Source organism: Archocentrus centrarchus, chromosome 24, assembly GCF_007364275.1.
Source record: "Archocentrus centrarchus isolate MPI-CPG fArcCen1 chromosome 24, fArcCen1, whole genome shotgun sequence".
NCBI lineage: Eukaryota > Metazoa > Chordata > Actinopteri > Cichliformes > Cichlidae > Archocentrus > Archocentrus centrarchus.
In genome coordinates, this window is record NC_044369.1 from 32,582,397 (window position 1) to 32,705,296 (window position 122,900).

A 122,900-nucleotide genomic window follows, 5' to 3' on the forward strand; every position below is an offset into this window, starting at 1 on the left:
TTGTTTTTTCAGAACTTTCAATAAAGACAGTAATTGTAATAAACAACTGAAGGAGTCTGTGGAGACGATTTAATAGAATATAGTTGAAGTTATAGCTTTCTGAGCGATCAAGTCTCTGCTTTTTGCGCAGTACTGTCGCTAAGCAACGCAAGTTATCTGAAATTGCTTCATTGTGTCGCAGAGAGACTCCCACAGCCACCTTTCATCCCGAAGCCCTGCTGGGACTTCAACCTGTACTTTTCATGAACTTGACAGATTTCCTCAAGTAGCTCATGGCACCTGTGTGATAAAGACCGTCACCAAATTCATAAACTATTTCATCCGAAACTGCCGGTGATTTAAATCTTTGCCACTTAAAAAGTTCACTGTCTGTGTTGCGGTGCTTATGACACGTTCTGTCTGCTGTGTGACGCAGTGATGCACTGTCAGCTCACCTGTGCAGGTCTCCCTCTGCTTCTTCTCCCATATCGAACATAGCAGGCGAGGAAAAGAAGCACACGGTTTACCTCCGATGTTAGCAATCAGGTCCTTTGCATTGCTCCTGTTTCGAAAGATCCATTCTCCACTTTTCATTTGGCCTTTTTTTTTTTGCAGGGGGGGATCAGGCTAGCTAAAATGTCACTGTAAAACATGATGATTGTTGTTTTTATCAGCTGATAACTGATCATTGTGTCACTGGCAACGGAAAATGAGTTTGTGCACAGGTCTTGGCCTGCGCGGCAGCTGTTCAGTGCATTGTAGGATTTGTAGTATACGGTGGGAGCGCAAGTTACCCGCTAGCCATTAATAATAGCGATATGAAATCATCTCACGGACGTATAAAATTATATCGCGACCCAGATGTGGCCCGCGGACACTGAGCCTGACACATGTGCTCTAGCTGCTGAGTCTCTCGACTATCGTCTCTGTCAGCAAGCAAAGCATCGCTTCATGTTGTTTCATTCAACAGGCACTGTTACTTATGTTGCAGGTTGCGTCAATTCCGTTGTGGTTTTCTATATCCGTTGTGGCTTTTGTATTTGTGTTGCGGCTTTTGTATTTGTCATGATCCTGGGCCGGTGGCCCAGCGTTTTGAGTTTTCTTTTGTGTAGCTTTCTTTTGTTGTATTTTTCAGGTTGTGTTTCTTATATATTGTTTTGAGTATGCTGTTTAGTCTCCCTTGTTTTTGTGTATGTTCCCTTAAGTTTTCAGTGTTAGGTCTGCGTCTGTTATGTGTACTCAGTTCCTGTTTTATTTTGACGGTCTGTTTCCTGTGCTTTGTGTTTAGTTTTGCTCCCCCTTGTCATTAGGTTCATTTGGTTCACCTGTCGTCCCCTGCTGTTTCCACTTGCCCTAATCCCCTTCTGTATATTTAAGCCCTTTGTTTTCCCTCTGTTCCTTGTTCGGGTCCTCGTCAGTTTTCGCTGTGTGTTTTGTCTTCGAGTTTCGAGTCTTCAAGTTTCTAGTTTCATGTTTTGAGTGTATTGTGTAGCACAACCAATAAATCTTCACTGAACCTAGCTCTCGTCGTGTCCTGCACTGGGGTCCTCCCTGCCTTGCCCGCACACAGCCGTGACAGTAGGACCCGAACCGAGATGGACCCCGCGGACTACGATCTTCAGGAGCGCAATACGGTGATAGAATATTACCACAATGAACAGATCAGGTGGAAGCCCTGGCTCACCCCGGAGCGCCGATCTGAGTTTACTGGCACTCGTCTGGCCCTGGGCGGGCCGGCCAGCTGGCAAAAGGCCCAGCAACGTCATGCTCCACCTCAGCATCGAGCCCAAGCCTCGCCACGGCAGCTGATCGCACCGACAGCTGCAACCCCTCCACCCGTTCCGACGGCGATCACGTTGGGTGGCTATGTCTCTTCGCCGCCACCGCGGATTATGCCGTCTGTCACCTCGTCGCAGCCTCCGCCTGCTTCTTGGAGAAAGAAGCGCGATGTTCGACGAGGGAAACGGCAGCCTTCGGCTGCCACACCGATAAGCACTGCACAGCAACAGCTCGGCGTCACTGCGCAGACTGTGCAGCATCAGGACAATTCTGCTCACTCACCCATGTGTGGCGGCACCGGGCAATTTGTGAGTAACTCCGCTGTTTTGCTTAATTCGAAGACTGAGTTTACTACAGCTATTCCCAATAATTTGACCACAGAGGGAAGTGAGTTTTCCAAGCTGGCTGGAGACTCAGGCCCCACGTTTTTTGTCTCTACGTCAGCCAAAGACAAAGACGTTTTGCATGCCCCTCCTAAAACTGACTCTAATGGAATTTTAAGGGAGGTGAAGGAAGTAGTTCCTAAGTTAATGGACTATGTTCTGCGGATTTTAAATGCCACGGACAAGTGTGAGAGACTTATGCAACTCACCTTTTGCGGTGGATTCATTTCCTCCACGCCCTGGCTTCAGGAGTGCCCTACCACAGCTTCCCTGGCTCACTCAATCATTTCCCTCCGAGACCATCTGCAATACGAACTGTTTCGCATTGGCCACCCTGTTAAAGAGGTGGATTTGTCCTCCCTGCTTCAAGCTGTTGCCGCATCACCTCTCTTTCTTCCGGATACCCATCACCTTACCTGCTCCACGCTTTCACCGCCACCGGAGCGGATCGAGCGGATCACGCCTTCACAGCCGCCAGCTGCAGTCCCTCGCCGTCTGCCTCCACAGCAGCCTGCAGCAGCCCCTCGCCGCCAGCCTCCACAGCAGCCCGTCGCAGAGCCTCCACGCCAACAGCCTGCAGCAGCCCCACGTCTGCGCCTAGAGCCATTAGCTTCAGCACCCACAGCTCCTGCTCCCTTTGCTTTAGCCTCAGTCCCTGTTCAGGTCCCTTTCACTCGCTTGGCTCCCTCTGCTCACTCAGCTCCCTTGGCTCCCTCTGCTCACTCAGCTCCCTTGGCTCCCTCTGCTCACTCAGCTCCCCTGGCTCCCTCTGCTCACTCAGCTCCCTTGGCTCCCTCCGCTCACCTAGCTCCAGCTCCCTTAGCCCCAGCTCCTTTAGCCCCAGCTCCCTCCGCTCACCTTGCATCAGAGCCTTCAGCTCCTGCATCAGCCGCCTCGGAGCCTCCAGCTCCCTCTGCTCTCCCTGCTCCTTTAGCTCCAGCTTCCCCTGCACCCGTACCTGTTCCGCGGGTGGGGGCAGCCACGGACGGGCTGACCTCTGCACCCGTTCCTGTTCCTCGGGTGGGGGCAGCTAGGTCCAAGCCTTTGTATCAGTTTTCAGCGTTAGCTGCAGCAGCAGGGACTCAGTCAGCCTCTGTGGCTCTCCCTCTATCCCAGTCAGCTGTAGCTCCAGCCTCCGCTCTATCCCAGTCAGCTGTAGCTCCAGCCTCCGCTCTATCCCAGTCAGCTGTAGCTCCAGCCTCCGCTCTATCCCAGTCAGCTGTAGCTCCAGCCTCCGCTCTATCCCAGTCAGCTGTAGCTCCAGCCTCCGCTCTCCCCAGCTCTCAGTCAACCCCTGTAGCTCTGCCTCCCACTCAGTCAGCTCTTTTAGTTTTGGTTACCCCTGCAGCCTCAGTCCCAGTCCCTTTGGTCCCAGCTCCCTCAGCCTCAGTCCCAGGCCCTTTGGTCCCAGCTCCCTCAGCCTCAGTCCCAGTCCCTTTGGTCCCAGCTCCCTCAGCCTCAGTCCCAGTCCCTTTGGTCCCCTCACTCCCTCCTATCACCTCAGCTCCTTCCCCTTCGGTCCCTTTGGTCACTCCCTTAGTTCCCTCCTCTGCTCCGCCTCAGCCTACACCTGCACTTCATCTGTCTTCACCACCACCATCAGACTCACCCGATGCATCTGCAAAGCAGCCCCAGTCGTCGGAGGAGATGGCTGCGTGCCCTGCAATGCAGCCAGGGAGTCTCGCTCAGTCCGAGCGTCCTGACAGTCCTGAGGGTCCTGCGCCAGAGCCCGTGCGTCCCGCTCAGTCCGAGCGTCCTGAGAGTCCTGAGGGTCCTGCGCCAGAGCCCGTGCGTCCCGCTCAGTCCGAGCTTCCTGAGAGTCCTGAGGGTCCTGCGCCAGAGCCCGTGCGTCCCGCTCAGTCCGAGCTTCCTGAGGGTCCTGCGCCAGAGCCCGTGCGTCCCGCTCAGTCCGAGCGTCCTGAGAGTCCTGAGGGTCCTGCGCCAGAGCCCGTGCGTCCCGCTCAGTCCGAGCGTCCGGAGGGTTCCGCTCAGCCCGAGCGCCATGAGCCAGAGGGTCCTGCACCAGAGCCTGTGTGTGCTGCTCAGCCAGTACCCGTGCTGGAAAGTCACGCTCTGTCCGAGCCTCCTGTCCTGTCTCGTCGCCGCCGCTGGGATCGCGGCCGGCCTCCTGTCCTGTCTCGTCGCCGCCGCTGGGAGCGCGGTCGGCCTCCTGTTCGGCAGCATGGCTCTTTCGAGTTTCCTGGCTCCTTTAAGTTCCCTGGCTCTTCTAGTGTTTCTGAGCCTTTCAAGTGTCTGGAGCCTTTGAGTACCTTGAGCCTGCTCACCTTCGTCCTCGTCGCCGCCGCTGGGAGCGCGGTCGGCCTCCTGCTCGTCTTCGTCCTCGTCGCCGCCGCTGGGAGCGCGGTCGGCCTCCTGCTCGTCTTCGTCCTCGTCGCCGCCGCTGGGAGCGCGGTCGGCCTCCTGCTCGTCTTCGTCCTCGTCCTCGTCGCCGCCGCTGGGAGCGCGGTCGGCCCCCTGCTCGCCTTCGTCCTCTCCACCGCCGCTGGGAGCGCGGTCGGCCCCCTGCTCGCCTTCGTCCTCTCCACCGCCGCTGGGAACGCGGTCGGCCTCCAGACTTGTGTTTTCTTTTGTTTGTTTGGACTTTTTTCCAGCCGTGTGCTGCCGCCTTCTGTTTCGTTCCTGGTTTGTTTTTTGGACGTTGTTGCTCCTGGGGATTTTGTTTTGTTTTTGTCTCGAGCCCTCCGTCCTGGTCCCCCGCCGCCCGCCCTGGTGTGGCTTTTTGTTTTCGGGTTTTGGGCCGTCTGGAGCCGGCCCTTGTGGGGGGGGTACTGTCATGATCCTGGGCCGGTGGCCCAGCGTTTTGAGTTTTCTTTTGTGTAGCTTTCTTTTGTTGTATTTTTCAGGTTGTGTTTCTTATATATTGTTTTGAGTATGCTGTTTAGTCTCCCTTGTTTTTGTGTATGTTCCCTTAAGTTTTCAGTGTTAGGTCTGCGTCTGTTATGTGTACTCAGTTCCTGTTTTATTTTGACGGTCTGTTTCCTGTGCTTTGTGTTTAGTTTTGCTCCCCCTTGTCATTAGGTTCATTTGGTTCACCTGTCGTCCCCTGCTGTTTCCACTTGCCCTAATCCCCTTCTGTATATTTAAGCCCTTTGTTTTCCCTCTGTTCCTTGTTCGGGTCCTCGTCAGTTTTCGCTGTGTGTTTTGTCTTCGAGTTTCGAGTCTTCAAGTTTCTAGTTTCATGTTTTGAGTGTATTGTGTAGCACAACCAATAAATCTTCACTGAACCTAGCTCTCGTCGTGTCCTGCACTGGGGTCCTCCCTGCCTTGCCCGCACACAGCCGTGACAGTATTTGTGTTGTGGCTTTTGTATTTGTGTTGCAGGTTTTGTATTTGTGTTGCGGCTTTTGTATTTGTGTTGCAGGTTTTGTATTTGTGTTGTGGCTTTTGTATTTGTGTTGTGGCTTTTGTATTTGTGTTGCAGGTTTTGTATTTGTGTTGTGGCTTTTGTATTTGTGTTGTGGGTTTTGTATTTGTGTTGCGGGTTTTGTATTTGTGTTGCAGGTTTTGTATTTGTGTTGTGGCTTTTGTATTTGTGTTGTGGCTTTTGTATTTGTGTTGCGGCTTTTGTATTTGTGTTGTGGGTTTTGTATTTGTGTTGTGGGTTTTGTATTTGTGTTGCGGGTTTTGTATTTGTGTTGTGGCTTTTGTATTTGTGTTGTGGCTTTTGTATTTGTGTTGCGGCTTTTGTATTTGTGTTGGGGCTTTTGTATTTGACCTGACACCTCTGGGCCACCGTACATATGGGACTTTGCCATGTTCTTCCATCTTTTACTGCTGCCATTATTTGCAGACTGGCACGGTGAGCGTGCACACACACACAGACACACAGTGAGGTGTCAGATGGTGCTCACTGTGGACTGATTAAAAAAAGTGATTTTATATCAGTCCAAGAGGTTTTTAAATAAACCTACAAACACGGCCATTTTATCTATAATTTCAGTTTGCTTTAGTTAGTTTTGTAAACCCACAATACAGTTTCATTTAGTAATTGTTTTTTCCTTTTAATTACCCTTTTTATTTAATTCAGTTAACAAAAATGTTTTTTTCAATTTCAGGTTTTTTTAACGATTATAACCTGCACAATGTGCAGTCAGGTCAAACCACAAGCATGGCATCAGGGAGTCCAAAACTTCCTAAAAACAAAAAATTTAAAATCAATTCGAAAAGTCGGGTCCACATCAGGCTTGGTGAGGCATACGCCACATCACCAGCCAATGCAATGACGTCATCCTAGCCACCAGCAGTACTGACACCTCACTGCTAGAACAGGCGAACCCCTTCTTCGGCCACCATGAGGAGCAGAGACCACAAATGGTGCCAGCCAACACACCAGTGCTTCCACTGAGAGCCAGGCACTCATCCTGCAACCAGCTGAGGTCACTCACACATTACAGAGATCAACATCCGGAAAGTGACTGGACCTGACGACATGCCTGTATGGATACTCAGGGCTTGTGCAGGGGAACTGTCTGGAGTTCTTACTGACATCTTTAACCAATCCCTGTCACAGTGCACCAAGCCTCCCTGCCTGAAGGTGTCCACCATAGTGCTGGTCCTTAAGCACAGTGCAGTCACCTGTCTTAATGACTAGAAGCTAGTTGCTCTGACATCAGTCATCATGAAGTGCCTGGAAAGACTGGTACTGAGTCACATCAAGGCAGCTCTCCCACCCAGCCTAGACCCTCACCAATATACCTATAGGACAAATAAGTCAACAGATGATACCATCTGCACTGCACTTCACACCACCCTGCTACACCTAGAACCGCGAGGATCATAAGTCTGTTCATGTACTATAGTTCTGCTTTTAGTGTCAGGTCAGGCTATGCCTGCCACCGGTAACCATGTAACCTGGTGTTACCTGCCTCATGCAGAGGAGGAAACTCTGTCAAAAACCTCTGCTGCCTTATGGCTATACCTCCTTTGAGGAAAAGCTTCAGGAGTAAACCTCGAGGAAAAATCTGGAGTTGGAGTCCTATAGGCAGTTCATGGTTGTATGCGACCTCGCTCTGGCAACCCATGTGATGACACAGGTCCCAAGCTGTATTGGCTCTGCCACTCCGATGGATCAACCAATGTTATGGAGAGAGTGGACTTGCTACTTGGGCAATCGCTGGTCCTCCACATTACCCTGCCCTGGCTTGCACCCTGTAGAGGACACTCCAGCTTCGCTTCACAGCGTTGAAACAATACGGGAAGCAGCAGTCTACTGGTTATAAGCTACAATGCTCAATTGTCATAGAGTGTGGTGCCAGGGGTTGCTTCCAACAGTGGGAGAGGTATTTGCACCTCATTGGACAGCTACCATCCACCTTAAGTTGGGCAGCCCCCAGCCAGTAGTGCTGTTGCGCCATGGCCTACCTTCCTCATCAAAATAAGGATATCTGAAAAGCAGACCGCAACTTATGCACCAAGCAAGAATACATCAAAGAAGAGACCAGCTCTTAAACTGGGATGTTGGAACGTCCCCACCATGACAACTGGACTTGATGACCTACAGAACATTAGTGATGCAAGAAAGACAGCGGTCATCAACAATGAACTACTGAGACTGAAGGTAGACATAGCTGCTTTGCAAGAAACATGCTTAGCTGAATCTGGATCTTTGAAGAAGAAGGACTACACCTTTGTCTGGCAAGGAAAGTGCAGCGAGGACTGCAGAGAACACGGAGTAGGGTTTGTAGTCAAGAACACACTGCTGAAGATGGTTGAACCAGCTGGCCAGGGATCAGAACGCCTGCTTAGTCTCCACCTACATACCTCTGAGGGACCAGTTACACTCATCAGTGCCTATGCCCCAACCCTGACCTCCACATCAGAGGCAAAAGACAAGTTCTACACCAACCTGAATGATGCCATCAAAAACATCCACACCAGTGAACATCTCATCCTCCTTGGCAACTTCAATGCCAGGGTAGGTACAGACCATGACTCTTTGCCTTCTTGCTTGGGGTCTTTCGGAGTTGGCAAGATCAATGAGAACAGACAGCGCTTGTTGCTCTTATCACGGCCTCTGTGTGACCAACTCCTATTTCCAGATGAAGCCACATCACAGAGTGTCATGGCGCCACCCTCGGCCCAATCACTAGCACCAGCTTGACATGGTTATCATCAGATGGACAAGGCTCAAACATGTGTTTCTCACTCATTCATATCATAGTACCGACTGTGACTCCGACCACTCACTGGTATGCTGCAAAGTCAAGTTGCAACCCAAGAAATTTCACTGCTCCAAACAAGAAGGGAAGCCACACATTGATGAAACCAAGTTGCAACATTCAGAGAAGCTTGAAGAATTTACAAAGTCTTTCAAGGATACTCTGTCTGCAGACTACCCATTCAACATCGCTTCCAAGTCATGGAACCATCTGCGCAAAGCAATTCAGAAATCAGCTCTTACTACCTTTGGGAGAAAGACCTCCAAGAACTGTGACTGGTTTGATGCCAAGTCTGCGGAGCTGACCCCTGTCATTGAAGCAAAGCGTGCTGCCCTTGCTGATTACAAATTCTCACCAAATGAGAAGAGCATGCAAGCACTTAGATCAGCCAGGAGCAAAGTACAGCAGGCTGCAAGAAAATGCGCCAATGAGCACTGGCAAGAGTTTAGCCACAATATCCAGAATGCAGCAGCAACAGGTAACATCAGGGGCGTGTAGAGCCATGTTTCCATACGGAATGCCTTGGCGTGGGTTGACTCGACTTACTTTGATTTGATGGCATTTCCATTAGAATCAGGTACACTTTGCAGGTCCTTTTTCCGTACTCATTCACCCGAGGTTCTGAGCAATCCAAGGCGATCCGAACATGTGATGCAGAGGACAGCATGCCACTGATTGGCCAGGGAGTGCCAGTCATTAGAGCGACTCCTTCACCAGAATCAACCGTGCCATTTTTAAAACCTAACAGCAAGAAACTGGAGGCACGCAAAGCATCGGTTTAATGCCCAGACTGACAGTTTGCAGCAGTAGTTTTGCAACATGAGAACCATCTGAAACAAACACACAGCATACTTATTACAACCCTATACTGCCGGGCGATCGCTGCTGAAACACTGTTACCTGCCCCTACTAGCTGAACAGCTGGTTAACACAGAGCCTGAGGCGGCTGATCAAAGGAACTCTGAATTACCTTAATAACGCAACCGTTTGTCCTATTGGAAAAATTCAAACGGTTTCTGAAAGCTGAGAAACTGCACTCTACAACCAACATAGGGTATTATTCTGGTTTTATTATGGTAATTGTTGCTGTAAGTGCGCGAATGGCAGCACTTTTGAAGTACACTGAGCCAATTATGACATGTTTGGGGGTATTGGTTCATACTTAACAATGATAACCTTCATTAAATTAAAATATTGCACGGGGGACTTATGCATGATGATGATATTAAACTGGCATTAGCTGTTAGCTTTTCTCTATCTCATCTATTGTAGTGTTGTGTTTTGAGTCGAATACGAGTTACATCATGAGACTACTGTTCGCGCTGCTATATCAACTCCACCCACACTGTGGTGGTCCTCAGTTGCAATGGAAACACAACACAACCGTGCCGAGTTGTGTTGACTGAGTCGACCCTCGCCGAATCATTCCGTATGGAAATGTGGCTTATGAAGAAGAAGAAGAAGAAGAAGAAACAGCCTTTATTGTCCCACAGAGGGGAAATTTGGGTGTAACAGCAGCCGCAGTTATTATAAATATAAATAAAGATATAATAATTTACACTATTAAGAAAAGAATATATATAAAATCAACAAACAAGATTAACCTTAATACTACTAATAATAACACTATATACAATGTACATGATGTGCCTGTGTGTTGAACCTTAACAGGCCGGACTATTTACAGTATATTATATATTATCCTACATTGTGTAGGCTATTGTGGTTTTTGTTGGGAGCAGTGATGGTTATAAAGTCTTACAGCTGCTGGGAGGAAGGATCTGCGGTAACGCTCCTTTGTGCATTTAGGATGCAGCAGTCTGTCACTGAAGGAGCTCTCCAGCTCAGCAACAGTTTCATGCATGGGATGGGAGACCTTGTCCATCAGTGATGTTATTTTGGTCAGAGTCCTTCTGTCTCCCACCACCTGCACTGAGTCGAGAGGACATCCTAGGACAGAGCTGGCTTTCCTGATGAGCTTGTCTATCCTCTTCCTCTCAGCTGTAGACAAGCTGCTGCTCCAACATACTGCTGCATAGAAGATGGCTGATGCCACCACAGAGTCATAGAAGGTCTTCAGGAGTGCCCCCTGCACTCCAAAAGACCTCAGCCTTCTCAGCAGGTAGAGTCTGCTCTGACCCTTCCTGTAGAGCGCATCAGTGTTATGAGTCCAGTCCAGTTTATTGTTTAGGTGAACACCCAGGTACTTAGAAGAGTCCACTATCTCAATGTCCACTCCCTGGATGTTCACCGGTGTCCGTGTGGTGGGTCTGCGCCTGCGGAAATCCACCACCAGCTCCTTGGTTTTAGCGGCGTTGATCAGGAGGTGGTTCCGCTGGCACCAGTCCACAAAGTCCTGAGTCCACTGTCTGTACTCTGAGTCATCCTCACCTGTGATGAGGCCAACTATGGCAGAGTCGTCAGAGAACTTCTGCAGATGGCAGCGTGGGGAGTTGATGGGGAAGTCTGCAGTGTAGAGGGTGAAGAGGAACGGTGCCAGCACAGTTCCCTGTGGGGCCCCCGTACTGCAGACCAGCCTGTCAGAGACACAGCCCTGTGTCCTCACGTACTGTGGGCGGTCAGTGAGGTAGTCCAGTATCCACTCGGAGATGTGGTGGTCCACTCCTGACAGTTCCAGCTTGTCTCTCAGAAGTCCTGGCTGGATGGTGTTAAAAGCACTGGAGAAATCAAAGAACATGATCCTCACAGTGCTTCCAGGCTTCTCCAGGTGGGTCAGAGCTCGGTGCAGGAGGTAGATGATGGCATCATCCACCCCGATGCCAGGCCGGTAGGCGAACTGCAGCGGGTCCAACGAAGACGACACCATGAGGCGTAGATGGTTGAGGACCAGCCTCTCAAGGGTCTTCATTAGATGCGATGTCAGGGCTACCGGCCTGTAGCTGCTAAGATCCTTTGGATGTTTGGTCTTTGGTACCGGTACCACACAGGAGGTCTTCCACAGTTGTGGTACTTTCCCCAGCTTCAAGCTCAGGTTGACCATGTATCCCATGATGCCACACAGCTGATCTGCGCAGCACCTCAGGAGCCTGGAGCTGATGCCGTCTGGACCAGCAGCCTTTCGCACCTTGATCTTACGTAGCTCCTTCCTCACATGATGAGTTGAGAGGGACAAGATGGAGGTGGGGGATGGGGCTTGTGAGATGGAGTCCTCAGAAGTGAAGGGGGTGGGTGATGGCTGAGAGCTGAGAGGTGTGAGGTCCCAAGAAGAAGAAAGGTTGGCAGTCATTAAAGATGGTGGGGCTGACAGCAGGGGGGACTGGGCTGGGGGAGGGGTGGGTGGCTGGTCAAACCTGTTAAAGAACTGGTTCAGGTTGTTCACCCACTCTAAGTCTCCCACAACCCTAGGGCTTGGTTTGTGGCCTGAAATTGAGTTCAAAATCCTCCAAACCCCACTGATGTTGCTCTGTTGTAGCTGGTCCTCCATCTTCTTCCTGTAGATGTTTTTTCCATCCCTGATTTTCCTTCTCAGATCCTTCTGCACGGCTCTCAGCTCCTCCTTATTTCCTGATCTAAAGGCTCTCTTCTTCTCCTTCAGGAGAGCCTTTATTTCAGAGTTGATCCAGGGTTTGTTGTTTGAAAAACACCGTACCCTCCTGGTGGGCACAGTGTTTTCCACGCAGAAATTGATGTAATCAGTGATGCAGTCCGTGATGCTGTCGATGTCCTCCCCATGAGGGGCACAAAGCTCTTCCCACACAGTGGAGCTAAAGCAGTCTCTCAGAGCTTCTTCAGTCTCCTCAGACCATTTCTTCACTGTGTGTGTCACAACTGGTTCTCTGTGTACCAAGGGTTTGTACACAGGCTGGAGATGAACCAGGTTGTGATCTGAGCCCCCCAGGGGAGGCAGAGGTGATGAGCTGTATGCCTCCTTGATGTTGGCATACAGTAGATCCAGTGTGTTGGTATTCCTGGTGTGGCAGGTGACATACTGGGTGAAGGTGGGGAGAGTGGAGGACAGGGAGACGTGGTTAAAGTCCCCTGAGATCAGAAAGAGGGCCTGTGGGTGCTGTGTTTGGAGTCTGCTGGTAGTAGCATGGAGGACATCGCAGGCTGCAGCAGCGTTAGCAGAGGGCGGCACATACACAGTTATCACAATAACATGTGAAAACTCCCGAGGAAGATAGTGCGGTCTCATACTAACCGCGAGCAGTTCAATGTCCTTACTGCAGAGCGTCTCTTTGATGGTTAGATGTCTGGAGTTGCACCATCTATCGTTCACAAACACAGCCAGACCCCCGCCCCTCTTCTTACCACTCTCCTTGGTTCTGTCGGCACAGATCAAATGAAAGCCGTCCATGTTTATGTGTGAGTCCGGGGTTAGCTCGGTTAGCCACGTCTCCGTCAGGCACATGAGGCTGCTCTCCCGGTAGCTCCTTTGATGTCGCGTTAGCGCCGCCAGCTCGTCCACTTTGTTGGGAAGAGATCTCACGTTTCCCATGATGATGGACGGGATGACGGGCCTGTACCTTCTCCCCTGGCAACGACGACCTATGCCCGCATGTCTCCCGCGTCTCTTCCTTCTCAGTTCGCGGGGAATATCGAGTCGTTCTGCAGGAGTAGGCACAGCGGAGCTCCCGATGGAGATCAGCTGGTCCCGAGAGTAAACAATAGGAGCGTGGCCACTCTCGCAGTCTCCAAACATAAACACCATAAAAAGGGTAAATAAAAACAAAGTTTTCCAGAAAAAAGTCTGCTCCATCATGAGGAAAAAGAGCAGAAGATACAGAAACACAAAAACACATCTAATACTAAACAAAATGAGAAAAAACACGGAATTAGTGCGGAGCTGCTGAAACTGGCTGCCTGCTCGCGCGGCGCCGGAAGTGAAAATGTGGGATAAAGAAGGCTTTTGGACCAACGCTGAACAAAACAGCACCCCTAAAAAGTGACAAAGCCAAGCAGATGGAGAGATGGGTGGATCACTATTCAGAGAGAATGTTGTTGCCACCTCAGCACTGGACGCCATCGATCCTCTGCCCATCATGGAAGAGTTAGATGCTGAACCAACACTGGAAGAACTCAGCAAGGCTATCGACAGCTTAGCCTGTGGCAAGGCCCCTGGGAATGATGGCATACCTCCAGATCTGATTAGGCACTGCAAGATAACCCTTCTGCAGCCTCTATATGACACCCTTTTCCATTGTTGGAGTGAAGGTGGTGTCCCACAAGACATGAGAGACACCAAGATCATCACATTGTAGAAGAACAAAGGGGACCATGGTAACAGACCCTGTGACCCTAACCTGGCAGGTTTTATCCAACAACCTCTGAGTGTCTCTCTGACTCCGCCCCTCCTGCTGCACCTGAACCACCTGTCTGACACTCCCATTCATTTCCTCCTTCATGAAGTGGCTGTCAGAGCGTCAGAGGAGCGAATTCATCTGCAGACGTTTATGTTTCTACAACCACTGAAATCCCAGTTAGATGTTAGTTATTTTTGTATGTAACATGAAGCTTTTACAGTCGTTCACTCATCAACAGGCTGTAAGGACGGAGACAGCGATGATGTCACAGATTTATAATGAGGCAGCTGCAGCTGTCAGACTGTCAGTCAGTTCCTCTGAAACATTTACTGTAGTTACTGCAGCATCACTGTTACATCACACTGATCTGGATGAAGCTGCTGACACAGAACACACCGATCAACGATCAGTGATTGATCATTGGTCGTGTTGGAAAAGCTCACTGATGTAAAAATGTCTGGATCCTGGAGATGATGGGAATGTTTGAGTGAAGATGAGGGTGAAATGATTTGAAGACTTCAAAACTGAACAAAATGGATTTAAAGTGACTGAAATCAACATTTTGAAAGTTCTGCTGTTTGAAATTCACAATATGAATCTCCACATATTTTCACTGAAAATCACCTAAATCTGTGATCATCGGCTCTATAATGGATCAGCAAACTGTGTCCGAGTCCACCTGCACAGCAGGAGGATCCAAATGGATCAGGATCACAGATTCACCCCGGATAAGGTCCAGATCCAGTTCAGGCTCCAGTCATTTCCCAGCACATCCAGTCTGGATCTGTTCATAATGGCTTCATCTTCCCGACACGATCTGCGCTCTTTAATTAAAATGTCTCAGCCTCACAAACTGTACTGAAATATTTAAAACCTATAAAGCTAAGACATTTCTGAGAACATAAAACTGTGACTGACCTCTGACCTTTAACAGTAACTCAGTGAAACATCTCTGCTGTGGCTGTCAGAGAGCCATCATCTATCAGTGAAGCTGATCTCAGATTATTAGTGCTCAGTTCAGATAAAATAATTATAGTGGGTGATTTTAACATCCATGTAGATGCTGAGAATGACAGCCTGAACACTGCATTTAATCTATTGTTAGGTTCAACTGGCTTCTCTCAAAATGTAAAGGAGCCCACCCACCACTTTAATCATACTCTGGATCTTGTCCTGATATATGGCATTGAAACTGAAGCCCTAACAGTATTCCCTGAAAGCCCCCTCCTCTCTGATCATTTCTTAGTAACATTTACATTTACTTTATTGGATTACACAGCAGTGGGGAATAAGTTTTACTACAGTAGAAGTCTTTCTGAAAGTGCTGTAACTAAGTTTAAGGATCTAATAATTCCTTCATTGTTATGCTCTTCAGTGCCAACACAGTGCAGAGCAGCTACCTAAACTCTGCTCCCAGTGACGTAGATTATCTTGTTAATAGTTTTACATCCTCACTGCGTATAACTTTGGATACTGTGCTCCTCTGAAAAGGAAAGCTTCAAATCAGAAGTGCCTGACTCCGTGGTATAATTCACAAACGCACAGCTTAAAGCAGATAACCCGAAAGCTGGAGAGGGAATGGCGTCTCACTAACTTAGAAGATGCTCATTTAGCCTGGAAAAAGAGTTTGTTGCTCTATAAAAAAGCCCTCCGTAAAGCTAGGACATCTTACTATTCATCATTAATTGAAGAAAATAAGAACAACCCCAGGTTTCTTTTCAGCACTGTAGCCAGGCTGACAAAGAGTCAGAGCTCTGTAGAGCCGAGTATTCCTTTCACGTTAACTAGTAGTGACTTCATGGATTTCTTTACAAATAAAATTTTAAACATTAGAGAAAAAATTATTCATAACCATCTCAAAGATTATTCTTCATGTTCGGCTGCTTTCAGCACTGCTGGTATTTGTTTAGACTCTTTGGCTCCAGTTGATCTTTCAGAGTTAACTTCAATAGTTACTTCCTCCAAACCAGCAACATGTTTATTAGATCCCATTCCTACTAGACTGTTCAAAGAAGTCTTTCCAATTATTGATGCTTCAATCTTAAAAATGATCAGTCTTTCTTTATTAGTTGGCTATGTACCACAGACCTTCAAGGTGGCTGTAATTAAACCTCTACTTAAAAAGCCATCACTGACCCAACTGACTTACCTGCCAATCTCCAACCTTCCTTTTCTCTCAAAGATTCTTGAAAGAGTAGTTGTAAAACAAAGAAAGTCCTTCCATTAATTGAAATAAAAAGACAAACATTAACAAGAGTAGCCTATGGAGAACTTTTTGGCACAACAATGCATTCAGCTCATTTGGCATCTATATTCATCTCCAACTGTCCTTTTCTCTTTAAAATCCTTGAAAGAGTAGTTGTAAAACAGCTAACTGATCATCTGCAGAGGAACGGTTTATTTGAAGAGTTTCAGTCAGGTTTCAGAATTCATCCCAGTACAGAAACAGCATTAGTGAAGGTTACAAATGATCTTCTTACAGCCTCTGACAGTGGACTCATCTCTGTTCTTGTCCTGTTGGACCTCAGTGCAACTTTTGGTACTGTTGACCATAACATTTTATTACAGAGATCAGAACATGCCATAGGTATTATAGTTTATAATGGATGTGTATTGGATGGAATCTTAGCTGTTAAGGTTTCTACACACCAGACATGTTCCAAAAAAACGATGGCTATGTCCTTTGGATGCAAACTTGTTGTGTATATACACACTGAACATGTGTTTTTGCAAATAATTCATCCTCAAAAAATGCACTCTGAAAAATCTAAGTCAGCCACATTTGAGCAGGCAGAGAAATCATTTCAAAGTGCCGACTGAATAACATTTTATTACAGAGATTACAGCAGTCATACTCATCTCACGGCCCGCGGGCCAAATCCGGCCCGTGATTGGCTGGTGCCCGGCCCGCGGCCATTTCTTGTAATTGCTCAAAATTAAAATAATTTTCCCTTTTATTGTGTAACAAATGCTGAATAATTCCCCCTTGTGTTCACAAAGTGAACTGTCTGTAAGACAGAATCATTAGTTTGTACACGGCCCTTTAGGTCCTAATGATTTGGGCCTTTAAGGTAGTGAACAGTTTGCGCAGGTCAAGAATCACTGCTGATCTGCGAGGAAAAGACGTGTCCTTAAATGAATATCTTGGCAAAAAATGAGTGAGGTTAGTAAGCAGAGAAAAGTTGACGTCGAAAACAGACAGTTTAATAACAAATAGACAGATGATTTTGCATTCATTTTGCCACCTCATGCCAACGCAAAACCGTTGTGTTTAATTTGCCAAAAGACAGTTGCTGTATGCAAAGTTGCTAACATTAAGCGGCATTACGAGTCAAAACATGCTAGCTTCAGTGCAGCTTTCCCGGTTGGTAGCATTGCACGAAAAGACAAGACTGAGGCCTTAAAGTTGTCTTATGCTACCACATCAACAATCTTGACGACTTCCACTACTGCTGCTGAAAAAGCCACCGCTGCTTCACTGCGTGTAACCTGGGAGCTGGCTAAAAAGGGCAAGCCATTTGTGGACGCTGAGCTTGTGAAAGTGTGCACTTTGGGAATCGTGGAGGAGTTGTTTGCCGGTGACAAACACAAAGATGACATCGTTAACCGCGTGAAGCAGGTTCAGCTTTCGGATTCAACGGCGGCACGGAGACTAGAAACTTTGTATGAGGACAGTTTTTCTACTTTACTTGCTGAACTGAAGTGTGTGGATTACATGTCAATAGCTATGGACGAGTCTACAGATGCAACAGACACTGCACAGCTGTCCGTGTTTGTGAGATATTTTAACGGGGAGCTTTTCAAAGAGGAGCTGCTGTGCCTTTTGCCCATCAAGAGCAATGCAACAGGTGAGGCCATGTACAATTCTATGAAAAGTTTCTTTGATAAGAATTCTCTGGAGCTGGATAAAATCAACCTCCTTGTAACTGACGGTGGGCCATCTATGATAGGACGAGAGAGGGGCTTAGCATCACGTCTCATATCGGACCACCCCACAGTTAGTTCACTACACTGCATCATTCACCAGACGGTGTTGTGTGCCAAACTGTCTGGTGAAATGAAAGGAGTGATGGACACAGTGATCAAAATTGTAAATCACATTCGCTCAACTTCAAGTTTACAGCACCGGCTTTTCAAAATGCTACTACAGGAGCAAGAAGCTCAATATTCAGACCTACTACAGCACAATGATGTCAGATGGCTGAGCAGGGGGCGAGTCCTACAGCGCTTCTTTGCACTGCGCAAAGAAATCACAGAATTTCTTTCCGGTCAAAAAACAAAGAAAGCAGATGAGTTCTCTCAGTTTATGCAAGATCAGGAATCTGTGGCTCTGGTTGCATTTCTGTGTGATATCACTAATCACTTGAACCATCTTAACCTGCAGCTCCAAGGTGGGGATTCGAATGTGGGAGAGCTCTTTGAAAAAGTGAGCGCTTTTCGGACAACCTTGGGCGTATTCGTGGCGGACATAGAGGGGAAAAAACTTCACTTCCCTACCCTGCGTGATGTTCCTACAAATGGGATTGTGCTGTCACGAATGGTAGCACTGTTAAAAAAATCTGTCAGAGAACTTCAGATCGCGGTTTCACAACTTCAAAATCCCACAGCAACTGCTACTGTTTGTGCGCAACCCGTTCGCCGTTGCTGTCACCGGGAGCTGCCCAGCAGAGGCAAAAAACGCTGTGCCTGCTATCAGTGAGGGCGCTTTCCAGCTGGAACTGGTCCAGATGCAGGCTAATGATGTCCTAAAAGCCAAGTTCAGAGAGGAGAGACTGTGTGAATTTTGGGCACACTCTGTTCATCAGTATCCGAACTCTAAAAGACTCGCTATGTACATTTTGACAATGTTCGGATCCACTTACATATGCGAGTCGGGGTTTTCAGTGATGAATCTAATTAAGGACAAAAAGCGCAATAGACTCACCGACTCACATCTCAACCAGTGCTTGCATATTGCCTTGACCTCTCAGAAACCAAACTTCAGTAAGCTCTCAAAGGAAATGAGATGTGTTACCTCACATTAAGCATGTAGTCAATAACTTATAGTATGTGATGCATGAAGAGGTTAAAACATAAACATCTGATTACATACCTGTGCTGTCTGTTCCAAACTTTAAAATAACTGAAATATAGTAAAGCAGTTTTTTTTTTTTTTTTTAATTGTATTTCTGAACTATTCCAACATTTGGTGGCTTGCACTGTGCAGTTATGTGTTTAATATATTTTATAAACAGCTTTCACACCAAAAGAGCTGAAATATGTTCATTCTATGCCTAAGAACTGTTAATAATCATTTTCATTTTTGAATTTGTCCAATATTTGCCTGCATAATAGGAAACGTTCCAGCTATGCTGTTCAAGATGGTTCAAAATATATCTTGCTGAATTGCAGTGGAGCTAATAAAACGCATCAAAATATGAGCACAAGCTATCAGTCTTTTTTAAAGTTTGCTCATTTTATATGAATGTAGTTTAATGGCTGGCCCTCGGCCACTTCTCATTTTCCAAATGTGGCCCTCGGCTAGATCAAGTTGAGTATCCCTGGATTAGAGCATACTATAGGTATTAAAGGTACTGCACTGCAGTGGTTTGAATCATATTTATCTAATAGACTCCAATTTGTTCATGTAAATGGGGAGTCTTCTTCACACGCAAAGTTAAATTATGGAGTTCCACAGGGTTCTGTGCTAGGACCAATTTTATTTACATTCCCTTCCCTTAGGCAGTATTATTAGAATTGCATAATTTTTTATTGTTATGCAGATGATACTCAGCTTTAGCTATCAATGAAGCCAGATGACACACATCAATTAATTAAACTGCAGGAATGTCTTAAAGACATTAAGGCCTGGATGACCTCTAATTTCCTGCTTCTAAATTCAGATCAAACTGAAATTCTTGTACTCGGCCCCACAAATCTTAGAAACATGGTGTCAAACCAGATACTTACTCTGGATGGCATTACTTTGGCCTCCAGTAACACTGTGAGAAATCTTGGAGTCATTTTTGACCAGGATATGTCCTTCAATGCACATCCATCCATCCAGAGGCAGGGTACACCCTGAACAGGTCGCCAGCCTGTTGCAGGGCCAACACAGAGGGACAGACGACCTTTCACACTCACATTCATGCTCTCATTCACACCTATGGGCAATTTAGATTAGCCAATTACCCTAACCCCAGTAAGTGCATGTCTTTTGGAATGTGGGAGGAAACCGGAGTACCCGGAGGAAACCCACGCAAGCACGGGGAGAACATGCAAACTCCACACAGAGAGAGGGAGAGGCCTGGGCCAAGGTGGAATCAAACCCAGGCCTTCCAGATGGTATTCTAACTGTGAGGCAGCAGTGCTAACCACTACGCCACCGTGCTGCCCCCTTCAATGCACATATTAAACAAATATGTCGCACTGCCTTTTTGGGGTTTGCATTGAATTGATAATGGAACCACATTCATTTACAGCTTGCATCACTGTATATTCATTGTCCAAATTTGAAGACTCTAAACGCAGCCGACAAATGTGTCCTCCTTATCCCTGAATTTGAAGGATGGGTCCTGTGTATCCTTCATGGTCCACCATATCCCATGATTCATTGCACAGCAAAACTTGAGCACAGCAATGCTGGAGGAGAGAGACAAAAAAAATGTTTGAAATATGACTGTTTCTGTTACACAATAAACTTTTAAGATGTTTTCAGGTAAGAATGTAGATGTAGATGATTTATCAAGATATCACTTAATTGCAAAAGTGCTCTGATGTTTTCAGAGATATCTGTTCCTGCTGCTCCATCCACCTTGCCTCACCAGCTGTCAGCTGACCCAGGCAGGTTCACTCTGTCCGGAGAGAACGCCTGACTCTTGGCCCATTGTTTACAAACTCCCGCTGAATTTCTCCACTAAGTGGAAGTTAAACACAGATATAATTCACTCAGATGCTGTTTGGTATATTTTTATGTTCCATTTGTTTATGAACAAATCAGTTTGTCTGAGATTAAAGTTAAGCTTCATAACTGGATAGTTTTATTTAACGTTAATGTCTTACTAGATAGCTGTCAGTATATTTGGAAATGAATACTTCATTCATCTTTATTCCTTGATGTAGAAATGTGTTATACTTGTTTTAACAGCTTAATTTAAATTAAAGCTGGCATTAAATAACCCCCAAAAAAGAGCAAAGTTCAGGCTCCATTTCAACAGCTTCTTTTCCACAGCTGTGCTTTGTGCTGGCACGATTGCTAGGTGACAGGAGCTATGCTGAGGTAAGGGCGGGTGATGCAGATATGAAGGCTAGACCATCCAATTCACTCACGTCCGTCCTTCGCGGGCTTTGTGGGCTTTGAAAAGGGCCCAGCCTACATAGACCTATAGAAAATTGCTTGCAGCGAATAAAGTAGAGGATGTGCAGCTTGAACTTGATAACTCAATTATTCATGACTAATGAATGTGAAAGCTTAAAACAAATTTTTAACCACACTGCTAATGTTTATAAACAAATCGTAAAATCAAAATTTAAACATGACTTGATTATTGCTGGGTTCTGTCAGTGAATGGGGCATTGTAGATGTGATACCACAGAGAACACTGGGATCGCACAACAATATTGTATGTGTGTGTATTCTGCAACACATGCACATACAGAAAGAATTATGGCAGAAATATACGGAGCTCTGTTACAAACATTTAGGGTGATGAGTCAGTGAAAAGCTTCTTTAGGGGAGGGACCCAAATATTTGGCCCTTACAACTATGGGGAAAAATCCCGTGCGGCTGGCATACCGGATTTCTAAATCTGGTAAATTAACAGTCATAGCGGCAACTATCACAGTCATGCATGCTTACTATTGACATTACTTGATACACTAAACTCACTGTTGCTTTCTCAACTCTGTGATTTTAATGCTATGCTATTGATTCTGATGTTTTGATGATTTATTGTAATTGATTGATTGATGTTTTTAATGCTTTTAATGATTTTACTGCACATTTTTTTATGTTCTTATGATGTAAAGGCCTTTGAACTGCCTTGCTGCTGAAATGTGCTATACAAATAAATTTTTACTTACTATGCTCCGCTGTGAAAGGGACCAAATGCAAAAACAGATACATATCCCACAAAACGGTGTCCTACCAACTACTGCATTGATTTTTAGGTATAAAAACTGTGTATGCTGACAGGTAGGAGAGAATTAACACAGCATTTAGCATTCAGCCCATTCTTTGGACTTAATGACAATGGAACCAGCTCTCCCAGCCCCCACAAACCATGAATTTCGACCTCCACTACAGACATGCCTTTCCCATCTTTCTTAAGACTGATGATAAATAAATAAATAATCACATTAATGACATGATTTATAAAAGGTATTACATAGCTGTTGTATCACTGGTTTTACAAATAATGCATGATTTTAAAATGCAATAAACTGCCTGCCACAAACCACTTTGTGATTTTCTTTTAAGTATAAAATGTGCACCCTGAAAGTGGCACTTCAAAAAAGTGTTCACATCTCTGGATAAAATTAATTAATACTGCACATCTCTGGTAAATCACTACAGTAATTTTAAGGGCAAAAACTACCTTTGCAGACAGTTAATACCCCGGGATATCTATAGCATTACAGCGGATTGTTCTGTGGCAGATTAGGCGCTGTCCCAACCCTGCAGAAGGATAAATGTCAAATGTCATGGTTAAAAACCAGAGTATATTCATAAAAATTGAGTGAAGTCATCAGTAAACTGTGTGACATCATGCTGAAGTCATGATAAAGTGCAGTTTTAAGATATGCAGAAGTCATTTCCACCTGATGGAGTGATCTCATAAGTTAGAATATTCCTGTTTATTTGGGTCACCTCTTTCCGGGCTGCATTCATGAAAACTCTGACATCAGAAGATCACTAACTTCAGGCAATAGTGATAGCATGAACTCTCCTCAGGAGAAATTGTCAGTTTCAACAGCAAAAAACAAACTAACAAAATTAAATATCAAGTTGGGAAACCTTAAATTTACAGAATTCGTGTAGTTGTCTAGACACCATTTTATTAGTAGTCTTCTAATGCCCCATTTTCTGGAAGGCATCATGAAGTTTACAGTACAAAGCCCTTTTCTCTGCCCCAGCAAAACACACCCCAATCACATCCATCAAGTTAACACTGGTCTAATACACTTTAATTTGTGTGGTTCACTCATAATACAGTACTGTGAAAAATCTCTATTTTTTTCTATTTTACAGAAAGTAGGTGCAGCCATTTTCTGAAATGGAAATGCAGTTTATACAGTTCAAACAGAGCTTGAAAGTAGGTATGCCACCTTTATTCTTCAACACAACCTAAACTCTCTGAGGCAGCATTCATCAGGAATAGTTCTCCAGGCTTCTTGAAGGACATTCAAAGCTCACCTTTGGATGTTTCTGCCTTTTGTTCTGTCCTCTGTCAGGATGATCCCACACTGCTTCAATAATGCTGAGGTCTGGGGAGCTTAGTCTGTGACTGTTAGCATTCCATTTTATGTTTTTCTGTCCATGCTTTTACTGCACTGGCAATGTCTTTGGGACTTTTCTGTGCTCAGAAAAAGATTTTTAGATTTTTGGGGGGGCGGGGGGGGTTGCCTTTATTAGATAGCGTACAGTGGAGAGAGAGAGATAGGAAAAGACACAGAGGAAAGGGCCACAGGTCAGATGCAAACCCGGGCCACCTGCACCACAGACATGTGGCACACATGGTCGCCTGCTCACCCATTAGTCACCTCGGCACCCAGAGTTTCATCAGTTTTGACAAGATTTTGAACACCACTGGCTGGAATGCAACCCAATACCATGACAGAACCTCCACTATGTTTTACAGTCAGGTGTAGACCGTCACTGTTGTACCTCTCTCCTGACCTATTGATGATAATTTGGACAAAAATTTCCAATTTGTATTCATCATCCCATAAAACCCATTGTTAAGTGCCTTTAAAATAGAAAGAGAAAACAAACCTGAAGCATCTGTAACAAAACACACAAACGCACACACAAATATCCATCCATCCATCCATTTTCTTCCGCTTATCCGGGGCCGGGTCGCGGGGGCAGAAGCCTAAGCAGAGAAGCCCAGGCTTCCCTTTCCCCAGCCACCTCCTCCAGCTCATCCGGAGGGACCCCAAGGCGTTCCCAGGCCAGCCGAGATACATAATCTCTCCAGCGTGTCCTGGGTCTACCACGGGGCCTCTTCCCAGTGGGACATGCCCGGAACACCTCACCCAGGAGGCGGCCAGGAGGCATGCTAATCAGATGCCCGAGCCACCTCAACTGGCTCCTTTCGATGTGGAGGAGCAGCGGCTCTACTCTGAGCCCCTCCCAGATGGCCGCACTCCTCACCCTATCTCTAAGGGAGAGGCCAGCCACCCTTCGAAGGAAACTCATTTCTGCCGCTTGTATTCGCGATCTTATTCTTTCGGTCACTACCCAAAGCTCGTGGCCATAGGTGAGGGTAGGAACGTAGATCGACCGGTAAATCGAGAGCTTCGCTTTTACGCTAAGCTCCCTCTTCACCACGACGGACCGGTGCAGCGTCCGCATCACTGCAGAAGCAGCCCCGATCCGTCTGTCGATCTCCCGTTCCCTTCTCCCATCACTCGTGAACAAGACCCCGAGATACTTGAACTCCTCCACTTGAGGCAAGAACTCGTTCCTGAGCCAGAGAGGGCACTCCACTCTTTTCCGGCTGAGGACCATGGCCTCAGACTTAGAGGTGCTGATTCTCATGCCAGCCGCTTCACACTCGGCTGCGAACCGTTCCACTGCGAGCTGGAGGCCCCCCCCGATGAAGCCAACAGGACCGCATCATCTGCAAAAAGCAGAGATGACACTTTGAGGCCACCAAGGAAGAAGCCTTCTGCCACCTGGCTACGCCTAGAAATTCTGTCCATAAAAGTTATGAACAGAATCGGTGACAAAGGGCAGCCCTGACGGAGTCCAACACCCACAGGAAACAAATCCGACTTATTACCTATACGGACCAAGCTCTCACTGTGGTTGTACAAGGACTGAATGGCCCGCAACAATGGGCCAGACACCCCATACTCCCGCAGGACCTCCCAAAGGATACCCCGAGGGACACGGTCGAATGCCTTCTCCAAGTCCACAAAGCACATGTAGACTGGTTGGGCAAACTCCCACGCACACTCGAATATCCTTGAGAGGATAAAGAGCTGGTCCAGCCTTCCACGACCAGGACAAAAACCGCATTGTTCCTCCTGAATCCGAGGTTCGACTAACGGACGCACCCTCCTTTCCAGCACCCTGGCATAGACCTTACCGGGGAGGCTGAGGAGTGTGATCCCCCGAAAGTTGGAGCACACCCTCCGGTCTCCCTTCTTAAAGATGGGGACCACCACCCCGGTCTGCCAATCCAATGGCACTGCCCCAGATCTCCACGCGATGTTGCAGAGGCGTGTCAACCAAGACAGCCCTACAACATCCAGAGCCTTCAGGAACTCAGGGCGAATAGAAATACAAATAGAAAATACACAAATAGAAAATACAAACTTCAGAAAACAGCACCTGAAAGAGAAGGACACAAGAACAAACAACAAACACACACTCTTGTCCTGCTGCTTGTGTGTGTGTGTGTGTGTGTGTGTGTGTGTGTGTGTGTGTGTGTGTGTGTGTGTGTGTGTGTGTGTGTGTGTGTGTGTGTGTGTGTGTGTGTGTATGAGAAATAGAACACACTTGGATGTAGAAAGTGTTATATTAATGGGTGAATGAGGCATGTTGTGTTAACTATTTTGCGAGCTCATATAGAGCAGAAAAGCAGTATATAAGAACCATCCCATTTACCATGTAGCTCCAGTATTTAGCAAGGAAAATGCCCTATTGCTCCCACCACATTGGCCCTAGGATTGTGCCAATGACCTCTTTGTTGGAGCACCTCTGCCTTCCAGCAATCTGCACAATTTCTCAGGTTCCAAATGACAGGCAATGCAAAATACATTAAGGAATCCCTCAAAACTATTGAGTTACACTTAAACACTGTTTGAAAACACAGAAAAATTCATTCTTTGCCAGTCTAGAATGCTTAATACCTCCTTGCCTGAGTCCAAAAGATATTTATTCATTCAGCTAAAAATTTAATCTGCTGAGGTCAGCAGGAATGGAACTGTTTTATTTTTTTTCTCTTTTTTTTTGTTTTTTTGTACTGCTAGACTTCAGAATTAATCTAGTAATGAGAGAGAACAACATCTATAAAACCAATGTCCAAGTTCTCTATCCAGTGGAAAATATCTGATCCTTCCAACCACTGTGTTCCAGTTAAACAGAATTGTTTAGTATGCTGTCTCTTACATGCTCTGAAACTGCACTGAGCAAAGCTGTACTTTCCTGACATAACAATCAGTTATGAGCTCACTTAACATCTACTTCATTCATCAGCCATTTTTTGTGCTGCTCTTTCTGATGTTGGATTTAGCATGCAACATGAAATGATCTGTTGGCTGTAAGGATGAACAGTTTTAACTGCCCCTGCATTATAGTGCTTTCTCTACAACAGATTTGAATGTGAAAGGAAATATGCTTTTCTTCAGCCTTCTGGATCTTGATTTTGATTTGTTTTCTGTTCTTTATAATAGGCACTCCATAGTGTGCAGTAAGCTGAGAATTCTCTATTTCATAATTTTGTCACATCATCACCTCATCATTAACACTTTTTCAGCTGTTGAGTCTCACAATATAAACAATGTGCCACAGTACACAGTCGACCAAGAAAGGAAAAAAAAAAAAAACCTATACAAAAACAAACTTAAAACTGTTCAAAAGAACCAAAGGAAACTCAAAAAGCAACTTAACCAAAAACAACCCTAAAGGCTAGGTCCACGGCTACTGGGCCCTAGCCTATATTCTGTGCCTGCAGTGCCACCCTGGCTTCCCCTCAGGAGCATCAACCCTGGCTTATAAAACTTGAGCCCCTCCCCAGAATAAACTATGTGAGGGTCATTCTCTGAATTTGGTGCACTTTGTCTCCCAGGTTTACCTCAAATATTTTCATATATAGTAAACCACAAAATTTCTTTAAAAACAAGAAATGGAAATATACATGTGTCTTTACAATATAACACAAATATAAGATAAGAGATAAGATAAGATAAAACTTTAATGATCCCACGACGGGGAAATTTGCGCGTTACAGCAGCTCAGTACAGAAAACTAAAAATAGAATAGAATAAAATAAAATAGAAAAACACTATACACAAATACATAAGCACTATATACAGAAAATATATAGTCAATACACACATGTACATATACACACATATACACACACATCAAAACACTATATACAGATATGTTATACAAATATGTTTAATGTTTTAAAATTTTTTATGCATTGCCAAGATATAGAGGTCAGCCAAATGAGCATGTCCCCACTGATCAACATTATTCTTTCACTGAATATAAAACAAATAAAAACCGCAAGTTAGTTCTACTAATATAAAAATTTGCCGGTATTCTTTAACCTAAAAAAAAATATGAGAAAAATACGACTTATTATGACTTATTTATAAAATAGTACGTTTTAATCATGTTCCCCAGTTTTGTTCAACCCCGTAACAGCATACCAATTCTTCCCTTTTTAAAAATAACGATTCAACTCAACTTCCTCAGCATCCAGGAAGTGACATCACTCAAGTCTTTTCCCGCTCACACTGTAAAGACTGGTAAGTGTTAGCATACTTTCTTACCTATATTTCATTGTTTTTATCCACAGACTAACATCGTCAAGCTCAACCTTTCAACACTGTTACATGCATAAATGATTTTAACTATTTTTTGGGAAAAAGCAAAGAGTTGTCTTGGAAAAATATATTAATTTCTTTGAAATTTCTTTGTTTTCCTCATGCCATATGCTGCTTCATACTATGCTTCTAATGTGGACTTATGGCTACTTTTAGCTGAAATCTTCAACCCCGTAACATTCAACCCCATAACAAACCCCACTGTTACGGGGTTGAATCACTGTTACGGGGTTGAGGGTTGGACTGTTCTTAAGTCAGGCAGCCCCTTTTCTCTAGATGTTATTTCATGATTATTATTTTCAGATTGTAGCTATCAGATGGCTAAGTCAAATGCAGAGAGAAAGGTGGATTTTCATGTTCTTATTTATAATTATGGGAATCAAGTTTTGACTTGTACTAGGAGGAGGTTTTACAAGTAATTGCTGGCTAATATGGCTCCATCAGCCTTTTTCCTTTGCGGATTCATAATCTTTGTCAATTTCCCTTCATTTTGATATACTACTTGCTATATTGCAGACGTGACTAAATTTTCACAGTCATGACCGTGTGACCTTGAAGGTTAAAGGTCAAGATTAAGTGCTAATGCCACAGTCATAATGTAAATGTAATCCCAAATCGAATAGGTACCTGTGCAATTGCTAAGAAAGTGACTGAAAGCCTATTTGTACTATATTTTATTTTAAAGTCACAGAATAAAATCAGATTTTTCATTGTTTTACCATTAAAATGAATTAACGACTTGCCCCCAAATTTGCTGGATTCAAATCCCTCTAGAATGTGAACCCCTGGTCTGATTTTCAAAAACTAAACTGTTCTGTAATCTGTGTGAACAGTTCTATTGTCACAACTAGCGGTCAGGAAAACTAAGTGGACCCAAGAGCAGAGTGAGAGATATGGTTAGCACTGGGGGTTTGCAGAGGAATCCGGCGTGGTGACTGGTTGTTGATGGCTTTCTCTGGACTCCGATTCCAGGGGGAATGGGAATTCTCACTAGGCAGAGGAGGAGATGGCTGGTAGTGAGTTTTCTGGAGATTGGCAGTGAATTGAAAGTTCCAAAAACAAAAGGGTCAATGTTACTTGAGTCCAGGAATCAAGGAGTCCGGCAGGGGAGGCACGTAAGGGCAGTACGGGTTTGGATGGTCCATGGGGGGGGGGGCAGAAAGCAGTGAGTGTGGAAGGTGACCGGCACGTAGTGCCTGACGAGCGGATCCACGAGGGCAGGCAGGCTGAGGCAAGTTGAAGCTTCCTAGAGACACACAGAGACATAAACACCTGACGGGCAGTAAACACTATACACACCGTGAGTTGGCTGGAGGTCGTTACCACTGTGGTTGAATGACACTCTGGTGGAGACCAGGGGTAACACCTAGACCTTAAATGCAGGGCTAATCGCTGCACCACAGAAACCAGGTGCGCAGGATTACCCAGCTCAGACCTCAGGCTCCGCCTTGAAGTAGCAACATACAGCATGACCTGCCCCCTGGAAAAGGAAGAGAGAGAGAACCACCACAAGAAAACCCCTGCATCCTTACATCTATCAATTTAGCTTAGAATTTAAATCAAACTGACAACTTTCAAAATTTATCCAAGTACCTATTTTTAGTTCAGAGTTTAGTTAACGCTCAATTGCCGTTTTTAAGAGCTGACAACAATGCACTTTTTTTTTACTGCAGATAGCACAGATGGCAGTTTCAAGCACATATAAAATTATTTTAATATTAACATTTATAGTTAAGATTGTAACTGTGTTGTGATGTCAGTAGTTACATTGTTAAACTGATTCCAGTGAAACAGATTTTGTATACAGCATTCAGTCTATGCTGTCCTTTATTTTTTCTTCTCACACAACAGATCCATTCAATCTAAATGCGATGTTATTTTTAAACAATGTTAAATATTATATATCTAGTGTTATGTTTCTTTCCTCATTTGTTTTTAATGAATGAAAGTCAATTTTAACTTGATTAAATGTTGTCATTTATTCAACCCTGTTACAGTGTGTTCAACCCCGTTACTTGATACATTGTTATACATTTTTTGATAGTAATAACAAATATTAGTTTGTTGAACTGCATGCAAAGTTTAGAAGACAAGTAGAAAACATAAAAAAGCTAAGTTTATGCTAAAGTGTATTTTCATAATTTATGAAGACTGCTTGTACATTAAGTTGCCATATTCTACTTGACAGTCAAATTATTATTATTATTTAGAATCAAATAAAATATACTTACAAAAAGTTAGTTTACACAAGGGACAGATGATGACAAAGGAACTGGAAGAATTAGTTTGATTATGTTTTAGTTATACTCATGCAAGAATGAAATTGTCCCATTATGGGGTGGAATTTAAAACAACCTAAGGAACAAAGAAATAACTAAGAATTTTGGGGATTTCATTTATAAGGTGGGAAAACATCTTTTCTCAGAGATTCAAATAGTTCTTCAGTAGTTGCAATGTTGAGAAACATTATTTTTTGAGGTATCTTTTTCAGTAACAACTGTAATAACCGTATGTTGGGTGTGAAGCAAAATTTTTCCATTAGGACAAACAGTCGTGTAATTACGGTAATTCAAAGTGCGTTTGATCAGCCGTCTCAGTGGTGATGCTCCACGTTAGCCAGCTGTTCACCAAGTAAGAGAGGTAACTGGTGCATCGGAGGCAATTGCCGCTGTTAGGAGGTTAAACAACTACTTGACAAGCAAAACAGTGATCAATTCCCCATCTGCTTCTTTCTTTCACTTAGTAAGCTCAAAAATCCCCCCTTAGTATAAAATTGTTTGGAATCTTTCACCTCTTGTTTGACAGTCTGGACAGCATTTGTGCCAGAATTGTATCAAACAATCTGAAACCCACAGTGACACCTGCTGGCCAATTTGGTTTTTGCCACATCTTCAATAAAACAAAGACACGGACAAGCCTTGCACAAGTCCAAACAAAGTTACTGATTATACCTGACTATCAATAATTATGATCAACACATGTTTTGGAGTGAAAAGGAGACAAAGACAGCGAGCTGTGATGCAGTGAACAGAGTGCTAACATTTGTTAACATTCGTGAGGCTGTCTCAGTTGCTTAGTAATTCAGTGGAACACACAATAAACCAGTTTATAAAATAAAATATACTGAGAAAATTCAATTCAATTCAATTTTATTTATATAGCACCAAATCACAACAAACAGTCGCCTCAAGGCACATTGTATTGTAGGTAAAGACCCGACAATAATACAGAGAAAACCCAACAGTCAGTATGACCCCCTATGAGCAGCACTTGGTGACAGTGGGAAGGAAAAACTCCCTTTAACAGGAAGAAACCTCCAGCAGAACCAGGCTCAGGGAGGGGGGGTCATCTGCTGTGAGGGGGCTGAGGGGAGAGAAAAGACATGCTGTGGAAGAGAGCCACAGATTAATAATAATTAATGATTAAATGCAGAGTGGAGTATAAACAAAGTAAATAAGGTGAATGAAAAGAAACCCCAGCAACCTAGGCCTATAGTAGCATAACTAAGGGAGGGTTCAGGGTCACCTGATCCAGCCCTAACTATAAGCTTGATCATAAAGGAAAGTTTTAAGCCTAATCTTAAAAATAGAGAGAAAAGATGCTGTGTTTATTGTGATAACCACACAGGGCTCAGTTGGCTTGCCCCAGCCTTGGAAAAATAAATAAATAAAAGTCTGGATGTGCTTGGTTGACTTTGACGCTTTCTGGTAGCCTGTTTCATCAGGTTTGTTCTACACACTGTCAAACAAAGCTGAAAGCTAGTGTAGTGTTTTGCTTTATTATATATTCATTCAAACATAAATGCTTAAATAAAGAAAAACACTAAATTATTTCCTTCTTTAAAATAACAGTAAGTTTTTATAGGTTAATTCTGATGAATCACAACAGTCATTTTCACATCTTCACACTGACCCATACCTTTCTAAACCTGAGGAAACACGTCATCCTCCGCTGAGCGACCTCTGAACCTGCAGCCTTTCTCCTGCTGTTTATGACATATTTACACCAGAAGCCTCAGTGGGAATAAAAAAGAAAAAAAACTCCTTTGTCATGAGAATTATTAAGAAATAGATTGCCTGGTTGTGGTTTTCCTTGATTTTCTTTAGTGTATTTATTAACAATAGGAATCCTCCTGGCTGTGCAGTTTGCAGGTCACAAGTTGCAGCATCAGCATTGTTGAAGGGATTTGAGGGTCCAGGACTGTTCAGTCAAGTCACTGTGACCCCTCTGCTGAATTCTGCTGATACCTTTCAACTATGAGTTACACAAATTCATACAGTTTGGTATGACTGAGGATTTTCAGCGCTCACGGTCAGCTGTCCCAGCATGAGGTGAGTTCATTAATCCGCTTTTGCACCAAAAGAAAATGCTTTTCCTGGCTGTGAATGGATTGCCTATATCGTTCTTCACAGTGCACAGTAAAAATAATGAGTTATACATGCGTGTGTCCACTTGTAATAAATAGAAGCGTTGTTATCAAAAACATTCATTCAGCAATTACAAGGCCCAGCCCAAAATGACAGGTTAAAGTTCGTTAAAAACAAAAAAAACAGAAAAGGAAAGGGAAAGGGAATCCTGGTGCCTCGGCTACCTGGAAACAGCAGGGGTGAAGCACATAAAGCCTTGCTTAGCTATGGTCATGTAATGTGGGTGTTTTGAACCACATTTCGGGGCAGTGTATCAAAACATCTGTATCGAGCGTTGCATCTCTACTTTGCAGTAATAAATGGTTTTGAATGTGTGGGCCCACTATATCTTTATTTTTATAGTATGAAAATAATAGCAATGTTAATGCTTAGAAAAATTACTAAAAATATGTATCCTACTGAACCTAGCTAAAGTTCAAGCAACCCAATGAAGGAATGATCCACAGTAGCATTGGCCTCACATTCACAACTAAAACACATCTATTTTGCCAGTTAGATGTCATAACAATGGATGGTGCATTTCCAGTGTGTTGCTGGCTGTTACCACATTTAGTTACCCCGTGACAAGTGGGCAGCGAGTGTGAACAATAGAGTGCTGCATATAAAACAGGCGATTATTTTATTTTTTAACCTCTGTGTACAAAAGGTAAGATTTAACCTTGAGTTGTAACTTTCCAACCAAGCAAAGCAAAGCATGTACCTGGTGAGCTTTTGCTTAGGACTGTTAAGTATTAAGCTACTAAGCAGCTATCTATAATCCAAATGGCTGGCTGTCAGAGCCAAATAAATCTACAAATGATGACATGCGAGCACACCTCTGTGACCTTGCTAAAATCCTTGTGAAACAGTGGTTTACCAGTTTTGTCAAGATTCCATCACTAAGGTACAAATTTCTTTAACATTGTGAAAAGGCTGTTTTATGAATGTGCAGGGTGATGTTTTGTTTGCAAATAAAATGGTCTGTCCATACAAAAACACAAACATATAGAAATATAATAACATGGTGGCCAAAAGGGGTAGAACAATGGCTAGCAAGATATTGCATCGTGTGTGATCCTTATATAGCACTTTCTACTCTACTTGAGCTCTTTATACAACATGCCTCAGTCACACAAGCACTTCTTTCTACATCTAAGTGGTTTCTATCTCACATTCATACTTCAATTAATGCATCACAGAGTAACTTGCGGTTTAGTATCTTGACCAAGGATACTTTGGCATGCAGTTGCAAGCAGCTGGGGATCAAACCACCAACCTTCAGATTAGTAGATAACCTGCTCTACCTTCTGTGCTACAGCTACCTCCAGGCCAACCCCCATGAATGATTTCTTGACCAAGCTTCTCCAGGTTGATCCATTTCTCAACTGTCCAACTTGGGGCTCAGTATCTCGCCCAAGGATAATTTGGCATGCAGACTAGAGCAGCCAGTGACTGAACCACCAACCTTCCGATTACTAGATGACCTGCTCTACCTCATAGTCCCAGCCATCCCAAAGGATGTGGAAGCTCTCAGGAGGCTGAACAGGATGCCAGCAGCAGTGAAAATGACATTCCTCAGGAAGCTGGTGAAAAAATAAGACCTCTGACAGCCGACATCAGCACATCAGAAGAAAACTCTCTGGAGGTCAGTGGAAGTAGAGGCAATGGGATACCTCAGATACCAGCAGCATCTGACCATTGGACTCAGGCACAGGCTCAGTTGGGGCAGGACTCACTGGCTTGGGTTCTGAACTCTCCAGCTCAGTTTCAAGCAGAACAATTACCACTTAATCTGGTTCTGGACTCCTCAGCTCAGTTCAGGCAGAGTGGGACCAACGGGCTTGGGCTCTAGACTCTCTAACTCGGGTTCAGGCAGCTCGTGACCCTCAGGCTCAGATTCAGGTTCAAGCATATGAAGGATTCTCGGGATTCACAGGATTTCCAGACAACTGGCACTGCTCAGCAGGGCATACAGTGTCAAGATTCAAGAAGACTTTTTTGTCATTATATGTAAACATATAACGAAATTTGCGTTCCAGAACACCCATCCAAGAGAAATACAAACACAGAAACAAACAGGGGGGACAGGTGTCTGAGGTCATGCAGCCATTTACCGGCGCTACCTTTAGCAGGAAAACAAAAAGAGATACACTGGGATAGGTAGGTTTAAAAAAATCCTCTCGTATTGTGTTCATTATGAACACCTTACGAGGTTCCAAAAAACACCTCAGCAAAGCAGCAGCACATTTAAAGCCTGGAGAGCACTAGGGTGGGTAGGGGAGGGGCTGCCAGCGGAGACGAGCAGGATACTGTGATGGCCACACAGCTTCCAGACCAGCAGTTCATGATAATGTTCATGATAAGATGGTACAATCAGCCTTGGCTGCCAGGATACCAGTTCATATAGGTCACAACATGGGGCGGGGGTGAAGAGCATCTCCAAGAGGCGATTTAGACAGACAGCATCCAAGGCCGTCTGGGAGCCAAATTCCAAATACTGCAATTGTTTTGGTTCAGGCCGTCATAACTATTTGCTGACAGACCTTACAGTTTTCTGGTTACCTCTCAGAAGTCCAATAATCCGAATTTGGTTCTACTCCGCCATGCAGAACAGAGACTCCAACACTCCTCCAGATGTAATCCATTTCGATTCAGCTCTACTGAGTCTGATTGAGTTCGTACTGTTTCTGCATCCCTCATAGGCAGCCTTACTAGGGCCTGAACAGCTGCCCAGAAACCAGGTATCCCCAGGTCCAATTCGGGGAAAAAAATTCCTGGTATCAGTGTATATGCCACGTCCACACAGTGCAGCCAGGAACGTTATCTTCCATTCCCACGGGAATCCATAACATAGCCAGCCAGGTGTGTAGTTGGACCAGAGGAAAGAGGGTTCCCCTTCTCCCAATCTCCTTGTGATGAGAATTTGGCCATCAATAGTGTTGAGAGATGAGCTGACCAGATCCATAATTTAATTTCCAGTTCGGGGATGTGTGAAGAGACGCTCTAAGCAGCGAAGCAGCAAAAAGCAGGGGTAGATAGGGAAGGCTGGGGAGAAGAGAAAAATGCGTCCGTCTCCACCGAGAGCAGGAAGAAAAACATCTGGCTCTGCTCAGAAGTGTAGGCTGTCTCTTCTGATGACTGGGGATGCTCAGCAGGGAACACAGTCTCTTCTGATGACTGGGGCTGCTCAGCAGGGCATGCAGTCTCCTCTGACTGGGGCAGCAGCAGGTCTAGCTCAGGCTCAGGAGGCACAGGATACTCAGGTTGCACAGGATTCCCAGGTTGTCGGGGATTCTCAGGTTGCACAGGATTCTGGGGCTGTGCAGGGCACACAGCCATCTCCAGGATTCTCAGGTTGCACAGGGATTTGCAGGTTGCACAGGATTCCAAGGTTGTCAAGGATTCTCAGGATGCACAGGATTCTGGGGCTGTTCAAGGCAAACAGCCATCTACAGGGAATGAAGCTGAAGCTGGGACCCGTCCATCCTCACCCTGGGAACAGATGCGGGTGCAGGAGCAGGTTGGCTCCTGGCAATTTTTAAACTAATAAGCACAATAAGCACTGCTGAGACTGAGAAGGCTGAAAAGCACAATGAACAGTCTTGAACTGGGCTGACTGGAAAACACAATGAGCAGTCTCTGTGCTGGAAACAGAGAGCAGTCTCTGAATGAGGAGCACTGAGACTAAAAACCATCTTACTCACTACACAGGGTGAATAAGAAAACCCAGCATTGGGTGGGTGGAGTAACAGCTGCACACCTAGCAGCTCTCGTCCTCAGCACTGGAACAGGTAATGTCCCCAGTGTCAGTCGCCCTCAGAGCAGGTTGAGGCCTGATGTTAACTGACCCAGGCGTGAACATCGGAGAGGGCCTGGTGTCGGTTGCCCTCAGAGCAGACTTTCCACCTGGGTCAACTACATAACGCAGACTGGTGAGCTGGGGGAAACAGGTGAATCAAATCTAACAAGACAAGCGGAAGCAAAACTGAACACAACGCACAAAAGACAAGGGACTGAAAAAATAAAACAGGAATTGCGGAACCACACAGACACATAAATAAGAGACTTGACACAGGAGGGAGGAACACTCTAACTACAGCAACTGAGAACAAGATTAGATATACTTAATAGGAAAATATACAAAAAATTACTGGCCCTGACATTCACTTTTATTTTGTTAGTTGTCTTCTGTGTTGCGTGTCTAGTTTAACATCCCCTGCCTCACTGTCTTGACTGCTTTCAGCTGTGTTTAGTTTACCTTTTGTTACCTTCTGTGTATTTGTATCTGTCTCGCCTCAGTTTGTTGTTGCATGTCTCCTGCCTGATTGTTTCCTGTGTTACTCCAAATGTTTCTGAGACAAATTTCTATTGTTATTGGTTACCAGTTAGTTTAGTTTGGACTTAGATTCATTCCTTATTTTGGGGGTTTTATTGCTAAAAATTTGAATCAGCCTAAAATAAAAAAGGTTCACCTTTTGTTTTTGAAGTCTGCCTCACTGCATCTCTGCATTGGGGTCTAACCTTAGCACACTCCAAAATGTGACACAAAATGCTAGATGCCACAGCAAAATAAAATAAAAAAATACAAAACATCAGCAGTCCAAGGAAATTGTTTTTTGGCTTAATAAACAAAATTGTATTACATTAGCCACATTCACCTTTTTCCACCCATATTGTGCACTTAAGCATATTATATACAGTACCAGTCAAAGGTTTGGACACACTCTGAGTGTTCTTGAGGAAGCAAACACAGGTGCATTGCACACAGTCTGTGAGTCTAGTTTAGAGACATAAAGAGGAGTTTCAAAGGGCACCAGATCATCCCTCCAAAAGTAAGTTTTGATCATAGCAGTTTCACAATTAGCTGTGGCCCAAGGAGCTAACATAGAAACACCACACACATTTTCTATAGGCAGCTCAGAAACACAACCTGGAATGTTATTCTCAGGTGGCCCTGAAACACAGCATGAAATTCTATTTTCAAGCACAGTGACACAACAAGCAGTTTCTGAATGAGCTAGCCAGGAATCGTTATCGGTCTCTGGGTGGACCAGCTCAGCATCAGAAGCAGTCTTTGGATTTACTGGCCGAGGAACACCATACATTTCATCTTTAGAATTAACTATCTATCTATATCTATGAATATGTGAGTAGCTAAAACTCTTGAAGAGGGGGTCCACTTCCAGATGACCTTTTTGAATAGGAATGATGGTGGCTGGCGTCTGGTATTCTGGTCTTCTTCTTCTGTTTCTGAATAAATGCACGCACTGTCTCAGGAATGGGAATAAGCCTGGCTTAGGTTTCGGGAAAATGGCCTCCACCTGAGAGCTAGCAGACAACTGAAGAGGTAAGTTAGCAGGCTCGGGTCACTATAGCAACATCATGTCTACTCTAGAGCTGTGCCAGCTAGAGCAGGAAAGGTTTTGAGCGATATACAGGTGCTGGTCATAAAACTAGAATATCATGAAAAAGTTGATTTATTTCAGTAATTCCATTCAAAATGTGAAACTTGTATATTATTTTCATTCATTACACACAGACTGATATATTTCAAATGTTTGTTTCTTTTAATTTTGATGATTATAACTGACAGCTAATAAAAATCCCAAATTCAGTATCTCAGAAAATTCGAATATTACTTCAGACCAATACAAAAAAAGGATTTTTAGAAAGGCCAACTGAAAAGTATGAACATGAAAAGTATGAACATGTACAGCACTCAGTACTTAGTTGGGCTCCTTTTGCCTGGATTACTGCAGTATTGCAGCGTGGCATGGAGTCGATCAGTCTGTGGCACTGCTCAGGTGTTATGAGAGCTCAGGTTGCTCTGATAGTGGCCTTCAGCTCTTCTGAATTGTTGGGTCTGGCGTATCGCATCTTCCTCTTCACAATAGCCCATAGATTTTCTATGGGGTTAAAGGTCAGGCGAGTTTGTTGGCCAATTAAGAACAGGGATACCATGGTCCTTAAAGCAGGTACTGATAGCTTTGGCACTGTGTGTAGGTGCCAAGTCCTGTTGGAAAATGAAATCTGCAACTCCATAAAGTTGGTTAGCGGCAGGAAGCAGGAAGTGCTCTAAAACTTCCTGGTAGACGGTCGCGTTGACCTTGGACCTCAGAAAACACAGTGGACCAACAGCAGCAGATGACACGGCACCCCAAACTATCACTGACTGTGGAAACTTTACACTGGACCTCAGCCAGCGTGGATTCTGTGCCTCTCCTCTCTTCCTCCAGACTCTGGGACCTTGATTTCCAAAGGAAATGCAACATTGACTTTGATCAGAGAACATAACTTTGGAGCACTCAGCAGCAGTCCAGTCCTTTCTGTCTTCAGCGAGGCGAGACGCTTCTGACGCCGTCTCTTGTTCAAGAGTGGCTCGACACGAGGACTGCGACAGCTGAAACCCATGTCTGCATACGTCTGTGCTGGTGGTTCTTGAAGCTCTGACTCCAGCTGCAGTCCACTCTTTGTGAATCTCCCCCACATTTTTGAATGGCTTTTGTTTCACAATCCTCTCCAGGGTGCAGTTATCACTATTGTTGTACACTTTATTCTACCACATCTTTTCCTTCCCTTCGCCTCTCTATTAATGTGCTAGGACACAGAGCTCTGTGAGCAGCCAGCCTCTTTAGCAATGACCTTTGTGTCTCGCCCTCCTTGTGAAAGGTGTCAAAGGTCATCTTTTGGACAACTGTCAAGTCAGCAGTCTTCCCCATGATTGTGTAGCCTACATAACTAGACTGAGAGACCATGTAAAGGCCTTTGTAGGTGTTTGGAGTTAATTAGCTGATTAGAGTGTGGCACCAGGTGTCTTCAATATTGAACCTTTTCACAATATTCTCATTTTCTGAGATACTGAATTTGGGGTTTTCATTAGTTGTCAGTTATAATCATCAAAATGAAAAGAAATAAAGATTTGAAATATATCAGTCTGTGTGTAATCATTAATTGTTATTAATTTCTGTCTCTCTTCCAGTGTGTCTTTTGTCCTGTCTCTCTCCCCTCAGCCCCCTCACAGCAGATGACCCCCCCTCCCTGAGCCTGGTTCTGCTGGAGGTTTCTTCCTGTTAAAGGGAGTTTTTCCTTTCCACTGTCACCAAGTGCTGCTCATAGGGGGTCATACTGACTGTTGGGTTTTCTCTGTAACATTGTAGGGTCTTTACCTACAATACAAAGCGCCTTGAGGTGACTGTTTGTTGTGATTTGGTGCTATATAAATAAAATTGAATTGAACTGAATTGTAATGACTGAATATAATATACAAGTTTCACTTTCTGAATGGAATTACTGAAATAAATCAACTTTTTCATCATATCTAATTTTATGACCACCACCTGTAGACATTTGAGTGGGAGAGGTGTTGAGTGTTACAGAAGCACACCCGGGAACAAGAAAGTCATCAGCTGAATCCACCTTAGGGATATCAGTGATGTTAACCCAGGAGCATAAAGACTGTCAGCTGGGGCACTATGCAACCGGACATCCATGGTGGTGGGCTTCCGTGAATCTGAGAGAGAGGTGGAGCATTATAGGTTTAGATAATGTGTTTACACTTGTGTAATGAAGCTGTCAGTGAAGAGGGATATCTGGAAATATCATATAAAGTTACTTTGGCTGCATTTGGCTGCAGTGCTACCTCCTTTTAGATGATTGTTTTATGGTATTTTATGGTACTTGTTTTAAAAGTTTTAATTTTTAATTTTCTTATGTTATTTATTGTTCTTAATGTTTTTATTTATTTATTTTTATTTTATTATTTTATTTATTTATTTATATATTTTTTATTTTTATTTAGTATAGTCCTTGGGGTTACAGATCTTGTACAGCGCTTTGGTCAACGTCGTTGTTTTAAATGTGCTTTATAAATAAACTTGACTTGACTTGACTTCAAATTATGAAACCAGTTGACTGTAAAATGATTTGCATACTCATTTGATGAAAAAAGCTTAAGTATGTGTAAAGTTAAGTGGAATGAAAATGTTGGATGTCATGGTTAAGGCCAGTGTAATAGTAAATATTTTTTTTTTTTATCATATCTTTTTCAGGGTCAGGAAAAACAAGAATTGTTTTAGAATACTTCTTTAAATGCTTATAATTATTTGCATGCTTGTTTCCTAAAGGTCCTCTGTCAGGAACACATTGTGTGACTTTATGATAATGTTACAGCAACAACCTATAGGGAGAAAATTTGAGTCAAGATCTTTTTTGTCAGAAAAAAAAATATGTGTGTGTGTGTGTGTAATGTAGGTAATTCATTGCAGGTTCAGGTTAATGCCTGAAGCTGCAAAAAATGTATCCTTTTAATGTGAGGAATTGTGATTTGTAGTTTCTGAGCAGTTATCTATTTAAGCAATTATTTTTAATTTAAACTTAATTTTACATAACAGCCCTTCTTTTTAAGATTCTTCTCAAACTTACATCAATTTGTTATATATACATATATAAATGTAAACTTGGAAAAGAGTTATTGCTCCGTTGCATATTGAATTGGAAGGTGGTACTGTTATAAAGGGTGATTAACCCTGACCATATTATATAGCATAAGAAATAAGTGCAGTGTGAAATGAAACCTCCTTGTATGTATCACCTGGGTGGTTCTAATGCACTCTGATTCCTGCCCTTCCATAATCTCCTCTGTGTCTGAGTTAAAGAATGTACCAATTACTGCCATTTTAAAGGAGCTGGTGACATCTTTTGATGTAACATTACCCTCCAATCCAATTAGTCCAGCACTTGTCAACATCACTCAACACTGATGAATAGTCTATACTAACCTGAGAGTTAGTCCCAGGCAGTAACTGGTTCTTTCAAATTCACATTGGCCTCCCTCTCCTGACTAACTACACCAATCAAAACCTACCTAGATTTGTTTTTGTACTCAGTGTGTGTCATTCTGTGTGGTTTAACAGACTCCAGGGATTACATGTCACACAAACTAAATAACACTATTCTATTTTTATAGTTAGTTTTTGTTTCTCTGGGAAAATAGTTAGCTTACCTACTATATGTAGTTAGTAGTCAGTAATTCTTTTTATACTTTAGAGTCTAATAAAGATCACGGGAAAAGAACATAAAGAAAAAAGAAAATATATACAGTGATACAATATTGGCAACAATTATGCCTCTGCTAAACTCAGGTTGAACAGACAGGTTGTGAACAGCAGGATTAAAGGCAAAGATTTTAGATTTACTGACAGCAGAGGGACTGTACAAAACAGTAAGAAAAGTATGTAGTTGAAATATAGCAGTTATGGCAGCACACAAGTTCTGGTTAGTCTTGTTTTTAAATGAACAAATGATTCCATCTAGTGGCCGAGTGATGGCATATATTTCCAAAAATGTTTTGAGATCATTAAAAACCTCTTAAAATCTGGTGCTCAAATAAAGCAACATGCCAAAGGGGTCATCTTAAACTTAGTCTTCATTAGAGAAGGCATCACAGACTTTATATAACTTCAACCACCCCCATACAATTTTAATGGTAAGACAATTCTTAATTCCACCTAAAGACATTAAGCACTTTGATCATTACTGTCTAAATAAACAATAACATAATGTTGCTGTAAAACATTTTTGTTACCTCGTCCATTGATGGGTGAAAGGTTATTTTTTGGTCACGTTTGTCTGTCTGTTAACAGTATTACTTGGAAAATTACAAACAGGAAGCAGGTTCAACAAACTCTGAGTTGACCAACTCTGAGATCGGCAACTGTGAGTTTCCCGTCCCAGAACAGCTGATCAGAGTTGGTTCAATCAGCTCTGAGTATGATCACCCTGAGTTAGCGCGCCTGTGCGTGAGGAAAGAAAGCCATCATCAATGGAGCTGCAACGGCTAAATAAAGGGCGGAGCCTCCATTTTAATCTGAAGGATGGAGGATCGCACGTGTCAGTGGGGAGCATGACGAGTCACTTTAATCAGCCTGACCCACTCTGACATCATCATAGACAGAATAAAAGTTTGTTATCAAATATATCATTTCTTTTATAATGTCTGCTGTCATCATTTACACAACTTGAATCTCCATCAGATGAAGCTGAATCCTAATTTCACATTTGATTTATAAAATCTAATTATTCAGCCTGACGGACAAACTGCAGAAAGTGAAGATAAAACTGTGGAGAAACAGCTCAGACTGAGTTTACTGACCGACCTGTGTGTTAGAGACTGAGACAGCAGCAGACCCCGGGGGGCGCTGACCTCAGGTCAGTTTGTTATTTAATAAAAACTGTTTTTACTGCAATTTATGACATTTAATTGTTTAAATCATTATACAGTAAAAATTGAATCTATTGATATTATAACACCCTCACTTTATTCATTTCTTTAATGGAGAATTTCATTATTTTTGCCATTACTGGATAAAAATGCTTCTGTTTTAATATTTCTAATCTGATCTGAGATCAGCTTCAATTACAGATGGCGGCTCTCTGACAGCCACAGCAGAGACGTTTTACTGAGTTACTGTTAAAGGTCAGAGGTCAGTCACAGTTTCATGTTCTCAGAAATGTCTCAGCTTTATAGGTTTTAAATATTTCAGTTTGGGAGGATGAGACATTTTAATTAAAGAATGTAGATCGTGTCGGGAAAATGAAGCCGTTATGAACGGATCCAGACTGGATGAACTGGGAAATGACTGGAGCCTGAACTGGATCTGGACCTTATCAGGTGTGAATCCCTGATCCTGATCTGTTTGGATCCTCCTGTGCAGGTGGACTCAGACACGGTTTGCTGATACGTACAAAAATAACGAAAATAACGAACTAACGTCTAAACCCCCCAAACATAACAAAAAACAAAGTGTAATACTGGGTAAGTTAAAAGTATAACACCCAACTAAAAAAATAAATAATGTAGAATCTGGCCCAATCGGGCAACACTAAGCCATCCACCAACATTTGTCCAAACTGTATTCGTATTTGTGTTATTTTTTTCATCAGGATTCAGGTTCACACAAATACTGTGAATTAATGACCATATTTACAGTATTATAAATAGGGATGGGAATTGATAAGAATTTAGCGATTCCCATTCAATTATCGATATCACTTATCAATTCAATTCCTTGGCAATTCTTATTATGTTAGTGAATAAAATATACCACAGATGGGCTGGTTTGCATTAACTCTTTTAAATGTAAAGTAGAACAAAATTAAAAGTGGTATAAAAAAAAAACAAGAATTAGACATTGAAAGTATGGAAAGACTTTTTGAAAAATTGAATTTGCCAAAACTACCATCAGATTCAGTTGAAGCGTTGGAAGCCAACATAACTTTACAAGAAATTGAATCTGTTATCTCTACTCTTCCCAATAACAAAGCGCCTGGTCCTGACGGCTTCAGTGTTGAGTTCTTCAAAGTATTCAGCCCCAAACTATCCCCTTTACTTTTGCGTATGTTAAACCACTCTAAGCAAGCTTCAAGACTGCCTCCAACTTTATATAGGGCTAATATTTTGCTCATTCCTAAACCTGGCCGAGATCCAGAAATTGTTTCATCCTACCACCCAATTTCGTTATTACCGCTAGAAACCAAAATCCTTGGGAAAATTCTAGCCAATAGATTCAAAAAACACATAGATTTAATCATCCATCCGGATCAGACTGGCTTTATGCCAGGTAGGCATATGTTTTTAATCTGCGTCGTCTTTTCAATATATTATATTCAAATCATTCAAATGAGTCCATTGTTATTTCGCTAGATGCACAACGTGCATTTGATCAAGTAGAATGGCCTTATATGATGTATGCTCTCAAAAAATTTGGTTTTGGACCCTTGTTTACAGAATGGATTGAAATAATCTATTCATACCCGACTGCTTCTGTCATTACTAATCAGAATATCTCCTGTCCCTTTGCTATTCATCGTGGTACACGTCAAGGCTGCTCCCTCTCCCCATTTCTCTTCTCAGTTATTATTGAACCTCTGGCCGCCAGCATTAGGCAAAACCCCTTAATATCCCCTATTGAGATGTTTAATTGCGGAAGGATGTGCGGAAGTGAATGGATGGATGGATGGATGGAGATGTTTAATTGTAAACATCATATTTCGCTGTATGCTGATGATATACTTTTATATGTCTCTAACGCACAGAAATCGCTGTCTCCTCTTTTGACGATGATCAACAATTTCGGCAGTTTCTCGTGTTTTTCTATTAATTGGGACAAAAGTGAACTAATGCCGCTTACTACAGAGGCTGATTCAGAATATTTGAGGTCCACATCATTTAAGATAGCTCATGATTCCTTTACATATTTTGGCATGTTGGTAACAAAAAAAACAGAACATCTTTTACGGCTGAACTGGCAGAGTAAAATTTTACAACTCAAGCAGAACATCGATTTCTGGAAAACTCTCCCACTATCTATGGCCGGTAGGATCAATGCCATTAAAATGGTGGTGTTACCACGATTTCTCCATTTATTTCAATCTATCCCATGTTTTATAGGTGTATCCTACTTCAGACAATTAGATTCTATTATTATTCCCTTTATTTGGGGCTATAAAAAAGTCAGAATTTCCAAAAAACACTTATGTAAACCAGGAATGGAGGGTGGGTTCTCCTTACCAGATTTCAAGCAATACTATTGGGCTTGCCATTTATCCATCCTGGCGTGGTGGAAGAAGGGCCCACCCTCATCTGATGTGTCCTGTCCTACCTGGTTATCATTAGAGCGTCTGCATTGTTGTAATTCGTCTTTAACTGCCCTCCTTAACAGCCCCATTTAAGTCAGTAAAACACTTTATACCAGTAGTTTTGTCATTAACAATACTATCAGAATCTGGAAACAGATACAAAATTTTATAAAAGCTCCGGAGGTTTACTTTGATACTCCTATCTGTGAAAATCACTCCTTTGCACCAGGTCTCAGTGACGCCGTTTTTCGGACATGGAGAATGAAGGGCATTGGTGTGATTGGCGACCTATACGTTGGTGGAACCTTTGCATCCTTTGCGCAGTTATGTTCTGAGTATAATCTTCCACCGTCAAGTTTTTTCCGTTATCTGCAGGTTCGGACTATGTTAGGAAAAATGTATCGGATTTTGGAACTCTAACGAGACATGAAACCCTGGAGGAAATAAATACATTTGATCCTGTCAATTGGGGGGCAGTGTCATACTTTTATAAGATCTTTAATAGTATACGTGTAGACACATCTGGGATAAAGAGGGCATGGGAGGATGAGTTGGGGCAACAGCTAGCCGATGAACTGTGGGAGGAGGGTTTGAAAAGTATACAGGACTGTTCAGTCAATGTCAGACACAATCTCATACAGTTCAAAACAATACATAGACTCCGTTATTCAAGGGAGAAGCTGAGCACTTTCTTTACTAGCGTGTCTCCAATTTGTAATCGTTGTCGGGCTGCTATTGGTAACTTGACACACTCCTTCTGGTCATGTGCTTCACTCATTTTGGAAGAAAATTTTTCTTTTTTTTTTGACAGCTTTTGGAAAGAAATGGGACCCAGAACCACTTATTGCCATCATCGGGGTCTCCAGTGCTATGCGACCAGCCACTAAAATTGAGAAAATGGCTGTTTTGTTTGGTACGGTGATTGCTAAAAGGTTGATTTTGAGATTTTGGAAAATGGACTCTGTGCCCACATTTGATCTGTGGTTGGGGGAACTAGCAAATACTCTGCATCTGGAAAGACTGAGATATTACAATGAAGATAAAGTCAATGTGTTTGAGAAAATATGGGACCCTGTACTAAAATTCCTTCAATGAAAAACTGTTAGTGACAGACCCGCCACTGCTTACTATCTTGTATATCAATTTGTGATGTATTGACCATGTTGTTTTGACTGTATGAGAGTTTTATGATGTGCCGATTTGTGTGGGTAAGGGATAGGCGGAAATTTGATCTGTTATGTTAATTTATGTATGTCAATTTGGAAAAGTTTAATAAATAAAATAATCTTTAAAAAAAAAACAAGAATTCCTCTTTCAAAATGAATACTAGTAATAATTTAACTAGGGGTGGGACTTTAACGTGTTAATTTCGATTAATTAATTACGGGGAAAATAACGGATTAAAAATTTTAACGCATTTTAATCGCACTTTGCACCGTGGAACGTTTCTCAGTGCACGAGTTCCAGGCATACAGATTATATCGACGCACGATGTCAAAAATTCATCCTTCGAAGGACCCGGCCCACGTCCTTCGCAGCCCACGAAGACCGCAAAGACTGGAAGTGAGCGGCTAGCCTTCATATCAGCGTCACCTGCCCTCACCTCTTCGTAGCTCATGTCACCTAGCAACTGTGACAGTGCGAAGCACAGCTGTGTAAAAGCAGCTGTTAAACAGAGAACGAACTTTTTCTCCTTTTTGTGGTTTAATTTTAATTCTTTTATTCAAAATAAGCTGTTAAAACAAGCATAACACATTTCAACATCAAAGAATACAGCTGAGTGAATGATTAATTTCCAACTATAACAAGTGAGACATTAATGTTGAATAAAACTATCCAGTTATGATGCTTAACTTTAATTTCAGAGTTTGCTCATCACAGGAGCACTTCCACCCTTCATTGGTCTGTGTAGCAGACTGGTGGGAAAATAAACAACATTTTGAAGTTTAAGCTTATGTATATTAATTCATTCATCAACCAAACTTAAATTAATATTTCTCATGTTAAATATTTAAATGCGACTAAAATGTGATTAATTTCGATTAATTAATTACAAAGCTCCTAATTAATTAGATTAATTTTTTTAATCGAGTCCCACCCCTAATTTTAACATACAGTATTTTTCGGACTATAAGGCGCACTTAAAATCCTCAAATTTTCTCAAAAATTGGCATTGCGCCTTATAATCCGGTGTGCCTTATATATGAATTCTTGTTTTGCTTACTGACCTTGAACCAGTTTTATGTGGTACACTGCGCTCAAAAATCTGTCAAAATGTTTTAGAGTCATTCTATGAGAATAGCTCAAATTGGACTTTGATATTTTCACATTTTTTACCAAAAAGTATTATGTGTATGTATATCCCTCAGCATTAAGGACATAGTTAACTATCAGAAAAACACATTTTCCCACCTTAGGGATTATTTTTCCATTTTTATAGGTCATTATTTCAAGATCTGGTCACTGTTTTTTTTCAACCCCGTTATGGACACTGTTGAGGCTTCTTAAATATGATTATAAAGTGTATTTCTAAAGAAAGTAATATTTGTATATTAATCAGATGTCCCACACACTTATTCTATAATTTTAAAAGTGAAAATGGCATAAAATCTCAAATTTTTCCCATTTCAAATCCTGAAATCCATCAATGCATGAAAGCATTGTTGTCATTTTTAATGAAACATTTTGTTTAATGGAGGAGTTGTGATCTAATTTAGTGGTCTGTTGATAGCCCTCAAAATGTTAGACAAAACTCAACTAACACTAAATTATTATTTTAAACATTTTCAAAAATAATGCATCAAAATGTAGGTGTGACGGGGTTGAGACTAGGATAACAGGGTTGAAGATAGTAACGGAGTTGAAGGGACAAATACAGTTGGGGTTTTTACTTTCAAATTCACTGTACAGGACTTTCTATTAACATTGTATTTTATTATGTAACAAAAGAAGAACAAGAGATATAAATTGCAGTTGGATTGAGTTTTATTAACCTAAAGTAAAAACAAGTACAACAATGTTATCTGTCAAACATTATGTTAATTCCTCAAAGATTTAACAAAGATTGTGTGTGTATGCCAAGCCTCAACCAACATACAACACACCTGTATGCAGGGTGGCTTGCTGATGTGAAGCCCCAAAGTGGACTGCCTGAACTTGGGAACTGTATTTAAAGCAGTAATTTTCTGAGAAATCAACATGTATCAAAGCCTCTTCCCCTGACATCTTCTTCTTCAGTTCGCGGCAGAAGGCCATGGAAGAGTTCAATTAGGTCCCCTTGTGTGCTCTCCACAGATTTCTTGACAGTCACCTTGACTGTGGCCTTTTCTCCCTTTTTGTCAATCTCCTTCTCTCCTGTGACCCATTGGGTAAACGATGTCCTTAAGGTGCTGTTGAATGTGCTTGTGATGTGGTCAATTTTGTCCTTGCAACTGATACACTCTCCATACATGCAACTCTTGTTAGATGAGTTGCAGCAAACCTTCTCTATCAGCTCTTCAATGTTGGCTGTCTCAATGAGTTTCATCTGACTGAGCTTCACTGCCAGAAAGCTGAGATTTTCATGCAACTTGCACATGCATGTGTCACGTTCAGAGAGAGTTGGATTCACGACCCAAAAGGGGCGAAGACGACAGAAAAATGAGTAAGAAATAGTCTGCTCTGGGTTTTCTGCCAAAAATCGTCTGTGGATATTTTGTAGTGTATCCATCAGAAACCTCTTCTGCATTTTTCTTTTGTTTTTTGTGTGTTTGTTTTGTTCCTGTGGTGATTCTACTCACATCATCTCTGAGATAGAATGCCCTGATTCTTTTTTTGACATCTTCAGTCAGCCTGCTGGTCCTCTTTCTCTCAAAATGAAGACAGTCATGATGTTGGAAATTTTTATTCAAAAAGCCAAGGGATTTGTTTGCAAATTTTTTTAACCTGTATTTTTTTTATAATTTTCCCTGTTGTGATTTTGGCAATCAGCTGCCTTTCCCTGTCCTTAGTGGAATATTTGTATTTATTACTAATTTCTTGAATAAGTGATTGATGGTAAAGTAATGTTTTTTGATCTGGGGGTTAACTGGACAATTAGAAATTAATCTGTTTATTTTTGACCTTGGGGAATCCGAATTTTTCTTTAAGCGTTGGCACCTGTTCTTGTATTTTTCCTTCTTTTTTCTTTCTTTTTCAAGTTTTTCCTGCAGTTCTGCTATTTGCCTCTTGGGCTTATTTCTTTCTCTTCTGCCCTTCTTCCTAGCCACCAGATGTTGCCTACAAAAAACAAAACAAAAGTTGATTTGGTTGAAGAAAGTTAAAGTTAGCCCTTTTTTTCCTCCCATCACTGTTTCTAAAATGAAATTGTAAATTGTTTTCAGTACAACACTTTTAAATACCCATTGCCCTAACCTGGAAGATCTTGGCTTTGAAGGCTGCTCTGGTTCTCCCTGATCTGCACTCTGTGGAGGAGTACTTTTCTGGAGAGCTTCTCTCCTCTCTTTGTTCCTTCGATAAGCTTCTCTCCACATTTTTCTTTTCATTCGCTGTTCTCTTTCACTCAGATTCAAGATTCAAGATTCAAGATTCAAGAAGTTTATTGTCATGTACACCGCAAAACACTGTGGTTATGCTGAGCAATGAAATTCTTACTTGCGACTGCTTTACAAACAATTGAAATAAGCAACTAAGTTAAAATAAAATTTAAGAACTAGTATATTAGGAAAGTAAAAGTAGAAAATAACAATAAATAAATAATAAAGCAAGTCCAATATATACAGATATATACAGATGAAAGAAAGGCAGGTAATCACAGTTTGGTAATCAGTCAGTGGTTCAGTAGCCTGATGGCCTGTGGATAGAAACTGTTTTTTAGTCTGGTTGTTCTTGCTTTTACACTCCTGTAACGTCTGCCAGACGGCAGGAGTGTGAACAGTGTGTGCTGTGGGTGGGTACGGTCTAGGGTTTAATATTTTTCCCGAAAATGACATGAATCAAATCCCGGGAAATGACGAGCCATTTCCCGGGAATCCCGGGAAAAAGTTTATTTATTTTTTTATTTTAATTAGGCCTTCTGTAGCCTGTGTCGGCCTTAACCTATTGTGATATTGTAGAGGTAGCTTTCCAGCTATGTCCTGTTATGCCCAGTAGGGGGTAACGTCGGCTTGATTAACGCAATAAAACCTACATCTCGGCATTCGAGTGCTCGAGCTATGCGGTGTTGTATCGTTCCTCAACACTCCCTTAACAAATATAATTCGAATATTCCTCCATTGTACATGGAATTATACCAAGATATTTTACAACTGCTGGTACAAAACATCTCCACAGCATTGATAAAGGCTCAGCCACGCTGTCGTGGCGACATCTGTTGCGCTATATCTCCACCAGTGGAACGCTGTAATAGTCATTGAAAAGTTAACTACCGTACTTCACTATAATATGGCATAACACAGGGCCTTGAGTAATGCACTACGACTTGGTCATTGCCATTCTGGCAACAGCAAATTTATAACACCGTGTCTGAGGGTTAAAGTAGGTTCGCTGTGAATCGTCTATTGAAAAACTGGCCAATCCTTATAGCCTAAAAAATATACATTTTACTCAACTCCATTTTAAAAGCGAAATATGTTAAAGCAATCTATTTCATGATCATTTCTTCACCCATTAGGCCCGTATCCTAATTCATGATTGTTAGTAAGCGGCTGCAAACGAGGAAAAGAAACACTCGAAGTTAAACAGATATTTCTTTATTGTTCAGGGCAGGCATATTTTATAGGCTATATAATGCAATATAACAATATATAATAATATGAAATTATATAATACAAAATACCTTAGGGTAAACACATTGCCTACGATTTCAACAAATTAAAGAGGAAAAAAGTACAACTGTGTAATACCTCTATTAAAACGCTTGAGATGAAGGCTGAAGCCTTAAACGGAGGCTGAACGTGCCTGAAATGAAGAGTAATGCTTTTCGCATTAAACGAACCCTTCTCTCAATATTTCCTTAAATTTAACATTCTGAAGCTTTCTTTTCTTTCTGAAAGTCAAATCGACGCGCGCGACTTTTTTCCCGGTTTCCCGTCTAACGTTTCCTGGGAAACGGGAAATTGTTCTGATCGCATTTCCCGGGAATCCCGGATCCCGGGATTAAACCCTAGTACGGTCCTTGATGATGTTGTGTGCCCTCTTTATTACCCGGGTATTATAAGTGTCCTGTAGTGATGGGAAGGCAGCTCCACAGATGAATTGTGCTGTTTTGATGACACGCTGGATTAATTCCTTTCTTTTTCCCTGCCTCTACATTCTTTTTCCATCTCTCGCGTTCACTCTGCAGGTATCTCTCCCTTCTCTCAGGATCGGCTTTAAGGCGTGCCCTATACTTCCTCTGCCTTTCTGCTGCTGACGTTGGGGCCACCCTACTCAAAACTTAACCATGGAACATACGTAAATCACATTCAGCATACATGTACTATATGAATGTTGATTGAACATAATAACAAATAGGTTAAATAATTGAATAACTTGACAACCAAAGTATTAAAATCACAACCCCATCACAATCTCTCAAGCACATTACAATAAAACATGTAACGGGGTTGAGTGTGACGGGGTTGTGATTTTCACACAAAATGGCCACTGCTCCATGTAGTGAATACCAGAGAGAGAGCACATGGCATCCATGAGATTCAGAATTTTTACATATTCTTGAAATAAAAACAACTTTTTCCATAAGTAATAGGTTTCTATCTTTTATTCACGTTACGGTGTTGAGTCACCGAGTTTGACGACCACAAAATCAAAACTTAAATGAGCAAAATATAGAAAAACTAAGGAGTAACTTGCCTTTCTCTGCTGTCCTGTTGTCCAAAAGACTTCAGTGATGTCACTGCCTGATGTACATTCTATCATGGATCATACCATTGTATTTATGGGGGGAGAACCATTCATGTAACAGGGTTGAGGGGTTCGTCAGGGACAGAACTGAATAATGTGATTTTAATGAATAATTAACAGTTAATCTGGAAAAAATACACCAATAACAAAAGAGCACAAATAGATATTTATGTTGATATCAAAATTTCTTCATTTATTTAATATTTTCATTTGGTATTTTCAAAGTATACTTTCATCTATGCCTTGAGGGACATGACAAGTTTTTTACACTATATCAAATAAAACATTTTAATGAACATTTAAAGCTGTTTAAATATAATTTTTGGTAATCTATTTATTAAAATACAACTAAAGAGGTGAGAGGGACTCAAATTGTGCTATTTTCATAGAATGCCTCTTTAGTGTGACTTTGGTAAGGGACGCTTAACAAATATCGACATTTTCCAGAGCCTACAAAACGTACGTCGAGGGGAGGGGGGTAACACCCAGTGTTCGCTTTTCAAATAGTTAGAAAATGTCTGTCAGTCTGTGTAATTTGGGCCCTGCCATCTGACCACCGATGGCCGAGGAATCCACACCACTGCACCATTGCGTGGTCTGCAGTGATATGGCCTCCGGTCTGGCAGATCAGTTCAAAGGCCTCATTGAATCCTCTACAATAGTCCATCATCGATTCACAAAATGACTCTACTGACGATATTAGACAGGAACAAGCTGTGAGTGCAGCGCAGCAGGTGTGGAAAGCAGCCAAAGCCGTCGGAGATAAATTCAACAAGAAGCATTGTTCCAAAAATGGAAACCGTACAAAATAAACAGCAGAAAACAATGATGGATTTTATTCTACATGTTCCTGGCCTATTTTCATCTATGCTAGCCTGGACGAATTGAGGTCCGGGGGTGTGTGTGCTGTCCCCCCGGTGCCAAAGAGAGGTCCAGGCGACGCCACAGCCTACCTAGTGATGGGAATTCTGGCTCTTTTCAGAGAGCCGGCTCTTTAGGCTCGGCTCCCAAAGAAGTGCTGGCTCTTTCGGCTCCCAAATGGCTCCTTAGGTTTTAATTTTTAAAAGTGTAAAATGAATTACTAATGTAAAAAGGCAAACATTTCTTTATATACAAATGTTTCTTTATATACTCAATATATAATAGAGTGCTCCAAATACAAATTATAAAACAAAAGATTGGAGATCAGAAAAAAACATGGGCCTTTGAGGAGATGAACCTGTTTCTCCTGCCTGATGACCTGCCTTATTTTGTTCTTCTAATTACACTAAGGGATGAACAATTCGTATATACACCTATGTAGGTTGTTTGTGGAGCCTGCTCAATATTAAATTTGCAGTCTACACTGTCTATTAGATTAATTCTTTAACGCAAGGCGATCGCTGCTGAATTGCGGGTTTCCTGACCTTACTACCTGTGAACAGCTGATTAAGACATAGTATCACCAGAGTCAGCTGGTCAAAGGAACTTGATCAGCTGGCTTTTTATGTAACTCCGGGACCATTTGTGCTATCGAAAAAATTCAAACGGTTCCTGAAAGCTCAGAAATTGCACTTCACAGTCATGTAGTGGTATTGCGGTATTTGTGACCAGAAGTCTGTAAACTCCGGCACTTTTGAAGAACGCTGTCTCCTTCGACATGTTTGGAGGTATAAGGTTAAAATGTATCCAGTCTTTGCTATGTTTTCCGTCACTCATTTCCATCACCATTCCGCGTAGCCTCTATGTAACGCGCAACTTCCTCTGGCTCTTTCCTGTCCCCGAGCGTATTTTGCAGGAGACCCTCCCTCGCCAGTGTTTGTTTACTCACCGCGCAGTGTGTCCGTGGACCCTTCCCTCCCGACCGATCATATGCTACCATTCATCTTAACCAATCACGTGTGGCTTCTACCAATAAATAAATAAATAATGAAACAAATGAAAAGAAAAAAGAAACGGCTCACTATCAGGAGCCGGCTCCCGTTGTTCACTTCAAAGAGCTGGCTCGTTCGCGATCGACCCATCACTAGGAGCTGTACAAGAGCTGTATGTACACAAAACACAGTGACAGAGGAGTTTTCAGGTTTCCGGTGTTGTGCCAAAAAGGGATTTCCTTTTTTTTTTCTTTTTTCTTTTTTTTTTTAATGTTTTTTCTTTGCTTATATGGATAAATATACTGGTGCACAGGATTTATGAAGGGCTTATATATAAAATGAAGAAATGACTTGTTCTTACCCTCTTTAATAAAGAATATATTGTAGCGTCTGTTAAGACGTTGAAGAAGATGGCGAGTGATTGCCAGCAAAAGTTGGCCTTTTATTAAAAATTAAATGGTTGCTGTGTGCCACAACCAAAACAAAACAGTAACAACAACGAGATTGACTCGGATGACGAGAAAGAACCCGGCATGCTTGATGCCGAAATCGCCCAACTGTTCAACTCAGACATTGAACATGAGAAATTTGATGGATTTGTGGAAGATGAATGATTTAAAATGTGAGGGTATTTTTCTGTTTTTGTTACAACTAAACAATATTCTGAGTTATTGTGAATGAGTTGAATAAAGTTCAACTTACCTGACACTTTTGTTTCGTTCTACATATGTTTTATCATGAGTCTTATAACCCAGTGCGCCTTATGGTCCGCACAATACAGTAAAATACAACTGCAAGGTGTGCGAGAACCAGCCTTTGAGCCAGCCAGACTGGCAGTCCTCACCAACTAAATCATATACAGTATAGTGAAAGCAGTACAGCCAAATGGGGTTGCAACTATCGATTATTCCATTGATTGAGTGATCGGATTAGAACTACTTTTTTCGTATTAACAATTCATCTGTATTTTTGAACTTCCATACTGCAGTTTTTTGCTGTGTGAAACAAACAGCGGTGGATGGAGCAGCTACAAAGTTCTCTTTTCTTCACGTTGGTACTTACTGATCAGGTGGTTGATGAAGGACCTCCAGCTGTTTCAAAGTAAAGGTTTTAATGGTGGTTACAGGAAAAAGCGCTGCTGCACTGGACGCCAGAAAAACGTTTCCTTTGCTCCATCTGAGCTCACCGTCTCGGTAACGGCTCCGCCTTTTTGCGCTTGCTGCGTGTGCACAGACTGCAGGTAAAACAGCTGCTGCTGTTGTTGAAACAGTGTGAACAGAATTTTGTAATGCTTTTTATCTTGACGCTGTTGGAGATATTCCGAACCAAATAAGGCGCGTGTGTGATGTCATCTTCTTCCACAGAGCCATGTGTGTTTCTAGCTACATAATAGTAGCCCAGGAGGGAAAAAATAATCACAAAACCTAATAAATAAGCCTGTGTACACTATGTTAAAATGCATGCAAGTGTAAATTTCTACCATTGCTGATTATTTTTTATAATGAACAAGCTAGACAGGCACACACACACACACACACACACACACACACACACACACACACACACACCACAAAACCAGTAAACATTCTGGCCTAAACCTGTGTGGCTCACACTGTAAGTATGGCTCACAATCACCTCCCACAAAGAGACAGTGTGGGTATATTATATATTTCCTGAATCCTTAGAGTCCTGTGAGCATTGCAGTGGTTGACTCTTGTGTCCCTGATGTTCCTGGATGCCACAGGGCTAAAAGAAAATATTTAGTTTAGGTGAAAATTAAGGGAAAATTTGTATTATTTGTGGTTTAAAGAGCTCTACTGACCTCTATGTTAGTCAGAGAAATCCAAAACTTACTCAAATGAAAGCTACTTTAAAATGATACCAAACAAAAACCACAATAGCCTACACAATGTAGGATAATATATAATATACTGTAAATAGTCCGGCCTGTTAAGGTTCAACACACAGGCACATCATGTACATTGTATATAGTGTTATTATTATTAGTAGTATTAAGGTTAATCTTGTTTGTTGATTTTATATATATTCTTTTCTTAATAGTGTGAATTATTATATCTTTATTTATATTTATAATAACTGCGGCTGCTGTTACACCCAAATTTCCCCTCTGTGGGACAATAAAGGCTGTTTCTTCTTCTTCTTCTTCAAACACTATATTCTAGACCTTTAATAAATGTCTGTACCATGAGCCTAAACGAGCTATACACAATGTCAAAAAACAAAATTTTTCTTAAGGGTCTATTAACTTCATGAGCTGATAACTGTGACTAAGCTACCACCTTGGAAGGGCTATCATACCAAAATATCATCTACTGACATGTAACTTTTCAAAAATAATGGTTAAGTTTTGCCACCCTGAGATGGACCAAAAAGTCAAATTTTGGCCTCTGGCCCCATGGACTATAGGCCTTATAGGCTGTAAAAATAACAAAAAACAAAACAAAGAACATTTTTGGACTGATGGAGCGAGGGTGGCAAATACTAACAGACTAAAGCATATCAGTATGAAGGCCTTCTCAGTCCTGGGTGTGCATCTGGACTGATTTAACTTCAGTATACTTGAAACGTCTAAACATCTTTTCAGATTCAGTGACGTATTAATATGACATCTAAATCACAGAAGGTCCTCCTCCAGGCCATAAAATTTTATACTTTTCATTTAATTTTTCAGATTTCAGTTTCCAGCAACTATCCAGCGACTATCTGGGAAGAATGAAACGATTTTACTTCCCCCTTTATTTGCAACTCTTGTGTAACTTCTCATTCTCTTATTTGCACAATTTTCTGTGTTCTTGTTAGATTACAGAGATACAGTGAATTGTTATTACGGTCATCGAGAACGTGCTATGCCTCTCCTTTGTTTGCATGGAACTACACGTGAGAAGGCTTACGTAAAGTCGTTTTCGACCAATCAGCTCCCGCTTACTAGAACCGGAAGTTGTACGCCATTAGCAATTTCCTCGAAGCAACATTTGACCAGCCTTTACTCTAGGCTACAAAACAAACCAGATAGTGCGCTTTTTATTTCTAAGTGTATTTGTCCTTGAATCTGCAAGATGAAACACATCTCGAACGTCCCCGCTTTCCTCACTAAGCTGTGGACGCTGGTCGAGGACGCAGACACCAATGAATTTATTTGCTGGAGTCAGGTAACGCTAAATCTGCATGCTAGTGTTAAAATCCAACGCAAAGAAAACATTTAGCTAGCGAGAGTAACCTTCATTTAAAAGAGTGTTAATAAAGGTTAACAGCGGGAGGTGATCAGCCATTACACTGAGCTGAAGATAAGCACAAACTATTCGCTAGTCAGTAATTTTCCTTTGCTGTGTGCCTGCTGCTTAGCTAGTGCACGCATACAGAGACAGTCTGTATCATCCCAGGATGAACTTATTTTCAAGTTTTGGGTTGTAAATGACCCGAAACCTTAAAAATGAATTGTGCGTGTGCGCAGGCTGTAGTTGTGGCGTTAGGTACACGTTAAAATAGATGTAGCTGTCCGTTGAAGAGGTGTTTTGACTGTCACGGTGATGGTGATTGTTTCCAGGAGGGCAACAGCTTCCTCGTTTTGGACGAACAACGCTTCGCCAAGGAGATCCTTCCCAAGTTTTTCAAGCACAATAACATGGCCAGTTTCATCAGGCAGCTCAACATGTGTAAGATTGCTTTCATCCCCACATCTTAGTCTGTACTTGTCAAACTAAACGCTTTTTTTTCTGCTGAATAAGTTTGTTTGAATTTGGCTTTTTGTGTGACTGCAGCTACACAGATGCCTGGTAAGTAGTGACACATAACTCAGTAAACTTTTACCATCAAAATAGGTTTCAGTGCAAGGATTTCAAGCAGATCATCCACTTAGCCATCTAGCAAAAAAAAAAATGGACAAAATCAGGACCACCACTGATTACAGCTAATTTATAGATAGTGTTTCCTCCCACAGTCCAAAGACATGCAGTTACTGGGGTTAGGTTAACTGGTCACTCTAAATTGCCCATAGGTGTGAATGTGCGTGTGTATGGTTGTTGGTGTCTCTGTGTTGGCCCTGTGACAGGCTGGCGACCTGTACAGGGTGTACCCTGCCCCTCACCCTGTGTCAGCTGGGATAGGCTCCAGTAGATATACACACACACACACACACACACACACACACCTGTGACCCTGAACAGGATAAGCAGAAGAGGATGGATGGATGGAAGTAGGAAAATTTGATAGTGGCTAAATAATAACTGTGAAGAGTGCAGCATTTTGCCTTAAGTTGAATATTTTTCTACTCTGGAAAGAAATTTAATTTATTGAACAAGTTTAAATATTAAGTGGATATTTCAGGACCATTTGAAACCAGTATTCATATATATTTATACAGTATTATGCAAATTCTCAACCAACACTTTTCTTTATAGCTTGCAAGGAAAATGTGAAATGGGTCCAATGAATTATTGAAACATGCAAACATTTAGAAGGCCCAAAAACAGTTTGTACAATTCGTACCAAATATTGGCTTTCAAAGCTTGTACGAATTGTACAAACTCTTTTTGGGCCTTCTAAATGTTTGCATGTTTCAATAATTCATTGGACCCATTTCGAAAGCCAATATTTGGTATGACCATCTTCACTCTTCAACACAGCCTGAACTTTCTTGGGCATTATTTCTTCAAGTTGTCTTCAGGAATAGTTCTCCAGGTTTCTTGAAGGACAGCAACAGCAGCCTGTTTTTCTTGCAGGATAATTTTATTGTACTGAATATGTGGTTACACACTGATTTGGTTCAGTGTTTATATGTCACTTTTATCACCTCTGGTGAGTGACTGGATAGGGATGTTTCAAGGGTAGCAGCATCCCTAATGTTTTATTATAGTTACTGAAATGTGTAAACATCAGAACACAGCAGAACATTATAAACTAGAACAAACTGGACCCTGTTCATGCATGTTGAGCTACTGGTTAGATACTCACTATTAGTCCTGAATTAATCTTCTGCGCTGGTCTTTGTGGGGGCTGCGTATGCACGTGGGTGATGTCTTATTGTGTGTGTTAATGACCTTGTGGTCGTGTCCCAGTGTTTCACCTGCGGTGCCGGCCAACAAACAAAAAATGCTGTTTTTTTGGGGTTTTTTTCCCTTCTGGGTCTTCGCTCTTCACAGTCAGTTTTTATTTTGTTTTTTTTTTGTTTTTTTTTTTTTGGGGGGGGGGGGGGGGGGGGGGGATTCCGGCTGTAAACATAATTGTCCCTCAAGTTTTGTGTGTGGGTGTGTGTGGTGGTGGGGGTGGTTTTTTGTTTGTTTTTTTTTTTTGTTCTCCCCCACTTTGTTCATTCCTTCACGTCCATTCCAATAGTTTCAGCAGTCTCCCTCCAGGAATTTGTGAGTCCTTATGCTGATGATATGATTATTATTCGTGATTGTTGTTCTCTCACTGATAAATTCAAAAACTGCAGCGAAAAGTAGCTGGAAATGCATGGGAGGACTTGACAGTGCTGCAACAGTAGCTGCAGGCTACGTTGACCTGACGTGCAGTTACATTTCTCAGAGGTGCACGCCAGGTTACATCGTAGGTTTAGAGGGCTTTGTGTTGGCGCCTGGTGTGCGCTGGTTTTTGGTTTTTCCCCTTGAACAATGTTCCACACATTTTGCCGGAACAGATGCCTCTATCTGTCTCACTGTTGTACTCCGATGTGGGATTCTGCCGCTTTCTCACTACTTTTGCTGTTGCCATTATTTTGTGGACTGGAGCAGTATGCGCACACACACACACACACACACACACACACACACACACACACACACACACACACACACACACACACACACAGTGAGGTGCTGTATGGCTCTCCCAGCTAAAACTGCTATAGCAGGAAAAAAATGATTTCATATCACTCCACAAGGCTTTCAAATAAACTGGCAAACACGAAAACGAAGGTCATTTTATTTGTAATTTCAGTACGTTTTAGTTTGTTTTGTAAACAAAAAATACAGTTATCGTTTTCCCTTTAATTACCGTTTTTATTTCATCATTTTTATTTCGGTTAACAAAAATGTTTTTTCAATTTCGGTTTTTGTTATTTCGTTTGTTTTCGTTTATGATAACCTTGGTATGAGCACGTATAATTTCAGAGTTTATTTTGTGTGTTTATTTTTCTGATGTGTTTGGGGGCCAAAACACATGTACTCTTCATTGTGCAACACAGCAGTATGAAGAAAAATTTGTAAATTGGAAGCCTCTAATTAGGGCTGCAACTAAAGATTATTTTGGTAGTCGAATAATCGGTCATTTTTGTTATCGATTAGTCAACGATTATTTCAATCTTAACTCACCTGTTAACATCACCTTGTTCTCTTCTCACAATTAAAATAATGACCCATAAAAACTAATCAAATGTATTTTTAACATTAATGTAACCATCACAATAAATATCAAATAAAAAATGTATATTTAAGTAAATGCAATTTTTTTTTTAAAATGAAAATATAATGTGCAAATAAATAAAAATGGCCTCTGTCCAAAAGTTCAAATAAGGCTTCAAATTAAATCAAAAAGTTTTTTCCGTCCAAAACAGCTGAAAAGTTTACAGATGATTCAGTTCAGATGTTTACTATTCAGAATGAACGCTGATATTAATATGAAGAAAAAAAATAGGAGCCAGGGTAGCTGCTCCTATTGTCCTTCACTCGTTAGCTAACATAACTGAAATGGCGGTGCTTAGCAAACATCATCCATGAGAGCTTGTTTCCGACAGGTAAACTAACAGAAACATTCCTGTACAAACATTAACAGGCGACGCACTAAGTGCCCATCCAGAGCTGACGTCACAGCTCCAGGGTGCCGGTGTTTTAAACGCTCAGCACTGCAGTGATGCTGCCGTGGAAGGAAAGCTGTGCTCTGCATTCAGCTTTATTTTGGTTTTCTGTCAAATGCTCCCACACCTTTGACAGTCTGTCTCCATTTTCTTTCATTTTCTCCACCCTCCTCTCTGTTCCACTAGCATCACGCTGTTCTGTTACTTTCTTCTTCATTGGTATTGTTGTTGCTGCCAGACAATGGAGGCAATACTGCCCCCATATCTTCCTGTAGTGTATTGCAATTACAAAATCACACGATAAGCGGAACAAAATAGATTGATGGGTTTAAAAGTACGACGCTTTGATGATGAAATTCTACGTCGACAAATTTTTGTAGTCGACGTCATCGATTACGTCGATGAATCGTTGCAGCCCTACCTCTAATTTTATATGGCAGAACTGTGCCTGCTTAAGTATGGTCCCTTTTTCTGTTTTTGTCCAGATAAATACTGTTTATAAAGTTTTCAATTTTTTTCAGTTTAAACTAGCATTTTTTTTTTTTTTTTAATCTAGTAATCTATACATTTTGGGAAGTTTTTCAATTTTACCCATCCATCCGCTTTTCTTAGTACTGGAATTTTCTTAGCTGCTTATCCATTTCAGGATCACATGGGGGCGGGAGCCTATCCAAGCTGTCGCTGGGTGAGAGGCCAATGACAGCTTTATACAGACATGGACAAACTTGTTGGGACCCTTTGGTTAAAGAAAGGAAAAACCCACAATGGTCACTTAACTTAAAACTGACAAAAGCAATAATAAAAAATGAACTTAAAATTAACTAATGAAAATCTGATCTTGCTTTTGAATTGTGGTTCAACAGAATTATTTAAAAATGAATGAAACTGACCTAGAGAAAAATGATTTTACCTTGTTGTGCTACAATTAAGTGAAAATAAAATCTCACGAGCATCAAGGCATTCTGGAACGAAGTATGCTGCCCTGTGGCAGAAGGTTTTGTCTCAGTGGCAGGTAATAGGTCGTCCAATAGGATAATGGCCCAAAACACACAAATAATACACCCAGGAATGTCTCAGAACAAACCACCGGACTATTCTGAAGTGGTTTTCTGTGAGGTCGGCTCTAAATCCTACTGAACATCTGTGGAAGGAGCTGAAACATGTAGTCTGAGGAAGGCACCTCGAAACCTGAGACAGCTGGAGCTCTTTGCTCACAGAGAGTGGGCCAAACTACCTGTCGACAGGTGCAGAAGTCCCATTGAGAGCTACAGAATTCACTTGATTGAAGTGATTGCCTCAAAAGGTTGTGCAATAAAATATTAAGGGTACCATAATTTTTGTCCAGGCCAGTTTTATTAGTTTGTTTTTTTAAAAAATATTTCTGTTGAATCATAACTCAAAAGCAGTGTCCTATTTTCATTCATTTTCAGTATTTTTTTTTTAATTATTATTTGACCATTGTGGGTTTTTCTTTCTTTAATGGAAGGTACCAATAATTTTGTACACGTCTATATAATAACACGTCTGCAATATTGGCGATAAAATCCAGACAAGCACACAGTCCTCTGAGACAGTGGGAAGAACAAGCTCCTTTTTAACAGGACAAAACCTCCAGCAGAACCAGGCTTTGAAGAGACAACTGGTTAAGGGATGAGGAGAGGGAAGAGAAAATAGTGGGGGTATTGAAGAAGAAATGTTTAATAGCCTCAACAAAAAATTCTCACAGGTGCCTGTTCTAGTCCTAACTGCAGGTTTTTATCAAAAAATTAACTTTATATACCTAATCTAAAATTTTAAAGATGACTAAATTTATTTAAAACAGGGTTAGATTGTGTTTGGGACTGTAATGGCCATTATAAGCACATGCCACAGTAGTACCTGAGTGAGCTCAGTGTATCAGCAAATGAACCAAAACAGATGCATTCTGATTAGAGTGGCTCTCAACCCTTTGCTGGTCTCACAGAAGGTGGAGAGCGGAACCAGGATTACTGTCACGAGTTGCACTGGGGGGGGGAATTGGAGTCCATCTGACCACATGATGAGAGACTCATTGAGATGAATGGATGCCACCACTATGACATGGCCATGGGAAACAGTGACATGTCAGTTGGTTAATTCATTCTCAGGGACCTATTTAGAAGGGGGGGGTATACACCCATGTAAAGTTCAATTGTGGGGAACACTGATTTTTTTTTTTTTTTTTTTTTTTTTTTTAGCTCGTCTGTTTCAGAAAAGGTCGAGGTATTGTCATAGTTTTGGCATTAGCATCAGCTCCACTAAAACTAATACTGGCCATAACTCAAGAATGATGTGACCATAGATGCAGCTACTAAAGATCTCCCACAAGTTCAAATCTTTGTGACTTTGTCTTAAAGCTAAAGGTCAGAGGTTTCAGTGTCTTGTTTGCATTGTAATATATAATTGAAATAAAGGGTCTGTTAATCTTTTTTTTTTTTTTTCCTTCCTCCGTTTTCTTCTTCTCGTGTGTGTCTGTGTGCAGATGGATTCCGTAAGGTGATGCACATTGATACAGGGATTGTGAAACAGGAGAGAGATGGTCCTGTGGAATTTCAGCACCCCTACTTCAGACAGGGACAGGATGATCTGTTGGAAAACATCAAGAGGAAGGTGGAGTTTTCCACAATTGTCTCTCTCTTCAACTGTCAGCAGGATAAATATTTTAAATGTAGCCAAATTCACCCCCGTGAGTCAGACAGCTGCCGTTGCCTAAGAATACCAAACCCTTGATGACTCTATCCTCATTTGATTGAGATTATTGCTTGTATATATATATAAAATATGTTTCACTTCAGAACTTGATTTGTGTCAACTCCATCAGATACTAAGACTATGGAATTAGGTATTAGATCACATCATGTTAAGTAAATTATCTATCTCTCTGTCCATCTGTCTGTCCAGTGTATAGTTCTTGATTATATAAATAAAGATATTTTGAATCTGGTAGAAAGTGAATATGACGTTCATAAGCAAGTTTAATTCGTGTATAATTCCATGAAAATAAGAAATGTTGTATTTTCCTGATATTAGAATAAGTCCTTCTAATCCACACTGAAGTGTGTCCCTCCATAGAGGCCACCACCATGCAATATAATAGTTTCACTACTAAATGTTGCCAAAATCTGCATACTGGCCCTTTAATTTAAAATATAAACGTGTAGTATAAATGCTGGGGAAATTACACAATAATAAGCAGACCACAGTCTGTCTACAGGTTCTACAAGTCAGTGTAGGGTATTAAGTAGCCTACAAGGTTAAATTATGTCATTCATGTTAGTTATGTAAATAACTTTATGAAATAACATTTTAATCCTTAGTTATGTTTACAAATAATATAATATTAGCATATAAGGAGGTTATAGGTTGATTTCTCAACTCTGTCAGCTTACACGTCAACTCCATCTGGCATAGAACCTGTCAGTTGTCTGATAGAGTTGACTAAAGGGCATGTTTTTTTCCTGCCAAAAAATGCATTGTACACCGTAACTAGCTGTTTTTCCTCACTTGCTGCCTCAATAACCTCTCCAAAATACTTAAATTCAGTCCCCTACTGTTTAAAAAAAAAAAAAAAACATAAGTGCTGACATGTTCCAGCAGTGACTGTAGGAATATCAATATTGTGTGAAAAAAAAATATATAAAAACATGCCAAACTTACCTGAGCATGCGTGGTTATGTTGCATATGGCACAGATAGAAAGAGGAAAGGGGGTCCTCGGGGACATAGTTGACCGTGCTATTTCCTGATTTAATGAGGATTATGAAAATATCTGATGGAACTGACAAAAAATGAGGACGCAACTTTGACAGGCAGATTTTTAGGGAAAATGTTTTTTTTAAGTTCAATTTATGCATTGTTTAAATATATTTTAAATAATTTTAAACAATTTTAAACATTGCATATTATATATTTAGGTGGATCAGTATTGTGATCCCTTGCTGAGGACTGGTATAATAACATGCATCTGCTAAATACAGACCATACATTAACACGCCACACACACACACACACACACACACAAAAATAGAAATGCTTGACAAAAAATGTTTTGGTTATGCACTGGTTCCTTTAGATTTAACTTTGTAAATATGTAGATCATTATGAATTTCTTAATAAATTCATATGTGTTTTGGGGGTCGTCTCATTGTTGCCCCTCTAGTGCACCTGTTAATTTCATTACTGTGAAAGCAGCTGAAACTGCTTAACAACCCCCTCTGCTACTTAACTGGTCAATATCCCAGAAGTTTGACTCGATACTATACTCCGATTTAAAAAGTGTTTAATTTTTTTGAGGAGTGTAGTTTGCAGACAATTTCTCAGATAATTATATATGTGGTAAATGTATATATTTCAGTTATGTATTGTCTACATTATTTGAAATTTAGTGTCAGAGACAAAATTACAAAAACAATGTTACTATATAAATACTTATGGTCTTGACTGTGCTAAGTCATCTTAGAAATAATACTTATCAGAATGAATGTTCTGCATCAAGACCTTTGAAACAACCAGGTTCATCTTCTGATCCACTGTGACGGATTGCAACTTTGCTGTCCCTTTGAAGCTTGCAGTGCTAAAGTGATGTGGTTTATATATTTCAGGTTTCTAACACTCGACTAGAGGACAGTAAGATTCGACAGGAAGACCTGACCAAGATTTTGGCAAGTGTTCAGAGTGTTCACAGCAAACAGGAGAACATTGATGCCAGGCTGGCAACACTCAAAAGGTGAGTGTAGGTCTCTACAACGGACCAACAGCCCTGGAAAAGTTGCATGTAAAGGATTCTAACAGTAAATAAAGCCATTTGTATTTATTTTTATTTGTATAACTGATTTAACACAACAAATATACAAAAACAAACCAACAGAGCCTATGATAGCTGACACTGTACATCCTGGACAGGCCACCAGCCCATCACAGAGCTTACACATTTTCGGTACTTTATTTTTTAGTGTAATCGCATCCTTCAATATGGATAGCTCTAGTTTAGTTTGACATCCCCATACAGAGCAGTTAGTTTCCTTCCAGATTTTCCAATTTAAAGAAAAAGTCAGACTTAAAAGTCAGACTTGGCTATTAAATGCTGTGAGTTTGGTGCCCGTTTCTTCACCTTTGTCAATACCACTTCCTACCACTTCAGTGTTATCATCATTGTCCTGAAACGTCTGCCCAGGACAATGAAGGCCAGAACAAACAGACTGAGGAACAGCTTTTATGCCAGGGCTATCATTGAACTGAACTCTGTGTGGTTTGGACAGTGATGTGGGGTGGTAGTGCTGACTGTGTGCGTGCGTTGGTGTGTGTATTGGGGCTAGATTCATCTTAATTTACTATTGTGCACTGTATTTTAGTAATCATTTTTATCACTCATATTTTTATTATTTTATTATTTATTGTCTGAGGCACCTACAAAGGAATGCATTTTAAATTTCGTTGTGCAACTTCTGTGTACAATGACAATAAAGATTCTGATTCTGATTCTGATTCTGATCATCTTATTGGCCTACACGACTAACATGTTGGCAACGAATCCGCTGGGTCTTGTGGATTTCTGGATAGAAGCGTGCGGGGTCTGTCATGAAGCATGAGTGGTATGCTTGGTCTGCACCAAGGTTAACTGGGTGTTAAATGTAATAGTAACACCCACATGAATAACAGGAGCCATGACTTCTCACTAGAAAATTACATTCTAATGAGGTGATCAATCTTATGTTGTGATTGATTAATGTATTAGAAAAGTTTATGTTCTTACATGAATGCAATAATGTGCAATAATGTCTTTCTGACAATTAGCACTAAATAACTAAAGTACTGTATCTCACAGGTGACAGCTGGTCCTGTAGTCCATTCTGTTGACTGCAAACATTACCTTGTTTTTCAGAGAGAATGAGTCTCTGTGGAGAGAGATATCAGAACTGAGACAGAAACATGCTCACCAACAACAGCTCATCAAAAAGGTAAAATCAACACCAAACCTATCACTTCACATTGTTTGTAACTATTCACGTCATGTAAACACCTTCGCTAAAATACACAGCATTTCCAAGTTCTTCTGAAATAAATTTCATAATATTATGCATTACCATTCATAATGTGTTATGCTATCAATCAGTTACTAAAGCAGTCTTTCTGATTGCTTGATGGGTAAACAGATGTTTTTAGTGATTTACAGCTATTTTTTTTATTACAACTAGTGCCACACGTTGGCAGGAGTAAAGTCTTTATCAACAACAGCATGTAGAAATAGAAAGAGATGGAAAGGGATTAAATGCCAAGGTCAACAAGTGTTGATATCAGGTATCAGCTTGAATTTCTCATACTGATCTTTTTTCAGTTGATACATTTCATTGTCACATTGGTGCAGAACAACCGCATCCTGAATTTAAAACGTAAAAGGTGAGTTTACACTGTTAATTCCTTATAGTACGTTCAATAATAGATCTCCATTATTGTGACTGTTAATTACATAGAAGGAAATTGTAATCTGAGTTGCATCTTATTACAAAAAAAAGTTGGTGTTAAATAAAATAATAGGCTATTATTCTCTATGCTTGAAATCTAATTGGGGCCAAAAAAAGATATACACCGATCAAGCATAACATTATGGCCACTGACTAGTGAAGTGAATAACACTGATTATCTCTTCATCATGACACCTATTAGTGGGTGGGATTTATTGAGGAGCAAGTGGACGTTTTGTCCTCAAAGTTGATGTATTATAAGCAGGAAAATTGGGCATGCTAAGAATTTGAGCAAATTTGACAAGGGCCAAATTGTGATGGCTAGCACCTGTGGGGTGTTCCCAGTCTGCATTGATCAGTATCAAAAGTAGTCCAAGGAAGCACCAGTGGTGAACCAGTGACAGGGTCATGGGCGGCCAAAACTCATTGATATGTGTGAGGAGCGAAGACTTGCTTGTATGTTCTGGTCCAACAGATAAGCTATTCTAGCTGAAAAAAAGTTCATGCTGCTTCTGATAGAAAGATGTTAGAATACACAGTGGTTTTTTTTTTTTTTTGTGGGGTTGCCTAGCTGTAGGCCAGCCAGAGCGCCCATGCTGACCCATGTCACCCCTGGAAAGTGCCAACAATGGGCACGTGACCCTCAGAACTGGACTACAGAACAATTGAAGAAGGTGGCCTGGTCTGAGGAATCAGATTTTCTTATGCATCATATGTATACCTGGGGAACACCTGGCACCAGGATGCACTATGGGAAGAAGGCAAGTCAGCAGGGATACCAGGGGAGCAAAACATAAGCTACTGGTAGACATAGTTGTCACTCGAGACTGCAAGACCAGGCTGACCAACCTGTGCACCGCCTGGATTGAGTACAAGAAAGCCTATTACTCCATGCTGTACACATGTATCCTGGAATGCCTAGAATTGTTCAAGATCAACAGGACCCTAAGAGCCTTCATCAAGAAATCAATGGGGATGTGGAGAACAACACTAGAGGCCAATTTCAAGCACCAACAAATGTGGGATTTATCAAGGAGATGCTCTGCCCCCACCGCTGTTCTGCATAGGCCTGAATCCCCTCAGCCAGATCACTGACAAGACTGGCTATGGATACCCACTACAGAATGGAGACGCCATCAGCCACCTCCTGTACATGGATGACATCGTGCTGTATGTCAGGAGTGAATGAGACATTGATTCACTGATCCACACCACCAGGATCTACAGCAGTGACATTGGGATGTCATTCGGACTGGAGAAGTGTAGTCAGATGGTAACAACGAGAGGGAAGGTAGTTGGAACTGAGGGGATTGCACTACCAGAAGGCAACATTGCAGACATCAAAGACAGCTCCAAGTACCTTGGAATTCCACAGGCAAATGGGAACCATGAAGAGGCTGCTAGGAAAGCTGCAACCTCCAAGTACCTACAGAGAATAAGGCAAGTCCTGAAGAGTCAGCTGAATGCGAAGAACAACCACCCTGAGACTGTACGCTAAGTGGAAGGAAGTAGGTCGAGGACAAGTGAGCGTCAGAACCATCCAGAATCTATCCTGGATGAAACAACAAAGATCCAAGAATACATCTGGAAGATGGCCACAAAGGATCATGTGCTTAGTGAGTACCTCAGGCAGCAGAAACCAGAAAAAGAAGAGGAGCAAGAACAGGAATCATCATGGAAGGACAGGCCTCTGCACGGCATGTACCACCGGCAGATAGAAGAAGTGGCTGACATAGAAAAATCCTACCAGTGACTGGACAAAGCTGGGCTGACAGACAGCACAGAGGCACTAATCATGGCAGCACAGGAACAAGGTCTGAGCACAAGATCAATAGAGGCTGGGGTGTACCACACCAGGCAAGACCCCAGGTGCAGGCTGTGCAGAGGTTGGATTTTTTTTGGTGGGGTTTTTTTTTAAATAGATCCGTATCACCTGGCCGTCTTATAACATGTCTGATTTGAGTGCCCATTTGATCCATTTTGTGCAGAATAAGCGTCATGACACAATTGAAGTCCCTGCCTTCTCTTTTTCTGTTTTTATTTATTCTTTATACATTTTGGAAGTGGAGTTGTCAGATTTATATCATCATGAATCATGTGTGGTGAAAAAAAAATTTACTTACAGTGGTATGCAGAAGTTTGAGCACCCCTGATGATTTTCCTTTATAAATCATTGGTTGTTTGGATCAGCAGTTTGAGTTAAATACACTGCTCAAAAAAATAAAGGGAACACCTAAACAACACAATATAACTCCCAAGTAAATCAAACTTCTGTGAAATCAAACTGTCCACAAAGGAAGCAACACTGATTGACAATCAATTTCACATGCTGTTGTGCAAATTGAATAGACAACAGGTAGAAATTATTGGCAATTAGCAAGACACCCTCAATAAAGGAGTGGTTCTGCAGGTGGGGACCACAGACCACTTCTCAGTACCTATGCTTTCTGGCTGATGTTTTGGTCATTTTGAATGTTGGTGGTGCTTTCACACTCGTGGTAGCATGAGACGGACTCTACAACCCACACAAGTGGCTCAGGTAGTGCAGCTCATCCAGGATGGCACATCCAATGCGAGCTGTGGCAAGAAGGTTTGCTGTGTCTGTCAGCGTAGTGTCCAGAGGCTGGAGGCTACCAGGAGACATGGAGGAGGCCGTAGGAGGGCAAACAACCCAGCAGCAGGACCGCTACCTCCGCCTTTGTGCAAGGAGGAACAGGAGGAGCACTGCCAGAGCCCTGCAAAATGACCTCCAGCAGGCCACATATGTGCATGTGTCTGCACAAACGGTTAGAAACCGACTCCATGAGGATGGTATGAGGGCCCAACGTCCACAGATGGGGTTGTGCTCACAGCCCAACACCGTGCAGGATGCTTGGCATTCGCCAAAGAACACCAGGATTGGCAAATTCGCCACTGGCCCCCTGTGCTCTTCACAGATGAAAGCAGGTTCACACTGAGCACATGTGACAGACGTGGAGAGTGATCTGCTGCCTGCAACATCCTTCAGCATGACCGGTTTGGCAGTGGGTCAGTAATGGTGTGGGGTGGCATTTCTTTGGATGGCCACACAGCCCTCCATGTGCTCGCCAGAGGTAGCATGACTGCCATTAGGTACTGAGATGAGATCCTCAGACCCCTTGTGAGACCATATGCTGGTGTGGTTGGCTCTGGGTTCCTCCTAATGCAGGACAATGCTAGACCTCATGTGGCTGGAGTGTGTCAGCAGTTCCTGCAAGGTGAAGACATTGAAGCTATGGACTGGCCCGCCCGTTCCCTACACCTGAATCCAATTGAGCACATCTGGGACATCATGTCTCGCTCCATCCACCAACGTCACGTTGCACCACAGACTGTCCAGGAGTTGGCGGATGCTTTAGTCTAGGTCTGGGAGGAGATCCCTCAGGAGACCATCTGCCACCTCATCGGTAGCATGCCCAGGTGTTGTAGGGAGGTCATACGGGCACGTGGAGGGCACACACAATACTGAGCCTCATTTTGACTTGTTTTAAGGACATTACATCAAAGTTGGATCAGCCTGTAGTGTGTTTTTCCCCTTTAATTTTGTGTGTGACTCCAAATCCAGGCATCCATTGGTTAATAAATTTGATTTCCATTGATGGTTTTTTTGTGATTTTGTTGTCAGCACATTCAACTTTGTACAGAACAAAGTATTCAATGAGAATATTTCATTCATTCAGATCTAGGATGTGTTATTTGCGTGTTCCCTTTATTTTTTTGAGCAGTGTATATACTTATAGCAGACGAACACAGTGATATTTGAAAAGTGAAATGAAGTTTATGGGATTTACAGAAAGTGTGCAATAATTATTTAAACCAAATTAGGCAGGTGCATAAGTTTGGGCACCCTTGTTGTTTCATTGATTTGAATACCTTTTAGCACTAATTACTGGAACAAAATTTGTTTTGTAAGCTCATTGACTCTTGACCTACATACACAGGTGAATCCAATTATGAGAAAGGGTTAAGGTGGCCAATTGCAAGTGTTTCTCCTCTTTGCATCTTCTCTGAAGAGTGGCAACATGGGAGCCTCAAAACAACTCTCAGATGAGCTGAAGACAAAGATTGTTCAACATCATGGTTTAGGGGAAGGATCCAAAAAGCTCTCTGAGATTTCAGCTGTCAGTTTCCACTGTGAGGAACATAGTGAGGAAATGGAAGACCACAGGCACAGTTCTAGTTAAGGCCTGAAGTGGCAGGGCAAGAAAAATCTCAGATAGGCAGAAGCGAAGGATGTGAGAAGAACAGTTATAGTCAACCCACAGAGCGGCTCCAAACACCTACAACATCATCTTGCTGCAGATGGTGTCACTGTGCATCGTTCAACTATTCAGCACACTTTGCACAAGGAGAGGCTGTATGGGAGAGTAATGCAGAAGAAGCCTTTTCTGCACACATGCCACAAACAGAGTCGCTGAGGTATGCTAAAGCATATTTTGAAAAGCCAGCTTCATTTTGGAATAAGGTGCTGTGGACTGATGAAACTAAAACTGAGTTATTTGGACATAACAAGGGGCGGTATGCATGGTGGGAAAAGAACACAGCATTCCAAGACAAACACTTGGTACCCACAGTAAAATTTGGTGATGGTTCCATCATGCTGTGGGGCTGTGTGGCCAGTGTAGGTACTGGGAATCTTGTTAAAGTTGAGGGTCATATATCAGCAGATTATTGAGAACAATGTTCAAGAATCAGTGAAAAAGTTGAGTGCTCTGGGGCTGGATACTTCAAAACAGACAACAACCCTAAACACTGCTCTCAAATCTACTGAGGGCGTTCATGCAGAGGAACAAGTACAACGTTCTGGAACGGCCATCTCAGTCCCAGACCTGAATATTATTGAAGATCTGTGGTGGGATTTAAAGCGGGCTGTCCGTGCTCGGAAACCATCAAACCTGACTGAACTGGAGATGTTTTGTAAAGAAGAATGGTCCAAAATACCATCAACCAGAATCCAGACTCTCATTAGAAGCTATAGGAAGAGTTTAGAGGCTGTTATTTCTGCAAAAGGAGGATCTACTAAATATTGATGTTTTTAAAATAATTATTGCACACTTTCTGTTAATCCTATAAACTTCATTTCACTTCTCAAATATTGTCTGCTATATGATCGATTTCACTGAAATTGCTGATCCAAACAAACAAAGATTTTTAAAGGAAAATCATGAAAATTATCAGGGGTGCCCAAACTTTTGCATACCACTGTACATACTACTTATTATACTAGCAACACTAGCAATAGCCCCATTTGAAATGAAAATAAGATCACATGATTTTTTTTTTTTTTTAAAAGAAAAAATTCAACTTCAATTGTAATGATTGTAGGGGTCCCAGAGTCTTGTTTTTTGTTTTTGTTTTTTATTACTGTTTATTATTGATTATATTGATTATTAGTGTTTGACTTTCAATAAATAATTGAACATTACATGTAATACAAAGTGGAAAATATCTTTATTGTTAAAGTTGTAATAAGCAAATGTTTGTGAAATTACTTCCATATGACTGTTTGTGTCACTATGTTTTTAACAGGCCAATTCTTATGAATGGTAATGGAAAGAAGCCAAAATACATTCATCAGATCTATGATGACAAAGTATGTGTTGAACAGGTCAGTAAATGGCAGTATTTATGAACACTTGTCAGTAACTTGTCACATTGTGCTTTTGGAACATATTGTTTTCAAGTGCGTTCATGAATAAATGGGGATCTAGTGATACCAGAAATTTTGGTGGTACAGCTGCCAATTGAATAACACAACTCTTGATACCAAAAGCAAACGGATAAGGTATAATTTGACGGGATAAGAATAGGGAACTTTGTAATGTTACTACGCATGTAACACATGTAGTAAAAGGGGTTACATGAAGAGGATGTGGAACCTATGGATTCTTTGAAACACAACATCTGGACCAGCATCAAACGATTAGTAGGTCAGTGTTCCAACATTTGCAAGAAACAACTGCTACTGCAACTAGAGATTGATGAAGTATAACACAAATATATACCAATAAATAGAAGCCAGCAGAATAAGCCAGATGTTATCCACTGAACCAGCCAAGATGCACTCTCAGTGGGAGGGGAACAATAAAAGAAGAGACCTGTCCCACCATGGAGACAGAGCAACACTAGAACAGGACCCATTCTGGCAATAGGAGCCCGAAGTCGTAATTTTTATCCCAATAATATGAATCAGCACTGGAATGCAGGTCATTTCCTGGTTCACGGGATGTTCTTTACAACAAGGGAGAGAGCCCTTGGGATGGCTGTAGCTCAGGAGGTAGAGTAGGTACCTGCTAATTGGAAGTCTGCATGCCAAAGTATACTTGGACAAGATCTTGAACCCCAAGTTTCTCTCCGATGCAATCGTTGGAGTATGAATATGTGTGAATATTAGATGTAGAAGGAACTGCTTGTATGAATGGGGAATGTGGTATGTTGTATAATCTCTTTGAGTGCTCAAGTAGAGTGGAATGCGCTATAAAAGAACCAGTCCATTTACTATTTACCATTACTTATGTTTTGAGCAGTATTATCAGCTACCAGTGATGTCATTAATATTAGTTGCCGATAATGGTGCTCAAAATATATAAGTGATTGCTCCGTTGTTGCTAAGAACATCCTGTGAACCCAGAAATAACCAGCAGTATAGCGCTGATCATGTTACTGGGCTAAGAATTAGCCCTTGTGACTACCGCCTTTTTTTTTTTTTTGCCAGATCAGGTCACGTATGCAAAAGGATGTAAAGTCTCAAATATAAAGAGGTGGACAGCACCAGGCCCTGGCATGGTTCACGTCTATTGGCTAAAGAAGCTAACTGCACTCCATGAGTGACTGGCAGTACAAATAAACCAGCTGCACCCAAAAGAGTAACCGAAGGCTGGACAGTCCTGGTCCCCCAAATATCCACACAATCCAACTACTGGACACTAACATGCCTCAGCTCAGATGTCAGACATCATGCTGCTAGGATAAACATATACATGGCTCAATACATGAGTGAGGCCTAGAAAATAATTGACAGAAACACCAGGGGAGCAAAACACCAGCTACTGGTAGATAGAGCAGTCACTTGAGACCGTGTAAGACAAGACCGACCTACCTGTTCTCCACCTGGATTGACTACAAGATGGCCTATGAATCAGTACCTCACATGTGTATCTGGAATGCCTAAAACTGTACAAGATCAACAGGACCCTAACAGTCTTCATCGGGAATTCAGTGGGGATGTGAGACAATTTTCCAGGTCGCCAATAAGTACAAGATTTACCAAGGAGATACTCTGTCCGCACTGCTGTTCTGCATAGGCCTGAACTCCCTCAGTCAGCTCATTAACAAAGGCTGTCCGATATACTTAAACATAAGCTCTTAGTAGTTTAAGTCACTGACATGGTGTGACAGGCCATTTATTTAAAATGTTGTGACTAGACTGAAATGTTGGTTGCCAACTTGCTCTAAACACTACTGTAAGATATGTTAGTTACATTAGTATAAACATTTCTACAATCTTAACCATTGCAAACCTTTTAGCTTGATTTCACATCAGTGCCAGCTGTCTCAAAACAATGGAAATGTGTATTTCAGGAAAACAATGGAAAAATTCCATACCTGACTCTTATTAAAAACTCAGTCTGACATTACCATCTCATTTGATATTAAAGTTATGTAAGTATGGTCCTCTAGAATAAATGTTATTCTACAAAAATAAATTATTAAAATGTCTTCATTGACATTTGAACTAGAAAATATTTGATCCTTTTGAAAGGTGATAAACTCAATAATTTTACATAACTCCCACACTCGCAGGACCCCGATTCCCAGCCTTTTTTGGAAGGCATTTGAGAGCTCTTTGAGCTGGGAATTATGGCACTACACACTGCCCTGGATGTAAAAAAAGGTTAAGACAAGTTCCATCTGTCACTTTCTAAATGTGCATCCACTCACGAAGCAATTTGCAATTATTCACTGTGCTTTAAATCACTATGCCTTTATATTATTCACCTATTCTTCCATACACGAAGTACAGCGAGAGAGATGTGGGGAAACCCTTACAAGACAAAGCCACATGAATGGTAACAAAAACCCCATAGAGAATCAACAAATTTATTTTTCAGTGAAATACACTAAAATGCAAAGATTTAGTAGATTATAACATAAAATGGTCAGCTGCCACTTGGTTTTAAAATAAGGGATAATAAATACAAATTTGGAGGAAATTATATTTTTGGAAACCCAAGGTTAGCACCAACGAGAAGTGTTGTTGTGGAAATTGAACTCTGGAACTGTTGTCAGGACAAAGTTAGAAGGTGCGGCACACTTAGGCTATTTAAAAATTGAATAGAACTAACATAATTATTCAGTATGAGGGGGTGTCAGGACCTAGCCCCCCCCCCCCCACCCCCCCCCCCCCCCCCCCCCCCCCCTCCCCCCCCCCCCCCCCCCCCCCCCCCCCCCCCCCCCCCCCCCCCCCCCCCCCCCCCCCCCCCCCCCCCCCCCCCCCCCCCCCCCCCCCCCCCCCCCCCCCCCCCCCCCCCCCCCCCCCCCCCCCCCCCCCCCCCCTTTTCATTTGTCATTTGATTTATGTCTTTATTTCTTGTGATATAAATGAACCAAATAAGCTATAGTGCTTTTCTACTCAGTTTCCGCACTCGGAGTGCTTTCTTACTACAAGCCTCACTCACCCATTCGATCCAGGTCAAACCACTGACCTTCTGTTGAGTAGACAACCCGTTCTGCCTCCTGAGCTACAGCCAGCCTAGATTATAAAACTGAAATACAAAAATGGATCACACATACACACCCACCCAGGGAATTTAGATCATGTTGATTATATGTTACAAGAACATAGTTCTGTAGACAACCTTTTCGGAAGTCATGATTCTCTGTGTGTGTTCTTTTAAGTCATCTGTCAACAGTATCAATGGTGTGAAGGGTTCAGAGATATCCGATGATGTCATTATCTGTGACTTGACTGAGAATGATGGCGATGTGACAGCAGAGATCACAGAGGAGTCACCACGAGCCTGTGAGCAAGGGTAAGAGGATTTACCTAAGACCCTTAAGCCTGTCAGTGACACTGACAATTTGTCATTTTTACAGTAATAGATATTCAGCCAGATGTGAACTGGTAACAGTTGTAATACAAGTGTGCTTTGTAACAATGCTGTCCTGATTGCCTTTGAAGGTTTGTAAAGACTCAGGTGGGATAGTTGTCGTATTCTGAAATGTCTATTGACGAAAATAATGATGGAAATGATTTTTCAGTTTACTGGAATTATTATTCCATCCTAGAGTATTCAGCAATCAAAGGCTCAGTTTGCAGCAGCAGTATCCTCACTTGGCTTACATTACAACCTATTGGCTCAGTATCTGCTCTGCAGTAACAGTAGTTATAATATGCCTCTTTGCGCATGTCTGTGTAGGTTCACAGTAGTCTCTGGAGCTTGAAAAACAGGCAACTGGACTTCTTTTTTGTTTCTTGAAGATGTTTCAGATGAGAGATGAAACGTATTCAAGAAACAAAAAAAAAAGTCCAGTCGCCCTCTATGAGCATACCGCGCATCTGCAGACTGCACATAAAACAGCTCCTGCTGATGTGTCATTAGTGTTTTTGTTGAAAAACTGGGGCCTGCGTGCACTTAATGTCATAAAGCTTTGTATTCACACGTGCCCTCCAAAATATAGCAGGTCTATTTTCAGTCGCTAATCAGGGATTCTCCTGTTGTCCTTTGCTTGTTAGCTCGTTAGCTAACATAACTGAAACGGTGGCACTTAGCAAACATCATCCATGAGAGCTTGTTTCTGACAGGTAAACTACCAGAAACTTTCCTGTACAAACATTAACAGGTATCAACGACGCACTAACGTACCCATCCAGAGCTGATGTCACAGCTCCAGGGTGCCGGCTCCAGTGATGCTGCCGTGGAAGGAAAACTTTGCTTTGCACAGTCTGCATTCAGCTTTATTTTGGTTTTCTGTGAAATGCTCCCACACCTTTGACAGCCTGTCTCTATATTCTTTCATTTTCTCCACCCTCCTCTCTGTTCCACCATCTTTATTTTGTTCAGGTTATGTTGTTCTTTGTTACTGTTGTTTTTATTGGCAGACAATGGAGGCAATACTTCCTGTAGTCTGTTGCAGCTATAAAATCACATGATAAGCAGAACAAAATGGATGGGTTTAAAAGTGAGACGCTTCGACGATGAAATTCCACGTCGACAAATTTTTGTAGTCGATGTCATAGATTACGTCGATGAATCGTTGCAGCCCTATCTCTAATCATTTTGAATGTTTCCAGCTCCATCTAAGATGATTTTGCCACTCAACTATGTATGTGGACAAAGTGGATTTGAGTTTTTTGTGAAAAGAACCTCTGGTTTTGCTGGTTTGCCTCAAACAAAATACTTATTAAAAATAGGAAAATGACTATATTTTCATTTTTTTTTTAAAGGGCTTTTGTTTAAGAACCCATTGCCCTGTAAAATCAATTAATGAACTTGGAACTGAATATAAAAAATGCTCTTTTAAAAGAAAGGTGGCCAGTCAGATTTAGAGGGTTTTGCATGTGAGCTCTTCACTCTTCAGTTATATAGGTGTTAAATGATTTGCTGATTGTTGCATTCATGTGTTATCAATTTTCCACTGATTTCTCATAGTTTGAAGACCAGTAAAATGGCAACAAAGTCCCTAAATTCCTTGTCACTCAAGCAGTACTCAACTGTCAGCTCAGTTTTAAGTTTAATCCTTCTTTTAAAAGACAGATTTTTCAGTTACATTTGAATAGGTTAAGACTTAGCAGTTTGTGTTTTGTGTGAAAAAGATATAAATGTATTCCTTATGTTTCTTCCCTCAGTGATATAGAAATGTGGAAGTAGAACTGGACAGCTGTACGGTGCTGCCAGCTGAGACAGAGGTGAGCACCACCACAGATGACGTCAAACAGACCGAGGCTGTTTCGTCAGCAGCCGCAGCAGATGACAGTCAGAGGAGCAGCGCTCTAGGCAACAGTGGAGCAACTAGTAGTGCCCTGCAGCTTAATAAACCCTCAGGGCTGAGTCTTGAGGACCCTGTGAAGATGATGGATTCTATCCTGAACGAGAATGGAGCAGCAATATCACAGAACATTAATCTGTTGGGGAAGTAAGTTGCAAACTGAATTATCAGTGGATGTGCTCTTCAAAATGTGATGCTTCATTGCCTGTTCTGGTTGTGACAGTTTTTTGATGAGAACAGCTATGTGGCAAGCAGGAATGGGAACCCAATGCAGGACTCAGAAGACAGGACTAACATAAATGTAGCTTTATTGCTGGGTCATGCACAGTAAATATACTGAATATACACAGGGGCTGGACAGGAGCTAGGAAAACACAACTAGGAGGAAACACATGGGAATACGGAGCTAGGGAGCACACAGCATGAGGGGAGCCAAAGACAAGGACACGACAAAGAACAGAGGACGCATCCTACCCCAGGCACTCCTCCTTATTTTTGTAATCTTTGTTTGTAGTTTTAACATGTCGTTATAGAAACACCTATGTGGTGGGCAAAACAAGTCTTTCCCCTGCTGCTTACCAGTTATTTATACCAGGTTCTTTAGCAGCCTGAACTTGGAATAGCCACGCAGTTCTCCAAATCCTGTAATTACACCAGACTCTCCTTCCTCATAGCAGCACAGATTGTTTTTGACAATTGGAAATAAGTTATGGTTAATATCACAATGTGTTAGTGAAACCAAAATGACTGGTTAGCATCTGTTACCTAACCACACTGACTACAGTGAACCTTTAACAAATCACTAACATTAGACAGGTTCCTCATTTAGATAATTAGCATCTACCTTTGGGGTGGCTGTAGCTCAGTAGGAAAAGCAGGGCACCTACTAATCGGAAGGTTGGTAGTTTGATCCTTGGCTGTGTCAGTCTCCATGCCAAAGTATCCTTGGGCAAGATTCTGAACTCTTAAGTTGCTCTCCAATGTGTTGATTGGAGTGTGAGTGTGTGTGAATGTTAGACAGAAAACACTTAGGCATAGAAAAAAGTGCCTGTGTGAAAGGGTGACTGTAGACATGTTGTATAAAGTGCTTTGAGTGCTCAGGTAGAGTAGGAAAGTGCTAGATAAGAACCAGTCCATTTACCTTTACTCTGACAATAAATAGATTTTTTTTTTTTTGTGCTTCACCTTCAAAACTGGAGAATCATTGACCTGTCCAGATTGAAAATACATATAACTGTGTGCGTACTATTTATGCAGCATTGTAAGGGGCCAGATTATGCACAAGATATATGTATATTGCCAAAGCAGAGCATGGATTTTGATGTTTTTTTTTTTTTTTTTAGTATTTGAATTAATTTTGTGGGTGGAGTATGAAAGTCACAAGTACTTTTTTGTTTTTCTTTTTCATGTGGTGAGATTCTAACCAGGCTATCTGGGTGGGTGGGGTGGGGTGGGTGTAACAAAGTAATGATTATTGATGAAGCATTTCTGTGTCTGTTGTTTTTTGTTTTTTTTTTTGTTTTCTTTTAGGGTGGAACTCATGGACTACCTGGATAGTATTGACTGCAGCCTAGAGGACTTCCAGGCCATGCTTTATGGAAAACAGTGTGGCATTGATTTTGATGTTCTAGAGGTAAAATAGCATAATGCACACATAATAAACACACACACTCCTAGCTTTAACACATCTGATCAGTTTCATTATCAGAGATTTGATAAGCTGATTTCCACTGCTGCAAAGGTCATGTAGTAGCAGTATTTTAGTGTAAAAATATGGAAGGATCCATCCATTCATTTTCTGCTGCTTGTTCATGTCTGGGTCACAGGGACACCTAAGAGATGCCAAGGAGGCATTCTAGTCAGTTACTCAAAGCATTTCAAGTGGCTTGCTTCGATGTGGAGGAGGAGTCCCTCTTGAATGGCCAAGCTCCTAAGCTCTCCAAGTCTGGGCTCAGATTCTCCACAGAGCAAGCTTATTTCCTCTGCTTGTATCAGCAATCTCATTCTTTGGTCACTATCCACAACTCATGGCCATAGATGAGGGCGAGAACATAGATTGAGTGGTAAACTAACAGTGACGCTTTAATGCTCAGCTCTCTTTGCAACAGACCAGTAGAGTTGCACCAATCCATTTGTCAGTCTCCGCTCCCCTCCTTCCCTCAGTCATGAACAAAAGCCTGAGATACTTGGAAGTCCTCTAAATATGGTAGCAACTCATTCCCAGCTGCCCCTGTCTGTAAGAATAATTTTCAAACATGTAATTTTTTTCTCTTCCAAGTTATAGTATTAGCATCTTTGTTGTTGTTCTTTTTGCTGGATTTGAAGCTTGCGTTTCATGCCACCTGCCCTGTGTTTCTGGTTCTCTCCTCCAGGAGGATGTGCCCTCCAAAGAGAGCGCAGCACTGATGAGCAAAGGGAGGACAGAGGAAGATAACACAGGTAAGTGAGGTTACACTATATTCAACTATCTGGCCTGTCCAAAGTTAGTCCAGAGAATTTTGAACTAGCAGTTGGAGTGATAGCAAATCCAAAATGACATCAATATGTTGGACTGCTAAAATGAGTTAGATCAATATGCAAAAAGCTGATGCATATGAATTTAAGCATTTTGTTATGTTGACATAGTTTCTCTGGAAGAAAAATTCAACCATCCTCTTTTTCAGCATGATAGCTAGTTCTTTTTTTATGGTTTGTCATTATGAATGGAATATTTTTGGGTTTCTATTTGACAGAAACCATAAGATGATATCTCCATCCATCCATTTTCCTCTGCTTATCTGGGGCCGGGTTGCAGGGGCAGCAGCCCAAGCAGAGAAGCCCAGACCCCAGACTGCCAGCCAATTCAATTCAATTCAGTTTTATTTATATAGCGCCAAATCACAACAGTCACCTGAAAGCGCTTTATATTGTAAGGTAAAGACCCTAAAGTAATTAGAGAAAACCCAACAGTAAAAACAACCCCCTATGAGCAAGCATTTGGTGACAGTGGGAAGGAAACTCCCTTTTAACAGGAAGAAACCTCCAGCAGAACCAGGCTCAGGGAGGGGCAGTCATCTGCCGCGACTGGTTGGGGCCACTCTTCAGAGGAAGCTTATTTCTGCCGCTTGTATTCGTGATCTCATTCTTTCGGACACTACCCAAAGCTCGTGACCATAGGTGAGGGTAGGGACGTAGATTGAGTGGTAAATCAACAGCTTTGCTTTCACCTTTTTTACCACGACAGACCGGTGCAGCGTCCTCATCACTGCAGATGCAGCCACCATCCGTTTATCAATCTCCCGCTCCCTTCTCCAGTCACTTGTGAACAAGACCCCGAGTTACTTGAACTCCTCCACCTGAGGCAGCAACTTGTCCCTTAGCCAGAGTGGGCACTCCACCCTTTTCCAGCTGAGGACCATGGTCTCAAACTTAGAGGTGCTAATTTTAATGCCAGCTGCTTCACGCTCTGCTGCGAACCGTTCGACTGCAAGCTGGGGGTCACCACCTGATGAAACCAACAGGACCACATCATCCGCAAAGATGAGATTCTGAGGCCACCAAGGCGGAAGACTTCTGCCACTTGGCTACGCCTAGAAATTCTGTCCGTGAAAATTGTGAACAGAATCGATGATAAAGCACGGCCCTGGCGAAGTCTAACACCCACAGGAAACTAGTCTGACTTATTGTGGGCAATAAGGACCAAGCTTGCGCTTTGGTTCTACAGGGACTGAATGGCCCATAACAATGAGCCAGAAACTGCGTACTCCCACAGGATACCCTGAGGGACGCGGTCGAATGCCTTCTCCAAGTCCACAAAACACATGTAGACTGGATGTGCAAATTCCCACACACACTCAAATATCCTCGAGAGGATGAAGAGCTGGTCCAGTGTTCTGCCACCAGGACAAAAACCGCATTGAATCCGAGGTTTGATTAACGGACGGACCCTCCTTTCCAGCACCCTGGCATAGACCTTACCAGGGAGGTTAATCCTTTAACTCCGGGTGATCGCCTCTGAAACACTAGTTTCCTGCCCTTCTAGCCGCGAACAGCTGTTTAAGACGTAGCTTATCGGCGCCGAGTCAGCTAATCAAAGGAACTTTGATCAGCTGGCTTTTTACCCTAACTCCTCGACCGTTTGTCCTATTGGAAAAATTCAAACAGTTCCTGGAAGCTCAGAAGTTGCACTTCACAGCCATGTAGGGGTATTGCGGTATTTGTTGCCAGAAGTCAGCGAACGGCGGCACTTTTGAAGTACGCTGTGTCGCGTTCGACACGTTCAGAACGCGAATAATCATGATCTCATATTAGAAACTGCACTGCACGTTCAGAGATATAAGGTTAAGGAGTGTGATCCTCTCGTAGTTGGAGCACAACTTCGAGAGGATCACACTCGAAGTTGTGCTCCAACTTCGAGTGTGTTAACAACCACTGCCACTCCAGTGGCACTGCCCCGGATCTCCACGCAATGTTGCAGAGGAGTGTTAACCAAGACAGCCCTAGAAAATCCTGACCGATAGGGTGCAATGTGTGTCAGGCAGTGGCCAAAGGCGGAGGCCCTGGTGGACCAATCTCCAGCTATCGAGACTGGCTATCAGTATGGATGTCAGATTTAAAAGAAAATAAATAAATACTCTCTTTTTTTTTCCTTGTTATGTCCCCTGATTGCAGATGGAAAACTACTGAACTGATGCTACTCTTTATATTATTAGATTATCTAAATTGAGTGTTTTTGTTGGGGGTTGTATTTGTTTTGGGTTTTTGGGTTTTTTTGCATGGCCTACATCGGTTTACCTGAAAGTAATTACTTGCAGAGCATTAGGTATTTTAGTAATGTGGACTAGATGCTTTGTACTTCATAGGTGGGCTGAAAAGCTCATTCATGCATTTATTACTTCTAGGCTGGATTATTGTAATTCATTATTATCAGGCTGTCCTAAAAGCTTTCTGAAAAGCCTTCAGCTGATCCAAAATGCTGCAGCTAGAGTACTGACAGGGACTAGAAAGAGAGAGCATATTTCTCCCATATTGGCTTCTCTTCATTGGCTCCCTGTTAAATCTAGAATAGAATTTAAAATCCTTCTCCTCACCTACAAGGTCTTGAATAATCAGGCACCATCTTATCTCAAAGACCTCATAGTACCATATCACCCCAACAGAGCACTTCTCTCTCAGACTGCTGGCTTACTTGTGGTTCCTAGGATACTTAAGAGTAGAATGGGAGGCAGAGCCTTCAGCTTTCAGGCGCCTCTTCTGTGGAACCAGCTTCCAGCTTGGATTCGGGAGACAGACACCCTCTCTATTTTTAAGATTAGGCTTAAAACTTTCCTTTATGATAAAGCTTATAGTTAGGGCTGGATCAGGTGACCCTGAACCATCCCTTAGTTATGCTGCTATAGGCCTAGTCTGCTGGGGGGTTCACATAATGCACTGTTTCTTCTCATTCACCTTATTTACTTTGTTTATACTCCACTCTGCATTTAATCATTAATTGATATTAATCTCTGGCTCTCTTCCACAGCATGTCTTTCTCTCCCCTCAGCCCAACCGGTCGCGGCAGATGACTGCCCCTCCCTGAGCCTGGTTCTGCTGGAGGTTTCTTCCTGTTTAAAGGGAGTTTTTCCTTTCCACTGTCGCCAAGTGCTTGCTCATAGGGGGTCGTTTTGACTGTTGGGTTTTCTCTGTATTATTGTAGGGTCTTTACCCACAATACAAAGCGCCTTGAGGCGACAGTTTGTTGTGATTTGGCGCTATATAAATAAAATTGAATTGAATTGAATAGATATTTGGTAATTGTAAGCCACTCATTGAGGCATGTTTTAGGAAGAACATGTCACCTACAACTTCACTGCGGAAAATGTGGGTGGTGATGCAGTAGTTAGTCCTATCACCTCATAGAAACAAGATTTTGGGTTTGAATCTCCTGTTTATCTTACCATGTAGATTTTGCATGTTCTCTCTGTGCATGTAGTCTAAGGTTCTTTGAGTGGTTACACGAGAAAAGGCTTTATAAATTCTAGCCGATTTTTGTTTAGAGATTAAAACATAATCATGACAGTAGAGGAAGAAGTAGTGTTTCCAGTTACTTGGGGAAAAAAAATGACTATTACGATAACAGACATACAGGAACTATGTAATTTCAGTATGTAACACATTTTAAATTATAATTAACTGCTAGTTACTAATTTGATTGTTGATGCTATAAAGTTGTCACGGTCTTGCACTGTGAACCTGTGACACCTTGCTCTAGTGTGAACTTTCAAATTTATTTTATAAGTTGATGTTGAAGCTAATGTGTAAAATTTAAAAGAAATGTAAAAGTACAAGATATTATAGAGTCATTACATATCAGCTTTTCATTTGCCTCAAATGTATTTCAGAGGATGAAGGTATGGGTGTGATGATGTTCATTTGAGGAGCCAAGCTTTAATATCTATGCAACCATTCACTTATTTTGGAGTAGTTTAAAGAATATTATGTGCCCTGTGTATACGAAGCAGTAAGTCAAAAATCAGTTCCCTACTTGCAAAATTATGGTTTCTTCAGGCCTCCAAATCAGCTGCCAGAGATCGGACATCCAAATATTTTGGGGATTTCAAGTAATGATCCTGACGATTGAAAGAATTAATAGGCAGAGGTTAGTATTAGGAATAATTCTATTTTGGTATAAATATATTGGTTTGATTTACCTGAGTTGCACCGGTTTGTTTAATATACCGCCATATTACTTACGCACAGCTCTCGCGTGATCTCAGCAGTGACGCATCTCGACTTCCTGACTTCCTGTCCGTACGTGCGTGTGTGTGTGTGTGCGATATTTGTTGTCCTTTGTATGCATGTGGGGTGTGTGTTGTGTCCTGTTCGCAGTGGGGGGCAGTGGGTGCCGGCCTGGAGTACGGTGGCGTCCTGGGGGTGCGGTCACTTCAGGCCCTGGACCTGCCTTCCCTGGGCTGCGGGGGGGTGTAGGGAACTGGGGTGCCTAGTGAGCCAGTAGCTAGCTGGCTCTCTTCCTCCGGGGGGTAGTCCTCTGCCTCCCGGTCATATTTATCCTGGCCCCTCCCCTCCTCCCACTCAGTTTAACATCACATTATGCACACATAGGTTCTCGGGGGAGGGGGGCTAGTGCTGCAGTGAGTAGGGCCATCACCTCGGCTCTGCTCGCTGTGCTGCGTGATGTCCCACTCCTCCTTTTTTAATTGCATTATACAGCTCACAACACATCATAGTACATATAGGGCCTTGGGGGGCAGGTGTGTCACACAGTGGTTAGTGGGTGGCACTGCTGAGGTGGCCCCACTTGTCTGTTCACTGCTGCCTGCACCTCAATTTTATTTACATCTTAGACATTGAGGGCCTTGGGGGGACAGTGTGGATGGGCGCTGTTATTCAGTGCTCATATTACATCTGTCCCTCCAATTTTAAAAGCACTGTAGTTTTCACACAGCCATACACATTCTTCTCAGTACATACACTCACATCACCCCCCCAACACGCTGAGTGGGAGGAGGGGGCGGGCGGGCCTTCTCACACCCCAGTTCCATGCACCCCGCCTTGGATGGGGACTGGCTCATTGTTCGGGGCTGGGTTGGCTGCTTCCCTGGGTTGCCGCTGGCTTGGTGCTGGTACCCGCTCTCCCACATTAGGTGTCCATGTATGTTACATGTGCGTATGCATGAGTGTGTGACTGGTGCATGCGAATGTGCGTGCGTGTGTATGTGCGTGTGTGTACATGAGGGAACGACTGGTACGTGTGTGTGTGTGTGTATGTGCGTGTGAGTGTGTATGCATGAGTGTGTGACTGGTGCATGCGAATGTGCGTGCGTGTGTGTGTGCGTGTGTGTACATGAGGTAATGACTGGTACGTGTGTGTGTGTGTGTGTACGTGCGTGCTTGTGAGAGTGTGTGTGTGTGGACAGCTGGGCCTGGGTTGGTGGCTTGCCAAGCCTTGGCACCTGTGGGACACGGAGGGTGGGAGTTACCCCTCCCTACCGCTCCATGCTGCTCCCCACTGGTCGTCACTGCCGCCCCTGGGGTGTGGGTGCCCGTGGGTCCCGGGGTGTGTGGCCGGATGTCTCGGCATGGTTTTTGGCCTGCTCCCTTGGCGGCCGTGGCCTGGGGGTGGCTTGGGCCTCTTTGGCGCGTGGGGGGGCTCTGCCGGGTGTCGGGCTGCTCTCGGGCGTTTGGGGCCTCGGGGGCCGCATGCCTGGCCCGTGCTGGGGGTGCCGGCCTGCCGGGGGGGGTGGGCTGCCCGTCGCCTCTGGCTCTCTGGACTCTAGCCCCTGGATTGTGGGGGTTCCGTCTGTAGCCTCCCTCCTTCCTCTTCTGGGGAGTGTACGCGGTTGCCATCGGGATGTGTGGCCCCAAGTCTTCTGAGCCCCTGTGCTGTGGATGGCCTGGGTCCCCTGGGTCCTTCCCTATCTGCCTCTGGATCGCGGGGGGCATGGTTGCAGTTTCTCGCCCTCATTATCGAATACATTGCATGACAAAGGCGCATACACACACATTACTACAAACAATAAACTTGTGTGTGTGTGTGTGTGTGTATATGTAGGTGCATATGGGTGTGTGTATGGATGTGTGTGTGTGTGTGTGTGAGTATATCAACCCCTTTTATTTATTTATTTATTTATATATTTTTTTTCTATCTCCTTTCTTCCTTTTCTCTCCCCCCCCCCCTTTTCTCCCCCCACCTCTTGTTCTTGCCCCTTCCTTGTTGCCTGTCAGACTTGGCATGAATAACTAAATAAAAAGATAAATAAATAAAAATAAAATTGCAAACATTAACAAGAAGAGCCTATAGGAAACATATAGAGCTGTTCTTGTCAAAGCAAATATGTTTGGTACATCAGTGCATTCGGATCATCATTCCGATTGTGAAAGATGCCAGACATGACAGGCTAAAAAAAAAAAAAAAAGAAAAAAGGAATGATCCTTATTCTATGACATGTAGCATCTATGATGAAGATGACGATGACAACAATGACAATGCAAGTAGGGGCAGTTATTAATGGATGAAAAAAGGAAATCAGTAACTCTGAGGGAAAAAGGAATATCAGTCCAGGTATAGCCATGATGTCCAGTGCAGCGTGGTCTTTGAAACGTTCATGTGGGCAAATTTCTAAAACGTGCTTCTGCTGCCCGGAAAACAGAAGCAGTATCCCAGTACCTCATTAGTTTAAAAGCTTAGTGTTGAGTTGCTGAAGTTATTTAAATCTCTTCTCAATATGATGTGAACCGTTGATCACTAATCTTAAAAGGCACAGAAAGTGGGGGGATGTTAATTGTTTTCTGCATTCTCTCCCCGCCTCCAGATAAGCAGTTGATCCAGTACACCACCTGCCCTCTGCTGGCTTTCCTTGATGGCTGCATTCCTCCTCCAGAGCTGGATCTAGGTACAGCTGGTGGCAGCAACAGCACAGGCTCCTCTAGCACCCAGCATGAGCCCTCTTCCAGCTCTGTTGCTTCTGTTGACGCTGAGCCATCATCAGAGCTGCTGGACACCAGCCTGGAGACAAAGCAGCCACCTCGCAGCTCCCTGATTCGTCTGGAGCCTCTGACAGAGGCAGAGGCTAGTGAGGAGACACTCTTCTACCTATGTGAACTGAGTCCTGCTGGACCTGAGGCCGATTCCTCCCAGCTTAGCAGAGTGTAAGCACGGATATTGCTTCGTCCACAGACTGCATCCCTCTTATGTTAATAATCCCTCTCATCTCTGGAGTTTGTATTTTAAAAAGTAGTAACTGAAGTGAAAGCAGGTGAAAGAACAGCTGCAGATTGTACCCATTTTTATATTTAAGATTTTTGCATTGAGTTTAGGGAGGAATCCAGATTTTTTTCAAATACTCTTTATCCACAAACACCCTGGAAATCCTAAAAATAATGTTTTCCTCTGTGACAACAGCCATCCAGCTGTGGGAACTGAAACTTGCCTAGGGTCAAAGGGCTAAATGAATGCAACTTTCATGTGTCTGAAAGTGACCAGTTTCACTTTGAGGATTTTAAGTTCAGGAAAGTTTTATTCAAAGCAAAAGTCTCAAATGTAAAAATGCCACAAGAGATGCAAGGTGCTGGGTCTGCAGACGGACGAATACATCAGCTTTCATTCCACCCCCTCTCCAGGGTCTTTGTCATCTACAGAGAACTGCTTCAGATCAGGTCCTACAACTTCAGTGTTCAAGGATGAACACACTGAACCTTTGTATGTAATTTAATAATCTATTTATTCTGGTTTTTGTTTATCTTTCGCTTCATGTCTGTGCACAGAGCTGAGACTTTATAAAGCAACATTCCTGCAGATTGTGTTGTTTAGCTTGGGCACCAGCCCATTGGCTTGTTACCCTCGTTCAATTGAATTCTAGAGAATTGGGGCAAACATTGAATTAGAAACTGAAACTGATAATCATATTCCGTTTAATCACCTCACAGTTTCATTCCACTGACTGTGGCAGAACTGGATAGAAAGGATCCTGATGATGATCACTGTGAGTGGCTTCAGTGTGTCTGTAAATACAGATAGAGGTCAGTGTGGTCTGGGGATGCTGTGAAACAAGCCTGTAAAGAATGTGCTGTGTCCACCTAACTATACAAGACACACAGAGATTTTGTGAAATCTGTCCTGCATTCATTTGGCGGTATATAAATAAAGATGAGTGTTCTGAGTGTCAAAGTTCATTCTTGGAAACAGTGGGCATGACTTAGAGAAAACTCACATTTCAGTTTCCACCAAAGCAGCTCACACTCTGAGCATTATTTACTTTTAAGGAGATAGTATTTTATTTTGTATATAAACACGTAGGAGAAATAATTGATTTGTAAATAACAGGATGTAACGAGCTTATTGTATAATATTATACTACAGTACATTTCTAACTAGGCAGCTTATTCTCTTAATACTTTCTTTAAAGATAAAATACATTTTTAGGGTCAACTTGAAAGAACGGCAGATGTGAAATGTGAAGGTGAGGTCAGAGGTCAAATGTGACACATTTGGATGCAAACTGTTATTTAGAATCCCCACATACCGCTATCCTCCAAAAGTCAGAATTTTACGCAGTTTTAAAGATGACATTTTATGAAAATTTGAGATCAGAGGTGTAAAGTAACATATTTAGAATTCCTGTATCATTCTCTATATGTCAATACAAACAATATCAGTAAGAAACATAGTTTTAAATAACCATATAAACCATTATTACTGACCTTCAGATCAAACTATTGATCTTGAAGGAGAGGTCAGAGGTCAAATGTGATATTATTTTAAATTTGTATCCATCCTTGATGGATGTAAACCAAATTTTAATAAATTAACATGACTCCACTCCACAGCTGTACAAAGTTGTCAGAATTCATTCAAAACTTTTCAAGCTATTGTGTTTACAGAGAGAATGACACACACACAAACACACACTACTAAAAGAGTCCCTTATTAACATACAAGACATGCATAGCATTTTGTATTGCACACAAGAAAATGGAAAGCCAAATAAATAAATGGAAAATGAATATAAATGGTCATTTTCTGAAAAACGTTTGATTTGTGAGTAGTAAAAGTATGTACATTTATTTGGTGTGAGCCCTTTGTGCAGTGATAAAGCATCTGCAGTGACTGCTGAGTTGTTGAATTTTTAACTAACACAGAACAGCTCCAGGATCAGTGCTCATTTCTGCTTCTTCACTATTTTCTCCTTAGTTCAGAAATTGATGTCCCGACATTTCTTTTAGTAACTGTTGCTATAATTCATTATTCATTGCACAGACAGTGGTGCACCTGTCGAGGTGCAGATGCAGTAAAAGAAGCCTAAACCTACTACTACCCTCATCACAGGTTGCATAAAATCTTCTGTTACTGTCATACATTCAACAAATTTCACAAGAAATGTGAAATCAAAAATCAAACATTTTACGTTGCCTCCTGACACATTCTTTTACAGCCCCATGAAATGCTGCTTCCCATCAGTCATGCAGTTAAAATGTGGTACAGGAGTTGTGTTTTATTACACATGACACTTCATCAGGTACACCTTTCTAGAAGCAGGTTGGACCCCCTTTTTGCTCTAAGAACTGCATTAATTCTTCATGGTATATGTGCAACCAGGTGCCGGAAACATTGCTGAGAAAATCTCTCCACCCGGTTACATCACCAGCGGCAGTTGGATCTTTTTTCCTGCCAATAGAGGGCAGCTGAACGCTGAGCAGCATCGACACTGTGGCGTAGAAGAAGTCAGGGCGCCGTCCATCTTCTAGGAAATCGACGGCCATCTGATCTGCTGTTGGACGAGAAAAGAACAAACAACAGCGATCATGGGAGCTGTTCTGGGTTTGTGCTCCATGGCAAGCTGGGTAAGTAGCATTTTAACAGTTAATAGTTTTAATAGCAACAATACGTTTTAGCTGCTTCCATTTAACAATACAACAATACAATAACTGCGCAGTAGCAAAATGTCAGGGGGCCGAGAGACGCAGGGATACGGAAATAACAGTATTGGGTCAACAACAACAACAACAACAACATTAATTTTTGAATAAATTGGTGGCTCGTGTAGTTACGGGGCAGCTTGTAGAGCCACATTACATCACCCTGTTTTAAACTACTCAAGTAACAGCCTGCCGAGCACTGAATGCTTGGTCTCGGCCAGCGTTTTTACATCTTGTATGTTACACTCCAACAAAACGTGAAGTAATAGTTCCTTAACACGGTAAACACTCTCCACGATGTCATCAGTGCATAGGGGTATGACGCTGGCGTAACCTAACAGCCGCAGGCTCGTTTCTTGCGACACAGACACACGATGCTCCTTGGATGACGAACTGTTTACTTTCTATTCCTGCTACTGAAATACATCTGCTTGGCTAATTCCCATTTGTGTATGCAGGTCCCGTGCCTGTGTGGCAGTGCCCCCTGCCTGCTGTGTCGATGCTGCCCCAGTGGAAACAATTCCACTGTGACACGACTCATCTACGCCTTCTTCCTGCTGCTGGGAGTGGCTGTAGCCTGTATTATGCTGATGCCTGGCATGGAGGGGCAGCTCAAGAAGGTATACAGAGTTCCTGACATAAAGAAATGCACTATTCAACCAGGGCTGGGTGATATAGATCATAAATGGTGCCTTTATATATTCGTACTCCATATAAGATAAGATAAGATAAAACTTTAATAATCCCACGACGGGGAAATTTGTGCATTACAGCAGCTCAATACAGAGAAAAAATGAAAAGGATGAGTAAGAACAAATAACTAAACTAAAAACTAAAATTCAATAGAATAAAATAAAATAGCATAAAATAATATAGCTTTATATTTTCTGTCCAGGCAATGTGTGAGATGTCACAAGTTATAAAAACAGACTCAGCAAAATACACAACAAAAAACCAAACACATTTCCTCAGTGTAACCTTCAAATTCATTCTGGGCTTTAAAACAGCTTTTACTCAGTTATAAATAATTCATTTAAATTGAAGTGGAGCTGCATGACGTTTCCACAGTCACTGTGTCATTTACGGTGGATGGCATTTGGCACATCACAATACAGACTGGAGTACAGAACTTCTGTTTTAAGTGGGTATTTAACATGTTAAAATTTCACACAGTGTTAGAAAAACAGCTCTTGTTTCCTGCAAAGTGACAAATGAACAATTTTTGTCAACCATTCACAATGCATGGAATTATACTTTTAACAGATACCTTCAAATTTGATGTTATTAGCATTGCTTGAGGTGCAGAGAAAATTTGTCAGTGTAATAAAGTCTTTGTATCACACAGCTAGGGCTGCAACTATCGATTATTCCGTCGATTAATTGAGTAACTGGATAAGAAATGCCTTCGTTTTATTCCTCTGCATATTTTCCTGCAGATTCTTTGCTGTGTGAAACAAACAGCAGTGGATGGAGCAGCTACAAAGTTCTCCGTTCTTCACCTTGGTGCTTGCTGATCAGGTGGTTGATGAAGGGCTCCTCCAGCTGTTCCCCAGTCAAGGTTTAATTGTGGTTACAGGAAAAAGCACTGCTGCTTCAGACAAAAAAACGTTTCCCTTCACGCCATCTGAGCTCACTGTCTCAATTTTGTACTTTAATCCCTGAGTAGTGATTAAAAATAGACCTGCAGTAGAAACGTATTTAGGAGAATGCTTGCATATGAAGCCTTTCAGCATTAAGCTCTTGCAGCCCCCAGTTTTTCAACAAAAACACTGATAACACAACAGCAGCAGCAGCTGTTTTACGTGCAGTCTGTCTGCACAAGCACAAAGGGGCGGAGCCGCTATAGAGAGGATGAGCTCAGGCTGAGTGAAAGGAAACGTTTTTCTAGCGTCCAAAAGAAGCTTTTTTTCCTGTAATTCCCAGTAAACCTTTACTGGGAAACAGCTGGAGGTCCTTCATCATCCACCTGATCAACAGGTGAAGAAAAGAGAACTTTGTAGCTGCTCCATCCACCCTGTTTGTTTCGCACAGGGAAAAACTGCAGTACTGAAGTTAAAATATGCAGATGCCCGCCAAGGCCAGAAGTGAGCGGCTAGCCTTCATATCAGCGTCACCTGCCCTCACCTGTGCGTAGCTCATGTTGCCTAGCAACCGTGAGTGCAAAGCACAGCTGTGTAAAAGCAGCTGTTAAACGGAGAACGAACTTTTTCTCCTTTTTGTGGTTTAATTTTGATTCTTTTATTCAAAATAAGCTGTTAAAACAAGCATAACACATTTCAACATCAAGGAATACAGCTGAGCAAATGATTAATTTCCAACTATATTAAGTGAGACATTAATGTTGAAAAAAACTATCCAGTTATGATGCTTAACTTTAATTTCAGGAGTTTGCTCATCACAGGAGCACTTCCACCCTTCACTGGTCTGTGTAGTAGACTGGTGGGAAAATAAACAAAATTTAGAAGTTTAAGCTTATGTATATTGATTCATTCATCAACCAAACTTAAATTAATATTTCTCATGCTAATATATATATATATATATATATATATATATATATATATATATATATAGTTATGAAGCCAATGTGTTCTTTTCTTTTCCACTCCTGCCATGCCATTTATCCATCTATCGTTGCACCTCATTCTTGACTCTAAGTCGTCACATTTGACAGATTTTGGCAGTACAAATATCACGGAGCATTCTAGCTGTGTCGTCCTGTTTTCCGTATTCCCAGGCCTTTCCTCCATGCTTACTGTTCTTTGTTCTAAGGATGTTGTTCTGTCCATAAGTTCTTTCATATTAGTCTCAAGTCTAGCCAATGCCCTCTTGTTATCTCCCACCACTTCAGCATGTTTTGTGTAATTTGCACATCTCCCTAAATATGACAAGTTCTCCAGCCTTCTCTAGCTTGACCATTTTCCATAAATCTTCTTTGAAACCTTATATTCTAACATTACATACTTTCTGTTGCTTGCGCCTTAGTTAAAACTAGTTTTGATTGGTTTCCTCGAACGTGACTTTTCTCACTGCCTTCTACCACATGGAAGTACCCCACACATGCATCAGAGTTCTAGCCAGGTGTTGATCTGTTAGCTTTTATCACAACTATTAGCACTAACAAGCAGTTGTTTGATAGAGCTGGGTTGTGAATTGTTTCTGGCTGGATCCCTGATGCACCTTTTGTGTTTCTGACTGTCATTTATGTATTAGTCAGAACCTGAACAAAATGTTATTGCTCAAGTCCAAACTCATCAAAGTCTGACTGCTGCTCTAGATTCCAGGTTTCTGTGAAGGCGGTATGGGTTCATCTATTCCTGGTGTGGAGGGACACGTGAACTGTGACGTGCTGGTTGGCTACAAGGCTGTGTACCGTGTTTGCTTTGGAATGGCCATGTTCTTCCTGCTCTTCTCTCTACTCATGATCAAAGTCAAGAGCAGCAAGGATCCCCGTGCTGCACTGCACAATGGGTGAGTCGGCATTTGCAGCTTCCACATCATGTCTGCTGTGACAAAGTCGTTTTATTGAAACTTCATGGACTGATTACCTGCATGATGGAAAAACTGACATGGTTTCACCATGCCAAACAGACAAGGTTGAGGTATTGTCATAACCTTGGCGTAGACGTCTGTTCTACAAAAACTTTAACGTTAATCCAACCTCAAGAACGACTTTACCTGAGATGTTCAAATTTACACCACAGATGCATCTACTAAAGTTTGAATTTTGGCAATCTTGACCTGAAGGTAAAGGTCAGAGGTCAAGTTCCACAAAAACTTTAACATCGTCTATAACTTGATGTGACCTAGGATTTTCAAATTCATAGATCCACCCACTAAACATCTCGGTCGAGCTTGAATCTCAGCGACCTTGACCCGAAGCTAAAGGTCAGAGGTCAACTTTTCTGAAAATCTTGTGAATGCAATAACTCAAACAGTCAAATGTTTGAATTTACGCTGTAGATGCATACTAGACCCAGCTAATGTCACACACTGACTTTACTATAGCAGCACCTTACAGATCCAAAACAGCTAAGCGTTGGCACCCACTCTGCGGTGCTCTTGTTAACATATTCAGTACTAATCTGAGTACAAATCGAAACCTCTGCGTTTTGCCAGGGATGTGAGTACTGTTCAAAGTGAAATGCATTTGTTACATTTTTGTTTCTGTCTGTCAGGTTTTGGTTCTTCAAGTTTGCAGCAGCTGTTGCCATCACGATTGGATCATTTTTCATCTCAGAAGGGCCCTTCACTACTGGTAACTATTTCTTTGTCCTCTCTGACTAAATCCTATGCACAGCTGGCAAGTGCATTCTGATCATAAATCCACTTTGATTATTTAAAAAACAAAACAATATGCACATGTTGTGTGCATATTGTTGCTGTGCTGTTTCTGTCTGAATCATGTTTGAAGAAGCACAGGGTTTTGTAGCATTGCATTTTGACAAAACTGCAGCTGAACAGGAGGTTAAAGAAGCATCCCTTCTTTTATTTTTACAGTGCGCATTAATGGACAGCAAAACAAGAAATGTAAACATACCAAATTATAGCCCTCTTTATCTAAAACCATCATTCAGTAGAATTCAGGATGCACGAGCTTTTATCTTTTTTTCTGTTAACTCAACATTTTATTTTATTTATGTCCTATGTGTAACTTTTTGTTGGTCAACATAGTTGCAAATCTGTGTCTTCTGCATAGTTCTTTCTCTCTCTGTGATCCACAGTGTGGTTCTACGTCGGCATGGCAGGGGCCTTCTGTTTCATCCTCATCCAGCTTGTTTTACTCATCGACTTTGCCCATTCCTGGAATGAGTCCTGGGTGGAAAAGATGGAGGAGGGCAACTCTCGCTGCTGGTATGCAGGTATGATAACAAGGGGCAGAGGCCTATCAACCGGATGAAAGTTTAGCTAATATAGACCTCTGTGATTTGGAAGTTTTCTTTGATGTGATCTCTTTTTAAAACTCACCTGTGACCATGTGAGGGTGCTTTGGAGGAATAATACAATGCAATTCACTTCAGTTTTATTTATTTAGTAACAAATCACAACAGTCGCCTTAAGGAGATTTATATTGCAATATAAAATAAAACCCCAACAATCAGACAACCCCCTGTGAGCAAGCACTTGGTGACAGTAACAGTGGCGCGTACATCACTGCGTATGCAGTTTTTGAGTGCTTAACTAATACAGGGAGAACTGGCCAGTTAGACAATAAATCTGAATGTGACTTTACAAGAATATCATGTTGTATTTGGTCTTAATGATGTTTTATTGTATGTTCGCAGCTCTACTGTCGGTCACTACAGTGAGCTACTTGTTGTCTCTTGTGTCCCTGGTCATGTTCTATGTCTACTACACCCACTCTGATGGCTGCACTGAGAACAAGGTCTTCATCAGCATCAATATGCTCCTCTGCATCACTGCCTCGGTCATGTCCATCCTGCCGCAGATCCAGGTTCAGACCATTTCTCTTCTACATTTATGCAGAGGCCTCTCTTTGACTTACAGACTACAGGACATTTTGTGCAGATTTATGGACTGCCATGTTCAAATTTTATGTTTAAGTAGAAGGATGCATGATATATGTACAATGAGTGGTTTATAATTATATTGAGATGACAGGGTGATTGAGTGCTTTATGGCAAGATCATTTTGAAGCATATGATGATGGAAGAGTGCACCTAATATCATTTAGGATGTGTTGTTGGGGTATGTGGCTCTTTACTCCAATACTGCGTGACACTGTTTTCTGACTGGTGCCTGATGTTCTGTGTGCAGGAGTCCCAGCCCAGGTCTGGCCTGTTGCAGTCTTCCCTCGTGACACTGTACACCATGTACCTGACCTGGTCTGCTATGACCAATGAGCCTGGTAAGAAAACATACATGCATACAGGGTTTCTGCCAGAAAAACGGTTGTGTTTCACGTTGCAGTATATTGATGTGCTCAAATAATGAAGCACTATCCCTCTGGTGACAAAAGACTTTTTACTAGTGGCGTTTAGTTGAGCACTTCTTGAGAAAGCTGCAAACTCACGAGAAGTAGTCCGCTTTAATCTGCCAGTTTTACACAGGTGTTTTGAGCAGGGACACGGACACCTTCAGTGAGTTTATCCTTATAGCTGTCTTCTTTTTTTTTTTTTTAGATGTACAGCACTTTGGTCAGCAGGTGTTGTTTTAAAATGTGCTATAGAAATAAACTTGACTTTTTAAAACACTAACTTCCTCTCATATGAATGCCTGCAAATGATGCATTCAGGGAATATCTGTAAATTGGTTAAAAATACCCTGAGTTAATCCCCGCCAGCCAGGCGCTGCATAGAGATCTTTGAATATGTTTTTGATATGTTTTAATGCTGTGTCTATTGTGTGAGCCACATCACACATAAATCTGTCTTGTTGTGTCAGTGATCTGTCTGCAGGGTAAGGTCATTCTAACCTGTACATGGCCCATATCTATATGTGGTTTTAATAAAAAGATGTTCACTAAGCTGTTTATAACTGGTATAAATATCCTTTGTAAAAATGTAGCAACCACATCAAATTTTTGCATCTCCCCATAGTTTGCATGTACCATATCCAAGTGTTTTTTTTACTTACACTGTTCTGGTGTCTACACTATACAGTGACCATACAGTGACAGCCCCTCACTGTACAGGCCAAGAGTTCAGCTTTATATGATGGCCACACACAACACAAATTAAAGGACAAAAATGAATGAATAATTCACTACAATGAGATGGCTCTGTTATGCTCTGTTCATTATTTTTTTCCCAGAGGACCATACTGAGTGAGACAAAGTGTGCTGAAGGGACACACAGTGCAATGAATGAAAATATGGCTGCAGGTTACAAATATAACACTTACAAAAAACTTTGTAAATGCTACATCAACATTTAAATTATCCTACATCTTGCACCTATCTTACACAGCATAGGTTATTGATGAAATGCATGCTTTTGTATTTAATTAAATAACCGTAGAGATAAAGGGCAGTCTTTGGCTTTAGTGACACAGAGGCTCTGGGGTCGATAGACGCGCCCGTGTGTCCAAATGCTATCATAAATATAACATGACGTAGTAGCTTGACGCTGCTTTGCTGACTCTTCGTTTCAACATGAGTTGAAAGTGCAGACTTCAAACTACGCACCAGTTTTTAAATGGTGTTGATAGAGTCAGAATCAATAATCTATGCCTTGCCTTTTCCTGTATATTATCCTCACGTTTGATGCTCGTTTCGTGCAGGAAGTGCTAGCGAACAAAATAAAAAAACATACACACACAAAAAAAAAATCTCGACATCCTCTTTCCTATTGGTGGAAAAATGCACAACATCACTGAATCAAAAAATTATATGGCAACGTTTGACATTTTGTTGAACAGGTGAAAGGATGTGATATTGATGGCAGTTTTTCCTGTGATGTGCTCCTCTGTCTGCTGGACATGAGCTGTTTTTTTTGGAGTGGCACGAATCATTTGTGAGGCATCTTATTTGATTTTTCTGTAATAGTTGTACAAAAACCACCTGCAGCATTGCCTGCATTTTAATGTAAATTGTTGTTTATAACCTTGTTGTTTGCTAAACGTGCATACAGTTTTGAAAATTACAACTTATGTTTGTATTTTAAATTTCAAATATAGTTTGTTAAACATATTTTTGATTTTCATAGTAAAAAAAAAATCAAACTTTTTTCTACTTGGATTTTACGTTTTGTGGGATTTCAGGTCCAGTGTGTTAATGCAGTATATCAAAATGAAAAAATAACTTTACAGTCACACATGTGAGGCTGTGCTGAAGATAATGAATCAAACAAGGCAAAGTGAACAGTGTTTAAGGTGAAATATGAGGGTAAAATCAAAAGTAGTGAAAAACGGCCGATTATACCCCAGAGGGTTCAAACTGACCGCTTCTTGTCTCTCAGACAGGAAATGTAACCCAAGCCTTCTGGGCATTATTGGGCTAAACAGCACCAGTCCTGCTGGTCAGGACCATGTGGTTCAGTGGTGGGATGCCCAAGGGATTGTGGGATTGATCCTTTTCCTCATGTGTGTCCTATATTCCAGGTGAGGAACTCCTAAATTATCTATACAGTTATGAAATTGTAGAGAAACACCCAATGACTAAATGATTCATTTACTAATCTTTGTGCATAGCATGACCCTGAACTCTCACCCTCTGTTTTTTCATCAGCATCCGCAATTCATCCAATGCCCAGGTGAACAAGCTGACTCTGACCAGTGATGAGTCTGCTCTGATTGAAGATGGGCCTCAGACTGACAGCTTCGAGGAGGGCAGCAGCCCCAACAGAGCTGTGGACAATGAGAAAGATGGCGTTACATATTCTTACTCTTTCTTCCACTTCATGTTGTTCCTGGCATCACTCTACATTATGATGACACTCACCAACTGGTACAGGTAGGCTTCACACTGTAGAAGAGCTGTAGCTGTGCTCTGTATTTTTGTTACTGTGGAAAAATCCCATGAAATAAATGTAAAATTTAAAGTCTCCACTAGTTGGGGACTTTTTTTTTTTTTTGCTCGGCTGTGGATTTTGTACATTGTATGTGGGGTTGAGGTCCAAATAAAGTGCTGTCTTTGTGTGTGTTAGGGTAAGGTATATCTTGGACAAAGCTTAAGCTCAGCCTTAAGAGAAATGAGGCAATATTTTCCTCAAGAGCCATTACTATCAAATTCTTATTTGAATTTGTTGGTATTTATACTTTTGCATACATATACCGTATTTTTCGGACTATAAGCCGCTACTTTTTTCCCACGTTTTGAACCATGCGGCTTATAGCCCGGTGCGGCGTTTCTGTGGATTTTTCTTTAACCACCAGGGGGCTCTTTAGCAGGATATGAATCATGGGACGTCAAAGTTGGAAATCAAAGAAGAAAGCGCCAACAAGTGCTAGCAGCAGGCACAAAAGAGATTTTTTTCAAACTCCCTCATCATGGAAACCACAAAAAGAACTTCCTATGATGCCGCTTTTAAGTTGAGGGCTATCGACCTGGCACTACAGGAGGGAAATAGAGCCGCTGCACGTAAGCTCGGCGTGAACGAATCAATGGTGAATTGACTTGTTATAACTCAAATTTGGGGTTGTCTGTCCCCCTCTGCTGAGTGCCGAGTAATTGTGGAAAACCGAGAGCGGCGGAGATACCAGCGGCTTATAGCCCGGTGCGGCTTATATATGTACGTTTCCAGTTTTTTCCAAAAAATTTGTAGGTGCGGCTTATAGTATGGTGCGCTCTATAGTCCGGAAAATACGGTATATGCAATATATCACGGCTGACAGTTCTGTCACATTCTGTCCTGTTTGATACTTTGAAACTGCCAAGAATATGTCATTTGTCTCAGTAACTTTTTATTAATTTGATTTTAAATGCATTTTTGGAACATCTTAGTCAGTTCAGTTTTATTTATATAGGGCCAAATCACAGCAACAGTCGCATCAGGGTGCTGTATGTTGTAAAGACCCTACAATAATACAGAGAAACTCCAACAATGACATGGCCCCTATGGGGATGAGGGGCCTGAAAGCTGAAAGCTCTGCCTCCCATTCTACTCTTAAGTATCCTAGGAACCACAAGTAAGCCAGCAGTCTGAGAGTGAAGTGCTCTGTTGGGGTGATATGGGACTATGAGGTCTTTGAGATAAGATGGGGCCTGATTATTCAAGACCTTGTAGGTGAGGAGAAGGATTTTAAATTCAGTTCTGGATTTAAGAGGGAGCCAATGAAGAGAAGCCAATAGGGGAGAAATCTGCTCTCTATATGGGGTACGGGTCTTTTCACAGAACATAAAAACATATAGAATCTGTCACTTTAAGCCCAGTCTCAAAAGCAGGACCACCCATCACTCTGAATGGATTGATGGGTGCAGGATGAAGGATTAGGAATGTTGTCTCAAGTCAAGAACACTGGGAAATCAGTAAGCCAGGTAGTAAACTCATCAATCATGTGGACCAAATCATTAAAGGTAAACAACAAATTTCTAAAAACTAGTAACTTTAGAACAAAACAAACAAAAAAAGAAAGACTGACAAAACGACCAAACACTAGAAAGATCTACGTGGTTCCTGGCAGTGAAAATTTTGACACACTTTTCATTTTCATTTAATTTTCATTTCACTGACATCACATAATGCATCATCATAAAAGGCCTGAACTTCATCAGACGCACCCATGTGTGCCAAAAGGGCTAAAATGTCGTGCTTCTTTGCATCCTTCATAGTGGTCTGCTTTAGGAGTGGCTCAGGCTTTAAATCAGCCTACTGCTTACCTCTTTGGCTACACTGCAGAAACGGTACTTCCCGCTGAAAACTGTTCCAACTTTTAATCCACCTGTTGCTCTGTTATCAGAAATACACAGTATTATTTCACAGTTTCTGTGCGTTATAGATTTCAGTTGAAAATGCTCTTGTTGCATGTTACTTCATGTTTGTTGGGTGCATGGAAATGAAAGTATTAAATAACAATATTTATATTTTATTCTTTAAAATAATGTTGTCGGGGACTGTTGGCCCTCGGGCACTTTCGCATTGTCAAATCTGGCCCTTCTTTTGGCTAGAACCTTGTTAAGGCATTCCTGAAGTTTAACTAATTGGTGTGTGTCATCTGGCCAGAGGTGGCAAAAGTACAGACATTCTGTACTTGTGTTAAAAAAATACTCTGGTAAAAGATGAAGTACTGGTTCAACTTCTTTACTTAAGTAAAAGTAAAAAGTACAGGCTCTGAAATGTACTCAGAGTAAGAAAACACAGAGCTTTACTGTAAATACAGTACAGCAAACTGACCTGTTTATCCAGCACTAAACTGCAGCATTTTCATACAATCGTTGAATTACAAAAAGTTAGCATATCTCAGTTTGTTTTGCAGCCCTTAACTCTAAATCTAACCTCTCTCCTTCCTCTCGTCTTCTTTATTACATCTCTGAGTGAACTTCTCTCTCTTTGCTCTCCCTGGAAATACAGCAGCTCTTCTTTTAGCTAGCAGACACAGTGTGAGACAAACTGCACACACTTCTTGTGTGTATGTTGATATTTGTTGAGCATTTAAAATTTCCTGCGACATGTTAATCCCTTTATTTTCACTCCTCTTCAGTAGCGCTAGCTAAGATGCTGGAAGTACCACAAGCACAACATCTGCCCTCGGTCCGGACCCATGTTAACCCTGATTATAGTGCTATGAATGATAAATAAATTATACATAAATTATATGGTTTTGCCTTTTTATTCTGTTTGTATGCGATAAGCCCCATTGATGGAGGATACACCAGTAGGATTGTCTCTTATGGGTTATTGTTCCGCTATTTAAGCTCAGATCATTTGATGCTTGACAGCGTAGTGACTGGAAATGCAAACTTCTCTGTCATGTTAAACCTAAAGTATCGAGTCTGTTTGAAAATGTAATGAGTAGAAACAACAGATATTTATGTAAAAGTAAAAAGTAGTCAGAAAAATAAATCCTCAAAGTACCCAAAAGTACCTGAAAAATATATTTATGTACAGTAGCAAAGTATTCGTACTTCATTACTTCCCACCTCTGCATCTGGATTCATGGATAGATAAAGCTGAATATCATCTGCATAACAATGTAAATTGATGCAGTGCTTTCTAATAATACTGCCTAAGGGAAGCATGTATAATGTAAATAAAATTGGTCCTAGCACAGAACCCTGTGGAACTCCATAATTAACCTTAGTGTGTGAAGAAGACTCCCCATTTACATGAACAAACTGGAGTCTATTAGATAAATATGATTCAAACCACTGCAGTGCAGTACCTTTAATACCTATAGCAAGCTCTAATCTCTGCAGTGAAATGTTAGGGTTAACCATACCAAACGCTGCACTGAGGTCCAACAGGACAAGAACAGAGATGAGTCCACTGTCAGAGGCTGTAAGAAGATCATTGGTAACCTTCACTAATGCTGTTTCTGTACTGTGATGAATTCTGAAACCTGACTGAAACTCTTCAAATAAACCGTTCCTCTGCAGATGATCAGTTAGCTGTTTTACAACTACTCTTTCAAGAATCTTTGAGAGAAAAGGAAGGTTGGAGATTGGCCTATAATTAGCTAAGACAGCTGGGTCAAGTGATGGCTTTTTAATTAATGGTTTAATTACTGCCACTTTAAAGGCCTGTGGTACACAGCCCATTAATGGAGATACACTGAACAGATTTAAGATCGATGCATTCATCAATGCTAGAACTTCTTTGAGCAATCTTTTAAGAACGTGATTTAACATGTTGATGGTTTAGAGGAAGTAATTATTAAAGTTAACTCTGCAATTACGCTGTTTTGTTTGAATTTTATGTTTTTGTAAGTCCATACTAGTCATAATAGAACTAACATCAATCCATCTGTCCACTTTGTTTCTCTGTATCTGCAGCCCTGACTCTAATTATGAGGCCATCACCAGCAAGTGGCCATCTGTGTGGGTGAAGATCTCCTCCAGCTGGATTTGCATTGCACTCTATGTGTGGACACTAGTGGCACCACTGGTCCTGGTCAACAGGGATTTTGACTGAAACACACACTGTCTCACTGCTCATCCACACATTCAGACTTTCACCTTATTTTGTTTCCACAAATTCAGTAAAGCAGTAGGTATCTAATGTTGCATCAGTCAGTGCTGGAGGAACAGGCGCTCTCCTCAGGCTGGTTTTGTTTAGTGGTTGTGTTGACTCACTTGTACAGTTTGTTGCAGCTACATAATCAGGGGATGATGAACTAGTCAGGGTGTTCATGTTTTTCATTTTTCCACCTTTGACTTCTGCCCATTCTCATCTAGTATGATATATGTTCCCCATGCTCTCGAAGTTAATATATCCTGTTAAATCTAGTGGATGACTTTGTTTTCTTTCCAAAAATTTAGCTGCATGCTTTTCTTTGAAATCTTGATGTAGCATTAACAGTAGTTGTATCTGAAATGTCTTAGGTTGCCATGATCCTGTGGGCAACACCAAGTGAACTCTGCATTGTAATATTATATATGCTGTTACATGTTAAAAAAGGGAGAAATTGATTTGAGTTGTGCATGATAGCTGTGATATTGCGAAGCAAGAGTAGGGTTACCACCGACTCCCATCAGTGAGCAGGGCTGTGTATGTTATTTGTGTAGTTATCTGCTCTTCTGCATCTTGCACGTCTGGACATACTCAAATAATAGAGCAACAAAATGCATTCTTGTTTTTGAGTGCTTGTGATTTGCATTTTGATAGCCTTTGTGGTTTTGACTGCTTGAAAAGCTTCTGGATAAGTTATTTCATAATGTTTACCATTAGCCTGTAGTCCCTCCCAGACGAGGCAGACATGGTGCGAGTCTCATCTGTGCTTTTCTCCTAATATGTTTTTTTTTCTTGACCCCACAGTATATTGTAACACATTTAATAAAATAAATGGCAGGAAAAAAAAGTCAAGTCTCCTTTGTTTGTTGCCCCTGTGAAGCACATAGCTGTCAGATACAGCATTAAAACCACCTATTATTAAGTAGACCACTCAAAGAATATTGAGGTATGGACTCAATGCAGTTTTATTTATATAGTACTAAATCACAACAGTTGCCTCAAGGCGCTTTATATTGTAAGGTAAAGACCCTACAATAATTACTTATTATTCAGCTGCAGCCTTATGGACAAACTGCAGGAGACAGAAAGTGAAGATAAAAACACACAAGGAGAAACAGCTCAGACTGAGACAGCAGTCTCTGATGGCCACAGCAGAGATGTTCCACTGAGTTACTGTCAAAGGTCAGAGGTCATTCATAGTTTCATATTTAGCAGAAAACATGCAGGGCAGCTTTCCAAGTCTGTAATGAATATAAAGTTTCACCAATAAAAGCAAACACATTACAAGAAATGTCTCAGCTTTATAATTTTAAATATTTCCATTTTAGTTAAAGACTGCAGATTGTGTTGGTAAAAATTAAGATATTATGAACAGATCTGGACTGGATGAGCTGCATCTGGACCTTATCTGGTCTGAATCTGTGATCCTGATCCATTTGGATCCTCCTGCTGTGCAGGTGGACCCGGACGTAGTTTGCCGATCCATTATAGAGCCTATGATCACCGATTTAGGTGATTATCGGAAAATATGTCAAGATTCATATGCTTTCTGACTTGATCTCATGCACCGGACTATCTTTGTTTCCTTTGTGTCACCACAAACACTTGGTCATCCCGGAATGATCTAAATTTCACTGGTCTTCCCTTTTCACTGAAATTTCAGACTAGTACCCTGCATCCTGGAAGCAGCTCTGTAACATGTATTTTCCTGTCATGGAGCATTTTCCCTCTTCTGCTCTCCTTATAGGCTGTCGCTGAGGCCAGTGTGTAAGCATTCTTCATGCGAGCCTTCCACTACTCAGCATAATCTTGGTGGGATGGACTTTGACCTTTTGCTGTGAGACCAAAAATCATATCAATGGGAAGTCTGGGGTATCTTCCTAACAAGAGGAAATAAGGTGCATACCCCGTGGCCTCACTGCACGTACAATTATAAGCGTGGACCACCTTAGCCAGGGATGTCATCCAAGCCGCCTGTGCTCCCTCTAGAAGGTTCTGGAGCATGGCCAGCAGTGTCCCATTAACTCTTTCCACCTATGGTGTGGTCCTGGATCTTTTAACTCCACTTTGTTCTTCAGGCTTAGCAGTTTGTTTTTGAACTCTGCCCCCTGGTCATGGTGGTAGTGATGGGCAAAACGAGGCTTTGTGAAACACTGAAGCATTTGTGCCAGAATTGTATCAAGGCTTCGAAACAATCTGAAACCCACAGTGACACCTGCTGGCCAATTTGGTTATCGCCACATCTTGGTAATACTGTTCAATGAAACAATGATACAGACATGCCCTGCACAAGTCCAAACAAAGCTCCTGATTAAAACTGACTATCAATAATTATGATCAACACATGTTTGGGAGGAACGAGGAGGCTGTTAAAGACAGCAAGCTGTAACTATTTTTGCTCTGTTAACATTCGTGAACCTGTTACAGTTGCTTAGTAATTCACTGTAACACACAATAAACCTCTTTATAAAATAAAATACACTGTTTATCATAATAACCACACACAGTTGTCTTTGGCCTCAGTCGGTTTCATTTTTGCCAGTCTTGGGAAAAAGAAAAGTTTGGATGTGTTTTGTTGGCGTTAAGCTTTATGGCTTTTTGTGTCATCAGGTTTGTTCTACACACAGTCAAACAAAGCTAGAAGTTGGTGTAGCATTAGGCTTTATTTTCTATTAATTCAAATATGAATGTTTAGATTAAGAAAAAACTAAATATTTTCCTTTTGTAAAAAAAAATGCTGGCATTGATTAAGTTTTAATGGGATCATTCGCAACAGTCATTTTCACATCTTCACACTGAGCAGTACTATTATGAATCTGAGGAAACACGCCATCCTCCACCGAGGGACCTCTGAAACATGAAGAAGCTTTCCTTAACTTTATTTGCAACCTATACTTATGTGGATGTCGTATCTGTGACATGACCCTGATGTTTGACTCTGTCTGAGGCTTTGAACCTGCAGCCTTTCGCCTCCTGTTTATAGGACACTCAGTGGGAATAAAAAGGGAAAAAAAAAACTCATTTGTCCTAGCACAGTTCTTGGGGCAGTATGATCTCATGAGCTGTTATTTGTGACTAGGCGGGTGACACGGGACCAGATTCCCTGCTGTAAATGGCAGCTGCGAATAGGGACTTGGCTCAAATAAGACATCCTGCCATTCTGGTACTGGGCCTGCTCTTACACTATACTTGACAACCCTTGCCTGCTGGAATGCTCATCAATTCCCTCCCTTCTGGAGCAAACCCTGAGGCTAAATCTGGAGTTGGGGGTCCCACAGGTGGTCTGATGTTGTATTCAGCACACTCCAGCAACTCCCTACGACCTGGGTATTCACTGCCATCGTCCTGGCTTGCTAGGCCAAACCTCAGGTTTAAAGGGTGGGGACAGTTCAGAGCACACTGTACTCCACCATAAAGCCCCTTTGCACATGGCATGAAGGAAATCAATCCAAGTCCTGCAGTGTTGGGGGAGAGGCAAAAATGGCAAATGAAAGATGTCACTGGCAGCTGTAGTCTCAAACCTGCATGCAGGCAGCTCAGGGCAGCTTGTTTGCTGATGTGGAGACGACATCTTTCAACTGCACCCTGAGTGACCAAGCAGTAGTCAGTGGTCTCAAACTCCTGGCCCGCAGGCCACTTCCGGCCCCGTCCCCTACTTCTGGCCCGCGATTTGATTCAATTCATCCATCCACCTATTCTCTTCCGCTTATCCGGGGCCGGGTCATGGGGGCAGGAGCCTAAGCAGAGAAGCCCAGGCTTCCCTCTCCCCAGCCACCTCCTCCAGCTCATCCGGAGGGACCCCAAGGCGTTCCCAGGCCAGCCGAGAGATATAATCTTCCCAGCGTGTCCTGGGTCTACCACGGGGCCTCCACCCGGTGAGACATGCCTGGAACACCTCACCCAAGAAGCAGCCAGGAGGCATCCTAATCAGATGCCCGAGCCACCTCAACTGGCTCATTCGATGTGGAGGAGCAGCGGCTCTACTCTGAACCCCTCCCGGATGACCGCACTCCTCACCTTATCTCTAAGGGAGAGGCCAGCCACCCTTAGAAGGAAACTAATTTCTGCCGCTTGTATTTGCGATCTTATTCTTTCGGTCACTACCCAAAGCTCGTGACCATAGGTGAGGGTAGGAACGTAGATCGACCAGTGTAGCGTCCGCATCACTGCAGAAGCAGCCCCGATCCGTCTGTTGATCTCCTGCTCCCTTCTTCCATCACTCGTGAACAAGACCCCGAGATACTTGAACTCCTCCACTTGGGGCAAGAACTCGTTCCTGAGCTGGAGAGGGCACTCCACCCTTTTCCGGCTGAGGACCATGGCCTCAGACTTAGAGGTGCTGATTCTCATGCCGGCCACTTCACACTCGGCTGCGACCCGTTCCACTGCGAGCTGGAGGCCATCACCTGATGAAGCCAACAGGACCGCATCATCTGCAAAGAGCAGAGATGAGATCTGAGGCCACCAATGAAGAAGCCTTCCGCCACCTGGCTATGCCTAGAAATTCTGTCCATAAAAATTATGAACAGACGGACCCTCCTTTCCAGCACCCTGGCATAGACCTTACCGGGGAGGCTGAGGAGTGTGATCCCCCGAAAGTTGGAACACACCCTCCGGTCTCCCTTCTTAAAGATGGGGACCACCACCCTGGTCTGCCAATCCAATGGCACTGCCCCAGATCTCCATGAGATGTTGCAGAGGCGTGTCAACCAAGACAGCCCTACAACATCCAGAGCCTTCAGGAACTCAGGGCGAATCTCGTCCACCCCAGGGGCTCTGCCACCAAGGAGTTGTTTAACTGCCTCAGTGACCTCACCCCTAGTGATGGTCAAGTCATCTCCCTCGTCCCCAGACTCTGCCTCCACTACAGAAGGTGTGTCAGTGGGATTCAGGAGGTCCTCGAAGTTTTCCTTCCACCATCCGACTATAGCCTCAGTTGAAGTCAGCAGCACCCCACCCGCACTATAAACCGTGTGAGTGGAGCACTGCTTTCCCCTCCTGAGTTCCCTGACGGTTTGCCAGAATCACTTCGATGCTATTCGAAAGTCTTTTTCCATAGCCTCACCAAACTCCTCCCACACCTGAGTTTTTGCTTTGGCCACTGCCCGAGCTGCATTCCGCTTGGCCTGCTGATACCTGTCAGCTGCCTCCGGAGTCCCACAGGCTAACCAAGCCCAATAGGACTCTTTCTTCAGCTTGATGGCTCCCTTCACCTCTGGTGACCACCATTTGGTTCGGGGATTACCCCCACGACAGGCACCAACCACCTTGCAGCCACAGCTCTGAGCAGCAGCCTCAACAATGGAGGTGCGGAACACGGTCCATTCGGACTCAATGTCCTCATCCTCCCTCAGAATGCTGTCGAAATTCTGCCAGAGGTGGGAGTTGAAGATCTCCCGGACTGGGGCTTCTGCCAGACATTCCCAGCGCATCCTCACAATACGTTTAGGTGCGCCAGGTCTGTCCAGCATCTTCCCCCACCACCTGATCCAACTCACCACCAGGTGGTGATCAGTTGACAGCTTAGCTCCTCTCTTCACCTGAGTGTCCAGAACATACGGCTGCAGATCTCATGATACAATTACAAAATCAATCATCGACCTGCGACCTAGGGTGTCCTGGTGCCATGTGCACTTATGGACATCCCTATGTTCGAACATGGTGTTTGTTATGGACAAACTGTGATTTGCACAGAAGTCCAATAACAAAACACCATTCGGGTTCAGATCGGGCAGGCCGTTCCTCCCAATCACGCCCCTCCTGGTCTCACTGTCATTGCCCACATGAGCATTGACGTCTCCCAGCAAGACTATGGAGTCACCAGATGGAGCACTCTCCAGCACCCCACCCAGCGACTCCAAAAAGGGTGGGTACTCTGAACTGTCATTCGGCGAATAAGCGCAAACAACAGTCAACAACAGTTCCCTGGCCCGAAGGTGCAGGGAAGCAACCCTCTCGTCCGCCGGTGAAAGCTCTGACGTACAGGCAGCAAGCCGGGGGGATACAAGAATACCCACCCCAGCTCACCGCCTCTCAGCGAGGGCAACTCCAGACTGGAACAGAGTCCAGCCCTTCTCCGGGAGACTGGTTCCAGAGCCCAGGCCATATGTTGAGGTGAGCCCAACTACACTGCTCAAAAAAATAAAGGGAGCACTGAAATAACACATTCTAGATCTGAATGAATGAAATATTCTCATTGAATACTTTGTTCTGTACAAAGTTGAATGTGCTGACAACAAAATCACACAAAAATCATCAATGGAAATCAAATTTATTAACCAACGGAGGAATGGATTTGGAGTCACACACAAAATTAAAGTGTAAAAACACACTACAGGCTGATCCAACTTTGATGTAATGTCCTTAAAACAAGTCAAAATGAGACTCAGTATTGTGTGTGGCGTCCACGTGCCTGAATGACCTCCCTACAATGCCTGGGCATGCTCCTGATGAGGTGGCGGATGGTCTCCTGAGGGATCTCCTCCCAGACCTGGACTAAAGCATCCACCAACTCCTGGACAGTCTGTGGTGCAATGTGACGTTGGTGGATGGAGCGAGACATGATGTCCCAGATGTGCTCAATCGGATTCAGGTGTGGGGAACGGGCGGGCCAGTCCATAGCTCCAATGCCTTCATCTTGCAGGAACTGTTGACACACTCCAGCCACATGAGGTCTAGCATTGTCCTGCATTAGGAGGAACCCAGGGGCAACCGCACCAGCATATGGATTCACAAGGGGTCTGAGGATCTCATCTCGGTACCTAATGGCAGTCATGCTACCTCTGGCGAGCACACCATTACTGACCCACTGCCAAACTGGTCATGCTGAAGGATGTTGCAGGCAGCAGATCACTCTCCACGGCGTCTCCAGGCTCTGTCACATCTGTCACATGTGCTCAGTGTGAACCTGCTTTCATCTGTGAAGAGCACAGGGGGCCAGTGGTGAATTTGCCAATCCTGGTGTTCTTTGGCAAATGCCAAGCATCCTGCACAGTGTTGGGCTGTAAGCACAACCCCCATCTGTGGATGTCGGGCCCTCATACCATCCTCATGGATGGCACAACGGTTTCTAACCGTTTGTGCAGACACATGCACATTTGTGGCCTGCTGGAGGTCATTTTGCAGGGTTCTGGCAGTGCTCCTCCTGTACCACCTTGCACAAAGGCGGAGGTAGCGGTCCTGTTGCTGGGTTGTTGCCCTCCTACGGCCTCCTCAACGTCTCCTGGTGTACTGGCCTGTCTCTTGGTAGCGCCTCCAGCCTCTGGACACTACGCTGACAGACACAGCAAACCTTCTTGCCACAGCTCGCATTGATGTGCCATCCTGGATGAGCTGCACTACCTGAGCCACTTGTGTGGGTTGTAGAGTCCGTCTCATGCTACCACGAGTGTGAAAGCACCACCAACATTCAAAATGACCAAAACATTAGCCAGAAAGCATAGGTACTGAGAAGTGGTCTGTGGTCCCCACCTGCAGAACCACTTCTTTATTGAATGTGTCTTGCTAATTGCCAATAATTTCCATCTGTTGTCTATTCCATTTGCACAACAGCATGTGAAATTGATTGTCAATCAGTGTTGCTTCCTTTGTGGACAGTTTGATTTCACAGAAGTTTGATTTACTTGAAGTTATATTGTGTTGTTTAAGTGTTCCCTTTATTTTTTTGAGCAGTGTATATCTAGCTGGTATCTCTCAACCTCACGCGCTAGATCAGGCTCCTTCCCCACCAGAGAGGTGACATTCCATGTCCCAGTAGCCAGTCTCAATAGTCGGGGATCGGTCTGCCAGGGCCTCCGCCCTCGGCCACCGCCCACACTGCACCCAACCCCTACAACACCCAGGTGGTGGGCCTACAGGAGGGTGGGCCCATGTCTTCTCTTTGGGTTGCGCCTGGCCGAGCACCACGGGCTAATGCCCGGCCACCAGACGCTCTCCCTCGAGCTCCCTCCCCAGGCCTGGCTCCAGGGTGGGGCCCTGGTAACCCTATCCTGGGCAGGGTAAACTGTTCCCTTGCTGTTACAAACATAGGGGTCTTCTGAACCGCTCCTTGTCTGGACCCTCACCCAGGACCAGTTTGCCATGGGGGACCCTACCAGGGGCACAAGCCCCCGGGCAACATAGCTCCTGGGATCACCGGGACACACAAACCCCATCCACCACGATAAGGTGGTGATTTACGGAGGAGTGATTCAATTCAATTTTATTTTATTTATATAGCACCAAATCACAACAAACAGTCACCTCACAGTGCTTTTTATCGTAGGTAAAGACCCTACAATAATACAGAGAAAACCCAACAGTCAAAACGACCCCCTATGAGCAAGTATTTGGCTACAGTGGGAAGGAAAAACTCACTTTTAACAGGAAGAAACCTCCAGCAGAACCAGGCTCAGGGAGGGGCAGTCATCTGCTGTGACCAGTTGGGCTGAGGGGAGAGAGACAGGACAAACAACACACTGTGGAAGAGAGACAAAGATTAATAATAACTAATTATTAAATGCAGGGTGGAGTATAAACAAAGTAAATAAGGTGAATGAAAAGAAACAGTGCATTATGGAAACCCCCAGTAGCCTAGGCCTATAGCAACATAACTAAGGGATGGTTCAGGGTCACCTGATCCAGCCCTAACTATAAGCTTTATCATAAAGGAAAGTTTTAAGCCTAATCTTAAAAATAGAGAGGGTGTCTGTCTCCTGAATCCAAGCTGGAAGCTGGTTCCACAGAAGAGGGGCCTGAAAGCTGAAGGCTCTGCCTCCCATTCTACTCTTAAGTATCCTAGGAACCACAAGTAAGCCAGCAGTCTGAGAGTGAAGTGCTCTGTTTGGGTGATACAGTACTATGAGGTCTTTAAGATAAGATGGGGCCTGATTATCCAAGACCTTGTATGTGAGGAGAAGGATTTTAAATTCTATTCTAGGGAGCAAATGAAGAGAAAATGATGTAAGTGATTAAGTTACTTTTTTGACATTTCGCTTTCCCCTCCAATTAATATGAGTTAGCAAAATATCAAAAAACTAACTTCAGGGTCCAAATTGTCTTATATTTTTTACATTAAATCATCAGCTGGAAGTAGGGGGCGGGGCTGGAAGTGTAAATGTTTTATAATATTGTGGAGTGATAATTTTGGACAAGCTCTTTATTTAAGAACCTATAAACTTTGCTTAATTCTATACTGGTTTTTAACTAATTAATGATCCAAAGGAAAAAAAAATCACAAAACACTTAAACTTTATAAAAATTCTTCATAATTATAAAAAGTATCAGTATTGGTATTGGTAACAGTATCAGCGATACTGGCCCTGTATTTACTTGGTATTGGATCAATACCAAATCTTGCAGTATCGCACACCACTACCAAGTACTGTTTAGGGTCAGCACTGCTTGCCCCTGACAGGGAGGGGCCTAGGAAATGTGGTCTAACCAAAGCTTGTCTCCTCAAAACTAGTTGTCAACAAACATCTTCAATGTGGTCGAAATGGCACCAAAAAGAAAAAGAGCAGGTCTCCACAATTCATACAATTCAGATAATTCTTGGCATGGCTTCAAGAAATAAAGATTTAAGAATGGGGGGGGGGCTGTTGACGTTGGCTGCACACATGCTGATGGCTCCAACTCACTTACTGGAATTTCTGAACCATGCAAGATTCGGCCGACAGCAACTGCCCAGAGCGTCATTCTGCACTTGTGGCCTACGAGCTCAAGAGGCTGGATATTGACGTCATGGCAGTTAGTGAAGTCCGCTTTGCTGGTGAAGACAGTCTAAAAGAACACGACACCAGCAATACCCTTCTCTGTTCAGGGAAAACTAAAACAGAGAGACGTCTCTCCTGCATTGGATTCATGATCAAGAACTCCATTGTCTCTAAACTAGTAGAACTGCCAGTGGGTCACTCAGATCACATTATATCTCTGTGTCTTCTGGTTGGTAACAAGCAAAACATCAACCTCTTCAGCATATATGGTCCAGCAGAGCCAGTCAACAAGGACAGGTACTATTCAGACCTGCACACTGCTCTGCACCAAGCCCCTGCTGATGGCAAGGTCATCATTCTTGACAAGTTTAACGCCAGGGTGATGCGTGACTCAGAAATCTGGAAAGGAGTACTAGGCAGGCACAGTGTGAGCTATAGCAATGACAATGTTGCTGGAGTTCTGCACTGACCAACATCTTGTCATCACTAACATGATCTTCCAGCAGAAGGAAAGGCTGAAGACAATCTGGATGCACGCCCCTGGTCCAAACACTGGCACCTCATAGACTACATCCTGGTGTGTCAACGAGACATCAGAGATGTCTTGCACACCATGACCAGTGCAGAGATCATCGCCTTGTACGCTGCAAACTCGACCTCAAGTTCAAATGAAAACCGGAGAAAAGAGGAACACTGCAACGCAAATTCAAAGTCAGTAATCTTCAGTCAGAAGAAATTAAAACTAAATTTCAAACTACTCTAGAGACTATGTTAGCAGATTCATCTTTCATGCCAGACACCAGTGGTCACACAGTAAAAACACTATCCTACAGGTCTTCAAAAGTATTTTAGGTTTCTCACAAAAGAAGAACCAGGACTGGTTTGACAAAAACAATCACACAGTCCAAGAGCTCCTATTGTTGAAGCATGATGCGTACCAGGCCCATCTCGCCCGGCCAGCCTGCCCAGCATAGTTTTTTGTCTTGCCTGCACCAAACTTCAGCACAAGCTATGAGAGATCCAAAATCAGTGGTGGTCCATTCTAGCAGAGAGGACCCAGTTATGCACAGACAGAGGGACTTGAAGGGTTTCTATCAAGCCCTGAAGGCAGTATATGGTCCTTCTTTTCAAGTCCAAAGTCCACTGTGCAGCGCAGGTGGCAAAATGCTGCTGACAAACAAGGCCTCCATCATGAGCCACTGGTCTGAGCACTTCAACACTCTTTTCTCACCCTAAAGAAGACTGAAGTTCTTCATCAGCCTGCACCAAACCAGCTTTGCCTCCAGCCCCACATCACCAACAACCAATCTGTACTTAAATCCGTGCAGCAGGTTACTTATCTTGGCTGTACCATTTCTGATGACACCAAGATTGACAAAGAGATTGACAACAGGCTAACAAAAGCCAACAGCACCTTTGGCAGACTTCTCAAAATGGTGTGGAGCAGCAGAATCTTGGCTTATCCTACCAAAATCCAAGTGTACAGAGATGTAGTGCTGTCTGTGCTGCTGCATGAATGTCAATCATGGGTCACCTACAAGCATCACCTGCAACTGCTTGAGCATTTCCATCATCCTCATGATCTACTGGAGTGACCAACATTAAGGTCCTCCAGCAGGTGGAGCTCCCTAGCATCAAAATCATGCTGCTTAAATCACGACTTCGCTGGACTGCACATGTCTCTAGGATGGAAGACTACCGTCTACCCAAGATAGTTCTGTACGGTGAGCTGATCTCCGGCAAATGCAATAGAGGGGGCCCTAAAAAGTAGTACAAGGACCTATTGAAGTCCTCCTTAAACACCTGTAATATCAGCCCCTCTCACTGGACAGTCCTGGCCTCTGACAGGAACAGCTGGCATAGGTCTATCAGCTTAGCAGTTAAGTCTTTCGAAGCCACTAGTAGGGCTGACCTGGAAGAAAAAAAGGAGCAGACAAAAAATTGTCATCCACTGCCCCTGACCTTGTTCAGATCTTCTACTGCACCCACTGTGGTAGAGTCTGCTTATCTCGGATAGGCCTTGTAAGCCAGCGTGCCTGCAGCTTCGACGCCCCCCTTCATTAATCTTTGTTTCTTGAAGCCATGCCAAGAATTATCTGAATTGTATGAACTGCATTAGTTATGAATCGCCTACATACTATGAAATGCCTATGTGAGGAGGAATAAACTTTATATGACCTTTTAAGAGTTGTTTTGTATGATTAAAATGTACCTTGCTAACGAATAAGAGAAGATGCATCTGACAGTCTGAAAATTACCCTCTGACTCTTTTCTCATTTTTCATATTTTTGTGCTTAGCTACCAATAGATGAGGGGGAGGTGAAAGGTTATACTGTCAGTTTGTAGATCATGTCAAAGTTTCAAATGTCATTGTGTGGTTTTACTTCCTCTCTCGTCTGTGCGCTTACAACCAAATATGGTCATGTGTTGTGTGTGACTACGTGTATAAAGATGCTTTGAGTACTTCCTCAAATTGAAAGCACCCTCATGAAACTGTCTAGCTGACTGCACAGCTGTATGCAAGGGTCTCCTCCTGCAGGAATAAAAGCTTTACCCTGGAAGCTATCATGTGGGCCTGGTCTTTTGATCCATCCATCCATTCTCTTCCACTTATCCTGTTCAGGGTTGCAGGGTGGAGCCTATCCCAGCTGTCATAGGGCAAGAGTCAGGGTACACCCTGTACAGGTCACCAGCCTCTCACAGGGCTAACAAAGCGAGGCAGACAACCATTCATTCTGGGAATTTAGAATCACCAATTAACCTAACCCGAGTAACTGCATGTCTTTGGACTGTAGGGGGAACCGGAGTACCCGGAGGAAACTCACACAAACATGGGGAGAACATGCAAACGCCACACAGAAAGACCCTGGTCAAGGTGGAATCAAACCTAAGACCTTCTTGCTGTGAGGCAGCAGTGCTAACCACCACGCCACCATGCTGCCCGTGGTCTTTTGATAATTGAAGGATCAACATTTTGATCCTACGCAGCTGAATTGTGATCTCTCCAACTGTTCTCCCAAAGAAGCCGTATTTTTAAGATTAGGCTTAAAGCTTTCCTTTTTGATCAAGCTTATAGTTAGGGCTGGATCAGGTGACCCTGAACCCTCCCTTAGTTATGCTGCTATAGGCCTAGGCTGCTGGGGGTGCCCATAATGCACTGTTTCTTTTCATTCACCTTATTTACTTTGTTTATACTCCACTCTGCATTTAATAATTAATTGTTATTAATCTCTGGCTCTCTTCCACAGCATGTTTGTTTTTTTTTTCCCTCAGCCCAACCAGTCGCAGCAAATGACCCCCCCTCCCTGAGCCTGGTTCTGCTGGAGGTTTCTTCCTGTTAAAGGGAGTTTTTCCTTCCCACTGTCACCAAGTGCTGCTCATAGGGGGTCGTTTTGACTGTTGGGTTTTCTCTGTATTATTGTAGGGTCTTTACCCACAATACAAAGCACTTTGAGGTGACTGTTTGTTGTGATTTGGCGCTATATAAATAAAATAAAATTGAATTGAATTGAATTAAAGACATGTACACGCAAGAGAAAGTCCTCAGCCCAAGCCTGTTAGAGGGTTCGTTGGGAGAATTGCGAGGCCAGCGGCAGGAAGGGCCAGTGGAGGGTGACACAATCCGAAGAATCAGTGATGAACCAGGCCACCGACCAGTTCCAGGTAAGAACTAATTCTCTTGGTTATAGGGAAACTGATCATTGTCAGAAAACCTGTAAGAAAAACCTCTGTGTTGCACATGAAAAAGGTTGAGTTTAAGTGAGTTTAATTTTAATTGTGTTTATTGTGGAACTCTGGACCTTTGACATAACAGATGCCTTAACCAGGCTGGTCAGATCTTGTCTAGGTAGAGTGAGTTCTGGGGTCCAAGGTAATACAGACACCCAGTGAGGTGGGTCAGACCTTATCTTAATTGAGTCTCTGACATAACAGACATCTTTTAATTAGGCAGGTTGGACCCTGTCTCGGACGAGCTCAGGAAAAGTGTGCTTTCTGTGTGTTTTTGTCTGTATTTGCAACTAAAAGAAGTCCTGAAGTTTTAAGGTGAATGAGTAAATGTGTGTGAGTGATGAACTGCTCTTGAAGCAAAACAAAAGCCAAGACTGGCCACAAAATAACTGGTGATACCATAGATACCACAGATAAAATTAGGCGAAGGAAGAAATGGAACAGCTGAAATTGACCTTTGTTTTATAACAGGGGTCGGGAACCTATGGCTCGCGAGCCAGATGTGGCTCTTTTGATGGTGGCATCTGGCTCGCAGACAAATCTTTAATAAAAAAAAAAAATAACATTAAAAAATATAAAACATTCTCATGTATTTCAATCCATTAATTTCCTACCGCTCATGTTCATGGTTGCGGGTGGCTGGAGCCAATCACAACTGTCCTCCAGGACAACGCCAAATTTTTATTGGATAATGCCTAATGTACATGGGTCGTTGTGACGTCAGGGTGTAAACTTCCCTCCTTTTAATCAAGTAGTCAGCTAGCTAATTGCAGAAACCCTTTTGACGAAGAAGATGGCTAAAAGAAAAAAGATGAGGAGTATTGTACTTTTCAGCAGGAATGGACAGAGGAATTCGCCTTTGTGGAGAGAGCAGGTTCTGCAGTGTGTCTAATATGCAGTGATAAAATTGCATTGATGAAACGGTCAAATATAAAGTGGCACTTCAACACACACCATACTACATTTACATCTAAATATCCAGCGGGGGACAGCAGGAAGAAAGCATGTCAAGAACTACTGTGCAAAGTGCAAGCTAGTCAGCAGCAACTTTGTGTTTGGACCCAACAAGGTGACTGGAATTCGGCTAGCATTGCTGGTGCTTTAGCAATTGTGAGAAACGGAAAGCCATTCACAGATGGTGAGTATGCCAAAATATTCATGCTTGATGTCGCCAATGAACTTTTTGACGATATTTCGGATAAAGACAAGATAATCAAACGAATAAAAGACATGTCTCTGTTGGCAAGAACTGTTCACGATCATACCATCATGATGGCAAATCAAATTGAGGAAACAAAAGTGAAGAACATTGTGGTGGAAAAAATAAGTTGAGCTCTGAAACCAAACTGATTTTCTGATGATTTATTGGAAGTAAAGAGTTAACCTTTGCAAAGGGATCAATACAGCAGGAACAGCCTTCACACCAGCATTGACCAAAGGACAGAATAACACCCATTCCTTTATACTATTGTGTTGATACAATCTTGTTCCACTAGCCATGGGGAGTTCAGGTTTACCCCCACCATGTAGCACCTGCATGGTAACAAGTGCACCATGGCCTTGGACACAGCCTACAGTCAAGTTGTTTTCTCATCTCCACACACTCGATCTTTGTGCTAGAAAATTACAATTGCATACCAAAGAAGTACAGAGAGGTTATTTGAGTTCAAAAACAAATTTTCCATTACGGACATAAATGCAGCACTATTCTTTTCTCTCGCTTTGGATGAGTCAACAGACATAAGCCATTTATCCCAATTCAGCGTGATTGCAAGGTATGCTGTCGGTGACACACTACGTGAGGAAAGTCTTGCTGTTTTGCCTATGAAAGGGACAACAAGAGGGGAGGATTTATTGAAGTCTTTCACTGAGTTCGCTAAAGGAAAAAATCTACAGATGGATAAACTTATTCTGGTGTGTACTGATGGTGCTCTGTGCATGGTGGGGAAAAACAGAGGATTCGTAGCGCTTCTTCGTGAACATGAAAAGAGACCCATCCTAAGTTTTCACCACATCCTACATCAGGAGGCACTTTGTGCTCAGATGTGTGGCGAGCAGCTTGGTGAGGTGATGTCGCTGGTCATTCGGGTGGTCAAGTTTATTGTTGCCCGAGCTTTAAATGATCGCCAGTTTAAAACACTGCTGGATGAAGTTGGGAATCCGGACTTTTCTTGAAATGAAAATGAGTTAGCTAACACTGAGTGGCTCCTTAAGTTCTACTATCTCGTGGACATGACTGAACATCTGAACCAACTCAATGTAAAAATGCAAGGCATTGGAAATACAGTCTTATCACTTCAACAAGCAGTGTTTGCATTTGAAAACAAGCTGGAACTCTTCATCGCCAACATTGAAACAGGTTGTTTACTACACTTTGAAAAACTGGGAGAGTTTAAAGATGCATGCATAGCAAGTGACCCTGCTCAACATCTTGATCTCCAGCAGCTAGCGGGCTTCACATCTAATCTCCTGCAGTCATTCAAAGCGCGTTTTGGAGAATTTCGTGAGTGCACTCATCTCTTTAAGTTCATCACCCATCCACACGTGCAGTGGACAGCGCCGACCTGAGTTACATCCCTGGTGTCTCCGTCAGAGATTTTGAGCTACAAGTTGCTGACCTGAAGGCCTCAGACATGTGGGTGAATAAGTTCAAGTCACTGAATGAAAATTTGGAAAGACTTGCACGACAGCAAGCAGAGTTGGCGAGCAAACACAATGGGGAGAAATGAAAAAACTTCAACCCGCAGACCAGCTGATTGTCAAAACTATTTAAAATATGTGGCGTTTATGGCTCTCTCAGCCAAAAAGGTTCCCGACCCCTGTTTTATAATAACCTGAGGAAGTAGTAAAAAAGCTCACATTTGGCCAGAAAAATATCTATGTGAATTGTACAATACAAATACACACATGCAATGAAAACCAGCTTACACTCATCAGCATAACTATATCTCTCATTGCTGTACTGCTTATAGACAATTGTCACAACTAATTCTCTAGGTTTCATGAAAATAGGGGGGCTTTTTGTAGACTCTAGTGCTCTTGAATTAGTGATCAGTCAATAACCTTAGTGGTTGATATATTCTCCTCCGTGAATCGCCACCTTGTTATGGTGGAGGGGGTCTGTGTGTCCCAGTGATCCCAGGAGCTATGTTGTCTGGGGGCTTGTCCCCCTGGTAGTGTCTCCCATTGCAAATTGGTCCTGTTTGAGGGGCCAGACAAAGTGCAATTCAGAAGACCCCTATGAAAGAGTCACCAAGGGAACTGTTTACCCTGCATGGGATAGGGTTACAGGGAGCCCACCCTGGAGCATAGCCTGGGGAGGGAGCTTGAGGGACAGCGTCTGGTGGCCGGGCATTACCCCGTGGTGCCCAAACAGGCGCAGCCCGAAGAGATGACATGGGCCCACCCTCCTGTAGGCCCACCACCCGCAGGAGGAGTCGTAGGGGTCGGGTGCAGCGTGTGTTGGGTGGTGGTCAAGGGTGGAGTCCCTGGCGGACCAGTCCCCAGCTATCAAGACTGGCTATTGGGACATGGAATGTCACCTTTCTGGTGGGGAAGGAGCCTGAGCTAGTGTGTGAGGTTGAGAGATACCAGCTAGATATAGTTGGGCTCACCTCAATGCATGGCCTGGGCTCTGGAACCAGTCTCCTGGAGAGGGGCTGGACTCTGATCCAGTCTGGAGTTGCCCTCGGTGAGAGGCGGTGAGCTGGGGTGGGTATTCTTGTATCCCCTCAGCATGCTGCCTGTATGTTGGCGTTTTCACCAGTGGATGAGAGGGTTGCTTCCCTGTGCCCTTGGGCTGGGAAACGGTCTTGACTGGTGTTTGCGTTTATGCACCGAATGACAGTTCAGAGTACCCACCCTTCTTGGAGTCGCTGGGCGGGGTGCTCGAGGGTGCTCTATCCGGTGACTTCATTGTCCTGCTGGGAGACTTCAGCGCTCATGTAGGCAATGACAGTGAGACCTGGAGGGGCGTGATTGGGAGGAACGGCCTGCCCGATCTGAACCCGAATGGTGTTTTGTTATTGAACTTCTGTTCAAGCCACAGTTTGTCCAAACGAACACTATGTTCAAACATAAGGATGTCCATAAGTGCATGTGGCACCAGGACACCCTACGTCGCAGGTTGATGATCAATCTTGTAATCATATCATGAGATCTGCGGTTGTATGTTCTGAACGCTCAGATAAAGAGAGGAGCTGAGCTGTCAACTGATCAGCGCCTGGTGGTGAGTTGGATCAGGTGGCGGGGGAAGATGCTGGACAGACCTGGTGCATCTAAATGTATTGTGAGGGTGTGCTGGAAACACCTGGAAGAGGTCCCAGTCTGTGACATCTTCAACTCCCACCTCTGGCAGAACTTTGACAGCATTCCGAGAGAGGCTCAGGACATTGAGTCTGAATGGACCATGTTCCGCACCTCCATTGTTGAGGCTGCTACTCAGAGCTGTGGCTGCAAGGTGGTTGGTGCCTGTCGTGGTGCTAATCCTCGAACCAGATGGTGGTCACTGGAGGTGAAGGGAGCCATCTGTCATGGCGTGTGTGGGAAGTGTTGTTGGGTGGTTAGGACTGGTTGGCTCTCCTCCCCTTGGGTGGAGTTTCATCCCGTGCAGCCGGCTGTTACACCTGAAGTTAATTGGCTCATCAAGAATCCACTATATAAGAACCAGTGGGACCCTCCACTCTTCGCCTGGGGATCTGCTACCCACTCCTGGATTATTGCACCTGCCTGCCCTTCCTCACCCCAGAATTGTAGGATTTACATTCACACCCCAACTGGTTATTTCCCTCTCGGACCTGGATTTCTGGATACATCAAGCTCGCCCTGGCTCCCCTTTTGCAAACGGCCTTTACTGACCTGAATGGCTCTGTGACCCCCAAGGCCATGTTAGAAGATTATTGTTCAGCCCCTTTTGAGTTTTTGCGATGCATTAGCATTAGCAATAAATAGCTGTCTTGAAGAGTTATTTGACTGTTTGTTTTTGTACCGCACTTGAGTCCTTTAGTACACAGCTCAGACCTTGTAACACCATCAAGCTGAAGAAGGAGTCTTATTGGGCTTGGTTAGCCTGTGAGACTCCGGAGGCAGCTGACAGATACCGGCAGGCCAAGCGGAACATGGCTCAGGCGGTGGCCGAAGCAAAATCTTGGGTGTGGGAGCAGTTTGGTAAGGCCATGGAAAAAGACTTTTGGAGGCCTCAAAGCAATTCTGGCAAAACGTGAAGCAACTCAGGAAAGGAACGCGGTGCTTTTCTTACAGAGTTTATAGTGCAGGTGGAGCACTGCTGACTTCAACTGAAGCTACAGTTGGGCAGTGGAAGGAATACTTCGAGGACCTCCTTAATTCCACTGACACACCTTCTGTAGTGGAAGCAGAGTCAGGGCAGGTGGGAACGAGGGGGGCGACTTGCCCATCACTGGAGGTGAGGTCACTGAGGTGGTTAAAAAACTCCTTGGTGACAGGGCACCTGGGGTGCATGAAATTCGCCCTGAGCTCCCAATATGGATTCAGGAGACAGACACCTCTCTGTTTTTAAGATTAAGCTGGAACCCCCAGAAAGTGGTTCTTTTCATTCACCTCCACAGTATGTATCTATGTCTCATGGACCTGATTCTATTAGGGCCTCTTGGCCAGGTCATGTTTGTAAATGAGAAGTGGTTCTCAAACATTTTAAATGGTAAAATAAAGGTTTAACATGTGTGGTGTCTGTACTGCTCTGTTAAACTCTATATGTATATATGGTCTCTTTCCTTAAAGCCTTTATTGATTTGTGTAAAAGAAGTAACCTGAGCTTTAACATAAAGGTTTGGCCTCAGCTCAGAAGGAATGCACAGATGGCCCGTGGCAGGCTCTCTGGCCTTCCATAAAAGGAGTTGACCATATGTCCACATATAGGTTGTAGGTTGAAGCTGTTTTCATAGCCATATATGGAAAGTTAGGAATGTGGTGGGTTGCACCAAGTATAAAACCTTTGTTCTGCCCTTTGTTGAATTGAGTTAGGGCGATTGTCAATTTACCCTGTCCCAGGCTGCAAGGAAAAAGCGCCTGTTTTTGACACTGTCTGTTTCTTTGCAATAAACTTTGTATATATGCATTAAGACTTTGTCAGCGAGGATTCTTTCTCCAAAGAATGCAACCATCCAAGATGCGACACATCTTTTGTCCTGTCTCTCGCCCCTCACCCCCAACCGGTCATGGCAGATGGCTGCCCCTCCCTGAGCCTGGTTGTGCTGGAGGTTTCTTCCTGTTAAAAGAGAGTTTTTCCTTCTCACTGTCGCCAAGTGCTGCTCATAGGGGGTCGTTTTGACTGTTGGGTTTTTCTCTGTAATTATTGTATGGTCTTACTATTGAATAGCAATACAATACCCTAATGCACCTTGAGGTGATTGTCTGTTGTTATTTGGTGCTATACAAATAAAATTTAATGGAATTGTTGGCTTGTATCTTTATTTCAGTGTGTTTGGTAATTATGTAGGTAACTGTGTGTTTATGAACACAGATGCATAATTACTCTTTCAAAGACACACGTGAGCACGTGTGTGTTTAAACATAGGTCTGTTTTGTGACATACCAATATAAATGAAGCTTAGGCTTAAGTTCAATAAGGAAGATCTAAAATCACTCATCCACATTCTTTCCCAGGCATTTGGGCAATCCTGTATTTGACATCACCTCCACTTTCCCATGCTGTCAGACTCAATGCTGACCTCATCTCTTCTAGTCTAATCATCTTTCTGCCCGCCTTCATTCTCCCTCCCAGATTCATTCGTGCAACTCTCCACCTCCCCTTCACCACCCAAGAACTCCTTCTAAGCCTCCATCTTGGTCTCCACCACCACCAGCGTCTAGACTCCAGGGGGTCTTGTCTAATTCCTATCTCTACTGGGATTCCCTTCAGCTTCAGTGGGCCATTGGAGTCTATTTGTATTATCAATAAATTGTTCAGTTTCTCCTAATGATCTCTCATTACTGAAATATTGTTAAGTAAGATACAACAAAATTAGATATTTTCCTTCAAAAGTGTTTACCATTGCTAAGTTATTGTTATACTTTAAAGGAATACTAAGACCTACCTGGAGAACAATAGATAGCA

At 42.6% G+C, this 122,900-nt stretch overlaps 2 protein-coding genes across 3 annotated transcripts; both read left to right on the forward strand.

The window, feature by feature from the left end:
- Positions 1-56,088: 56,088 nt before the first annotated feature.
- Positions 56,089-88,069, forward strand: hsf2 (heat shock transcription factor 2). 2 transcript variants are annotated; one of them, XM_030722356.1, is made up of 12 exons: positions 56,089-56,298; positions 56,694-56,802; positions 62,440-62,567; positions 64,558-64,682; positions 65,838-65,913; positions 66,291-66,352; positions 71,965-72,043; positions 75,334-75,467; positions 77,293-77,571; positions 78,955-79,057; positions 79,797-79,863; positions 86,715-88,069. In XM_030722356.1, exons 1-12 carry the CDS (start codon positions 56,206-56,208, stop codon positions 87,053-87,055), a joined length of 1,596 nt encoding a protein of 531 aa, XP_030578216.1. In that variant the 5' UTR covers positions 56,089-56,205; the 3' UTR covers positions 87,056-88,069. The 2 variants fall into 2 exon arrangements, with proteins under 2 accessions (XP_030578216.1, XP_030578215.1); XM_030722355.1 differs by lacking the exons at positions 78,955-79,057; positions 79,797-79,863; positions 86,715-88,069 and having other exon boundaries at positions 77,285-77,453.
- Positions 88,070-89,588: 1,519 nt separating this feature from the next.
- LOC115774862 (serine incorporator 1) lies at positions 89,589-103,233 on the forward strand. Its single transcript, XM_030722324.1, has 10 exons — positions 89,589-89,742; positions 90,276-90,437; positions 93,095-93,288; positions 93,996-94,075; positions 94,542-94,679; positions 95,103-95,272; positions 95,596-95,686; positions 97,737-97,878; positions 98,006-98,230; positions 102,209-103,233. Exons 1-10 carry the CDS (start codon positions 89,704-89,706, stop codon positions 102,345-102,347), a joined length of 1,380 nt encoding a protein of 459 aa, XP_030578184.1. The 5' UTR covers positions 89,589-89,703; the 3' UTR covers positions 102,348-103,233.
- Positions 103,234-122,900: the final 19,667 nt, after the last annotated feature.

What these genes read in the sequence shown, in the direction of transcription:
- hsf2 (XM_030722356.1), top strand. Translation starts at nt 56,206, where the DNA reads ATGAAACACATCTCGAACGTCCCCGCTTTCCTCACTAAGCTGTGGACG. An exon ending in AACATTAATCTGTTGGGGAA is followed by an intron (nt 77,572 to 78,954) that starts GTAAGTTGCAAA and finishes GTTTTCTTTTAG; the next exon opens with GGTGGAACTCATGGACTACC. An exon ending in GACAGAGGAAGATAACACAG is followed by an intron (nt 79,864 to 86,714) that starts GTAAGTGAGGTT and finishes CCCCGCCTCCAG; the next exon opens with ATAAGCAGTTGATCCAGTAC.
- LOC115774862 (XM_030722324.1), top strand. Translation starts at nt 89,704, where the DNA reads ATGGGAGCTGTTCTGGGTTTGTGCTCCATGGCAAGCTGG. An exon ending in TGGAGGGGCAGCTCAAGAAG is followed by an intron (nt 90,438 to 93,094) that starts GTATACAGAGTT and finishes CTGCTGCTCTAG; the next exon opens with ATTCCAGGTTTCTGTGAAGG. An exon ending in AGAAGGGCCCTTCACTACTG is followed by an intron (nt 94,076 to 94,541) that starts GTAACTATTTCT and finishes TGTGATCCACAG; the next exon opens with TGTGGTTCTACGTCGGCATG.